Source organism: Beta vulgaris, chromosome 4 (genome assembly GCF_026745355.1).
Source record: "Beta vulgaris subsp. vulgaris cultivar EL10 chromosome 4, EL10.2, whole genome shotgun sequence".
In the NCBI taxonomy this organism is placed as follows: domain Eukaryota; kingdom Viridiplantae; phylum Streptophyta; class Magnoliopsida; order Caryophyllales; family Amaranthaceae; genus Beta; species Beta vulgaris.
The window spans coordinates 52,822,722-52,966,900 of NC_079205.1; the positions used below are offsets into that span (position 1 = coordinate 52,822,722).

At 36.1% G+C, this 144,179-nt stretch overlaps 8 protein-coding genes and 2 long non-coding RNA genes across 11 annotated transcripts; 5 read left to right on the plus strand and 5 right to left on the minus strand.

Moving 5' to 3' along the window:
* Positions 1 to 5,691: 5,691 nt before the first annotated feature.
* Positions 5,692 to 9,398, minus strand: LOC125496283 (protein MAIN-LIKE 2-like). Its single transcript, XM_057394126.1, has 4 exons — positions 8,703 to 9,398; positions 8,388 to 8,564; positions 6,199 to 7,129; positions 5,692 to 5,899 (listed from the first exon to the last, which is right to left on the minus strand). The coding sequence occupies exons 1-3, from the start codon at positions 9,396 to 9,398 to the stop codon at positions 6,212 to 6,214; spliced, it is 1,791 nt and encodes a 596-aa protein (XP_057250109.1). The 3' UTR covers positions 5,692 to 5,899; positions 6,199 to 6,211.
* A 9,435-nt stretch (positions 9,399 to 18,833) lies between these two features.
* On the plus strand, positions 18,834 to 22,287 carry LOC125496751 (uncharacterized). Its single transcript, XM_057394127.1, has 3 exons — positions 18,834 to 19,871; positions 20,019 to 20,168; positions 22,183 to 22,287. The coding sequence occupies exons 1-3, from the start codon at positions 19,176 to 19,178 to the stop codon at positions 22,285 to 22,287; spliced, it is 951 nt and encodes a 316-aa protein (XP_057250110.1). The 5' UTR covers positions 18,834 to 19,175.
* Positions 22,288 to 32,348: 10,061 nt separating this feature from the next.
* On the plus strand, positions 32,349 to 33,199 carry LOC130591285 (uncharacterized). Its single transcript, XR_008969101.1, has 2 exons — positions 32,349 to 32,694; positions 32,992 to 33,199. It is a non-coding gene; the product is annotated as an uncharacterized LOC130591285 (long non-coding RNA).
* Positions 33,200 to 36,751: 3,552 nt separating this feature from the next.
* LOC104890825 (protein ALWAYS EARLY 2) lies at positions 36,752 to 57,826 on the minus strand. Of its 2 annotated transcripts, none has more exons than XM_010676425.4 (19): positions 57,532 to 57,826; positions 56,852 to 56,947; positions 55,083 to 55,181; positions 54,554 to 54,616; positions 53,013 to 53,090; positions 52,300 to 52,468; positions 51,924 to 52,162; positions 51,493 to 51,832; positions 49,041 to 49,124; positions 48,473 to 48,612; positions 48,343 to 48,396; positions 46,108 to 46,407; positions 45,811 to 45,989; positions 45,441 to 45,723; positions 43,408 to 43,608; positions 40,037 to 40,192; positions 39,473 to 39,670; positions 37,888 to 38,178; positions 36,752 to 37,155 (listed from the first exon to the last, which is right to left on the minus strand). In XM_010676425.4, the coding sequence occupies exons 2-19, from the start codon at positions 56,942 to 56,944 to the stop codon at positions 36,991 to 36,993; spliced, it is 3,132 nt and encodes a 1,043-aa protein (XP_010674727.2). In that variant the 5' UTR covers positions 56,945 to 56,947; positions 57,532 to 57,826; the 3' UTR covers positions 36,752 to 36,990. The 2 variants fall into 2 exon arrangements, with proteins under 2 accessions (XP_010674727.2, XP_010674728.2); XM_010676426.4 differs by having other exon boundaries at positions 49,047 to 49,124; positions 57,532 to 57,823.
* Positions 57,827 to 59,322: 1,496 nt separating this feature from the next.
* Positions 59,323 to 60,048, minus strand: LOC125496752 (uncharacterized). The gene has a single exon (XM_048642303.1). It carries the CDS (start codon positions 60,046 to 60,048, stop codon positions 59,323 to 59,325), a length of 726 nt encoding a protein of 241 aa, XP_048498260.1.
* A 12,983-nt stretch (positions 60,049 to 73,031) lies between these two features.
* LOC125496284 (uncharacterized) lies at positions 73,032 to 74,806 on the plus strand. Its single transcript, XM_048641762.2, has 4 exons — positions 73,032 to 73,412; positions 73,609 to 73,731; positions 73,817 to 74,036; positions 74,509 to 74,806. The coding sequence occupies exons 1-4, from the start codon at positions 73,101 to 73,103 to the stop codon at positions 74,589 to 74,591; spliced, it is 738 nt and encodes a 245-aa protein (XP_048497719.1). The 5' UTR covers positions 73,032 to 73,100; the 3' UTR covers positions 74,592 to 74,806.
* Positions 74,807 to 99,262: 24,456 nt separating this feature from the next.
* Positions 99,263 to 103,176, plus strand: LOC104890898 (putative B3 domain-containing protein At5g66980). Its single transcript, XM_048641758.2, has 4 exons — positions 99,263 to 99,584; positions 101,447 to 101,834; positions 102,128 to 102,189; positions 102,556 to 103,176. The coding sequence occupies exons 1-4, from the start codon at positions 99,348 to 99,350 to the stop codon at positions 102,868 to 102,870; spliced, it is 1,002 nt and encodes a 333-aa protein (XP_048497715.1). The 5' UTR covers positions 99,263 to 99,347; the 3' UTR covers positions 102,871 to 103,176.
* A 772-nt stretch (positions 103,177 to 103,948) lies between these two features.
* On the minus strand, positions 103,949 to 105,420 carry LOC104890897 (hypothetical protein). Its single transcript, XM_010676514.4, has one exon. The coding sequence runs from the start codon at positions 105,011 to 105,013 to the stop codon at positions 104,108 to 104,110; it is 906 nt and encodes a 301-aa protein (XP_010674816.2). The 5' UTR covers positions 105,014 to 105,420; the 3' UTR covers positions 103,949 to 104,107.
* A 14,119-nt stretch (positions 105,421 to 119,539) lies between these two features.
* Positions 119,540 to 121,890, plus strand: LOC130591002 (uncharacterized). Its single transcript, XR_008968881.1, has 3 exons — positions 119,540 to 119,706; positions 120,248 to 120,310; positions 121,646 to 121,890. It is a non-coding gene; the product is annotated as an uncharacterized LOC130591002 (long non-coding RNA).
* A 1,266-nt stretch (positions 121,891 to 123,156) lies between these two features.
* Positions 123,157 to 130,082, minus strand: LOC104890824 (hypothetical protein). The gene is made up of 3 exons (XM_010676424.4): positions 128,426 to 130,082; positions 125,526 to 125,864; positions 123,157 to 125,432 (listed from the first exon to the last, which is right to left on the minus strand). The coding sequence occupies exons 1-3, from the start codon at positions 129,696 to 129,698 to the stop codon at positions 123,562 to 123,564; spliced, it is 3,483 nt and encodes a 1,160-aa protein (XP_010674726.2). The 5' UTR covers positions 129,699 to 130,082; the 3' UTR covers positions 123,157 to 123,561.
* Between the last annotated feature and the right edge of the window lie 14,097 nt (positions 130,083 to 144,179).

The following is a 144,179-nucleotide window of genomic DNA, read 5'->3' on the forward strand; positions in this document are numbered from 1 at the left end:
TGATGTACGATGATACGTATAGCAACTTAGTATCTTACTATCTTTTAAGATCCATAACTGAAACATCAACGATGAAAGTCAATCAATCTATTATAGATTTCTAATGATGCTTTGATTATTGTTAAAATCGTGTAATAACATTGATGATCAATCTTATGATCATTTATGGTTTTGACTTTTGATTAATGTCGAAGACAATCAATCTTATGATCATTTGATTTATGTCAAGATTGTGAACCTTAACTTAACGAAATTCGACCAATGTTTCATCCTCTACATCACAATGACATGATTATTTGATATTGATTATGATCTACTTTCATAGCTTAAATATTTCATGTTCATCCTTTAGTGATATAGTGTATGATTATGCATCATCTTCATATGGCATATTCGATTAAGTGATTAACATTGATCATTGTTACTTGTTGAGTTGTTCCATAAACGATGAAAAGTCGAACAATTTAATAATTACGAATTAAGATGCTTTCATTAATGATTTAATGTCAACCTAATTCTTTAATTCTAATTCTTTTTGTTGCTATATAGTAACTGATTCAAACTTGAGAGTGAGTAAGTCACTAACTAACAAAATGTTTAAGTTTAATAGTCTATTAACTCTAATATTATAAGTCTATAATCAATAATCCTTATGGAGTCTATTAACTCTAATATTATAAGTCTATAATCAATAATCCTTATGGTTGTTAGTTGTTACTTGTTACTTGTTAGATGTTAGTTGTTACTTGTTACTTGAATACATATGCAATCATGAATAAGAATAACTAAATAAGTGAATAACTAATAAGCGATACTTAGGCAATAGGCCAATTACCAATAGCCAATAATGGTGAATGGCCCAATAATATAAGTATAACTTATAAGTCTTACTTTAGTAACATTTTAAATTAGTAATATAAGTATCAAACTATTAATGATTCAATGTATTATTAAAAAATTCACAATGACTCAATCACGATTCACAATATCAGTATAATTACAGATTACTATAATATACCACAATATCACATGTTATAAGTTTATAACAATTTCGACCCAAATCAATATGCCACGGCGCCGCCGGTTCGATATTTAGTCGTTCCAAGAACCAAGTCCTACCGAGATCCGATTTATGCCGACCCAAGTCGAAATCCGATTTATTCTGACCCAAGTCGAAATCTGATTTATTCCGATAATTGATTTCTTGAACACGCAATTAGTTCTGAAGGTCGATTTATTCTGACCCAATTCATTCCGATATCGATTTCTTCCGACCCAAGTAATTCCGGAAGCCGCAATTCCGCCCCAAGTTATTCCGATATCGATTTCTTTCGACCCAAGTAACCCGGAAGCCGATTTCTTCCAAACCAAGTAATTTCGAAAGCCGCATTATTCCAACCCAAGTTATTCCGATATCGATTTCTTCCGACCCAAGTAACCCGAAAGCCTATTTCTTCCGACCCAAGTAATTACGAAAGCCGAATTATTCCGACCCAAGTTATCCCAATATCGATTTCTTCCGACCCAAGTAATCCGAAAGCCGATTTCTTCCGACCCAAGTAATTCCGAAAGCCGAATTATTCCGACCCAAGTTATCCCGATATCGATTTCTTCCAACCCAAGTAACCCGAAAGTCGATTTCTTCAGACCCAAGTAATTACGAAAGCTGAATTATTCCGACCCAAGTTATTCCGATATCGATTTCTTCCGATCCAAGTAACCCGAAAGCCGATTTATTCCAACCCAAGTCATTCCGAAACCCGATTTCTTCCGACCCAAGTCATTCCGAAAGCCGATTTCTTCCGACCCAAGCAATACCGAGAGCCGATTTCTTCCGACCCAAGTCATTCCGAAAGCCGATTTCGACCGACTTCACCTTATTCCATTCCGACTCAAATTCACCCAACCCAGATAACGACCGACCCAGATTGACACCTCTAGGTGCAATAGATTCCAATTTAGGTCAAATAAAGTCCAAACAATCAATGATCAATAAATTAAAATTTTAATGACTATGATTATTATATAGCATTATATTTGTATTATGGTGTAATATTTTCTAATTCATATTATATTAACTGATTGTGTTATTATTAAAAATTTTAATTAAAATATCACTATGATTATATTGTATTATATTTGTATTATTATCTCCGCTCCCCCTCCTTCCCGCTCCTACGCTCCCCCTCCCTCCCTCCCGCTCCCCACGCTCCCCCACCCTCCCCTCCCGCTCCCCCTCACCCTCCGCTCCCATCCCTCCCGCTCCCCCTCTCCCCCCGCTCTCCTCCCTCCGCTCTCCTCCCTCCCGCTCCCCTCTCCCCCCGCTCTCCTCCCTCCGCTCCCATCCCTCCCGCTCCCGCTCCCCCCGTTCCCCCTCACCCTCCGCCCTCCTCTCCCTCGGCTCCCATCCCTCCCGCTCCCTCCGCTCCCATCCCACCCTCTCCCCCTCTCCCCCCGCTCTCCTCCCACCGCTCCCATCCCTCCCCTCTGTCCCTCCCTCCCCTCCGTCCCTCCCTCCCCCTCCCCCCTCCCTCTCCCTCCCCTCCCGCTCTCCTCCCTCCGCTCTCCTCCCTCCTGCTCCCCCTCTCCCCCCGCTCCCATCCCTCCCGCTCCCCCTCTCCCCCCGCTCTCCTCCCTCCGCTCCTGTTCCTCCCCGCTCCCCTCCCCTGCCTCCCGCTCCCCCCGCTCCCCTCACCCTCCGCTCCTCCTCCCTCCGCTCCCATCCCTCCCGCTCCCTCTGCTCCCATCCCTCCCGCTCCCTCCGCTCCCATCCCTCCCGCTCCCCCTCTCCTCCGCTCCCATCCCACCTCTCCCCCGCTCTCCTCCCACCGCTCCCATCCCTCCTCCTCCTCCTCCCCCCCCCCCACGCTCCCCTCCCGCTCCCCCTCCCCCTGCCTCCCGCTCCCCCGTCTCCCCTCACCCTCCGCTCCCATCCTCGCTCCATCCCTCCCCCTCCCCCTCCCCACGCTCCCCTCCCTCCCCTCGCTCTCCTCCCTCCGCTCTCCTCCCTCCTGCTCCCCTCTCCCCCGCTCTCCTCCCTCCGCTCCATCCCTCCCGTTCCCCTCTCCCCCGCTCTCCTCCCTCCGCTCCCGTTCCTCCCCGCTCCCCCTCCCCTCCCCTGCCTCCCGCTCCCCCGTTCCCCTCACCCTCCGCTCCTCCTCTCCCTCCGCTCCATCCCTCCCGCTCCCTCCGCTCCCATCCCTCCGCTCCCCTCTCCTCCGCTCCATCCCACCTCTCCCCCGCTCTCCTCCACCCGCTCCCATCCCTCCCCTCCGTCCTCCTCCCCTCCCCCACGCTCCCCTCCCGCTCCCCTCTCCCTCTCCCCCCGCTCTCCGCTCCCCCCATTCCCCCTCACCCTCCGCTCCTCCTCTCCCTCCGCTCCCATCTCCGCCCCCTCTCCCTCCGCTCCCATCCCACCCTCTCCCCCTTTCCCCCGCTCTCTCCCCCCGCTCCCCAGCCCCTCTCCCCCGCTCCTCCTCCCCGCTCCCCTCTCCTCCCGCTCCATCCCTCTCGCTCCCCCTCTCCCCCCCTCCCCTCTCCCCCCGCTCCCATCCCTCCCGCTCCCCCCGCTCCATCCCTCCCGCTCCCCCGCTCCATCCCTCCCGCTCCCCCTCTCCCCGCTCTCCTCCCACCGCTCCCGTCCCTCCCGTCTCCCTCTCCCCCCGCTCCCATCCCTCCCCGCTCCCCGCTCCCCCTCCCCCCTCTCCCCGCTCTCCTCCCACCGCTCCCCCCCCCCCCCCCCTCCCCTCTCCCTCCCCTCCTCCTCCTCGCTCCCCTCCCTCCCTCCCTCCGCTCCCCTCCTCCCTCCCCCGTTCCCACCCGAGCTCCCTCTCCCCCCTCCCCCCCCCCCCCGAGCTCCCCACGCTCCATCCCTCCCGCTCCCCGCGCTCCATCCCTCCCGCTCCCCTCTCCCCCGCTCTCCTCCCCCCGCTCCCGTCCCGCTCCCATCCCCCCTCTCCCCGCTCCATCCTCCCGCTCTCCTCCCACCGCTCCCCTCCCCTCCCGCTCCCCCTCCCTCCGCTCCCGCTCCCCCCCCCCTCGCTCCTCTCCTCCCTCCCTCCGCTCCCCTCGCTCCCTCCCCCCGTTCCCACCTCCCCCCCGCCCCCTCCCTCCGCTCCCCACACCCCTCTCCCCTTTCCCCCGCTCTCCTCCCCCGCTCCCCCTCTCCCCCGCTCCATCCCTCTCGCTCCCCTCTCCCCCCGCTCCATCCCTCCCGCTCCCCGCTCCCATCCTCCCGCTCCCCTGCTCCCATCCTCCCGCTCCCCTCTCCCCCCGCTCTCCTCCACCGCTCCCGTCCCTCCCGCTCCCCTCTCCCCCCGCTCCCGTCCCTCCCCTCCCCCTCTCCCCCGCTCCCATCCTCCGCTCCCCCGCTCCCCCCCTCTCCCCGCTCTCCTCTCACTGCTCCCCCCCTCCCTCCGCTCCCCATCGCCTCCTCCCTCCCTCCGCTCCCCCTCGCCTTCAGCCAAAAAGAAAAATAAACAGTTTGTAATATCTGTTTGCAGCGGTTTTATATGCTAGATTTCATTGATTAACATGATTTCAAGCTGTTTCTGTATGATATTAATGAATTCAGAATCATGGAGCTTACATGTCCATGCGGAAATGGTATCTTAATCAAGAATGTAACAACAAAAGGCCCTAATGTGACCCGTCCTTATTACAAATGCCCCGGTTCACAGAAGGCAAGTTTTATATACTTCAATATATTGTTTTTTCTATATATATATTTTAATGTTATATCTTAATCAATGTTATGTGACAGGGAAATAACATCCCAGATCGTAAGTTCTATTCATTCGAGGATGAACTAAAGCAGTGTCCCTGTGGACGTGGCTTTTGCCGCACCGCCTTTATAAGAAAAGAAAAATTTTGGTAATAAGATAAAATGCTAAGATAAATGCAATTCAATGCCTTTTTTTAACATTCTATGTACCAAAACATCTGTTTTATTGTTTGGAAGTTGGAACTTAAAAGTCTTGGACTAGACCTGATCAAAGTGCGGGCCAGGCCAGGTTTGGGCCGGGCCGAAACATAATTTTTTTACCCAAACTCGCGGGCCGGGCCGGATTGTTTGGAATATGTTTTATATGAACCCAAACAAAAATACTTCGTAAAACAAAAATATATATGGGCCCAAAACTAAAATAAATACATTTAAATCAATAAATATGCAAGGCCATTCCTGAGTAATTTTGGGCCCGGGGCGACCTTCAAAATATGGGCCCCAATCCGTATTTGTAGTTACTTGCACCATATTCAATTTTAGATTTTTTCACGGTTTTCCAAAATGATATATTTGATGTTAAAAACTCAAATTTTATTCGACCTGATATTTTAAGATGTTGGTTTGCTATTTTTTAGTAGAAAGTAAGATTAAATGATTAATACTTTTTAAGTATATACTACGATACAGTATATTTTCATTTTAAAAAGATTAGAAAACTTAAGTTATACTACTATTATGTATGTCTATTTGGGACTGTGAACCTATTCGTATTTGTTTTCGCTTATGTTCCAACAAGCATGACTTGGTTGAGGTAAGTTAAATTATGTATGTTTATTAATAATGTGATTATTACACTCTATTAATATGTTTGACAAATTTTCAATAAGTTAAATTACACTCGCTTCTGATGATTTCAATAAGCATGTCACAGTTTAAATTCAGTAGATGGAACGATTAAAGGGGGATGAAGTTCGAGATGATACATTCATCCAAATAAGCATTCATAGTAATCCCAATAGTAACCCTTAAAAGCATTCATAGTAATCCAAACAATTCAACCAAATAAAAATATTCATCCAAATAAAAACATTCATATTACATGCTCCTGCTGGCTGCTGCTACTCTGCTGCTAGCTGCTGCATCAGATGTAATAACCCGCGTTGGTAGTTGCCTCTGTTTAAAAAAAAAATAAGCTTCATTAACAACTCACGTTACTAATCCTCACGTTCAAAAAAAAAATTAAAGAATAGCCGAGCAGTCGTCTGCCCCTCAGAATACAAGCTCTCAAAAACAAAAATTTTGTTGTAGTTTCTTTGCTCGAATAAGAAACGGTACTTTATTAATAATAAGAAAAAGCTCTCAAAATTTTGATGAAACGGTAGTGAAATATAATAAAATAGTTTCAAAATATGAGGCTATCAGAGTATTAGGAACAAGTACTCGGTACAAAGAAAGTGTTGAAAGACACATACCTGTCACCGACTCTCATGTCTTCCTCCTCTTGCGACCCCTTCTGTTATTCTTCTTGTTCGCATCAACATGATTTTTATCATATGTTAACCTTTCGGGTATAATTGTCAGCCTCTTTCCAAGATTGGCAGGAGTAACTGTTGAAGCTAAACGTTGTGGGTCGTTTTGTGGAGGAGGGCGGTTTCGTAGAGGGCTGTTTCGTGGAGAAGGGCTGTTTCGTAGAGAAGGGCTGTTTATAACAGGTTGAGTTTCAGAGTTTTCAGAGTTTTGTAGAGAAGGGCTGTTTCGTAGAGAAGGGCTGTTTCGTAGAGAAGGGCTGTTTATAACAGGTTGAGTTTCAGAGTTTTCAGAGTTTTGTAGAGAAGGGCTGTTTCGTAGAGAAGGGCTGTTTATAACAGGTTGAGTTTCAGAGTTTTCTAGAGAAGGGCTGTTTCGTGGAGGAGAAGGGCTGTTTCGTGGAGAGCGTTCGTGGTTTAGAATTTCAGGGTTTCGTGGAGGAGAAGGGCTGTTTCGTGGAGAGCGTTCGTGGTTTAGAATTTCAGGGTTTCGTGGAGGAGAAGGGCTGTTTCGTGGAGAGCGTTCGTGGTTTAGAATTCCAGGGTTTCCACGGGGACGTCTCCTGTTATAAACACGCGTGCCTCCACACTTTAAGGCGTACCAAGACTCAAGTTCACGTTTATAGTGCTTTTTGAAGTCTTGAGGCTCATTGCCGCTATTTTCTTTACTCTTAATTTTTTTTAAATGACGTCCCATATCACGAAGGGCCTGGAGTGTGTAACCATTGAACTCGTCAAACTGTTTTGCAACATGTTGTGGTGCATGATTCACCACCACATTGAAGCAAAACATTGGAGCCATTAAGGTCCTGTACTGGAGCTGGTTATGCAACTCCGGCCTCAAAATCAGAGAGGAATACGGCTTCCATATGATATCCTGTTAGCAAAACAATACCATTTGAATTTTTTCAACTACCACAACAACACTGAAACAATTCAAATATAGTAGGACTAATTGAAACAAAAGTCAAACAAACAAATGCCCAAAAAATCCAAAAAAAGTTTGGCTTAGGATGGGAATGGATAGCAAATTATGCTAACTCACCAGGTGGCAGAATCTGGCTTGGATGGAAAAAAGACATATTTAAGGTCAAAGCAATGGATGTGCAGGAACAATATATTCAGGTGGAGGTGACATCAGTTGATCACAAGCACCACTTCCAAGCATTCATAGTTTATGGATTGAACACAGTGCAAGAAAGGAAGCAACTCTGGATAATGGTACAACAAAGACTAAATAATACTACACCAACAGTACTATCAGGGGATTTCAATGCTGTGTTACATCACAATGATAGACTCAATGGGAGGCCAATAACCCAATATGAAACAAGAGACTTTCAGGACTTCATTGATAATACACAACTCAACATACTTGACACAAAAGGGCCAATGTACACATGGAACAACAAGGGGGAAGGGGATGCCAGAATAGCTACAAGAATTGACAGGATTATGGTGAATAATGCCTGGGTTGATAGCTATCAAATGAAAGAAGCACAAATTCTAAATCCAAGCATATCTGATCATTCACCAATTTTATTCAAAGGATTCACTGTCAGCAAGGGTGGGGGGAGACCTTTCAGGTTCCTCAATTGTATAGCAAGTCATCCAGACTTCTTGGATAGAGTAAAACAAGGTTGGCAGATTGAAATAAAAGGCTGCAATATGTATAGAGTGTGGGAAAAACTAAAAAAAGTCAAGCACAACATCAAACAACTACACCACCAGGAGTATGGGGATATTCAGCTCAAGATTGAAGAGGCTTCCAAGGACCTCAATGACATACAATCTGAACTGTCTCAAGACTTCACTAACCTGGCAGTTCAGAAACAGGAAGCAGAAGCCATTGACAAGCTTAACAAATGGAATCATGAAATGGCAAAGGAATTGTGACTCAACATGTGTATTATTCCAAAACTGCCAAGAAACAGTCCATCATCTCTTTTTTGAATGTAAATATTCTAAGGAAATATGGGGGGGATACTGAAAAAGCTAAAATTCAGAAGACAAGTAAGGGGATGGGAGTCATAAGTAATATGGATCACAAATCAGAGCAAGAAGAAGAAGTCATAACATAAGTTACCTCAATAATAGCAATATATAATCATAAGAGAAACTGGCAGAACCCTTACCTCATTTTTGAGGTCATTGAAAACAACTCGCGTCTTGGTGTCTATGCCCCTCTTCACGTGACATACATCCCTTAGGGCACTCAAAACTGGGCTAAGGAGTAAGCTTGGTGTACTCCTTTCCTCAACTTGAACACCAAGCTGCGTTTGGAGTTTTAGGATCCGATATAAGAAGAATGCCTTGCAAAATGAAAAAAAATTAGTCCAGTTAATTTCAAACAACAAAACATGCAAAATATATATATATATATATATATATATATATATATATATATATATATATATATATATATATAAAATAATTCAAGAGGAAATTACCACAAGAATGGGAGTAAATCCCTTGATGTTATTCAAACTTTTCGCTTCTTTCTTTTTCTTCATCGCGTACATGAGGAAGGCTAGAAGTGCGGCTCCCCATGCATAGTTGTTCACCTTCGTCAGATCTTCTACGAATTGAACATATGTGCACTTGCATGAGTGACCGTCATGCGAAGGGATGATGACACAGTGGATGATCTTTAATAAGACCGCAATCAACCTTCTTTCTCTATCCAAGGTGCCATCATTTGCAATCAAGTCTAATTTGTTTAGAGGACAAGTTGTACCGGTTAGTCCGAGGTTGTTGACGACCTCATCCCCAAAAACACGACAAAAAGCATCAGGGTCTCGGCTATAGTTGGGGATCAGTGCCTCACCAGAGATAGGCAAACCAGTCAAGAATAAGACGTCCTCTAATGTAGGGTTCATTACGATGTCGTTTCCAAAAACGAACCTATATGCATCAATTGTATCATCTATTATTTCAAAGTGGTCCAACGCCACTTGAATTACACCATTAAGTGAGTTCAGATTTTTCTCCTCAATTCCTTCGGCTATTTTCAGTAGCCGGAGAAGACAGCTTCCATCCCTATTAGAGTATATCGCTTCATCGACTATATCTTTTATATCACTATTAAGAGTCTCGTATGTCTTGCAAAGAGTCGGAAGTCTATTACCAACTCTTAACACTGCCATTCCTTCAAAAAAAAAAAGAAAGCTTTATAAATTATGTAGAGTTCCTGTTAACAGAGAACTAGAGGACCGGAATTTGTTTATTATCATTCATTTGCTCAAAAGTACACCGCTTGCTATCTATACAATGTTCAGACATTATTCATAACTACTACTTAACCACCTATTTATTCTTAAGCTACTGTTACAAACACCGCTTGCTATTATTCATTCTTAAGCTACTGTTACAACAGCAGTGCAATAGCCAAGCAGGCAGCAAAATTAAGGTGATTCTACTAATTAATAGGCAACATACAAATAGGCAATTCGACTAATTAATAATTAAGCTCAAAAAAAATTTAACCTAGGTTTAGTCGTTTATGTCGACAAAATCGAATGTTAAGTAGAATAAATTAATTCAACAAATCTTGTTTAGGGTTCATCAAATAAATCAACAAATTTTGACTAAATTAAATTAATTCAACAAATGAAATCTTCAACATCATCAATTTAATAAAATAATTAATAACAGCAAAATCAGAAGAAACAGCTAAAAAAGAATAAGAAAACGAACCTGTAGAATTCTAGAACCTAGTCCAGATGGAAGGTATAACCGTTGCCGCCGAGAGTGTCCTGTGGGCCGCCGCCGAGAGAGGGTGAGAGTTTGAGCCTGGTTTTGAGGTGGGTGTCGAGTAGTGAACTAGTGAATTGAAGTAGCGAAAAAATTAAGAACAAATGAACAATAACAGAAGGAGATGAGAGTAGTGTAATGGACAAATTGAAAGAGAGAGAGAGAGTGACGTTGAAGAGAGAGAGAGAGTGACGTTGAAGAGAGTGCAAGTGCTTCGAAGCGGGGGAAAACCACTAGGTTATGAGTGGGGGGTCAGAAACAATATGGCAAATACACCATCTAAGCGGGGCAAGTATGACATTTCAAGCCTGTTATGCTAAAGGGCTCATGGGCTAGCCCTCTAGATAAATATAGCAACGTCATGGGCTCATGGCCTAGCCCATTTTCCGCATTACTACATGAGTCATATCGGGCAAGTCCAATTAAGAAAATTGATCAAAACTAAATTGAAACCTTAATTAAAGTCCAGGCTTGTTTGTTTCGGATGAATTGAAGAAAACTGATCGAAACTGATTGGTGCTAAACTTAACAAAGCTGATTGGTGCTTAACTGAACTGAAATGAATTATTTATGTGAGAAGAAAATTAGGAACTAAACTAAACTAAACTGATTGGAACTAAGGTTGTGTTTGATTCATCTGAAATTTTCTTATCTGATCTGATCTGATCTTAACTTTTCTGATCTGATCTTATTTGAATGTTTCTGATCTGACCTGAAATTTTCTTATCTGATCTTATCTAAACTTTTCTGATCTGATCTGATTTTTTCTTATTGTAGTTATTTTCATCGTTATAATTTTTCTTATCTGATCTGAAATTTTCTAATCTGATCTGACCCGACCGGGGGTCCTCCCATTATTTGATAAGGAAGGTCGTGGACTCCTACAAGTAATAAGGAAGGTCAACCTCCTCATTACAACTGGTACCGGGGGTCGAAAGACACAAAACTACCCCCTCCCTTATTTCCGAGTCGCTACTAACTCCCTCGGCAACTTGTGCCTCGGGTATCTCAGAACCTAATCTAAGAGGTCTAGCCATCGGGTACATATGAGCCCTCGGGTATGTATATACAGAAAAAAATGAAAAATGAAATGAAAAAGACTGAGTGTTCAGGGCGTACCTCACAAGAAAGAAGAGGTGTCGGGTGGTTGTTGTCCCTCGGGTCGGGTGCTACAGACATGGAATGCTCTGGTTCTCGCAAAGACTTGGAAGGATTAGAGAGGATTTGGAATTTTTTGCGAAGTAAAAAATGAAAATGAAAAGGATCATTTTAGATTAGAATAACAATTCAACTCAAACAATCATATAAACACAATAATATCAAATAATCCAGTAAAACCAAATTACATGCCCCAACATATTATAATTAGCTTCTAATTAATTAATTCAGAAATCACATACTTACCAGCGTATTTTGGAATAAAGTCAAACTTTGATAATTTTGTTTTGGGTGTTTTGATAGGGAAAGTGCACTTAATTATAATTACAACATATGGACCTCATTCTTCACTTTAATAATGAGTCATTTGATTTTTGGTGAGAGAATGAATGTTTGATTTACTCCTTTTGGTTAGAATGATATAACAATTTAAGTAATTTTCTTTTTTTAAAAATCAATTTTACGTAATATATTATCGTAATCCTGTCAAAAAATATAAACTATCAAAATTATATTTACGTGATTCTTATTATTATTTTTTTTATCAATTATGCGTTATTGTATCATGTTATCATTACCTAATATTGTTTTAATTCAATCGTGTTCAATTTAAGTAAGGGACTGTTCTGATCAGCTTAATTTCAGTTCAGTTCAGCTCTACATACTTGGCTTAGGTCCTATTGATCTCGTAATACTTGGCTACACTTGGCTTAGATGTACCGTTAATTTCACGAACTAGATGTACCGTTAGGTGAACCATAATGTCGAAGAATGCGGGCGGGAAATACATCTCAAACTTACATAGAGTCTCAATCAAACGTGCTTGAAGAGTGTCTAGAGTAGTTGGATCTAGCACTTTGCTGCAGATTGTATTGAAGAAAGAACATAGTTCCGTGATGGTGTACCTGACATGCCTAGGTAGAATCCCACGAATTGCAATTGGTAAGAATACTTGCATGACAACATGGAAATCGTGCGATTTCATGCTAGATAACATCAAATCACCATCCAATGTCACAAATCTTCTCATGTTAGAACAATAACCTGTTGGCACCTTTAAGTTGTACAGGAATGCACAAAAGTGTTTCTTTTCATGTTTTGACATTGTGTAGCAAGCCGGAGGAAGGTAGTAGCTTTTCTTCTCATGATGTCCCTCAGCATTTCCCTCTCCCTCGCGATTCTTTCTTTTCTTGGTCTCCTTCAACTGAGGCCAGAGCTCTGGTCGAACTCCTATCTTTTTCAAGAACTGCCGATTGACCTAAGTGTCTTTAGTCTTGTTCGTGATGTTGAAAAGGGTGGCAAGTATGGCATCACAAACATTTTTCTCAATGTGCATAACATCAAGGCAATGTCTAACTTGTAAATCTCTCCAATATGGAAGCCGCCAAAAGATAGACTCTTTTTTCCAAAGCCCATGAGATTCTACGTTCGGTTTTTTGAAGTTGGTCTTCACACCCTTAACCTGTGCGTAAACCTCATAACCAGTTAACGGCCGACGAGCAACACGATTTTCAACCATCCCATTGAACGCCTTCTTCTTCTTACGAAACGGGTGATTAGGTGGAAGAAACCTTCGATGACACCAATCAACACACTTACCCACCCATGTAGAATCTTGGTCGTCCATACAAATAGGGCATGCGTTGTGACCTTTGTTCTTATACCCTGATAAGTTACCATAAGCAGGAAAGTCATTGATGGTGCACAAAAGCATTGCACGTAATGTGAAAGTCTCTTCTGCATGAGAATCGTACACAAGCACACCATCATCCCACAGTTTTCTCAAGTCATCAACTAGTGGCTCCAAGTACACATCAATGTCATTACCAGGTTGCTTTGGACCAGAAATAAGAAGTGACAGCATAAGGTACTTTCGTTTCATGCACAACCAAGGTGGAAGGTTGTAGATAGTAAGAATCACAGGCCATGTACTGTGCTTGGAACTAAGAGAGCCGAATGGGTTCATTCCATCTGTGCACAGCCCAAGTCTCAAATTACGACTGTCATCACCAAATGTCTTAAATTTCCTGTTGATAGTCTTCCATTCACGACCATCAGCCGGATGCTGTAGCCGCCCCTTCATGTTTCTGCCCTCAGCATGCCACCTCAAATTCTTAGCATCCTTTTTGATTGAAAACAACCGCTTGAATCTTGGTATTATCGGGAGATACCACAACACTTTGGAAGGTGGACCTGCATTACCCCGTGCCCCTTCTCGCTCATACCGAGGCAAGCCACATTTTGGACACTTATCCAGCAATTCATACTCTTTTCGATACAATATACAATCCTTGGGACAAGCATGTATTCTCTCATACTCTAAGCCAAAGGGACACATAAGCTTCTTGGCGTAGTAGGTCGACTTGGGAAGGTCATTGCCATCTGGAAACATGCTACTCAAAGGAAGTACCAGAACCCCGGTGAATTAAAGGAAGTTATCTTGAACCGATCCCAGCTAGAAGTTGATGAACTAAGATCTCAACTTGAATTTCTACAGCTTGTTAATCAGGTACTTATAATTGAACAAATTTACCAGTATAACTTCATTTGATTTGTTATGCGATTCACTGTCATTTGGTTCGATAATGTAACGTATGTTTAGCCAGAAGCTCTAACTTTAGCATGTTCTCTATTAATCCTCCATATAGTGTTGAAATAAACTTTGGTTTAAGTGCTTTTTTTTTTTAATGGCCAAATGTGCAGAATAAAATGTCAGTAGGTGAGCTTCAAGAGGCATTCGAGAAGCAAAGTTGTCTAGATGAGAAACTCTACGAATCAATTCAGGATAGAGAGGTGGAAATTATCTGTGCAAGTATTTTTCTCGTGACCCATATAAGATTAACATTTGGATACCTATTTACTGAGAATTACCAAATTCACAGAAAGCTATTGAAGGAGTGTTGGACAATATTATCGAGATGAGAAATCTTGTATTTAATAGTTTAGATGGAGAAACCAAATATTTGGAATCGTACAATGGGTTTCTTAGTTCGGGGATTCAATTAGTGCAGGAGGAGGATTTGGCACAAGCTGACCTTGAGTCCAAGAACTCAAGAAAACTGGAAATTGCAGAACTTCGCTTAAGCATCGACAAAATGCAAAAAGCATTAGGTGGATGAGCTAATTGAAAGGCTGAACGTGAGAATAATGTTGGAAATGACAAGATTTCACCGCGTTTGTACTGTAGTTTTACCCTGATTAAATTCATTCCAATTTTCAATTATAATTTATAACTATCAATCATAATCTATATCTATCAATTTATCCAATGCAATATGTGTCATTGTGGCAACTTAGGCACTTCAGTACTTGGTTGTAATGGATAAGCTTAAAGAGGCAATTGCATTGCAAATGCATCTAACAGAAAAGCGTATGCAATCATAAGCATTAGAGGACAATGAAGTCCAAAAAAATGCTAAATGAATTAAAGGAAGTTATCTTGAACCGATCCCAGCTAGAAGTTGATGAACTAAGATCTCAACTTGAATTTCTACAGCTTGTTAATCAGGTACTTATAATTGAACAAATTTACCAGTATAACTTCATTTGATTTGTTATGCGATTCACTGTCATTTGGTTCGATAATGTGACGTATGTTTAGCCAGAAGCTCTAACTTTAGCATGTTCTCTATTAATCCTCCATATAGTGTTGATGATTAAGTAAATAAACTTTGGTTTAAGTGCTTTTTTTTAATGGCCAAATGTGCAGAATAAAATGTCAGTAGGTGAGCTTCAAGAGGCATTCGAGAAGCAAAGTTGTCTAGATGAGAAACTCTACGAATCAATTCAGGATAGAGAGGTGGAAATTATCTATGCAAGTATTTTTCTCGTGACCCATATAAGCTTAACATTTGGATACCTATTTACTGGGAATTACCAAATTCACAGAAAGCTATTGAAGGAGTGTTGGACAATATTATCGAGATGGGAAATCTTGTAAGCATCGACAAAGGTCACAACGCATTGTACCATTTTAAGTGTCAGTGGATTTGTAATATTCTAACGATCTATTCCACATTCCGAACCTAGATCTGCCCACAACCATTGGTAATATTCTTCGACATCAGGCATATAGGCCTATTCAATGGCCTTGCCACAATTACATAGGGAAATAGAAGACAATGATGCTTCCACATAGTCTAACGTCCCACAACAGTGTAATACGAACAGGCGGACTCCTAGTGAACACATGACCACCCAAAAAGCCAGGAGAATCTACTAGGGACTACCTAGAGCGGTTTACCAAGGAGATGATCCACATTCCGAACCTAGATCTGCCCACAACCATTGAGGCCTTCCGCAGAGGGGTAACTTATAACTCTAATAATATAATTAATTTATATATTTCACACTTTAATTGTATTAAAATTAATTTTTTTAATAAAAATATCTTTCAAACAAATTTCGAGGTTCAGAATGAACAACATGATAAAATTTGCAAATTTATGGTTAAGTGTGTTGATTGGTGTCATCGAAGGTTTCTGCCCACAACCATAAAGTTATTGCATCAGCAGCAGCAACTTGGAATGGATTTGTCGGTGGTCCTTTTGTGGTAGTATCTTACTATCTTTGATTTGGTTCTTAAGTATATGAATTTTTATATTTTAGTGCTTTGATGTTCCTCATGGTATAAGAACAAAGGTCACAACGCATGCCCTATTTGTATGGACGACCAAGATTCTATTTGGGTGGGTAAGTGTGTTGATTGGTGTCATCGAAGGTTTCTTCCACCTAATCACTCGTTTCGTAAGAAGAAGAAGGCGTTCAATGGATGGTTGAAAATCGTGTTGCTCGTCGGCCGTTAACTGGTTATGAGGTTTACGCACAGGTTAAGGGTGTGAAGACCAACTTCAAAAAACCGAACGTAGAATCTCATGGGCTTTGGAAAAAAGAGTCTATCTTTTGGCGGCTTCCATATTGGAGAGATTTACAAGTTAGACATTGCCTTGATGTTATGCATATTGAGAAAAATGTTTGTGATGCCATACTTGCCACCCTTTTCAACATCATGAACAAGACTAAAGACACTTGGGTCAATCGGCAGTTCTTGAAAAAGATAGGAGTTCGACCAGAGCTCTGGCCTCAGTTGAAGGAGACCAAGAAAAGAAAGAATCGCGAGGGAGAGGGAAATGCTGAGGGACATCATGAGAAGAAAAGCTACTACCTTCCTCCGGCTTGCTACACAATGTCAAAACATGAAAAGAAACACTTTTGTGCATTCCTGTACAACTTAAAGGTGCCAACAGGTTATTGTTCTAACATGAGAAGTTGTGACATTGGATGGTGATTTGATGTTATCTAGCATGAAATCGCACGATTTCCATGTTGTCATGCAAGTATTCTTACCAATTGCAAATTCGTGGGATTCTACCTAGGCATGTCAGGTACACCATCACGGAACTATGTTCTTTCTTCAATACAATCTGCAGCAAAGTGCTAGATCCAACTACTCTAGACACTCTTCAAGCACGTTGATTGAGACTCTATGTAAGTTTGAGATGTATTTCCCGCCCGCATTCTTCGACATTATGGTTCACCTAACGGTACATCTAGTTCGTGAAATTAACGGTACATCTAAGCCAAGTGTAGCCAAGTATTACGAGATCAATAGGACCTAAGCCAAGTATGTAGAGCTGAACTGAACTGAAATTAAGCTGATCAGAACAGTCCCTTACTTAAATTGAACACGATTGAATTAAAACAATATTAGGTAATGATAACATGATACAATAATGCATAATTGATAAAAAAAAAAAAAATAAGAATCACGTAAAAATAATTTTGATAGTTTATATTTTTTGACAGGATTACGATAATATATTACGTAAAATTGATTTTTAAAAAAGAGATTTACTTAAATTGTTATATCATTCTAACCAAAAGGAGTAAATCAAACATTCATTCTCCACCAAAAATCAAATGACTCATATTAAAGTGAAGAATGAGGTCCATATGTTGTAATTATAATTAAGTGCACTTTCCCTATCAAAAACACCCAAAACAAAATTATCAAAGTTTGACTTTATTCCAAAATACGCTGGTAAGTATGTGATTTCTGAATTAATTATTAGAAGCTAATTATAATATGTTGGGGCATGTATTTGGTTTACTGGATTATTTGATATTATTGTGTTTATATGATTGTTTGAGTTGAATTGTTATTCTAATCTAAAATGATCCTTTCATTTTCATTTTTTACTTCGCAAAAAATTCCAAATCCTCTCTAATCCTTCCAAGTCTTTGCGAGAACCAGAGCATTCCATGTCTGTAGCACCCGACCCGAGGGACCACCCGACACCTCTTCTTTCTTGTGAGGTACGCCCTGAACACTCAGTCTTTTTCATTTCATTTTTCATTTTTTTCTGTATATACATACCCGAGGGCTCATATGTACCCGATGTAGACCTCTAGATTAGGTTCTGAGATACCCGAGGCACAAGTTGCCGAGGGAGTTAGTAGCGACTCGGAAATAAGGGAGGGGTAGTTGTGTCTTTCGACCCCGGTACCAGTTGTAATGAGGGGTGCCTTCCTTATTACTTAGGAGCCACGACCTTCCTTATCAAATAATGGGAGGACCCCGGTCGGGTCAGATCAGATTAGAAAATTTCAGATCAAATAAGAAAAATTATAACGATGAAAATAACTACAATAAGAAAAAATCAGATCAGATCAGAAAAGTTTAGATAAGATCAGATCAGATAAGAAAATTTCAGGTCAGATCAGAAACATTCAAATAAGATCAGATCAGATCAGAAAAGTTAAGATCAGATCAGATCAGATAAGAAATTTAGATGAATCAAACACAACCTTAGTTCCAATCAGTTTAGTTTAGTTTAGTTCCTAATTTCTTCTCACATAAATAATTCATTTCAGTTCAGTTAAGCACCAATCAACTTTGTTAAGTTTAGCACAATCAGTTTCGATCAGTTTTCTTCAATTCATCCGAAACAAACAAAGCCTGGACTTTAATTAAGGTTTCAATTTAGTTTTGATCAATTTTTCTAATTGGACTTGCCCGATATGACTCATGTAGTAATGCGGAAAAATGGGCTAGGCCATGAGCCCATGACGTTGCTATATTTATCTAGAGGGCTACCATGAGCCCTTTAGCATAACAGGCTTGAAATGTCATACTTGCCCCGCTTAGATGGTGTATTTGCCATATTGTTTCTGACCCCCCACTCATAACCTAGTGTTTTCCCCCGCTTCGAAGCACTTGCACTCTCTTAACGTCACTCTCTCTCTCTCTTCAACGTTGTCCATTACACTCTACTCTCATCTCCTTCTGTTATTGTTCATTTGTTCTTAATTTTTTCGCTACTTCAAGTCACTAGTTCACTACTCGACACCCACCTCAAAACCAGGCTCAAACTCTCACCCTCTCTCGGCGGCGGCTCACAGGACACTCTCGGCGGCAACGGTTATACCTTCCATCTGGACTAGGTTCTAGAATTCTACAGGTTCGTTTTCTTATTCTTTTTTAGCTGTTTCTTCTGATTTTGCTGTTATTAATTATTTTATTAAATTGATGATGTTGAAGATTTCATTTGTTGAATTAATTTAATTTAGTCAAAATTTGTTGATTTATTTGATGAACCCTAAACAAGATTTGTTGAATTAATTTATTCTACTTAACATTCGATTTTGTCGACATAAACGACTAAGCCTAGGTTAAATTTTTTTTGAGCTTAATTATTAATTAGTCGAATTGCCTATTTGTATGTTGCCTATTAATTAGTAGAATCACCTTAATTTTGCTGTCTGCTTGCCTATTGCACTACTGTTGTAACAGTAGCTTAAGAATGAATAATAGCAAGCGGTGTTTGTAACAGTAGCTTAAGAATAAATAGGTGGTTAAGCAGTAGTTATGAATAATGTCTGAACATTGTATAGATAGCAAGCGGTGTACTTTTGAGCAAATGAATGATAATAAATAAATTCCGGTCCTCTAGTTCTCTGTTAACAGGAACTCTACATAATTTATAAAGCTTTCTTTTTTTTTTTTTGAAGGAATGGCAGTGTTAAGAATTGGTAATAGACTTCCGACTCTTTGCAAGACATACGAGACTCTTAATAGTGATATAAAAGATATAGTCGATGAAGCGATAGACTCTAATAGGGATGGAAGCTGTCTTCTCCGGCTACTGAAAATAGCCGAAGGAATTGAGGAGAAAAATCTGAACTCACTTAATGGTGTAATTCAAGTGGCGTTGGACCACTTTGAAATAATAGATGATACAATTGATGCATATGGGTTCGTTTTTGGAAACGACATCGTAATGAACCCTACATTAGAGGACGTCTTATTCTTGACTGGTTTGCCTATCTCTGGTGAGGCACTGATCCCCAACTATAGCCGAGACCCTGATGCTTTTCGTCGTGTTTTTGGGGATGAGGTCGTCAACAACCTCGGACTAACCGGTACAACTTGTCCTCTAAACAAATTAGACTTGATTGCAAATGATGGCACCTTGGATAGAGAAAGAAGGTTGATTGCGGTCTTATTAAAGATCATCCACTGTGTCATCATCCCTTCGCATGACGGTCACTCATGCAAGTGCACATATGTTCAATTCGTAGAAGATCTGACGAAGGTGAACAACTATGCATGGGGAGCCGCACTTCTAGCCTTCCTCATGTACGCGATGAAGAAAAAGAAAGAAGCGGAAAGTTTGAATAACATCAAGGGATTTACTCCCATTCTTGTGGTAATTTCCTCTTGAATTATAATTATTATTATATATATTATTATATATATATATATATATAATTATATATTTATATATATATATATATATATTTTGCATGTTTTGTTGTTTGAAATTAACTCGACTAATTTTTTTTCATTTTGCAAGGCATTCTTCTTATATCGGATCCCAAAACTCCAAACGCAGCTTGGTGTTCAAGTTGAGGAAAGGAGTACACCAAGCTTACTCCTTAGCCCAGTTTTGAGTGCCCTAAGGGATGTATGTCACGTGAAGAGGGGCATAGACACCAAGACGCGAGTTGTTTTCAATGACTGTTGTAACCTAAGGGAACACTCAAGAAGGGGGGGGTTGAATTGAGTGACGAAATCTATTCGATTTTCGCAAAAACCCTTTCACAGCTCAGTGCCAGGCTCTGAGCTAAACACTCGAAAATTGCTATTTTGCGTTTTTGCGAATAATAAACTTAAAAGATATTAGATTTGACACAAGATATAACGTGGTTCAATCTCACCTCTGAGATCTACGTCCACAAGAAACAAAAACTCTTTTATTTCTTTGAATCATATAATACCAAACTCTTGATACAATATGATTCCCCTCACTACTAACCCTAGCAATGACTCCCCCAACACTTAACTCTAAGTGTTGGCACTCTCAATAATGTAAAAGTTACAAGAAAGAATGATCCTCAAAGATGTGCTTCTTAGTCAAGCAAATAGAGGACAATTACAATTGTGAAATAGTAACTTAACCCTAACAGCTCAGTGCTATGCTCAGTGCCAAGGAAATAGTTTTCAGCTTTTTACTTAGACTCGATTTCTCTCTGAAAACTTAAGATCTAAAAGTGAATTATGAATCCCTTTTATAGAGTATGGACTGGACGAATATCCTTCCAAGGATATCTTCCAATTTCCTTAATTCAAGGGATTTAATTCTCTTTTAGAAAATCAATCTTTATCTTTTTCCTCTTTATCTTTATTCTTAAAAAGATATGTTTTCCATAACAGATTTTCTATTCAACTCAAAAGATATTTTCCAAAACAAAATCTGATTTTATGAAACTCTTTACAAACACGTTTTGGAAAATCTGGTTTTAAAAAAAATCTTTTTAACAACGTTTTAAGGAAACGTGATTTTTGTAAAATCTTTTTCCTTAAAACACGCTTTTATAAAATTCTGTTTTTTTTTTTTTATAAAAAATCTTTTCTTTGAAAACACGTTTTTATAAAAACTTGTTTTATGAAAATCTTTTCTTTAGAAAACACGTTTTTATCAAAAACTGATTTTTACAAAATCTTTTTCAAAAACTTGTTTTTATTAAAATCCGTTTTATCAAAAACTTATTTTTATTAAAATCTTTTTCTTTAACTCGTTTATTCAAAAACTTATTTTCCTAATCCCTTTTGATTTCTGATTTAGAAAACTTATTTCCTTTTTATATAGAAATATAATTTTAATATAATTATTTACTTTCTTAACTCAAAGAAGTAATAATTATATTAACTTTATATTTCTATATTGAGCACATTGCATATTACTAAGCATATTACATTTGAATCTAAAGTTACTATTCTAAGAAATTATAAACTCGAACTTCATTCTTGATTCTTCTTTTCTTCAAAGTCTTCGTTTATCAATTTCTTTCTTCATGCATCTGTTGCAACTGTTACATACTTTCATGCTATAACATATTATATTAATTTTCATCATCAAAACATAACATGTGCATAAAACATAACATGTACATGCACAACAAATTCCCCCTTTTTGATGATGACAAACTCATGAATATAATATTGTTACTAAACATTTGTTCCCCTTAAAGTATGCATATTGACTTTTGTTCCCCCTCAAACAATGCATGGTTTTAAACATTTAGTATATCCCCTTTTAGAATCTATCCGTACCTTAGATTAATAACTTCAATCATTCACTTGTCCCTACATGCTCATTTATATTTTATTCACATTATCTCAACCTAGGATATCATCAAGATTCTAGTCAATATTATATGCTTTCTTTTCCCCCTTTTGTCATTCTCAAAAAGCATCAAAAAGACAAAAAAGCACACTATAGCAGAATAGATCCAAAATAATCCAATAGCTCAACCAAGTGGGCTAGGGATGCTGGTGCTACAACCAACACCAATTCACAATCATCAGAAACATCCAAAAAAACATCCAGAAAGTACCAAAACAGTTTTTAAAAACTACAAGTTTAGTCCAAAAAACTACAAAACATCATCAGAAATTCAGAGGAAGACTACGACAGGTTTAGGGCTTTGACATGAGTTGACGGTGTCTTTGGGCAGCAATGGTATCACTTGCTCTCTGACGAGCTGAAATCTGCTGCAACTGCCGGCGCATTTCACGCACCTCCTCCCCGAGCCTCAAGCACCCGACACAAGCGTCCTTAGGAACACAACCCCGAAAATCTTTCTTGACCAATTCACCATTCATAACACATAAGTCCATCTTACTCAGCAGCCCAGTACTCATAACATCAACACAAGTGACCCCTTGTGTGGGGACAGATCACATCAAAAGCATCAAAGATTTTAGTAAGCCAAACACCATAGGGATAGTACAGAGAAGATTGAGAAAGATTCTTCATATGGTGAATCATCAGATGTGGCAGACTAATAGGGAGGTCATGAATCAACAACCAAAGAAGGACCTGGTCCATAATGAGACATTCACCACGGTTTTCAATGCGAGGCAAAACAGACTTGGTAATCATGTTACGAAGCAGCTTATGTGGAGCAGAAAGACGGGAAACCGAAAAGATTTGAGCGTGGGTTAGGGGCTGGTCTGATAATGTCCGGCTAATCGTGGCGTTGTCAATGCCCGACAACAACGGCCAAGACTGATGAGGTAATTCAGAAAAACCGCTGGATGGTACGCCTAAAATCTGAGCGAGCTCAGTCACAGTGAGAGTAATCATAGTACCATTAACAAACGAACTTAACACCAAATCCTCATTAACAGTCAAATTCTCATAAAATTCAGCAACTTTAGATTCATACACCCCAGCATTATAATTCATCAGTTTCACCCAACCTTGAGATTGTAAAGCTTCCAAAAAGAACTTAAATTCTGGTTGTATAACCCAATCAGTAGGAAAGACACGACCGGACAAGATCTTGACGGACGAATCTTGCGGGTGTGGAGCAGAGGACTTACCGGAAGTGGAAGTCTTCCTTTTTCGCGCTGGAGACTCGTCGGAGGGGGCAGCAGAAGTAGACGCTTTGCGTTTTCTTGATGGAGCGGCAAAAGTAGCAGCGGAAGTTGACTTGGGTGCCGAAGAATGTGCAGATCTGGTAACAGGTTTACGGGGTTTCGGTATGTGGGAGGAAGATGTTGAGGGGGTGGTGGTTTTGGAGGCAAAGGTTTTGAAGCGGCGGCTGGTGTGGGAAATCGAAGGGTTAGTGTTTCTGGGTGGCGGTTGAAAAGAAGGTGGAAGGTTGTCGGTTTGTGGTGGAAAAGGAGGTGGAGGGTTGTCGGTTTGTGGTTGAAAAGGAGGTGGAGGGTTTGCGGGTTGCGGTTGAAAAGGAGGCGGAGGGCTGGCATTTTGTGGAGGAGGAGAAGACGGAGGGGGGGAAGCCTGTGACGGAGAAGAAGGGGGGGTGGGAGTCGGTGATGCAACAGCATTTTTCTTAAGAAATCTCCGAGCCACCATTTTTCTTCCCATGGTGAAGGTTGGAAGGTTAGAGAAGAAGGGAGATGGAAAGATTTGTTGGGGGGTAAAAAAACCGGTTAGTTTAAGGGTTTTAGTGGGGTTAGGTAGGGTAGGTTGTAGTCAACTCACTTTTTCCTTAAATGCCGTGTAGTTATTTTCGAAAAGGTTGATAAAGCAATTTTGAAATTATTTTGGTTTTAGCAAAGCAACATCAATGAAATTTTTGAAAATTGTGATACTTTTATTGGAATGTTTTCATGGAATTTTTTCTGAAGCAACTTAGGTGTCAGTTATCAGGACAGCATCATTAGCCTTTTCAGGAGTCTTGAATTAAATCAAACATCTGACTTTGTGTAGGTATAATCTTTTGAACTCTTGAGTTTGCAAAGGGATCAAATAAACACATAAATCAACTAGGCACTAGAAATCAACCCCAAGGCTAATCTAAGCTTTTCAAATCTTTCACGAGCAAGAGGTTTAGTGAAAATATCAGCTATTTGGTCTTCAGTACAAATAAATTCAAGGGTATATTAACCTTTTTCTACATGATCACGTAAAAAATGATATCTGATTTCTATATGCTTTGTACGTGAATGCTGAACAGGATTTTTAGAATGTTATGGCACTTGTATTATCACACATAATGGGCACATTATCAATCAACACACCAAAATCTCTAAGTTGTTGTCTTACCCATAATACCTGTGCACAACAAGATGCGGCTGCAACATATTCAGCTTCTGCAGTGAAAGAGCCACGGAATTTTGCTTTTTGGAAGCCCATGAGATTAAGCAAGGACCTAAGAAGGTGGCTGTTCCAGAGGTACTTTTTCTATCTACTAAAAATCCTGCATAATCTGCGTCAGAAAAACCAATCAAGTCAAAGTTGCCTCCTTTAGGATACCATAGATATAAGTTATAGTGCCTCTTAAGTATCTAAGGATTCGTTTGACAGCTTTGAAGTGAGACTCCTTTGGACATGATTGAAATCTGGCGCAGAGACATACACTGTGAAGAATATCTGGTCGACTGGAAGTTAAATAAAGAAGAGAACCTATCATACCTCGGTAGATTGTTTCATCTACTTTCTTACCATTTTCGTCCAGATCTAACTTAAGTGCAGTAGGTACAGGTGTAGGATAAGTCTTTGAATCTTCCATACCATACTTCTTCAATAGTTCCTTCACATATTTCTGTTGATGTATCATGATGCCATTATCCAGTTGCTTGATTTGTAAACCTAGGAAGAAACTTAATTCTCCCATCATAGACATTTCAAATTCACTTTCATTAGTTCAGCAAAATAATGACATAATAATTCTGTAGTTGCTCCAAAAATAATATCTCAACATAAATTTGAACAACTAGCAATTCTTCCCCCTTACTTTTCAGAAACAATGTCCTATCTACTGAACCTCTTTAAAGCCATTTTCCATTAAAAAGATAGATAAGGCGTTCATACCAAGCTCTAGGAGCTTGCTTTAAACCATAAAGTCCTTATCTAGTTTATAAACATGTTTAGGAAAATTTTGATCAATAAAGCCAGGAGGTTGTTCAACATACACGTTTCTTTTAAGTACCCGTTTAAGAATGCAGTTTTGACATCCATTTGAAAAAGTTTAATATTTTTAAAAGCTGCAAAGGATATCAAAATTAAAATGGCTTCTAAACGGGCTACGGGGGCAAATGTCTCATCATAATCAATTCCCTCTTGTTGGTTAAAACCTTGGCACACTAGTCTAGCTTTATTTCGAACAATCATCCCACTATCATCCAGTTTGTTTCAAAAACCCATTTTGTTCCAATTACTGATTGATGAGTGGGACGAGGTTCTAGATGCCAAACTTCATTTCTTTTGAATTGATTTAACTCATCCTGCATAGCCAAAATCCAATCAGGGTCAGTCAATGCAATTTTATAATTAGTTGGTTCAATTTCAGATATAAAAGCATTGAAAGCACAAAAATTATGAAGAGATGAACGAGTTTGGACTCCCTTTGATATGTCTGTGAGTATTAGGTCAGTAGGATGTGATCCTTGGTGTTTCCACTTCTTCGGAGTGAAAATTTCGTTCTGTGGCTCAGTGCCATGCCTGAGCGTTCACTGTTGTTTTCGTTTTCTTCAGCTTCTGTTGGTTCTGCCGACACTTCTTCTTCGACAGTTTCAGTTATCTCTTCTGCATCTTTTTCATTCTCGTCGCAGTTGTTGATTTGTTCTTCAGACTGTGCCATGCTCTGAGCCTCAGAACTTGTTTCAGGTTGATTCTCATCATGCTGTTTGTCTCGTGACTCTCTAATCAGTCCAATAGAGAAGTCTTCGTCATCATCTACCTGCACATCTTGTAAACTTTTATCAGATTCATCAAATATGACATGGACACTCTCCTCCATACGCATTGTTCTTTTGTTGTATACTTTATATGCTTTGCTATGAGGAGAGTAACCAATGAACACTGCTTCATCACTTCTTGGATCAAACTTACCCAAATTATCCTTGCCATTGTTGTGAACATAACAAGTACATCCAAAACATCTTAAGTGAGAGATATTTGGTTTCCTACCTTTGATCAGTTCATATGGAGTTTTATTCAAGATGGATCGTACTTTAGTTCTGTTATATATATAGCATGCAGTACTTACTGCCTCGGCCCAAAAATTTCTAGGTAAGCCACTTTGTAAAGCATGGTTCGAGACATGTCTTCTAAAGTACGATTCATCCTTTCTACAACTCCATTCTGTTGTGGTGTTCTTGGTGCAGAGAAATTATGATCAATTCCATTGTCATTGCAGAATTTTCGAAATCTGTATTTTCAAACTCAGTGCCATGATCAGTACGGACAGACAGCAATTTACAATTTGTTTGATTTTGAACTTTTCGAATATGAACAAGAAAAACATCAAATGTTTCATCTTTCCCACCAATGAATAATGTCCAAACAAATCTAGAGAAATCATCAACAAGTACCAACACATATTTGCTACCACCTCTACTCCTTACACGCATTGGGCCACAAAGATCCATGTGAATTAGTTCCAAGGGTTTAGAGGTGCTAACAAATGTCTTTGACTTAAAAGATGATCGAACATGTTTGCATCTAGCACATGCATACAAATTGTTTCCCAATCAAAGTTTATGGATGGTAAACCATCTACTAAATCCATTTTTCTCAATTTGTTAAGCAGTCTAGAGCTAACATGTCCAAGTCTTTTATGCCAAAGTAGTGGATTATCTTGTAGGGCACTCATGCATGAAATTTTCTCATTAGGTAAGGTATCTAGACAGATTATATAGACATTGTTTAATCTTTTACCTTCCAAAATTACTTCCCTAGTTTTCATATTCAAGATTTGGCACAAATTTGCCTGAAATTCAACAACATTACCTTTATCACACAGTTGTGATATACTTAACAAGTTGTGTTTCAGTCCATTTACCAACATAACATTCTCGATGGAGTGTGTTAGAGACTTGCCGACATTGCCTATTCCAATGATCTCTCCCTTTTTGTTGTCGCCAAATGTAACACACCCTCCATTGTGGGCTACTAGTGAGAGGAATTGTGTTTTGTCACCAGTCATATGTCTTGAGCAACCACTGTCGAGATACCATAGGTTGCTTCCTCTCACGTTTACCTGCACAAGAATCACTTGTTAGTTTTAGGAACCCATACTTGTTTGGGTCCCTTTTTCTTACGTTGAGCATCTAGAATGTCTTTTCTAACCCAGATTTGAGTGACATGTTTAATGTTCTTTGCAATTCGATTTTTCTTTTTGTTACAGTCCTCAATTAGGTGTCCATTATTTCCACAAAATTGCAAATAAGATATTCAGGAAGCCAACATATTTTCTTTTTCGAAAGTCTCTTTCGAAGGGTCTGGCACTGAGCCTGGCACTGAGTCGCTGGTCAGAATATCCTAATCCTGTTTTTTCTGTTGTTTGTGGTGCAAGTTAGGTAATTTAGAGCATTCTTCCCATTGGTCCATTTTTCGTGCATCTTTCGAGCAATAGAAAGTTGTGATTCAAATATTCAACTGAGGTGTTCAAATCACTACTTCTTTTTCGGGAAATCTCTAAGTCCTTTTTAACCTTCCAGTTCTTCTTTTATTTTCTCATCACTAGGTAGCGTGAGTGGACAATTTCAGATTGTTGTCTTGAATTTTTAAGTTCATTCAACTCGTGATTTAAATTTTCAATTTGTTCCTCAAGACTAGACTTTTCAGCTTGGAACTCAGTGACTGGCACTGAGTTGTTTACGAGATTATCAACTAGAGTCTTTTCTTGTTTTAGTGTGTTTATCTCTAAGTCTTTCTCGTCAATCCTTTTTATTAGAGTTTTGTTTTCTTTCAGCAATTCCTTATATTCTGTTTCTAATCCAATTTTTAGCCTGGTCAAATTTTTTATTTCCTTTTTCATGTTATCAAAATTATCATTCATGTTTTGACAATCATCAATTACGTTTTCAAGCAATATGACAAGCTTACTTTTGGAAAGAAGATGAATTGAAGGTTTTAAAGAAGTTAGACTTACCTCACTGTCTTCTTCCTCTTCAAGAGGGTTCGAACTTTTAGCCATCAAGCATAGATGTGAGTCGTCATGGCTCAGTGCCGTCTTCAGAGTGGTCTGTACAGCATTCAGACATAATTTTGCTTCGTGGCTCTGAGCTGGCACTGATCTTCGTCAGAATCCGAGTCTCCCCAGACTGCTGCGATCATGGCTTTCTTGTACTCCTTCTTAGACTGCTCTCGTTTTTCTCTAGGCTTTTCTTCATCCCACAGAGGGCATTCTTTAATCCTGTGATCATACTCACCACACTTGAAACAACCAGAGTTAGTAGCACTTTTCTTAGGGTTAAAAGTAGTGCCTTTACCTTTGGAGTTTCCACCTTCCTGAAGTTGTTATTCCTATTCTTTTTCAGAAAGTTTTGAAATTTCTAGTTAGAAAGCTAGTTCTTCATCACTATCACTATCATCCGTTTCTACTTCAGTTTTTAAGGCCAACCCTTTATTCTTTGGTTCACTTGATTTAGAGTCTAAAACAAGTTCGTGAGTCATTAAGGAACCATGAGTTGTTCTAGTGAGAGTTTTGATAAATCCTTAGCCTCTTGAATAGCAGTTATTTTAGGAAGCCATTTATTAGTCAAACTTCTTAACACTTTTCTAACTAAATCTTCAGAAGAATAGATTTTTCCTAAAGATCTTAGTTCATTAGTTATTAGTGTAAATCTGGTAAACATATCTTTAATAGATTCATCCTTAGTCATTGTGAACAGTTCATATTGTTGGACTAGTAAATCTATCCTAGACTGTTTTACCTCGTTTGTACCTTCATGTGCCAATTCCAATGTGTCCCAAATTTCCTTAGCAGTGGTACATGCAGAGATTCTTGAATATTCGTCAGGTCCAATTCCAGATTGGAGAATACTCATAGCTTTGAAATTCTTTTCTGCCTTTCCGTAGTCAACAGAATCGTACTCCTCTTCCTTTTGTCGAACAGGTTACCTTTATCTCTTTGTTTTGATAGGAAGAGGTCCAGTCTTGATGATTCTCCAGCATTGAAAGTCAGAACCTTGAATGTATATCCTCATCCTGGTCTTCCACCATCCATAATCTTTCCCGTTGAAAATGGGCACTTGGAATACTTGTCGCGAAAGTCGTCTTGTGTGTTCATGATTTCTATTCTCTAGATGTGAGTCTTACGAGAATAGCCTGCTCTGATACCACTTGTTGTAACCTAAGGGAACACTCAAGAAGGGGGGGTTGAATTGAGTGACGAAATCTATCGATTTTCGCAAAAACCTTTCACAGCTCAGTGCCAGGCTCTGAGCTGAACACTCGAAAATTGCTATTTTGCGTTTTTGCGAATAATAAACTTAAAAGATATTAGATTTGACACAAGATATAACGTGGTTCAATCTCACCTCTGAGATCTACGTCCACAAAAACAAAAACTCTTTTATTTCTTTGAATCAATAATACAAACTCTTGATACAATATGATTCCCCTCACTACTAACCCTACAATGACTCCCCAACACTTAACTCTAAGTGTTGGCACTCTCAATAATGTAAAAGTTACAAGAAAGAAGATCCTCAAAGATGTGCTTCTTAGTCAAGCAAATAGAGGACAATTACAATTGTGAAATAGTAACTTAACCTAACAGCTCAGTGCTATGCTCAGTGCCAAGGAAATAGTTTTCAGCTTTTTACTTAGACTCGATTTCTCTCTGAAAACTTAAGATCTAAAAGTGAATTATGAATCCCTTTTATAGAGTATGGACTGGACGAATATCCTTCCAAGGATATCTTCCAATTTCCTTAATTCAAGGGATTTAATTCTCTTTTAGAAAATCAATCTTTATCTTTTTCCTCTTTATCTTATTCTTAAAAAGATATTTTTCCATAACAGATTTTCTATTCAACTCAAAAGATATTTTCCAAAACAAAATCTGATTTTATGAAACTCTTTACAAACACGTTTTGGAAAATCTGGTTTTAAAAAAATCTTTTTAACAACGTTTTAAGGAAACGTGATTTTTGTAAAATCTTTTCCTTAAAACACTTTTATAAAATTTTTTTTTTTTTTATAAAAAATCTTTTCTTTGAAAACACGTTTTTATAAAAACTTGTTTTATGAAAATCTTTTCTTTAGAAAACACGTTTTTATCAAAAACTGATTTTTACCAAAATCTTTTTCAAAAACTTGTTTTATTAAAATCCGGTTTTTATCAAAAACTTATTTTTATTAAAATCTTTTTCTTAACTCGTTTTATCAAAAACTTATTTTCCTAATCCCTTTTGATTTCTGATTTAGAAAACTTATTTCCTTTTTATATAGAAATATAATTTTAATATAATTATTTACTTTCTTAACTCAAAGAAATAATAATTATATTAACTTTATTTTCTATATTGAGCACATTGCATATTACTAAGCATATTACATTTGAATCTAAAGTTACTATTCTAAGAAATTATAAACTCAACTTCATTCTTGATTCTTCTTTTCTTCAAAGTCTTCGTTTATCAATTTCTTTCTTCATGCATCTGTTGCAACTGTTACATACTTTCATGCTATAACATATTATATTAATTTTCATCATCAAAACATAACATGTGCATAAAACATAACATGTACATGCACAACAATGACCTCAAAAATGAGGTAAGGGTTCTGCCAGTTTCTCTTATGATTATATATTGCTATTATTGAGGTAACTTATGTTATGACTTCTTCTTCTTGCTCTGATTTGTGATCCATATTACTTCTGACTCCCATCCCCTTACTTGTCTTCTGAATTTTAGCTTTTTCAGTATCCCCCCATATTTCCTTAGAATATTTACATTCAAAAAAGAGATGATGGACTGTCTCTTGGCAGTTTTGGCATAATATACATGTTGAGTCACAATTCCTTTGCCATTTCATGATTCCATTTGTTAAGCTTGTCAATGGCTTCTGCTTCCTGTTTCTGAACTGCCAGGTTAGTGAAGTCTTGAGACAGTTCAGATTGTATGTCATTGAGGTCCTTGGAAGCCTCTTCAATCTTGAGCTGAATATCCCCATACTCCTGGTGGTGTAGTTGTTTGATGTTGTGCTTGACTTTTTTTAGTTTTTCCCACACTCTATACATATTGCAGCCTTTTATTTCAATCTGCCAACCTTGTTTTACTCTATCTAAGAAGTCTGGATGACTTGCTATACAATTGAGGAACCTGAAAGGTCTCCCCCACCCTTGCTGACAGTGAATCCTTTGAATAAAATTGGTGAATGATCAGATATGCTTGGATTTAGAATTTGTGCTTCTTTCATTTGATAGCTATCAACCCAGGCATTATTCACCATAATCCTGTCAATTCTTGTAGCTATTCTAGCATCCCCTTCCCCCTTGTTGTTCCATGTGTACATTGGCCCCTTTGTGTCAAGTATGTTGAGTTGTGTATTATCAATGAAGTCCTGAAAGTCTCTTGTTTCATATTGGGTTATTGGCCTCCCATTGAGTCTATCATTGTGATGTAACACAGCATTGAAATCCCCTGATAGTACTGTTGGTGTAGTATCATTTAGTCTTTGTTGTACCATTATCCAGAGTTGCTTCCTTTCTTGCACTGTGTTCAATCCATAAACTATGAATGCTTGGAATGGTGCTTGTGATCAACTGATGTCACCTCCACCTGAATATATTGTTCCTGCACATCCATTGCTTTGACCTTAAATATGTCTTTTTTCCATCCAAGCCAGATTCTGTCACCTGGTGAGTTAGCATAATTTGCTATCCATTCCCATCCTAAGCCAAACTTTTTTTGGATTTTTTGGGCATTTGTTTGTTTGACTTTTGTTTCAATTAGTCCTACTATATTTGAATTGTTTCAGTGTTGTTGTGGTTGTTGAAAAATTCAAATGGTATTGTTTTGCTAACAGGATATCATATGGAAGCCGTATTCCTCTCTGATTTTGAGGCCGGAGTTGCATAACCAGCTCCAGTACAGGACCTTAATGGCTCCAATGTTTTGCTTCAATGTGGTGGTGAATCATGCACCACAACATGTTGCAAAACAGTTTGACGAGTTCAATGGTTACACACTCCCAGGCCCTTCGTGATATGGGACGTCATTTAAAAAAAATTAAGAGTAAAGAAACTAGCGGCAATGAGCCTCAAGACTTCAAAAAGCACTATAAACCCTGGAATTCTAAACCACGAACGCTCTCCACGAAACAGCCCTTCTCCTCCACGAAACCCTGAAATTCTAAACCACGAACGCTCTCCACGAAACAGCCCTTCTACCCTCAACGAAACCAGCCCTTCTCTACAAAACTCTGAAACTCAACCTGTTATAAACAGCCCTTCTCTACGAAACAGCCCTTCTCTACAAAACTCTGAAAACTCTGAAACTCAACCTGTTATAAAACAGCCCTTCTCTACGAAACAACCCTTCTCCACAAAACCGCCCTCCACGAAACAGCCCTCTACGAAACCGCCCTCCTCCACAAAACGACCCACAACGTTTAGCTTCAACAGTTACTCCTGCCAATCTTGGAAAGAGGCTGACAATTATACCCGAAAGGTTAACATATGATAAAAATCATGTTGATGCGAACAAGAAGAATAACAGAAGGGGTCGCAAGAGGAGGAAGACATGAGAGTCGGCGACAGGTATGTGTCTTTCAACACTTTCTTTGTACCGAGTACTTGTTCCTAATACTCTGATAGCCTCATATTTTGAAACTATTTTTTTATATTTCACTACCGTTTCATCAAAATTTTGAGAGCTTTTTCTTATTATTAATAAAGTACTGTTTCTTATTCGAGCAAAGAAACTACAACAAAATTTTTGTTTTTGAGAGCTTGTATTCTGAGGGGCAGACGACTGCTCGGCTATTCTTTATTTTTTTTTTGAACGTGAGGATTAGTAACGTGAGTTGTTAATGAAGCTTATTTTTTTTTAAACAGAGGCAACTACCAACGCGGGTTATTACATCTGATGCAGCAGCTAGCAGCAGAGTAGCAGCAGCCAGCAGGAGCATGTAATATGAATGTTTTTATTTGGATGAATATTTTTATTTGGTTGAATTGTTTGGATTACTATGAATGCTTTTAAGGGTTACTATTGGGATTACTATGAATGCTTATTTGGATGAATGTATCATCTCGAACTTCATCCCCCTCCCCCCCCCCTTCCCGCTCCCCCTCCTCCCCCTCCCCCACTCCCACCCCCACCCCTTTCTCCTCTGCTCCCACTCCCCTCCCCCGCTCCCTCTCCCCCTCCCCCTGCCCTCCCTAAACCCTTCCCCATCCCCACCCTTCCCAGCTCCCTCCCTCCCCCCCTCCCCCCGCTCCCTCCCTCCCCCTGCCCTCCCAGCCCCGCTCCCTCTCCCCCTCCCCCGCTCCCCTGCCCTCCCCTTCCCCGCTCCCCGCTCCCGCTCCCTCCTCCCCTCCCTCCGCTCCCATCCCACCATTCTCCCCCTCCCTCCCCCCACCCCCACCCCCTCTCTCCCTCTGCTCCCGCTCCCGCTCCCCCGTTCCCCTGCCCTCCCTCCCCTTCCCGCTCTCCTCCCTCCGCTCCCCCTCCCTTCCCCCGCTCCCTCCCCGCTCCCCTCTCCCTCCTATAAGATCCTTTGTCTTTTTGCCTTACAAGGATGTAGCAAAATTATCTTTTGTGAATTGAATCTATTAATTACACGATGCGTGTATCTTTTGATTCAATTTTTTGGGTTCTTAATCATATTGTCATCTGGTATGTGATTACCTTGACACAAGTATGGGCCTACAAAATCAATTAGTTTTTCAAATGTAAAAATTTACATGAGGCTAGATAACGAAAATATTAGAAATTAGTTCACTATGTGACTTCATTCTAGCTGTCTTGCTTTATTTTTCATAATTATTACTAACTTTTGAACACAGTTAGATTTGATTTTTAAATTGGCCTTCAAGTATTGATTAGTTTACAGTATTATCCAACTCTCAGGTCTAATCATTTGGAAGGATTTCAATTTGCCAAATAAAGTTGTCATTATCATTATTGTTACCAACTACTTGTACCGTTGTGTTTTGTATTGTCCTTGACGATTTTGGAATTTTTTGACTTACAGAAAGCTAAACCTTCACACATTTGTCAAAGTAAAAGTAGGAAGAATTTCATGAACAGACTAAAAGAGTAGAACAAGGTGGTAGACAACATAAACACCTAAAAACAAACAATATCAACTTATTGTAAAGGGGGTAACATGGAAAAACATCATAAATTACAGCCTAATATAGAAATCGATAGTATAACTGAGAAATTTCTAATTGACATCAAATTATACTTTCAAGGTAATTTCTTTTGGTAAAACAAAGGTCAAGGGGACAGCCAACAGATGCATGCATATGCATATCAACAACCAGCAAAAGAAACAACATCCAGTACATCTATCATCTATTAAGACAGTAATAGAACTGAACTATTATTCACTACTAAATTTTCTTCTAGTCTGGTTAGAGTTAGAGAGCTATGCACAAAGTTACTTGCATAAATATCATTCTGACTCGTACATGTTTTAGGTAGCAGTTTTAAAATCTTATTTTACTTATACTTACTCAATTAATCTGCTCTCTGAATGATCAAAGATTCCATAATTGACTTGGTGTACATGATTTGAAAGCAGCCATGATTATCACAAACTTAGATAAAAAAAAAAATTCATCGAAAACCCAGAATTATCGAAGAAGAAGCATTTAATAAGAACCACAAAAATTCATAAAAATTATTCCCTTTTCACACAACAAATCTAACAAACAACGAAAAGATTAAAGGAAAACCCACACAAATTCATCGAAAACCCAGAAAAATCAAAGAAGAAACATTTAATAAGAACCACAAAAATTCACAAAAATTCTTCCCTTTTCACAACAAATCAAACAAACCCAGAAAATATTAAAGGAAAACCCACACAAATTGAACGAAAACCCAGAAAAATCGAAGAAAAACAATTTAAAAAACCAACAAAATGGGAAAACATCTTGCTTTTACACAACAAATCAAACAAACCCAGAGAAAAGTCGAAGAAAAACCATCTAAAAAACAAAAAAAAAAAATCTAACTCACCTCTATTCAAGTGTTGCGGCGACGACAAAGTTAGGGCTCCGGCTTTTGGTGCGGCGTTCATGCAGCAGTGCCGAGTCCCGGCAGCGACAAACGCCAGACTCCAGAGGAAACTAAGCAGGTGCGACCGACTGTGCGAGAGAATAGTGTTTCAACTTTGAGAGAATGAAGAACAAAGGGTAGGGGTTCATACTTTATATATGTAACGGCTAGTTTTTTCAGCTATACGGAATTAATCATCATGAAACAAAAAAGAGTCTCTCACTCTCTTGGGGAGTTGGGGTATTGATGTTTTTTTTTTGGACGAGAATATCAGTGGTTTAGTATTGTATAATGCCAATAAATATATAATCATTTTCCTTTTTTATAACTATTTTGTCATTTTGTGGTTATGAGAAAAATCGTAGCAATAGATTTTAATATATTTATTGTTTATTAAGTGCATATTTACTATTTTCAAGAACTGTACAACATGTTTTTTTGAACGCTTTTTTTTCCTCAAATACTGCCTATATCTAAAATCGTAAGAAATTGATAACCACAAAAAGGTGATATTTTATAATGACACTTAGGGTCTGTTCTCTTCGGTATAAAATAGTTGAACTGAACTGAATTGAATTGAATTGAATTGAACTAGATTGAACTGAACTGAACTAAACTAAACTGAATAGTGATATGTGAGAGTAAAAGTATTGTCCAAAGCTGAATTGAACTGAATTATACTGAACTGAATTGAAATGAACTGAATTGAACTGAACTGAATTGAATTGAACTGAAAATAAGCTGTGGAGAACAGGCCCTTACCATCATGCAATTCATGAAAGCGCGGAAATGCTCCAAACATCTCAAACTACCCGATTGTATTCGAGAGGCATGTGGCAGATGCTTTGCCATGGCTCATGGCCGTGTCTAGGACCCATTTTTTCTACATCCAATCTTCTTTCACCTCTGAACAAAAATCCAGTTGGTCATGAAAACCTCATAGAAGAATAATGTATTTAAAAAAAAACTTGATAAAGATAGAGAACCCATGAGTTTGTTAATAATAGAGTGACATCAATTGTTGTTGGAATAATATAGAGATACCATTAGAAGAGTTCATCCGAAGCTGGTTGTTGAGAGGATTGTTTGATGGTGATCCAAGCTTTGAGGAAAGGAGAATCGGGGTCTAGTGCTTTCTCTCGTCATTGATATTCTCTTTGTCTTTTCGTTTTCAATGTATTGAGTGATCTTTTGTAAAACGTTTCGACAACCAAGTTGCCCACTATCTAGCCCATTTCCAACCTGTGGATCTTGATTGGCGTAGTTGGGAAGATGATTTTTCGAAAAATTTTGTTAACATTGCTTTTGCTGATATAAATACTTAGCCCTCTTTTGGGTTTTCCATCTAAATAAAATAATAAATCCCTCACCAAAAAAGCCAAATCTCAAATTAACAAGTGTACCCCACCTTGTAATTTTTGTTAGTTTACCCCATGGTTTAAAAATGCGCCCATTCCGTTGCGATGCGGCCATTTTGTAATGGAATCTCAAGTTACGAACCGATATTTTCCGTTTTACGAATGGAAATGTTTTTTTAAAAAAAAAAACGATTCCGTTTGGTTCTACGGTTAGAAACGAAAAATCGCAAGACAAAATCCAAGTCTGTATATACCTTAACAATTTATTTAAGGAAACCGAGCCATAAATAATTTTACATTACAATAGATGGTCCTGCGGAAGATTCCTTCAGGTTATCATTCCTAGTGGTAGGCTTTGTTAATAATTTGCTATCTAGCTATCTACCTAAGACTACAAAAATTATAGAGGAAAACTCTTGTTCTTATGTACAAGCCCTCCTAAAAAAAGTTACGAGACTCATTACTCTATGTTGGTACAAGTGCTAATATCTGGGTCTTAATTCTACCCATGCACATTTGTATCTCCCTATAAATCGAGAGGTTCTGAGGGCAGCACGGATGCAAGCTTGTAGCAGCATTATCTAATATCTGTGCCACTTCTGCAGGTGGATATTGTCGCTCGGTGCAAGTCTGCAAGTTGTTAGAAGATGGTCAGTGAATGCAACCAAAAAAAATGGCATCATAGACATCACAGACATGTGAAATTTTTGTGACTGGACAAGGAAATTGAACACTACAGAAAAACACCAAAAAATTGCTGTCCAGAAGAAAAAAAATTGTATCAAGGGTATTGTGCAGGATTGAAGTTAATAAATCCTCCCTATTAACTTGTCATCATTATGAGGGGATTCACAATCTCTAACTTGTCACAATTTATTCAAGAAAAAGTTAAGATCATAAAGATAAAATTAAAGAAATAGGACACTAGATGAGGCAACGAAAGTGCACAATCAGAAATTTAGAACTGTATATGATTGTCACACTAGCATGTCATTCTCAACCAATCCCATAGCAGCAGGCAACACCTAATAGAGAACACAAATCTAGAAACCCCAAGTTAACCACAGTAGTAAAAAAAAGCCGAACAACCGGTCAGACAAGAAGATATATCTATGTCAAAGACTTAGACAGAAAAGAAAAGATAGATATAAACCAGACAGGAATTGTTAAAAGTACACACCAGACATGGAACAGTTGAAAGCTAGAATCATGCACATTTTTGGAAGGTAGTTAGCCTAATCACAAATAATGCTGATAAATGTAACTATCAGAGATGATCCATTTGAACACCTGGTGTGACAACAATTCTAGAAGAATCAAGAACAAGACCGGACATCATTTTCATGATTGCTAAAGTAATACCTGTATCATAAGCAACGTTGCAACACATGATGTAATAAGGTCAGAAGGCACTCGAAGATCATTTGATGCAGAATCACCAATTGGTTGCACACTAGATGCATCACACGCCAGTTTGGGCTGTGGAGTGCATGAAGCAACTGGATTCTGATGAGGCAAACTACCTCGAAATGTGTTTGAAGATGATATTATAGACGTCCTGAAAGTAGCTGCACTTTCTGCTTTACCATTACAAGCCAAAGCCTCACTGATCCTTCCGAATGCATCTTCACCTTCTTCCATTATAGACATCGCCTAGAATAGTAAACAAGAGTGTTAAAATAACAGCTACCGTATGCCATAGATTATAGATACTCAACCATAAGAAAACACTATTGGACCAAAAACTAAATTCTCAGGCTTCTATCTGACCAATTAGGAAGTCTTGTTGCCACTGATAATGACCTGTTATCATGGTCTAATGGTCAAGGTGAAGGTCTTCAAGTCCTCCACGCATTGCATTAAAAATAAACAAACAAAAAATTATGGACTTTGTGAAATAGCCTCAAGATTTAATGACAAGCCTTCTGATATATCATATAATATGGTCCAAGAGAGACAAGAACCACAAGCAACAAAAAGAACAGATAATACAGGAAGTCCGCCAACGATAGTCCTTTCAGAATCATTCTATCTGGATTAAAGGTAGTATTCATTCATCCAACCAGGACTACATACAAAAAACTTATCACAAAAAAGAAGCAAATGGTCAACTAGAACTACTTTCCTTGTTGGAGCAAGTAATAAAAGATTAATTTATTCAGGTTCCTCAGAATGTTTAAAGCTGGTATCAATTGGTTAGCAAGGAGTAAGATTGTACAAATCCTGACCTCTCTAATTCTCAAATGTCCAAAGACATGGTATGATATCAGTCGAATTGCAGAAACGGATGAATTAGGATAGAAATAAAACGTATGATTTTCTTCATAGAATCAGAGGAGTCAATCTGGAGTCAGGATGCAACATCTTGACTTCAACTGTAGTTCCAGCATATGAGAAATTAAAGAGTTATAATATACATAAAATTACTCGTGCACTGAGAGTGAGGGATAGCTCAGCGATTAGAGCATCTCTCCCGGTTCCAAGTGGTCTTGAAATCGATTATCACCCTTAGCGAGTTGAGATACCCTTTACTCCCCAACTTGTCAAGGTTTCTCCTTACCAAAAGAAAAAATTACTCGTGCATCGTGCTTCTATAATTCTTGAACAGTAGACTTTTAACTTATGTAGAATGGACATCTTCGTATCTCTTTTTTTAGTTGTTTTGATACTCTATATTGTTAGGATGCCGCAAAACCACAAAAGATTAGGATAAAACAGAAAGCAACAGTGACCATTGGAATGGGACTATGGAGAAGAGCAATATTAGTGTTTCAATCCCTAAAGAAAGACCAGAATGCTTTCTCTGAGTATCCAAAGAAACAAAAAAGAGAGCATCTTCATCAATTATTCTAATTTATGGTAATTGGTAGTAACAAGGGGAAAGAATTAGCCATAAAAGGAGGTAAAATGACACTAAGGAAACAGAAATTGCAGGCCCTTTCCGTACCTTAATAGCTGTATCAACCATGTTTTGTGCCTTATCTCTAGATCCTTCAACAATTTCAGCCACATTGGATGCAGTTTCTTGACAACTGAATGCAGAATGATTTGAATAATGCATGGTTTCATTTAAAGGAACTGAATCCGTTACAGGAAGAGGCCAAGGAGGCAGGTTCTTTGGACATGCACTGCTCTGATCAAAGACCTGTGAAAGCACAAATTAATTCAAATTAATTTTACTACAATTAAGCAAAAACTTCCAGAAGTAGGCAATAGCAGTACACCAGAGCAGGCTGGGTGCATAGCCAAAATTAACAAAGACATTTGAACTGTATCAGGTTCTGAAGATCCAGCAACCACTAGTGCTCAAAATCAAATATATAGTACATCCCATTGGAAAATTTGATTTTGATGATTTATCTGCATACCATTCTCTAAAGGGAAAACCTATCATTATTAGGAGCCTGAAAGCCTGTACTACGTATATCCTATCGTAAACTTCTAACGTTTCCCCAACTAATTGTACTGGTCCACTAAAGTCATTCACTAATAAATACAGAAGAAAGCATACCTTTCTATCTGAACCCATAGTCAAACCTGGAATAGGTCTCACATGACCTTCCTGAAACTGCATATGAGCCATATTGCAAGATTGATTTTGGGTTTCTGTCTTGAAACTTCCATTTCCTATGACCTTAGCAAGTGAACTCAGGCATGCTGGCTTAACCTGCAAAAAGAAAGGATATTCCAATGATTCAGGAAAGAAGTTCCAAACAACACCATATGGCTGTGAAAATTACCAATGATAATTCTTAAAATCCCACAAAACTCAAATGCATTTGACCAACCCATCATCAGATAACAAGCATCTATGATTTCCTTCCAACTTTATAGATATTATGTAGTTTTACAGAAGAGAGTCCCTTGGATGGGTGATCAAACAATGAAAAAGAATCTGCATAAATTTTCAGTTGGCTCACATATCAACATGCTGCTCTTTCTTACCACTTGTGTTTTAATGATGTTGATGAAGTAAAAGGAAATTTCATAGGTTATCAACTGAAAACAGGAAGATTTTCATTTTGGATGCCTGACGTAAGCAAAATAATAGTATGTGTAGTCAGTGTTACCTAATTCCCCGCGAATCGCGAATTGAGAAAAGCGAATTATGGTCGGTTTTGGTTCATTTTTGGCTCATTTTGGGGAATTGGCGAATTAGATAGCGAATTAGGTAACACTAATGTGTACCCAAATTTTTCAGGTTTTCACGTTGGGTACCCATAGGTTGAAAAGTAATTCATTTTGGGTACCCAAGGTTTTGGGTACTCTAAGGATTGAAAAGTGTTTCATTCTGGGTACCTAAGACCAAATAAAGTTAACTCTTCATTATAGGGAAACCCAGGACTGACAAATGAATGGCCCACATTTTTTGATACAGTCATACAACTGTAAGATTCTCACCTTTCTTTTCAATGGAATTTGAGAGGGGGGAGGTCAAAAGGCCGTCAAACACTCTAAAAACTCCAAAAATATCTAAGTTTATTTTATAATTTAGAAGATTGATATGAGCACTACAAGGCATATTGTGCAAGGTGAGTAAGATAATAACAGAGAAGTATATTTCAAGTTTAAAAGTTATGGATGCTTCATGTTTTGATAAACATGCAAGTAAGGGCTTTGCAAGTTATGCAAGCATGGTAATGTAAGATGCGTTATGTAGATCCCAGTTGATTTATAAAAAATGGATATTTAACAGGTGAAAAAGATTAAAAAAAAAAGGGTTCAGCTGAAATTCATTTTCTTTATCAATACTGTATTTTGTAGTATCACTTGCACTATGTCATCTAAAAAAAGAATTCCTTTTTGCATGTCTGTCAGAAAGTAGAGAAAGTATAATTTTGGTGAGAACTTGCTAAGTTAAATGTATAAGGAAAAAAAAAGAATCAAGGAAAGATGAGTTTTTTAAACACAATTTGAACTTATGGTTTGAGGTACCCAAAAGGAAACACTTTCAAACAGGTACCCAAACGGGCAAACGGCAGGCAACCCAAATGAAATTTTGGAGCTCAGATAGCCATAATGAAAAGCTTCCTTGATATAATATCAGTAGGAGGGAGCACAAATACCCATTAGCAGCAGGTAGAAAGAGAAGGAATAAATGGAAGAAGGGAGTGTGAACGGTGGAGGTGGCTATTAAAATTTCTCGGTTGCATATTTTATAAGAAGGAACCAATATGGAAACTTAAGCAAAATGAAGGCCTTCTAACACAAATTTATCAGTGATCATATGTTAACAAAATGGCAATTCAATTAACTGTTCACAAACAAGACAAGGAAAGAGGAAAAGATGATAGAGTCCAATTATATTCTTCAAACATTTTGTAGGTACCAAAGGGCGGCAATGACAATGAAATCATATATAATTTGCAAGGAAAATCTCCTATTCATTACCATAATAATGGAATTTCATCCCCTGACAGATTTTCATTCTCACCTGATACCACATTTAAAATGCTAATAGATGGCAAAGCAAAAATATGGAGAAAAAAAAAGAAACATGTTTAGGGTTAGTTTCGCATTTCCATAGACATTAAGAGTGGTTCATTCTTATAAAACTACAATAATATTCATTACCACTACCGCCATTTGTAGCATCTGTTAAACCGGGCTTGAAGTCAACGGTCACCAATGGGGAATGAATTTAACTCATTAAAAAGTACAAATTTCATAATGCACGTATCAGTACTTTTTTTTTAATATAGGAACAATAACTAACTATACATATTACTATCGCATGGTCTTTTAAGGGCTAGAACCGCTAACTAGACCATGGAAGATATAGGGCTAAGAATAGTAGTGAGGTGCTTGAACTCGGGTAATCATAGTCGTCGAGCTCAGCTCAAGCTCAGTTGGAGATCGTGATGACCTGAGTTGAGTAACGTTACTGTGGAATCATAAGATTCGTGAACGTACTCGAATATATGAAGTAAACATACTATATTATTTAAGACTTATTGGTGACAACATACACTTCTTCACAAATGACTTTTTTTACTCCCTCTGTCCACAAATAAATGTCTTCTTCACTCGAGCAAGCATATTAAGAGTAAATAGTTTGGAAGTGTAGCCTCTTTGAGTAGATAGTGTAAAAATAAAACAAATCAATTATGAAAGAGAGTTAGTAGGGGGACAACATACATTCATATGGAATATGAATAGAGGAAATAGAAATAGTTAGTGGAGTGGTCCACATCACATTGATTCAGCGGGTGCTCTGGGAAGTATTTGCAACTAAAAATTTATATGTAGATCGACCAATATAGTAAGTATCTAGGACGATTATTAGTGGAACAAATCTTATGGCCATTTGGAAGGTGGTAATAAATGGTAGTAATAATAATGGTCTTTCATGTTATATTGTAAGCAAAGTCTCATGTAAATGCTCATGGTAATGGATCTCATTATCACTCAATGACACCTCTAAAATGGTAATGGATGATAATGAAAAGTTATTTAGAAAGGGAGGTATATGTGAATGGATAAGCATTATCATTGGGTTCACAAATTTACCTATTGATTTATACCATAACTATCATTTAGGACAGTCTGCCAAATGTGCAATCAAAGCATTAGCAACCAAATAATAAAATGAATATTATCAATTTTTTGAGTATTATCTTGATTGTCACTCGTGCTTCACTCTAACTTGAAGTGTGCAGCTCAGGTTGGAGGTGTGAGCCGACAAGTCACTATAAGCTCGAGCTTGACTCAGCTAAAACAATGTCTAACATAGACAACTCGGCATATCTTTCCTAATCCCCACTTTTCCTCGTAGAGCCATTATCGTGTCTCCATACAAGCATAATGAACCTTATTCAGATGAACACATGACAACAATACTCAGGTGAAATTATTAAAAGCTCATAAGATCAGCAATATAACCTTCATATTATTTGCAATTGATGGGTTGAATGAAGGAACATGGAAACGGTGATCGACAATCTTCGTATGCTCCTCTGAAACTGGCATAATTGCTTCATTGACTTTTGGAACTTGTACATGCCAGTAATCAGATAGCATCTTCCGCCTCCTCAATGCTTCTGGCATATTCTCCAGTGGATTCAAAGGCATGCAGTCAATATCCTGCCCAAGTATAAAGGTGATGATAAACTATTTACTCCATGTATATCAACCACAGTCCTCCATTTGACATGATAATAATTACCTCACGATGAAAAGAATATCCTTACATATTGAAGTGAAAGTTAATAAATTCAGTCTCTGAAAAGAATTTGTAGTTTGGCAAGTATAAAGTTGGTCACTTGAGTAATAAAAGCGTTAAAAGTACTATGGAATATTCACAAATGTATTATCATTGTTACAGGTAATTGACATTCTTTTTTAAATGACCTGTATAGAACAGCAATGAATTCACTTGGCTGTGCACTTCCACAAAAGCGTGCAATTTTCCCAATCTAAATCAAATAGGTTTTACATAAAGAAGATTTGTTCTGCATGTTCTATTTTGATAGGTAGGAGAAGAGCCGACTAGACATCAAAGAAAAACAAGAGGAAGCAGAACCAAGTCAAAGTCCCAAGTTAATTATGAGAAAAATGTGTAGTAATATATAATGACACAAGCTTTTAACCAAAACAGCATGAGGTATTTGTACAGCAACAATTCAACAATGTCAAATCCTTAATCCCAATAGGACGGTGTTGGATGTAGGAGCTAAGATATCGTCTCCAAGGGTCATCTATAAAAATCCTCTACCTCCATTCCATTTTGTCAAATTGCTATATGCTTTTGTAAACCCTATTTCTTCATAACATTTTTAATGTCCATAATCAGCCCCCCTGGCTTCCAAAATCTTCATAGTTCCAACTTTTCATTATCTTTACGGTCCATCGTCCAATCAACGTTTCACAACTCACATGCTAAAAAAAACATGGTCTGTCCTATCCTGTCGTCAATATCCGCAATATCAGCTTTCTTCCAAATATCTCATTCAAAATTCTATACCTTGTGATCCCACACATCCATCGCAAAATACACAGCTTTGAATATGACCCTTCTTAATATCATGAGATATTCGTACCAAGGAAAACATAACTTTCAAAAATAATCTGAACAAATCTAGTCTTAACATTACCATCTCTAAATTAAAGCAAGCAAAAATATTCATTTATCAATTATCATCCTTCTTCTTAATGAAGGATTTCTCGGTTCAGGCAGGGGCTACAGGGGGAGGGGGTAGAGAGGGCCTATCACTTCTGCAGCCTTTTATTTCATTTTCTTTTTGTTCAGAGGCGTTGTTACCTTATTTACTGTCTAATTCGCCTTTTGAATTCGCCAATTCGCGCAAAATGGGCCTAAAATGAACCAAAACTGACCATAATTCGCTTTTCTAAATTCCCGATTCGCGGGGAAATTAGGGAATTAGGTAACACTGTTCAGAGGTCCCATCGCAGAGCATATCAAGAATCAAATACTTATCACCGGAAGAAGGATGAAGCTCACACGATGCAGCTAGTACGATTTTCCTTCTACTATACAAGGTATCCTGGAATAACATTCCTGTTTCATTAGTTGGCTACCGTTTGCCTTTATTCTTTTTTTTTTCTTGTTTCATTCTTCTTCTCACCATAATTAATTTCTTCCTCTTGTTGGAATCCTTCCTTTCTTTTTCCTTGGCCATTTAGGCATAAATATGAGTTTACAAGTATCGCTTTTATCCCAATCCAACCAATTGCAAGAAATCTGGATAGTATAAATTCAACTAATAGAATGAGAAGATAAATATTGTTTAAGGTGACGCCTTCAGATTTTAGTTTCACCCTGCTTTATGTCGAACCCCCAAAACAAGATTCCTTAAGAATGATCTTGACAAAACATGAAGTCATGAACCACTTGAGCTAGAAACACTAGAACATATCAGCACGCACAAAAGAGTATTAAAGGAAAACATTCATACCATGACTAGTTCAACCCCTAGATCTGGACGATGAAACTGGACCAGGCAATTGTCATGATCAACTGTCAAGACGCTGCCATTATGGCATTCTCTTGTTTTTGGATGAATAGCCACTACTTGTTGTCCAACAAGTAGTGGACATGCTAAGTCTGATGGGAGTCCTTCCCCGATGCCAGCCCGAAGGTTAGTATAGTGAGTCCTAACAGATTCACGATATTGCTTGAGTTTCTCCCTTTCTTTCTGTAGAAAATGGTCACAAAACCTCCGAGGTTTACCAAGGGTACTGCAAAGATATGTAGCAGTCAAAACTCTAAAATTCGTTCTTTTGAAAAAGACAGTTTTCACAATTAACATACAGAGAACATTGTACCTTCTAATGAAGCCCAATTCAGCACGTGTAAGTCTTGGAATATGTCCCAATCCAGCATGAATTAGGTACTCCGTGAACTCCCTCTTAGCAAACCAAGGATAGTCAATCGCACTGTAAAACCACTCATACACACACCATCTGCGTACTTCATGAAAGGAGAGACAATTCGAAAGCTTTCTCTGCAATTTAGTTCAGGGTAAAGGAGATAAGTGAAAGAAATATAGACTTTGCGTAGTCAAAGAGATACAAGAATCCTGAGCTGATAACTGTAGATTTGTAGGAAATGAATGAACTGACCTTTACATCTTGCACTTCATCTTGGATTATAGCCAAACCATTATTCGAACAACCACTTGGAGCATAATCACTGTCCTTCAGAAGCAATGCTCTGTCTCTCTTGCGCCTATTTTTTCTTCTTGTAAGGTTTACAACCTGGTTCGCAATTTGTTCACTAGATACTGCAACTTCTGTCTCCCCTAGACGTGGGTCATTAGTAGAAGACACGTCAGGAGACCTAAGTGATGATTTACATCTTTTGGAGACAGCAGAGATTTGTTCACTACTATCTGCAGACTTCACCTCGTTATCAGCCACACTCTATAAAACAACCATGAAAAATGCACTTACAGAAATTATGTTCTATTAATTACAAGAAAAAGAATAACACAGCCCACTGAAAACCTCACAGCTTATTCATCCACATAAGTGGATTCTTAATGGTCGTGCCTATTTATGAAGTTCCATTATTCAATACCAACAGAGAAAAACCCAAACCAGGTCAAGAATCATTCAGAACATGAGATTTAGATAGTATTGTATTCAACTTATTCTGACTTTATTTGAAAATTTTAGTTTATACATGTTCTAATAAGTTTTAATAAACTCCAATAAGTTATAATAAGTTCCATTAAGTTAAGATATGTTGCAGCAAGTTTGCAAGAGGTTGAACTAATGGAACCAAGAACATATTACACCATGCATACGGAAGTCATGATATAGAGGCTATAAACAAGGTTCAAAACAAAGTAACAAATAAGATCTGGCAATCATACAGAAAATTATGTGGAATTCAGAAACGTTGATATGGAGGATGAAGGAATAGACTTAGATGATGATAAAAAATTATGTCACTATGTGCTATCTCCATTGATGATATTGAATATATTTAAAAATATAAATTGATATTACTATGTACTACCTCCATTGTTGATGATTGAGATGACGTTCATTTTACTCCAATCAGTGTAAGTTCAGTGGGGTTACAAGCAGCGAGGCGGGGGGGCGGGGGGGGGGGGGGGGGGGGGGGGGGGTCACTTTGGATAGCAAAGTGGTTCAAGGACTCGAACGTCTTCCGTTACCTAGGATCCATTCTCCAAAAGGATGGAGAACTGGATGGAGATGTGGCGCATAGAATTAATGCGGGTTGGTTAAAGTGGAAAAGCGCCACCGGATTCCTTTGTGATTCCGGCATTTCCCAAAGATTGAAGGGAAAGTTCTACCGCACTGCAATTAGGCCTGCTTTGTTATATGGCAACGAATGTTGGGCGGTGAAACAATGCCACGTTCATAAGATGACCGTGGCGGAGATGCGTATGTTGCGGTGGATGTGTGGCCACACAAGGAAGGACCGATTAAGAAATGAAGTGATCCGGGAAAAAGTTGGAGTTGCATCCATTGAAGAAAAGATGAGGGAGAATCGATTAAGATGGTTTGGCCATGTGAAAAGGAGATTAGGAGATGCACCGGTGAGAAGAATTGAAGAGTGGAGGAGTAATCAAATTGTAAAGGCTAGGGGAAGACCTAAGATGACTTGGCTGAGGGTAATTGAAAGTGATATAAGGTTACTTGGGATTGAGGAGAGCATGACGTTGGATAGAAGTGGGTGGAGGGGCCGTATCTATGTGGAGGAAGGGTCTGCATTTATTTGTTTCTCTCAATTGTGTTGGTATTAAAACCTTTTGCTGAAAACCTCTTCTAAACACTTTTTGGTGTAAACCTTGTTTTCAAAAAAAAAAAAAAAAAAAAAAAAAAACTTTTATCACTCTTGACGATGCCATCTCCTCTGGTCACGATTCTAGTTGACGATTCATGTTAGCCGACCCCAAATCACCTTGGGAATAAGGCTTAGTTGTTGTTGTTGTAGTGTAAGTTCAAAAGATAATGACAATAAATGCTAGTAATAGATTACTTACTTGAAATCAATTCAAAGCATAATTAATAATCATAAATAAAATTAATAATTATGATATATTTAAATTATTATTAATTGGATAAAGAATTAATTATCATTACTAATATTATTTCTTCAGTAAAAGTTGCATTAGAGCTCTAAGAAATTCTGATGAGTACTCGTAAGTTCAAATAAGTTAACATAAGTCAAATTAGGTTGAATAGAACACACCAACTAGCTGAGAAACCTACCACATTTCTCTATCACAGTAGTATCAAAAAAACATTCACAGAAAAAACTGCCAAAAGATAAAAGTTGGGCCCTTATAGCATAAGGAGTTCTAGACTTTTAGTGAATCTTACCAATTTTTCTTCTTGTTTTACAGAAAAATCAGTAGGACTTTCAGCCTTCCATACCTGCAGATCATCCAAGTTCAATAAGGTAATACACCCAATAGAAGAACAGAAGGAATAAATGCAATTGGAATATTACCTTTGAACCTTGGGATATGTGTTTGTTCTTTAACTTCCCACTGACCTTCTCATCACTTAATGCAACATCGGAACGAGAAACCCCATTGACTATGGCGTCCCGTCCACTCATAGACTCTCCAGCATCCTCAACTGCAGAGGCTGTTAAATGTAACACTGCTTAACAATTTTTCCCCATATACAGGCTTACTGGTAGATTCGATCACAATATTGACAAGTTTGTCAAACAGAAAACTCCTACGCTCTATTCACAGGAAGATTCGTCTTTTGTAAAACTTGTAAATGCTACATATCACCAAAATTTTCAAAGAAGCACTGAATTACCAATTACAATGATCCAAACTAGAAGAAAAAAAGAATACAGCAATGCCTATGATAGCATATTCGTAAAGCCATGCAAGGGCCAAACCATTTATTGTCGATTGGTAAGAGCACATAAAAGGCAAGATGACAGAGGGAAAAAGAGACAGAAAGAATGAAAGATGTAAATTCTAGAAGTTATGCGTTCTGTGCCACATCTGAGTACAGAATTATAAAACCAAGATACATTAGAGCAGGAAAAGAATTACTTATACCAGGCTCTGCAGCAAGATATGGCATCATTGAGGACATTTCAGCCAAGGCCTTCAATGCATCACAAGCTGCAAGTTCATCTGTCAAACCACAGGAACGAAATAAGGCAAACAAAATGATTATAACCCAAATATGCAATCTAAAAATCTGTAGATGACTTACAGAGACAAACCACCAGGTTCACCACAAAATCCATAATTAATTTACTTTCACATAACCAAGTAATACAACTCACACAGAATCACAATTTCAAGCGTGTTAATTTTGCCATTGTGAAGGTTATATTTGGACAGCAAATCAGAGTTTTAAGACATTACACATCCATCTTATCCAACTACAATTAGTTCTGATTTTTTGCAAAGAATTGAAGAAAAGTCGATATCTTAATCATGATATTGAATTTAGCTGCATCACCACCGCATTGTAAAGGTAAATTGATCTTACCACGACCATGATTTCAGGCCGCAACAAACCATCTGCATTGCCTGCAAAGTGGTTCCGCGATCGGCCAACCGCATCCAAGATTTAAAACCATGGTTTCAAGTCAATAAACAGGTAGAGAAAGCAGAAAGGCTACCGAGAATCTAAAATCAGCTGCATTATCTGCTCCGATACGAGAAGAAAACACAGGGAGAATGCCTTGAACTATGATTTCAAGCCATCCAAACAATAGACAGCTACTCGGAAATTGGAACATAAAATAGTACCCTTTAGACATTGTATGCCCTTAGCAGCGAAAGTGCAGGCCACAGGCACAAAACGTCCTCAAAAATCAAAATGAAAGCAAAAGTAGTGAGGCAGAGACACACGCATCACAAACTCATAGTGCAAAGTCTCGCAAAAGTGCCTAAACATTCCACAACCTATTTGCTGCAGTGAAACACAATTGCTACTAAATTTTCTTTACTTCAGTGAATGAGTTAATATTTGTTAAGACAAAGAAAAAATAGAGCAACTAAATAATTAAATTTTGGTTATCAAAGTCAAGGATTGCCTTGGTGCATTGAAGCACAGAGGCCTTGTGCCACGATGAGAGGTTTGCCTACTGCCTAGGCACACCTGAGGGCTGAGGTGCAGGTTTTAAAGCAAAGCATAAGCCACTTTGACCTAAGGGGTCAAAAGAATTAGGAAGGTGGGTCCATAATCCATATCCTTACACCCTCCACCAACAAGGCAGAGGAAGGAGAAAGAGATAGTTATCTAAGAAAAAGCTCGCATACATGCCATCCTACTTTCAATACTAGAACAGACTCAATATTACTCTACAGTCTACCCTTATAACCAAGTAAAAACAATTTTAACTGGATTATCTCTAAATGTATCCAGTTATGCTAAATTAATGACGTCTTCCCTTTTCTCATAAGTGCAACACTTCTTATTTGGTGATCAACTTCACAAACTTTGACTGTGACTTTTTACTAACATATGAAAAATAATCATGTATAATCTTGTTAGATTTCTTTCAATATATATTTACAAAACATCAACTTATCATACTTTTTAATTTTCACTTATATGTATAATGAAAGTTATTAATAGTCAAAGATGTGCATTGAAAATTGTGAAAAAGACTAGTGTTCCACTTATTAAGAGACGGAGGGAGTTCCAGAGAAAACCACCCTAACCTGCTCATCATTGAACTCTTTAGCATACAAAAGAAGTCCACCATAATAATGGTTACCTAATAACACAAAAGAACAGACCAAAAGATGACATTCACACATACACATACCAGGCTGGCATGACCAAACTAGGCACTGTCATCTAATATATCTTTGTGATTCTTGTAAAACCCTCGTCCTAGGATATAAATAAGAGCAGGTTGCTTGGTGTGTTCTGCAAATGTTAGGGTGAGAAAGGTTGCCAGTTGTTCGCATCATAAGTTAGCCTCCTTTTTACGGAACCAGGTTTTCAGTGTGACTGAGGTCTGCTGGGTCATTAAGTGTTTCTAGCCACCATATTGAAACAACTCCAGGTATCTTATTTAAGTCTTACAATTATCGTAATGGAGGAATATTGGACTATTTGGGTGGGGGAGTAGTGGGTAAAACAGTGCTCATTATGGAATTGATCAACAATATCGCTCATAAGTAATGTCAATTACTGTGATGGTCAGCTTTTAAATAGCAGAAATGACTTGACTGGATAGAAATAACAGGACAGTTCATAATGGCAGTCAAGCCACATTTTTTTTTCTGACACAAAAGTAATGATCTTAGTGTCTGTTTGGGCTCATGTTTTATGGTCAATAGGCTCTCCTTAAAATAGTATTACAAAATAAAGTTGCTATTCCTTTTTAAATTACTGGAGAACTATTGGTCCTTTCTCTCTGTTAATTCTTTTTTCTTCAATAAAATAATTCTCTATCCCTGGCGATTTTCCCCTCTATCCCAAACCAAAAAGAAGAAAAAGAGAGACATAAACCACGATATAAAAGAGTATATCTACCTTCAAATGTCAATTTCTTGCTTCTCTTCCTTTCGCCCTCAGAAGTTGACTTGCAAATTTTGGCACCTTTACCATCAGAACCATTTCTTCTTGGTCCTTTATCAGCATACTTATATGCTTCCCGAATATCATCAAATAATGTAGCTTCAGAGTGATGAACTTCTGCTTTCTTTCCTTTCTTCCCTTTCTTATAATCAGCCAAAGCATATCTACCGGAATCCGCTGAATCCCTGGCCAGATTTCCAATTTTGTCCTCATTGTGGCCCAAACTGCCTTCCTTAGATTCCTCATCTCCTCCAAATCCACCAGTCCTGGTCTTTAGCACTGGGAATTGTGCAATCTAGAATGCAAACATGAAAATAAAAGAAAATTTAAAACCATCAGCGCACAGTATCTCTAAAACCCTTTAAAGCCAGTGGCCAGCAACTTACTATCTCATCTCTAGCTGAAACATGTGAACATCTTATATTGTCAGTTCTTCTAGATGTTTGCGAACCATGTGGTGAGTTTGGGTACTGGTGTGCTTCTTTCAACAATAGATCCCCATGGGAAACTCCGCCATCATTTGCTTTCAATGCTGATACCCGAGACTTTTTATTGGGATGAACATCTAAGCATGAAACAGGTATGCGAGGTGTCCTTTTTCTTACAGGAAAATGTGGCCGGATACCTAGAGGATTTCATGAGATCATCAATGCTGCTCGTCGCTAATTGGCTAGAATTAGGCAATTAGAACCTCTAAAAACCCTATCAAAATCTTCTAAAGTTATAACATTTCAATGAAGTTATAAGCAAGAGAGAAATTACCATTGCCACAATGTGTTAATAAGGATAAGCATCCATCACTTGAACCCGTATACTGACGTCTGGAGTCATCTCTGGAAGAGTCAAGCAGAGCTTTTGCTTTGAGTTTTTTCTGAATTTTTCTAGCCATTATCTCAGGTTCTTCACTGTCTTTTTCGCTGCCACTTCCTGCCTGCCAATATGAGATAAACTGATAATATATCACCCCAGAAAGAATGTGTATCTCTAAGCAACACCAAATGCTATATATATATATATATATATATATATATATATATATATATATATCCACAAACCTCGTATCACGATTACAAGAAATCGACAACATAAGCAACAGATTAAAGCAGACAATATTATCACAATGAGATTATAAGGGATTTATCAAGTCTTAAGACAGACAGATATAGCCACAAAGGTAGTCACATCACTTGACTGATCGTACAGAAAACAAGAGATATAGGCATCCTCTACAGTAATTTATCCATGCAAAATGTACGTTAAATTTACAGCCAATGCTGGTTCTTTGTCCATAAAGTATGGACGTACACCTGTCAACGGCTCGAAGCTGTTCATTACTCATCTACTAATAAATCAATCAGGGAGAAATGGGACTTTCTTAATACTCAATGACCTCAGAAAAGGAAACATTTAAAGCAACACAAGAAGAAATTTATGGAGCATTGAAAAGATCCATCAGAAATCAGCTAAGATCTTACCAGGACATTATAGTGATCAGTCATCATTGCTATGAGTCCAGCTACAGAAGCGATCCCCTCTGGTAAAGATAGATACGCCTAGAAAACAAGAGCATATTTAAACTTTCAGCAATAAACAAATGTCTACACATCATGGATCTCAAGTATGAGAGCACAAAAGGCACAAAAAAATCATCAAATCATAGCAAGAGCCAAGCATAACAGCTCAGTAGGTAATAGTTATCTCATCCTATAACTCTTTCCTGCTGGTAAATTTTTCCATTTCACTGATGTAATGGCTTTAAAAAAGGAAAAAAAACAATTTCCACTGCATCAACACCACAATCATAATTGTCTACTCGTGAACATTCAACAAGTACTGAACTTTAAAGCAATAAATTTTGCCAGCTGTGTTAAATGGACACTTTATACCAAGTACCCAGGATCGATACTCAACACTTGGGAATGGATATCAAGAATTACGCATATAATATATACGTCTATTCAAGTCCATGTAGCATAAATTCCAAGAATGCAAGGGTTAAATCATATTCTTATCTTCAAATTGTATAATATCGACTTTTCAGATACAAGAAAATTGCTTTACAATGTTCACAAACAAAAAACTGAACTCTTAAAAATGACCTTATAAACATAGTAGTTGACTAAGAGTCTAAGACATTTTTAGTCGTATTGGGAAAAATTGAGCAGCTCATGTGTACAATAAGTGAATAACACCTAAACATCAGCCATAACAAGACAAGGGCGAAAACAACTCATTGCTGTCTTGCTATGTGCGAGTTCTCAAAATGCAAACTCCCACCTACACATACTATCATAGCTTTACAGTTGATGCTTTGACTCAATTCCAAATCCACTATAGCCTAAGGTCTATGATTAGTGGTGGAATTCTATTCTCTAAGAATGGGATCGGGATGAGCTTTATCCAGAATTTGAGGCAAGCAAAAGGCCCGTATCAATACACTCATACAAGAAAACAACCAACGCATATAACTTTCTCCTTCTGACTTATCACATAATATGAACGCCATAAATTCATGTGATAACTGATAAGTACTGATTTTGCTCTTCACTAACTCCATATGACTAAGAGACACTCTCTTCATCTATTATCCTTCTGAGCAAAGATGGAAATACATTTTCAATTTTTTCAAATTCTAAAATTTTAAAATGAAATGAGACCAGGACTGATAATAATAATGGACCAAAATATGTTTCCTTTTTTTACTGTGACGTTCCAAATTCACTCTTGCACTCGTATTATCTAGGATATAAAATATCTTATAAACAAATAGTGGAATTGGAGTCGCTCCATCTTCAAAGAGACCAATCATCCCAACTCTTGACAGTCTATTAGAGGTTGAGGGGACATCATTACAAACTAACCACCACATTTTCCATTCTTCACATAAGGTGTAACATATTGTACATATTGACTAAATTTTCCAATTTTAAAGGGCAAAAAAAACACATGTTGACGCAATGAATTTATCCTCACTGACACTAGTTTCACCATTCATAAAATTAAGAACTACACTTACTCGGTTCATATTGTAAAGTGCTTCAACCATTTCTATAGATCTAGAACGCACAACGCCAGCAACCTGAAATTTATGGAAGCAAAGGAAGAAATCAGAAAAGGTAACATGCAGCACAAACAGGAAGAAACTAAAGGCAGTAATAATGCTTCCTCTAATATTTCCAGAGAAAGGAACTGAATAAACTGCGGGGGGGAATGGATCATCCAATATCATAACTCAAAGAAGGGGCGCAAACAATAGCCAATAATCACCCAAAATGAATTTATTTGAGGGGTAATTTAGTCCATTATTGTTGCCAAATATACAACTTATTCATTTTCCTTGGTTTCTAGATCCCTGAGTCCCTGTGGCTTCTTTTTGTTTTTCTTATATATTAATGATAGTAAGTTTATATACCTAAACGAGGCAAACCATGCATGCATGGTGCTGGTTATGGATCTGGTTATGGATGCATCCGAACCAAGTCCATAAGGTACCAAAATAATAATCTGAACATATATTCATATATTATTTGCAAAAACACACATACCTTCTTCCACTCTTGGCCATACTTCCTGTAAGCTTCATAAAATCGTTCAATCTCATGTTTACTCCATTGAGGTCCGAGCATGTCAGATAACTTCCGCTTCTAATCACAAAGATATCAAATCAACATGTCAAAACTATAAACCATTTCCCTTTTAAAAACATACCAACTGACATGGACAAATCTAAAATGCAACTTTGGGAAAAAAAATGAGATCTGCAGGTAATTCCTACACAAGATGTGCAGTAACGCTATGGGTTTACAAATATAAAGGGAAACGATGGGGCCTTCATAACAAAAACCAATAATACATCTATACATTTCTCAAATTTTTACACAGCTACCCACCTTTTGTTGATGCGCAATCATATATCTATACATATCTATACATATATATTAAAAGGTGTGCGTAACAACGTCGATGCGTTACGTGTCACTATCCTTCTCCTGTCACTAGAATTTTGCCACGTGTCTGTTAACCAACAAAGTAAAGTGGCCATTATTTAAAAAATAAATATGCTGAAGCCTAGGCTCGAACCCCTGACCTTATGTAAGGATTTTCAAAGAATCACCATCTTATCTAACATCTCTTAGTGATTCATGTTTTCACATAACTAAAAATATGTGTTGTAATTAGTTAATGCTATTAAACATATCCATTGCATCCTTAAAAATAAATAAATTTGCATGTTCATTGAAATTAATTATGTATGCATGATACCATTTGAATAGCAATGTTGACCACTACAGTACTACCTCTAGGGAGTTTTAGTTCATGTAATCTATGTACAATTAAAAAATTTAGAAATTGCATAGTATAGGGTTTGATCCTGAGACCTCAAGTACATATACTAAAGTTTTAACCACTAGGCTAAGTTGTATTTATTGTTATTACCATAAAGTATTATATTAATAAATGAAATTTTTTCTTACCCGGGGCATAGCCCGGGCCTAATAACTAGTTTAAGGTAAAATTGAGAGAAAAGGCCAACGTGCTGCCTCTGGTTTCCTAGCATGCGTTGAGGCTATGAAGTTTTGAGCACACTACACCTGTAGTACAATTCAGTAGGACAGACTGACAGAACCAGCATACCATTGAGGACCAGCTGTTGATGCCTCAATTACCATGCCAATTATGTAACCAAGACACCAACATTTCAGCACATTGCAACTGACCCATACTTTAGTTTTCTTTGTCTATTAAGGGGGGAAACAATAAGAAATTTGTCTATAACTTTGTAAAGAGCTAAACAGACCATTGAGCCTACCTTTGCACACCTCCATAACTCTTGAGGAGGCAACCGACCCAGATAAAAGAAGATCTGGGTGTTAATGCAAATCTATCCCAAGTTTTTTCTTGCATAACTTTTTCATAAATAGAGAAAAAAAATTCCCGCTACCTCAATATATGAATATAAATCTCATATAAAATAGACCATTTACCAAAAAATTATAATAGGATGCAAGTAGCAACACTTGTTACAGTGCAAATGACTGATGATCAACAAACAACCAAAAATATAATAAAGATAACTATTTGAAATCCTACAGTGGCAATCAACGAAAAATTATATTAAAACCACATGTCACATCTATCCTTCAAAGATCCAAAACATACCCTTTAAGCAACAGAAAGAAGCAAATAACAGCAACAGATAAATAAACAGCATGAGCAAGGAAATCATGAATTCAAATTTAGCTAACAAAAACAAAATCGACATCGAATTGATGTCATATTACAAACTTAAAACATGATAAAAATAAAACCCAACCTTTTGTTTGGATTTCTCGTCTTTGCTTGGAGATGAATCACTGGCAGAAGTAAATCCTTTATTTACACTTTTCGATTTTTTTGCAGGCGCCATTTTCTATAAAAGCAACATATATATAAATAACTTCACAATTATAAAAATCAAGGGTTTTATAAATATCAACATTAATAAATTACCCATTTCTGCTCTTGGATGACCCAATATTTAAAAGATCAAGGGTTTATATAATCTAAACCCATAATTCAACTCTATTAATTAAAAAAAAAAAAAACTAAAACTTGCAAAAAAAAAAAACAAGCCCAGATTTTAAAATCATCAAGATCCAATTTTGAGAACAAATTTCAACTATTCCCAAAAAAAAAAATATAACTTCACTCAAAAATCAAAATAACCTGTGTTTTTTAAAATAGGGTAAGAAGTAAGAACAAAGAAAAACACACCAAAACACCATAATTTTGGGGGTAAAACAAAGCAAAAAAAAAAAAATCTTCAAAAACCCAAATGAGGACAAAAAAATTCACAACCAAATTTGAGCTCGCGAAACTAGATTTTTATTTTTTGAAAAGAAAAAACAAGCGGAATTTTGAAAAAGAAAAGTGAATGGAATTTAGAGGAACATTGTAAAACCCTAAAAAGAATTGGGGAGATCAGTGGAGAAGAAGAGAAAGAAGTTACATTACCTTTAATTTTGAAGGTAGAAAAATGGGTTTTGGGGATATTTGGAGAAAGCGTAAGAGTGAAGGAGGAGAGAGAAGACGGCGGAAGAGAGAGAGGAAGAAGAGGACGAAGACTGAAAAAAGAGGAGAGAGAGAGAGAGTGAAGAGGGGGCCGTTGCCGCGAAAAACTTAAATGTCATATTCAGATTTTTTTACTTATTTGTTTAAATACTTTTGGGGGGTTTTGGGGTTTTTTTTTTTTTTTTTTTATGGAGATGGTGTTTTTTTTTTTTGTTGTTGGGGGTGGGGGATAATAAATCATTTATTCCATTTCATCAAATAATAATTTTATATAGGAGAGATGTGTGTTCTTGATTAATAATGTTATAATAACCTATTTCTAGTATTATTTATATTTGTAATATTTCGACACTTTTTTTTAATAGTTGTTGGCCTGTGCGCGAGTGAAAATTAATTAGTCACTTAATGATTTAAATATTTTAGCAAAATTTTACTTTTTTCGTTTTTTTTATTACAATAATTGAGTTTTCACGATTATTAATGCTTAACTTTAACTATTAGTATTTTTAGTTACTTTTTAGTAAAAAGAATTTAGAAAAAGATATTTTGAGAGTGTATATTGAGTCGAATGTAACAAAACCCACAATGACTATATTCTTCCTTACCTAAAAATCACAATAGATAGTAAAAAGGTGGTGGGTGAATAGTATAGAAATCCAATTATTGCAATACAAAAAGAATGGAGGAAGAATCAATGAAAATTGACTAATGTATATATTTGTGAATTGAAATGTTATTTGTAACTAATAAATCCTTAGTGCATCATTGTCTTATTATAGTTAATGCTTGTTGGAGAAAGAGGTGGTAGGTCAATGAAGTACCAACATGAATTCCATAACTTTGCCTAGATTTCTAATCCTCGTCCCAATAATAAGTTAGGTGATTTTTTTTGGCATGGCAATGGGCCTTCATGCCAGATGTCTTCTAGTTGTTAAAGGTTGTACCGAGTTTTTGAGTCGGTGTACCCTACAGGCTACTAGCCTAAAAGGGGTTGGTTCTTGATCCAATTTTCTTTTAAAATAAAATACAAAAAGCAAAATGTTTGTGGAAATAAGCACCCCTTAATCATGCACCATAGGAACCTCATTTGGTAGAATACCCGTAGAGATAACTCTCCTCCATAAGCTCCTAAAATACCACGACTGGAAAAAAAAAACATAATCTATATTGTACTCACCTACATTACCATAGGCTTTCAAGTTATCTAGACAATAACGCACATTCATAACACAAAATTAAAAAAACAAATCAACTTCATTGTAACCCATAACATTCAAAGTTTACAATACAAGTTTGATATAATGTCTCTTTTATTATATATTATTTAATGCATTAAATACACCGATACACGTTCTAAAAAAGGAACTTGTGAGATCATCTCGCATCATACACAATTAAATTTTTTATTAAATCAAAATACACTCACAATTAGATGAAAAGATACTTGCTCATACTTATTTTCATAAAATAATAGTAAAATCATTATACATACTTCCACAAACATTAGTTTTTTGCAATATCATAATAGTAGTAAAATCATCATGCATATCTCTTTTGTTCTTTATAGCAATAACAAGTAAAAAAAATCAATATTCTCTACTTGAATCTACAATCTATGATATAAAAGTTTACACATGCACGAATATAAGTTTACACATGCACAACAATCATATAATATTGGAAGATCCATCCAAATAATCTTTTTTTTTTTTGACAGGAAACAAAATCAAATTATCATTCAACCAAGCACAAATCCGAGCTTACAAAAGTTTGAACCTCCCTCGGGACCTCTTCTATCCATACTCTTGTTTCCGTAAAAGAACGACTCAACTGAACAAGGTTGTGTGCAACCTTGTTCCAATCCCTACATACATGCGAAAAGGAAACACTACTAAAGCTTGAAACTAAAACCAATAAATCGGAGACAAGGTTACCAAAGCTGGTTGTCTCCACTTTTGCATTCTTCAAATGGGCTACGAGTTTTAGACAGTCACTCTCCATTATAATGTGCCGAATACCCGCCTCCCACACAAGTTTTAAGACAAACCTTGCAGCGAGAGCCTCAGCAACATCCGCCTCATAATCACCTTCCATCTTCCCACAGCAAGCCACCAACACGTCCCCCGTCGCTTCCCTTACTACACCTCCACACCCAATCTGACCATTATCACATACTGCCGCGTCCACATTCACTTTGCATCTCCCCCGTGGAGGCCTTTGCCACGACTTGCTTCCTTTTTCAGTTCTCCCACCCATTCTCATGCACTCTTGGGCGTACCTATACTCAAGCGAGCCTCGAACATCCCTCTCAATCACATCCTGCACCTCTATACGTGTTTGGTTAAATACCCATGCATTCCGTCGTAACCAAATACCCCATAACAACTGCCAGAACAGAGCCCGCCAAGATTCTTCCTTCAACGGCCAGGCTCTACTATCGCACCATTCCTTGAAAGACATCTCTCGCACTTCCTCAACCTCCAGTCTCAAAAGGGGACATTCGCCATGTCACCTTGGCTTCATCACACAACACCAGCATATGCAACATTGATTTCGCGGCCTCTCCGCACATTGGGCATCTTTTATCCTCTCCAAGTCCTCTCACCACCATATTGTTTTTAACCGTAAGGCCATTGTGCAATGCTCACCACCCGAACATTTTCACCTTTTGCGGAATTTTCGAATGCCATAGTTTGCTCCAAATCGAACCTGTCGTAGTTGAAGACGACAAGGCAGCTGTGTCATACCTATCTTTCAGGGCAATGTGGTAGGCACTCCGTACCGTAAACTCACCATTTTTTGAATGATGCCAAGCCCATTGATCCACCCCTCCATCCTGTGGCACCGGGATCCAAATAATCTTCTCTGAAGTATTACCTAAACATTAGCTCGAAGGTCAAAATCTTGCTACTTTCAACAATGAAGATGTTGGACCAATGATCAATTGCGCAAGTTGCTTGCAATATTACGGGGAAAAACCTTCATTCCATCCTAAACAACTGAAAGTATATATGTGAGTTAGACAACTTTAATGAATCCAATCTAATAGGATATTGTTCTATAGCATAGGTTTCACTTTTAGGAAAATAGAAACAACTTATCGACTAAATAAGTTTACCCCCATTCCTTATTTAGCATGGGACGGGTCTCTCTATATTATCATCTTTACTATAAAGTCACATTCCTCCTCTTTCTCTTCTATAAACCGGCCAAAATATCTCCTTAAACTTTGTGCCAGAAAATGAGTAAACTAATAAAAAATAGGAGTAATTCTCATCTATAATCTTTAAAGAAAGTTTCAAAGATGAATTTTTGTTACTCAACTGTGGAAAGAAGAACCCAGCAGCCTTTTCTTTTCATTCAAGTTTTGTGTATTGTGTTACAAGAAAACGACTGCTCACCAACCTTGTCTTTTATACAAGGACACTACAATAACCTAAGAGGCAGCTGTACTAAAAACAAAATAACAGTCACAAAATCATCCTAGGATCAATACAGCATGATATTTTAGAGAGACAATAATTAGAAGCCTGACATTTTTATTATAAAAGATGTTTACTATCATAAGTACAGCATAACCATCATTCTTAATACCCTCCCCTCAAGATGGAGCAGAAGGATTGAGGCCCATCTTGAAGGATAAATGGTTGTGCTGCTGCTCACTCAGGGACTTAGTCATGATGTCAGCTAGTTGTAGAAAGGATTTGATATGGAGCACATTCAGCATCCCATCTTGAATATGGTCTCTCACATAATGACAATCAACTTGTAAATGTTTTGTTCTTTCATGAAAAATGGGATTGTGAGCAAGGTGAATTGCAGATTTGTTATCACAAAACAAATCAATAGGCTTTGGAATAGTAAATTTCAAGTCTTCAAGAACTCCATCTAACCAAACAAGTTCACTGGTAGTGTGGGAGAGGCACCTATACTCAACTTCAGTTGAGGATTTTGAAACGGTTTTCTGCTTCTTTGTCTTCCATGAGACTAGACAATTGCCCAAAAAAACACAATATCCAGTTAGAGATCTTGCACTGAATGCACAGCTGCCCCAATCAGAGTCACAAAAGGCTGTGAGTTTGAGAGTAGTGTGACTAGGATAGAAGAGGCCCCAATCTAAGGTATGAGCAAGGTATTTGACAACATGAAGAGCTGCTTGTAAATGTGGCTTCCTCGGAGTGTTCATGAATTGACTTAATTGCTGAAATCTATAAGAGATGTCAGGTCTTGTTAGGTTGAGGTACAACAACTTCCCAATAAGGCTCCTGTAGACTTCAGCATCTTGGATTACTTCACCCTGCTCAATGGAAAGCTTTATACCTTTAGGAAAAGGGAACTTGTTTGCCTTGCAACCTTCTAGGCCAGTGGACCTGAGGATGTCCAAGATGAATTTCCTTTGATTGAGCATGATTCCTTTGGGATTTCTAGCAACCTCTATTCCAAGGAAATATCTAATCTCCCCCAAGTCCTTCACAGTGAAGGCAGTGTTCAAACTCTCTTTAATCCTTCTTATTTCCTTCTCATCATCACCTGTAATGAGAAGGTCATCAACATACACCAATACAATGCTTTGCTTCCCTTCATGAAGCTTGGAAAACATGGAATAGTCCCTTTTAGACTGGACATATCCCTGTCCTAAGAAGTGCTTACTGAGCTCCAGATTCCATTGTCTGGAGGCTTGCTTTAAACCATAGAGGCTTTTTTTGAGCTTGCATACTTGACCTTCTTTAGCTTGTGTATAACCCTTGGGAGGTTTCATATACACTTCTTCATCTAGATATCCATGCAAAAAAGCATTATTGATATCTAATTGATGAAGTTTCCATCCTAGGGAGCAAGCTAAAGCAATTAAGGTTCTCACAGTGGTGAACTTAGCCACAGGTGAAAATGTGTGCTTGTAATCCTTCCCATATACCTGCCTATCTCCTCTAGCCACCAGTCTAGCTTTTAGCTTGTCTATCTCTCTTTCAGGGGTGAACTTAATCTTGTACACCCATTTACAATCAATTGCTTTCTTGTCCTGTGGGAGGGTAGTGAGCTCCCAAGTCTCATTGATGTCAAGGGCCTTCAGCTCATCTTGCATTGCTTGCACCCAACCTTGATCTTCACAAGCTTCATGATAATGCATGGGTTCCCTCACCCTGAGCACATTGTTCAAAGAAGCTAGATAATTTGCTGAGTAGTACTCAGAATCCACCAGCTCAGCAGTGATAAAATTTGTAGAATGAGAAGTATCCTTTCTTCCTGGAAGGTTCACTATAAAGTCTTTGAACCTAGCTGGCAGCTTTCCTTCTCTTTCTCTTACAGCCCTCTCTGGTAGGGAAGTCTCACCAACTTCAGTAGTGCATCTGAGATCAGGTGACAACTGGAATGATTCTTCACCTTGATCAGAATGAATTACTTGTTCTGCTGCAATCAAATCTTCCTGTTCTTCAACCTGATCAAGGTCACTTAGAGTAACAGCATCATGTTCATCAATAAACTTAACATCAGTGTGCCTAAGTTCATTCAAGAAGTCATTAGTGTCATTTTTTAGTAAGAAGGGAAAAATATTTTCTTTAAAAATCACATCTCTACTAACAAAAATCCTCTTTGTTGCTAGGTCTAGAAGTTTGTAACCCTTTTGACAATAAGGGTACCCAATCATGATACATCTTATGGCCCTAGGAGCAAATTTGTCACTAGGTTTTCTATGGGGACTAGCATAACAAAGGCATCCTATGACTCTAAGATGGTCATAGTCTGGTGCTTTCTTCATTAGTCTTTGGTAAGGTGTTTCCCAATTGATAATTGCACTAGGCAACATGTTAATCAAGTGAGTTGCAGCTAGTAGGCATTCCCCCCACAGATAGGAAGACAAACCTGCATGAAGCTTTAGGGCTCTTGCTGTTTCAAGCAAAAACCTGTGCTTTCTCTCTACTCTAGCATTCTGCTGGGGAACTCCTGCTATGCTTCTTTGGTGAGTGATTCCTTTGCTAGCAAGGATTTCACTACACTCCCTTTGAAAGATCTCGGTGCCATTGTCACTTCTTAAGATCTTCACTTTAGTGTCAAAGAAAGTCTCCACATGAACTAGGAAGTTGCTTAGAACCCCCTTCACCTGCTCCTTGTTGGATAACAACTGAGTCCATGTAGCCCTGCTGTAGTCATCTACAATAGTAAAGAAATAGGTTGCACCTGTAATATTCTTGGTCCTATATGGACCCCATAAATCAACATGCACAAGATCAAAAATCTTTGAAGCAACAGACTTGCTTATCATAAAAGGCAAGTTGTGATGTTTTGCAAGAGAACAAGTATCACAAAAGAAACTGTTTAAGTGTTTACATTTGCAAAAACTTAGGTGTTTCATCTTAGAGATAGAAACATGTCCTAATCTAGCATGAAGAGTATCTAAGCTTTCCACTTTATTACATTTAGAACTCTTTTCCTTCTTCTCAGCAGCTAGACAACCCATTCTTCTTTCTTCATAACTCAAATTGTAGAGATCATGCTCATTTTTTCCAAAAAACACACTGCAACTAGTGGTAGGGTCTTGTAGACAACATCCATTCTTGTCAAAAACAAGATTTAAATTATTTTCCTTTAAAAATTTGCTCACAAACAACAAATTATGTTTAAAATCTTCAATATACATAACATCCCTTAGAGAGACATTATCTTTCAGATCAACATCACCTATTTGTTTAACAATCTTTATAGTTCCTTCTGGCAAAACTACTTTAATACTCTTGCTTAAATTTCTCAAATTTCTCAGCAAGAGTTTGTTACCTGTCATGTGGTCACTTGCCCCGGAATCTATGATCCAGACATCAGACTCACATTTAATATGATGCTTGTTAACATTAGAAGAAATTCCCTTACCTGCAAAATTACTTTGTGAGGAAGTGCTTGCACCATTTTGCTCAGCAAAGGCTCTCATGACTTCCTGCACAACAGAAGATATTAAAGCACTATCATTTCTACTTGCATTTCCAGTGGACTGACCTTCCATATCCAAGGGATTGTTTGCAGTGAAACAAATCTCTTGTCTTCCAATGTTTGCAGTCTGCCTCATGTTGTTCTTTCCTTTTGGTTGCTTGAACCACTCAGGATAACCCACTAATCTGAAACATTCCTCCTTCAGATGCCCTCTCATACCACAATGATCACATTTCTTAGCATTCTTCTCTTCTTTCTTCTTCTTGTAGTCTCTTTTAGATAGATACTCTAAAGGTCTTGGATATTTTTCAAGTCTGTAGTGTTCCAGAGGTCCTAAATACCTCTCTTGCCTGTTCACAGCCATGGCACTCATTTCACTACCAAGATTAATTTCTCCTGCAATCTGCTTCTGTTTTTCAACTTGAGAAATCAAGTTATATGCCTTATTTACTGGAAGTAAAGGATCCATACTTAGAAAGTTAGTCTTTACTTTATCATAACCCCCATTTAAACCCATGATAAATTTCATAAGCTTGGTAGTAGCTTCTCTTTCAGCAAGTAATTTCTCCACATTGCAGGTGCACTTTTGTAAAGCACCACACTTGCATTCTGGTAACTCTTCTAGTTCACTTATCTGGTCCCATAGATCTTTGAGCTTGCAGTAGTACTCAGCAACGCTCAAGTTGTTTCGTTGTAACTCCCACAGCTCCTTCTTCAACTGATAGAGTTGTGGAGCATTTGATTGACCATATCTCTCCACAATCTCTTCCCATAACCTTCTGGTGGACTCCATAGTGACCAAAGTGCTTGCTATTTCAGATTTCATAGTGGCAAGGATCCAAGACCTGACCATATAATCACATCTGGTCCATTTTTGCACTTGGTCAGCATTACTGCTGGGTTTGTTATGTTTTCCTTCAAGAAAACCAAGTTTGTTCTTTGCTCCTAAAGTAATTTTGATGCTTCTACTCCAATTTAAGAAGTTGTTTCCATCAAAGATTATACTTCCAAGAGGAGTAGATGCATTTTCAGTTACAACAACAAAGAGAGGATCCTTGTAAGGATTCTCCTTGCTTGCATCTGTCGCTTTATCACCCATGGAGAAAGATTTAAACTTTGAAACTTTCTGCTTGTTAGGATCTTTCACCCTGAAGCTCTGATACCATAAAGAAAGTTTCAAAGATGAATTTTTGTTACTCAGCTGTGGAAAGAAGAACCCAGCAGCCTTTTCTTTTCATTCAAGTTTTGTGTATTGTGTTACAAGAAAACGGCTGCTCAACAACCTTGTCTTTTATACAAGGACACTACAATAACCTAGGAGACAACTGTACTAAAAACAAAATAACAGTCACAAAATCATCCTAGGATCAATACAACATGATATTTTAGAGAGACAATAATTAGAAGCCTGACATTCCTATTATAAAAGATGTTTACTATCATAAGCACAACATAACCATCATTCTTAATAATCTTTATCCACAATAATGTATTACAAGTGAATAAATACATCCATGAACAATATCAAAACTCATTGAACAAGTAAATAAACATATTTTAGCTAAGTTTCAAAATTTTGGATCATATACAAGACAAGCTCAAATATTATTTTGTTATGTTCGATTATAGATTATAGATTATAAAAGGGATAAAGGCTCATACAACAGATATAATGGAGAATGAGGCGTTTTAAATATAGGAACAAATATAATCACTCTCTTGCAATGAATAATATGTCAAATTTGAAGATTATAAATAAAAAATGCAGCATAATGGACTATATATATACAAAGAAATTCTAGAATGCAAGACATACATAAAGCAAAGTAGTAGATTCTAACCAACAACAAATGAAATATTTATGTTTGTTATTGTCATTGTTTCGACAGTTTCTTTCTTCATTCCTCTTTTGGGGCCACAATGCATTATCGGATGCTTTTTCTGCTTTGCGTCTCCTCATTTCTGGCTTCAAATTTCTCCTCAATCCTCATACCATGAGGAAAAAGAGATTCTATTTGTAACAACCCGACCTCTAAACATCATTTTTGAGATGATTGATCCATCGTTAGCAGCGGAACTTAGCTTAGATGGTCGGTGTGCCACCGCCGTATTTTCCGTTCGAGAAAATACAAGGCAAACATTTGTTCATGACGCTAAACATATTATAATCATTGAAATTCGTAAGCATCTTAATTTATAAAAACAAATAGCTAAGCATAGATAATTACGTAGTTATAGTTAAACTAAGTTCGTGTTCTAGTGATCATAAGTTTAGATTACATATCCAATATAGTTTTTCATAAATGTAAAGTAGTTGACCATCCTCACTTCTACGTCATTCCGCCACCTTCATCAGTACCTAAAACCCAAAACAACATCGTGAGCCGAAGCTCAGTAACATACTACCCTAACAACATAAATTCATTTCAATTCATTTTATTTGCAAATAGGGAGAAAAGAATATAGTATAACACATTAGAAATCAGTAATGAAATAATAACAAGGTGAATAATTTTTATATAGCGTCTTGAAACTTCATAAGTTCCCATTATCTTTTCATCTTTTAGCTTGGTAACTGGCAAGTATAGACATGCGGGACGTCTCCCACCACGCGATGATCCTCAGATCAAGGAGCCCAACTCCTTTGTTGGATACACCGCTCGCACCAAAATAGAGTAGTAACATAACATGCGGTACCCCTCAAGGAGCCTGGCTCCCTTTTCGGGTGTACGACGAGTGCAAAGGTACGTGCACGACCATAAAGTATTTAATAAGTGTAACTATAGACTGCCATAACCTGTTTCACTTTCATTTATCATATTTTGTTTATTTAACATTCGTCGGCATAAGCCTTATATCTTTCATGAATCATACTTGAGCATCAATAACTAATAAGTTCACAACATAGGAAAACCGATTCATAAACAATTTAAGTGTCCCACTATCCATAATAAGAATCACATCACAAAATCCTCAACATAATTATAAACATCATTTCACAAACATATTTCAAAGAGGATCGTGAGTGTTAGCAATAGATGTTACTTCGATTCCTGCTTAATAACCTTGAAAGCCGGGGGAGGCTGTAATTTACAGTTGCAGTTACTTTCGTCTGGTTTCCTAAGGGTTATTTCATGTTTAAGACAATTTATGTCGGCTTTGTGTTTGGATAACCAATTCATACCTAATATAACATCAAAGTCGGTTAACTCGAACTGGACTAGGGCAACAAGAAACTCACATTCGTTGATGACTATTAAACAATTCTTATATAGGACATTGCATGAAATTGATTCACTATTTGGAAGAGCAACAGACATAGCAGAGAATTGAGAACATGGTTTGACTTTCAAACTTTTAGCAAATGATACAAAGACAAATGAATGTGAAGCTCCAGAGTAAAAAAAGAACATAAGCAGGTATAGAATTGACAGGAAAAGTACCAGTTATGACGGTATCATCGTTTTTTTTTCCTATTTAGCTTTGCCCTGTTTACCTTTTTAGTAAGCAATTTTGCAGGTGAATTTTGGATGTGCATGGGAGCATACTAAGAAGGGGATCTTCACCTAGATTAAGGTGTTTTACTTATATCGAGTATTGAGACAATATTTACATTTAATAATAAGAAGTATTAATATTTTTGGTTAAAGTTTTCCGCTGGAAGTTATTTTATTAGTTAGTAGTTGGTTGCCGAAAGCGTGTTAGTCACGTGGCGGTAATAATCCTAAATTACTCAAATATTATTTACTAAATTATTTATTTTAAAAACGAGTAATTTGGGGGTGTTACAATAATGACTACTAGAATTTTTTGCACGCGATGCGTGCTTGAATTTTTTTCGAAACAGAAACTCGATTTTCTTCGGCACAAGAGTCAAAATTTGAACATTGGACATACAAAGTATAATTGTTTTTAGTTGCAAAATTTGATTGGTTTAGTTCCTATCACTTAAGTCTCTCACCATTCTTTTTGTTTTTTTTTTTTTACTTTTCAAAGTTAAATCTATGAACAAAATAGAAATTTTATTAAATTTATTTATGATTTCTAATATTATAATTTTTTAGTTGATTTTTGAATTAAGTACAATACTTCATAAATTGTAAAAAAAGTGGACACTTTGATTTCAAGTCAAATTTTTCATAGGTTGTAGTTTGTAGGTGAATTTTTAAGTTTTATAAAGTTTCCTCATTTTAGTGATTTGCATAACGTAAATTATGCAATTTTATGATTTTAGTTGACTTGTGAGTGATTGTTATAATTATATTTTTGGTATTTTTATTTGAAGCCCCCTTTGATTTGTAAGTGAATTTGTAATTTAGAATGGTAAGAGGGGCAAAATAGGCATTTCAAAAGAGGACACCATTGCTCCCCCCTTCCCTTATGTAATAGAGATAACTATAATGTACTATATGTGACATTGTGAGTATGACATCTTATCATAGGTCCAATTTACAAGATTAAACATGTTATTTATAACAACCTTAGCCTTTCTCAACTGAACCAAACACCGGCCTTTCTCAACTGAACCAAAACAATTTAATATTGCAACAAAATTTATTAAGGAAACTTTATTGCTACAATAAAAATTTAAATGTATAACAATAATGTCACATATACACATTAGAGTTTTTGATGATGAAAAAATTAAAGTATGATTTACTCCCTCCGTTTTCTAAAGATCTTCCCACTTACTGTTCCTACAGATACCAAGGAAAATCAAGTTGTGTGGGACATGGTGTGAGTAAAGTAGGAGAGAGAAAGGAGTTAAGATAAATAAACAAATAAAAAGGGGTTAAAGTAGGAGAGAGAAAGGGAGTAAAATTGAATTAATAATGTAATGGTGGACCATATGATAGTGACATGAGAGGGTAAATAGGGAAATTTGTTTTGCCAAATAAGGAATAAAGCAAAAGAGGGAAGATCTTTTGGAAACACCCTTAAATGGAAAGAGGGAAGATCTTTAGGAAACGGAGGGAGTATAAAAAACAACCTTAGAATATTATACAAAGCTCTACCTAAGCATGACATGTCATTCTTTTTAATATTTTTTTTAAAACAAAATAGTGTTTGACATATATATAAATATATATAAGGTGTTTTTAGTAAGTGAAGTTTACACTCTGATTTTAAATAACAACCTAAATGATTCAACTATGTAAATTGAATATAAATTTTGCTACCTAATTCGCAATATTATAATCTTTTTACCACCGGAGAGTGTTCAAAATATGTTTCGAAACAAGTTATATATACAATATAGTTTTACAACTTATGAAAATATATTTATTTAGATGAACAATACGTATTATTTATTCTTTATTTCAAATACATATAAAAATAACTTTAAAAGTAGCGTATTATATGTGACAATAGCAACTATGTTTTTCAAAATCATACTTTTAAAAATTTTATTATATAAATAAAAAATACATATATATATAGTTTTGAACATATAACATACCATGATGAAATCACATGAAGAATTAAATAGAAGTTTGTCAACGACATTGCAAATGTATTATGCAATTGACTAGTTATTTTATTCCTAGAATATTTGATGTATACATAATTGTTTATAATTTTCTTTTCCATATATCTATATGTCATATCTTTTTTTTCCTTAACAAACTTAATTCTACTAAAACTAATTGCGAAATCAAGGTTTGAGCTTCTAAATTATTTGAGGTCGCAGATCATAAAAAAAAGAGAAATTTTGATAAGTATTAATATGGTTATGATTGATGAAGATAATTTTTCTCTTAAGTAGTATTTTCGATAATTAATAGATTTAGTTTTATATTTAATTTATTTTATTCATGATACCATCGTTATGATCTTTTTTTGGCCTTTTCATCTTCAATTTTGTATGCCTTAGTGTTTTTGTGCTATATTAAAAGTTGAAGTTGTGACTGTAACTCATATTTCTTTCCCTATTCTTTCTGTCCTGCTTCTATTAAATTATTACCCTCTACTTTCTTAAAAGTGTCATTGAGGTATTTTCTATGTTAAAACTATGTTAGTTACCGTTAGTCATACCAATTATTGGGATACTTTTTAATAATAGACTTAGCTACAATATTTAGTTGAACATTAAAAAAATTTCATAAAACTACCTTTTATAATCATTTTTTTTTTCAAAAAACTACCTCCTGAAAATTTTCTTTCAAAAAACTACCTTATGTAACAAATTTCTTTCAATATATTACCATTTTGCCATTAATGTAGTTTAATCACTAATAATTGAACCACCAGAAATTGCTCTTCATTCTCCCCTTTTCGTTTATGTCATATTTTCTCGCTACCCAACCGACAACAGCACCTACGATGATTCTTATTTATTTATTGTATTAAATATAAACGTAAAATGATACCTCCCCCGTTTCAAAATATAAGGCATGCACGATGTTCGATCGAACTTTTACCGTTAATTGCTCTCAATATATAATAATAGAAAATTTTAAAAAATAATGCTATTATAATATTTTTCAAGACGAATCCAATGGTATAACTTTTATAAATCTTATTTATCATATTATAAGAGATATTTGTGGTCAAAGTAAATTTTCGTAAAACGTAAATGCCTTATATTATGAAACGGATGGAGTAGTATGTTGAAATGAATTTGATATTTAAGGTAGTTTCTTGAAAGAAATTTTTTAAAAGGTAGTTTTATGAAAAAAGTTGGTTATAAAAGGTAGTTTTTTGAAATTTTGCCAAAAATATAAAATTTATATATCACAATAATAAATCTAGAAATTAAAGTATACTAACAAATATTTTCTCTATCTTTTCTTTTCATACTGCAACAATGGGCTTGGACATGAAAAATAGATAATTTAGCATTGAAGGAAACTACCATCGTTGCAATAAGAAAAAAAATAATTGAGGAAGTATATAAATAAAATAGTGTCGAAAAATTTCAATTCACAGCCACAAAAATCAACAATGTTAATAAAAAAAATTTGCAAAAAATAAAATAAACAACCCGTACAACGTACAAGCTTCAAAACTAGTATAATTAATTTATAAATATGAATAACCCATTTATAAACTAGATTTTTTTGCACGCGATGCGTGCTTGAATTTTTTTTTTCGAACAAAAACTCAATTTTTTTCGGCATAAGAGTCAAAATTTGAACATTAGACATACTGAGTATAATTGTTTTTAGTTGCAAAATTTGATTGGTTTAGTTTATGTCACTTAAGTCTCTCACCATTCTTTTTGTTTTTTTTTAACTTTTCAAAGTTAAATTCTATGAATAAAATAGAAATTTTTCTGAATTTATTTATGATTTCTAATATTATAATTTTTTAGTTAATTTTTGAATTATGTACAGCACTTCATAAATTGTAAAGAAAGTAGACACTTTGATTTCAAGTCAATTTTTTCATAGGCTGTACTCCCTCCGTTTCCTAAAGATCTTCCCACTTACTGTCCCTACAAATACCAAGGAAAATGAAGTTGTTGGGCCGTGTGAGTAAAGTAGGAGAGGAAAAGGGTTAAGATAAATAAAAAATAAAAAGGGTTAAAGTAGGAAGAGAAAGGGAGTAAAATTGAATAATAATGTAATGATGACCATATGATATGACATGAGAGGGTAAACAGGAAAATTTGTTTTGCAAATAAGGAATAAAGCAAAAGAGGGAAGATCTTTTGGAAACACCTTAAACGAAAGAGGAAATCTTTAGAAACGGAGGAGTAGTTGTAAGTGAATTTTTAAGTTTTTGTAAAGTTTCCTCATTTTTAGTGATTTGCATAACGTAAATTACGCAATTTATGATTTAGTTGACTTGTGAGTGATTATAATTAATTTTGATATTTTTATTTGAAATCCCCTTTAATTGTAAGTGAATTTGTAATTTAGAATGGAAGGGGTAAGATAGTCTCTTCATTCGGGACACCATAGTTTCCCCCTTCCCTTATATAATAGAGATATGTTGTACTTTAATTCTTGAATGATATTATATAACCTTTTACCTTGAAATTTATCACTATATATAATAGAAAAAATACGTCCAAATATTGTAAAAGTTTCCACTATATATAGGAAACACTATAAAAAAGTAAATAATTTTTTTCCCTAATTTCTAAAATTCTGATTTCACTACAAATACACCTCTATATTTAATCATGACCACCATTAATGTGAATGGTTCTTCAGAATAGTGATTTGTAAGTAAATTTTTATAAATGTTTTTGTATATGTTACGTTATAGTTATTAGTTTTAGTTGTATATTAATTTTAAGTTTTAATAAAGTTTCCTGATTTGCGTGATTTTTATAACATGATTTTCCAATTGTATGGGTGATTTGTAAAGTTTCTTCTTTTAAGTGATTTGTGAGTGAGTGATGTAAATTTATTTTCGGTATTTTTATTTTGACATTCCTTTTGTAATGTAGAAAGACAAGAGGGGCAGAATAGGCTTTTTAAAAGAGGACACCATTGCTCCTCCTTCCCTTATATAATAGAGATTTTGACGGGGTAATCCTCTAAAGTCTTAAACTACATTATAAATTCGTAGCGCACTTCTCTTATTCGTATTGTTAGAGCTTGTTGCCATCGCTAGGGTTAGGGTTAGGAGGCGAAATCATGGCGGAGGAGGAGGTAGAAGTGATTAAATCGGCGCCCTATAAAAAGCAGAAAGTGTCAGAATTGACGCAATCTACCCAAGCACAAAGTGTTGATGAGATATTGAAGGAAATAAAATGGGCTGATTGGGAATCAGATGAAGATGTTCCTAATGCGAGATCTATGAAATTTTTTACGTGTAAACTTGACCCTCTTGATACCACCCACGCCTTTCCTATCATCTATGATCTTCAAGAGCTGGAGCAACGCGACGTTGGTTTGGGACTTTTTAGTCAATTTGTTTTTGAAAGCTACAACAAGCACGCTTTGGAGGTACCGTACCTACCTTACAATTTACAAACACCTATATAGTATATATGCTTTACTTACCATTAAATTATGTAGTCGTTACCAAGGATGTCTTGGTCGTAGTGTTTAGATTGAGGTACTGTGAACGATAGGTCACAGGTTTGAATCCCCTCCCCTTCTTTGTACTGTCTTCGTGGCTCATACGGATTAAAATCACTAGTTCTATGATCATCCGGGAATTCGGTCAGCCGGGTTTTACCATAGGGAAGGCGAATACATTGATGCCTTTCATAGAGCTCCTGCTGAGCATGCCTTCCAGTGGTATCGTGACATGTACCCACACGTAAGTCATTTAATCTTAATGTATGTATGGATATTCAACTTGTAGGTTGAAGATTATTATATGAATATGTGTGTGTACTGTGTAGGGTTCGAATGTCCGATTGAAGGAGGTAACTAAGATCACTTGCCGTCCTGACTGCCATATCAGACATTATGTGACTTTTACTGTGGTTGATGTTGATACCAACGAGGAGACAACTCTTCAAGCTCATCTTTTTGAGTATGGATTACCTAGAGATTGGCTGCTTGGTATGCTTAGAGATGTCTCTCGTGGTCGAGTCCTTGCCATCACTCGCCTCAAACAAGGTAAATACTAAAATGAGAAAATAGGAGAGAATGAAAGATGCTGTCAGAAGTTTAATTTGTTACAATGAGAGAGAAACAGTACAATGAGAGAGTACTCAGCCCTCTCCAAAGATTGAGAGTTGTAACTGATAGGATCACCTTCATTTATATAGTAACTTAATTCTATGGGTAATCCATAGATGTTGAACTCCAACTCCTAAGCTGGAATGCTAGTTCTTGAATTATAAATATATTTCATTATGGGTAAGGGTAACCCATCTGATTGAGTATATTTAAGAATCAAGGTTGGCCTAGTTAGTTGGAGATATTGTTTCCGCCCTTCTGACAAGGGTTCAAATCTTATCCTTTGTAAAATGAGATCCCCAATTTTCTATCAACTTATGTAAAGGATATCCATCTTACCTTTTAAAAAAAATCGACGGAGTATTTTTAGTTGTAGTAGCTCCTAACATTGACATATATGTAACTGCAGCATCTTCTGGAGAGGCTGCTAGTGAACTCTCGTATCTGCTGGAGATACTTGGGAAGGAAGTCTTGGTTACCACGTCAACATAGACGCATCTAAATGTGGACTGTGGATGTATTAGCTTCTGATGGTGGTTTCTAGCGAAGTTTGAATAATTACATGTTGTCTGCACTCCATTTTCTTATTTATGTTTAAGATGTATGTTCGCCATCTTACAATGTTGATAGGATTGCTTCCTTATGCAGAGACTTGTGATGTATTTAGACTTGCATCCTTGTAAATGTGTTACGTTTTATATTACACTATCTAGTCTTATATACATGCTATGCGTCTGACATCATTATCAAAATTAAATTAATTGCGTAATTATGTCTATTAATAATTTGTTTGATAAATTATTTACATAGTTTTGTTAGCAAAAAACATCTCCATAGTGCAATGACATAGTAGCAACTAGCAAAGAAAGTAATTGAACATTGGAAATATTGTTTATTTGTTTTTTTTACTGGTGCAATGGCATTGGCGAGCGAATTGCTTTGCAGTTTTTTAAGGATTGGCTTCCTCGCCCCCTTTAAGTTTTTTTAAACAAATCATAGAATGCAATTTATTCTCTTTATCTTTGACAAGTTGTTGGACTGCGACGCTATCACGCGCAGCCCTTTAACAAAGCGAAAAATATTACGAAAAGCTAATTGCAAATATCAGCTTAATTAGGTCAAAGATGATTAGGTTATCAACCGTGATCTTTTACCCCAAAGAACTTTTTCGCTCTCCTCCTTCTCTTCTACCGCGTTCTTTCTTCTCCCCGTTTCCCTTGTTACTTTGTCGACCACCTGCTACTTCGTCGACCACAGTAGCCTGTTGGACGTCAGCGACTCGAGTGTTGCGCTTCGCAAGGCGGGTGGAGGAGTTCGCTGCAAGCGTCAATCAGTGCGGGATCATGAGGGTGTGCGAGTTGTGGTTGCGCGCGAGGCTTCGTGGCTAGGTTCGTCTAGTGGTGGTTCGAGCGTGCTTGTGTCGCGTAGGTCAACTGACCAATCAGAGGTTCGAATGGTGGTCGGCGTCGTCGCCGATGGTCTATGGTGGTTATCCTATTTTCTTCTTTAAATTGATTTATATAATCTGATTTTTTTTATTCTTATTTATCTTGGATTAAGTTTTGTAATTATAAATAAAATATAGAATAAAGTAAAAGAAATCATATTTATAATTATGTGGTAGTTCTTATAATAATTCTATTTTTCAAATCTGATTTTGTAATACTTGTGTATATAATGGTTTAAGTTGGGTTTGTAAATGAAATATAGTAAACATTAAAGGAAATTAGGGTTGGGGGTTTGGAAAGAAGACATATGCTAACAATTCTCTTGCAGCGGAAATTCTAGCAATTCTTGAGGCTCTCGTTCTCATTGACAAATACAAGCTTCCGAAGGCCATTATATTCTGATTGTAATGACGCGATCAACCTTCTCACAGGGGCAGTCTGACCTATATTCAAACTTGACTAATATGTGCAGGCAGTGGATCACTAAACGACCGGATCTCCAGATTAATATTGTAGCAGGAAGCACAACAATGTGGCGGATCTTCTGGCCAAGGAGTGTAGGAACATGGCTGGTGATAGTATTGTAACTAGGATTTTCCCCAATCCCCCTAGCTACTGTTTGAACATTTACTTTCGGACTGTAATATTTTCAACTTTATTAGTTAATGAATGAAAGCCATGTTTACAAAAAAAAAAAAAAAAAAAAAGGAAATTAGATTCTTAATTATACTATTAGTTCTTAGAATGATTTTAATTCTCAATTCTGATTTTATTACACTCATGTATATTTGTGTAAGTTTTGTTATTATAAATCAAGTATAATATAAGTTAACAAAAATCAAATTTACAAGCATATTATTAAGTCCTAAATATATTAGTTTCAACAAAGTTTATGAAAAGAAAGTTTAAACAACAAGAACATTACTCAAAACATCATATTTTACATAGTTGGATAAGCATTTTTATAATATCAAGGACTTAGCACTGAAATACTTTTATTATTTCGATTAGGTCCTAATTTCATAAGCGGGACGTTTAAGTAGTCAGCAAAGATTATCCATTACAAGGTATGTACGCGTACTAGTTCAATTGGATATGTTAATATCATGTTTAGGTTATGAATTTTTTCATGTGAACCTAGAAACATGATAGAAAACAATTGTATGATTATGATTGATGATATTGTTTGGTCTCATGACATCGATGGGAAATCTATATGTATTTCCTGGTTGTATGACTGGTGAATTGGATTGCATTATTATTAGAATGCGTAATTCCATCGTATCACAAGCATGAAATGAATTGGATTGGAATCCTATGATTTACTGTTGTAGTAAGGATGTTACATGAGGTTGCGTAAACTAAAGAATTAAGCAATCTATCCAAGAAAGAACATTAAATGATTATATGTTTAATGTTATGTGCATGAATATCACTAAGAAGGATATTTGGCGATAAACTTGTAGTTGGAAATTGGAATCCCTACAAGTAATGAATAATGAGGGGAGTGTGGGACTTATTCTACACTCCTACGCAGGCCTACTAGGACAACAATATTGTCCTTATAAATTTTGATAAATCAAGTAGGCGGAAGGTTCCGTATGATCTTGGGGGTATGCATACTAAGGTGATGGTTGTGAAGCGGAACGAAACCGCACTATTATTTCATCTAATATACCAAGTTGTCTATTAAGGATTAAGTAGCCCATATGATTCTAGAAATATGACGGTGCCCGTTTATTGCCAATTAAATTATAAAAGTAATAAAAATGTAATACTCTAGTAGTATCATGTCTAGGAATGATTCTTGTTATATTGATTATACTTTGTATAGTATTTAACTTTTTAAGTACGTACTCAGCATAACTGATGGTTTGCCATTTGTGTTTGTTAGTGACCTGTGATGAATCATGATATTCAATGGGGAGTAGATTAAGTATGCTAATGATGCTCCAGGAGTTCGGACATACAGGGGATACTCTTTGTTTTTTAAAATTTTAAAGTGTTTATATTGAACTTCTAGAGTTTGTTTATGAACTACTTAGTTAATGATTTTAAATAAAAGGGGTCCATAGAGATTTTCGAGTTGTAGTTAACATTTTATTTCTACTGCAATTTAGTTTTCATAATAAGGAGTAAGTTAATGTCATTTCAATAAGCCTTGCGTTTCACCGCGGTGGTAACACTCCCAAAGTCGATACAACGTAGTTTAGACGTGTATGGATTTTGGGGTGTTACAAAACTGGTAGCCAGGGTCCATTCCGGTGTCCTGTAGTGCCTACGGCGACGCAAGCTCAAGGAGAAGGTGCCTAAGATCTTGGCTATCCCATATCAGAAGTTGAGGAGAATGACACCTTCTTTATTAAGAGGTGGACACCTCAACCTAGTAGAGGCCTATTAGAAAGGATTTCAATCCTGCACCAAAGCAAATCCTTGCGGGTTAGGGCCCAAAGAGGACAATATCTACTAGTGGGCTCATGCACACCTAGAGATGTTAAAAAATTACCTTAAAGACCAAAAAACATCAAATAAGAGATTTTTAGATTTTTAAAACACAAATACAGTTCATTTTGTCAAATTTCAAAGCAACCACACAACAGAAATCACACCAAACCTCAAATTCATGCCAAATTCCTAATTCTTGAATTAATAACAAAAAAAAATACTAATTCATAAACAAAAGTATTGTCTCGTTGAAAGTTCAATTTGCAAATTAAGTTCAATTAAACACAAGTACAATTTGAAATAGACAGGGGGAAAACAAAAGTAATATATACCCATACCTCATTCAATAAGCAAAATTGTCGTCATATATTAAGTCACATAATTCTCAAACACACGTCAATAATGCAAAACATCGACAAGAACATAAAAGTTATTGCAGTCTCGAAGTCTTTTGGCAATTCATCTTAGCACGATATGTATATTTTCTAACCCTGCACAACCAGAACTCTGATCTAATCCTAAAAACCTAGGGTAATATGTTTGTGACCATGTAATTCCCCAGTACACTTGTTCAAATCATTCCCTATCAGTTCAAAGTTTTCAAATTTGAAACCAAAAATCAAAACAACCTCAATGAGTCTAAAATTTCACAAGGAAGCAATTAATTAACTAATGTGGCAAATTCCAACAGTAAAACCAAAATGCAACTATAACTATCTAATTTTAATATTCAATAATTCTACAAATTAGCGTACATAACAATACATTCACATCGCAAAGCAACATATAAATCAAAATTAAGTGCTCTCAAATGCAATAGTAACTAATGTATATCCATTAACATCATAAATTAACAAAAGAATTGCTCGATTACTACCGCAAAATCACAAGCATTAAAAAAACACAATAAAACAAACACGCATAACATTGCACTCACTCGTCACTCAAGCGAGTAAAATAAAACGAAAGCTGTTGAAAAACAGTGAAAATCAAGTAAGAGTTAGTTACCTCTTCTTTAGATCCAATGCCATAGAAAGAGACAACATTAGCGTTGAGGAAAAATGAGCAAAGGAACATCAATATGCTGACTCAAATCCCGTAACTTTTCTGTCGCCATATTTGATGCTCGAAAAAAGCTTCTGATTAAACTAACCCTAGAAAATAATTGATGAAATAGTTGAGTGAATGAAAAAAGCGGCAAAATAATATGAGATGTTTTTCGATTCGGGCTTCTTTATCCTTTTTGACAATTAGTCTCACTTCATCGAGCATGAAACCCTAAAACTCGAAATAAACAATGAGAATCAACATCAATGACCCTGTGTTGGGAGTAATTATGCAGTGACCTTTATTAAGTCGGTTAATTTTTCTATTAATTTTTAAGGAGTTGAAAGTTAAAGATTGGAGTAGAGTTGCTAATTGGATTCTTTTTTCACTTTCAGCATTGTAAGGGTTTAAATTGGATAGATTGGATTAGAAATTGTTAAATCTAAGTTTAGCTCAAGTTAATCTAGCTTTTGTTATTGGGGTGAAAAAGGTAATACATAAAACTAAATAGTCATGGAAAAAAGCCTTTTACAATCCGTAAATAATAAGTTCTGACAGTAATTAGGGGGAAAGGGAAAATGCCTCATCACATTCCTTGGATCGTGCTCAATAATACAACTCTTAGCTAGCTAGTAAGTCGGGTACTTGGTTTTTCTTCTCTTTTAACAAAAATCAGGCTCATCTCGCGGAAGTAGTGACACATCTCCCTGAAATTAATAACAATATCGATGTACAGATCCTCATAAACAACTTCAGCATTGATTATATCGACTGCCTTTTTACAATCAGAGAGGAGCGTAAGATGAGTAAAATTTGAGTCTATGGCAACTTGGAGCCCTTGACGAATCGCTAGTAATTTGGCATGAAGAGGATATGATGCAAATGTTGGGTAACTAAACCCCGTACTCCAATGACCATGGTGACTTCGGATAGCCTCGGCCAGGTCCGTCTCGAACTATATAGAGGCCCTGTGCGATCTCGTATTAGAAGAATTCAATAATGTAGATAAAAAGTAGTCCAAATAAGTAGATAAACTTTTTCTTTTTACTACTTGAACTTTCTCTATTTTGGGCCCTCACAATTAAGGGGCCATGTTCCATAGAACATGTTGAACATGCTAAAAGCCGCCCCTGGCCTTGGCAATACCTGCCTTGATCTCAATGTTATAAAAAAAAGCATACATATTCACATGGGAAAAATAGTTAGGAAAAGTAATCAATCTAGGAAGCAAGTTAGAAGACGATTGTGAAGGGGGATGGTATGCATGGAACTCGACTGCTAGGGTGAAAACCCTATCAAAGATGCAAGAAGAAGGACTACGTTCCTTATTTTCAAAAACAAACTTATTTATTTCCTTCCAAATTTCAAAACAAATAAACGAATATAACTAATTCCATTTAAACACTCTAACTTCAAGCCTATGATTGTTAATTGTGAGGAGCCACTCTTGAGTACAGTGTGAAGTCCAAAAGTTTTGGGGGAGTTTATGTTGTCATCAACCAAACAGAGGAGGCTTAAGTACAATCATATAAGGCATGTAAGGTAGTTTCTTTACACTCGAGGCAACAGGGACACAAAGGTTTTCAATTACTTGATGACTGAACAACAAATCCATCTGCGAAATTCGATCCCACCAAATAAGCCAAATAAAGAATTGCAATTTTGGGAAGATTATAAGCCTCTAAATCCAGTCGTAATCTAGGGTAGGATTATAGGATAACACTTATCAATGATGCTACGTGTGTGTTTGAGAGAAGGAGAATTTGCCTTGATTGGTTAAGGTTGAGATATGATAGTTAAGGTCCCTGTGAAAAAGGATAGGGGTGGTGATAATGCGAGCAGAGATGAATAGGGGAAGAGGAAAAGAGATACGGCTTAGGTACCAATGATTATTTTCATGATGTTATGAATTAGAGTTTGTCTTATAAGAGACCGCCTACTTTTAAAATTAAAATTAGACAATGATAAGCCCAATCAATGTTATCAGGATCGGGATCCTACTTTGGATCGTAGGGGTTGGTAGAATCGAATCGGTGGGATCGGATCGTAGGATTGTAAGATCCTACAATTCGGTGAAATAGAGATAATTATATTAAAATATGGTGAGAACCTCATGTTAAAAATTTACACATATTAATAATGAATTTTTTAATTAGCAAATGATGATAGTTTTTCAATACTACAAGATTGAAGTAACATGCGACCAAAATCTAATAGGAGAAATATAATATGTGAAATTACTTTATGATTTTTATGTGATAGGATCGGATCGTAGAGTCGTAGGATCGTAGAATCGTGTTAAGATCCTACCATGTGATTTTTTGTGGTTGGGCAGGATCGAAAGATCTTACCATGTGATTTTTTGTGGTTGGGCAGGATCGAAAGATCCTACAAAATTAAGATCCCATATAGGATCAGGATCGGTGAGGTCCTCCAGGATCGTAAAATCGTAGAATCGTAAGATCCGGATCGGGATTTTAACAACAATGAGCCCAATATTAAAAAGAGAATTAGCCCAATAGTGACTAAGTTAATTTCTTCCGGTATCAAGTTTAATCCATTGAATGACTAGGTGTATTTTTATATTAAAATTAGACCGTCTCTTTTAATAATTTTTGTATGAACTAAAAGCCTATCTTCGTTTAGATGAGTTGGGCCTCGGATGAAACTACGAATCGCTCCAATTCTTAGCCAATCATCCGTCCACAGGATGATATTCTTTCTAGAGCCTAAGTTTCATACACGACTATTGGAAAGAAGGTGAGAGTATTTTCCCATATTTTTCCCGTGATGAGAATTTTTTTTGAGAGATTGTGAAATCTTTATGGACACATTTAGAATAGATACAGTCCTGTATTAACTCGGGTTCCCATAGAGAAATTTTCATTCTAGTTTGGTTATTACTGCAATATTTAAACTATATGGCTTCTAATTCCGAGCCCACCCTTGTTTTAGGAAGGAAAGTCTGTTTTTTTACCAACGAGATGCACTTCTTTTTCCCCCTCATGTTCCCCGAAAGGAAGTTATTATATACTCCCTCCGTCCCATAATATAAGTCCCCTTTCCTTTTAAAGTGTCCCAAAATATAAGTCTTGTTTCTATTTTCAATCAATAATTTTACCCAAAATATCCTCATAAAAATAATATAACTCCCAAAAAATCTTCATAATTTCAGCTTCCAATGCACCATAATTAATGATAAAATAGGATCTCATAACCCATTAAACTCCTCTACACATTAAACTATGCAATATTAATGTTAAGGTTTTTATTTTTTGTTAAAAAGAAAAAAACAATACAAGTGTTTCTCAATAAAAATGAATCTTTTTATTTAAATAAAACAAGATTCTAGTTTACATTAATTCCCGTATAAAAACAGAATCAGGACTTATATTATGGGACGGAGGGAGTATTTGATCAAGCTCGTGGAACACATATTTTGGTAGATGGGATGCTTGCATATAGTAAGAGACTATAGTATTCATTGAGGATTTGTTTAGAATCAGTCTTCGAGCTATAGAGAAAAACTTTGATTTCTACATAGAGAGCTTCTTCCTCACTTTCTCAGCAACAAATTGAACATCACATTTTCTAGTCTCTTATGGGGAAGCGGCATGCCTAAGTAAAGACCCAAATTTTCACTCTCCATCACGCTAATAGTATCTTGGAAGAGTTTCATGTTAATCTAATTTTGAAGAATTGAGTTCAAACTAAGTTTAAACTTTCAATGGTTCAAATTAAATATGTCAATATTCTAATTGAGTCTAATACAATCAAATTTTCTTGAATTCACTCTGAAAATTAACACCGTTAATTCTAAGTTTTGTGTTTCTCTAAAAAATTCAAGTTTGAGGTGTTTGTTACACCGATAGTCTGCAATCTCGATTGGCAAGCAAGTACTCCATCCGTCCTATAATATAATGTTTGTTTCCTTTTTGAATGGTCTCCAAGATTTACCATTTGACCTTCAATATCTTCAATTTCATATTAATAAAAAAATATAAAAAGTTGATACTATGAAAGTATACATTGAGGCAACCCTAATAAGATCCTACATGAGTTTTTTTGTATATATTAATGTCATGAGAATACTTGGTCAAATTTTTAAAAGTTTGACCTCAAAAAAGAGAGTAGCAACTAGTAGATTGAGGCGGTAGGTCCATGTTTAGTAACATGGGTACATAACATCTTTTAAATTGCTCCAGTCTGTCTTTTTCTTCTATCTTCCTATCAATCTGATTTGCATGGACTGGATTCATGTTAACATTAGTGTGCACCATACATAAATCACGTATTTTCGAATAATACACTATATCATTCAGAAACCCACTATATCATGCATAATTCCAATATATCATGCAGAAACTCTATATCATTTAACAACATAGTATATCAAGCGGAAACTACATACATCATATATAAACAATCTACTATATCATTCAGAAACCCACCATATCATGAAGAAACTCGCTGTATTATTTAGAAACATACTATATGTTGGAACACAAGGTGACACTCAAGAAGGGGGAGTTGAATTGAGTGACTAAATCTAATTGATTTTCGCAAAACCTTGGTTATGGCACTGTGTCAGGCACTGTGCGATTCGCTCGTAAATCTCTGATTTGAGTTTTTGCGAAAACCAAAACTTAGAACAATATGAAAAAAATCAACATTAAAACACAAGAATAATAACGGTTCATCCACCTCTGAGATCTACGTCCCACAAACCAAACTCTTTATTACTTTGAATCCTAAAATATCGAACCCTTGATACAATAAGATTCCCCAACTACTAACTCTAGTAGTGCTCCCCAACACTTAACTCTTGCCACTCTCTATAATATTGAAATTACAGAAAGAATGATTCCTCAAAAGCGTGCTTCTTATTCAAGCAAATAGAGGACAATTACAAACTTCGAATAGTTACTCAATCTGACTCGAACAGTTCTATACTTTGTGCCTTAGGAAATTGTTTTCAGCTCTTAATATATCTGATTTTTTCTCTAACGTGAGTTATAAAACTGAATTATATATAATCCCTTTTATAGTACATGGACTGGTCGAAAATCCTTCAAAAAATATTTATCTTTTACTCCTTAATTTAAGGGATAAAACCTTTTCTTTTTAGAAAATAAACTTTATCCTTTTCATTTTTATCTTCAATTCTAAAAAGATAAGTTTTTCTTAAATCAATATTTATCTATATCTTTGATAACCAATGGATTTTCTTTTTATCTCATACTCCTTTATTATTTCGAAAATTCTTTCCCAAAACTGTTTTCGAAAATCTTATTTTTATCAAAAACTTGTTTTACTCGGTTTTTTTTTAACAAAAACACGTTTTTACCAAAACCACGTTTTAATAAAAATTCTTTCACAAACCGTTTTTATTAAAACTTGATTTTCGAATATCTTTTTCCTTTTATATAGATATATAAAATTAACATAATTATTTGTTCCCTTAACTCTAAGAAAATAATAATTATCCTAATTTTATTTTTCTATATTTGGCACATAATACATCATCTAGTTCTAGCATATTACATTTTGCATATAGTAACTAAACTTGGAATTCAATCAGGATTCTTCACTTTTTCAAAGTCTTCAATCTTTCATGAACTTCCAATCTTGATAGCTTTCTTAGATCATTGTTACATACATACATGTTATAGCACAAAGTGTTTATCATCATTAAAATAACATTGACTTAGAGTCACAACACTATATCATGCAGAAACTACATCATTTCTGAATAATAATCCACTATATCTTTAAGACTTTCACTATATCATGCAGGAACTGACTACATTCAGATACTCAATATATCATGCATGAACTATATCTTTCTATATGTCAAAGCACGTTTATGTCATGATATATATACTGCACAACCTACATCTTCCTGCTTATTAAATCATTAAAATGAAATCCTTCACTATATTGCATATAATTACATTATATGTTTTCAGTTAAAAATCCACTATATTGTATATAAAGTCCATTATATCTCTATCAAACTCACTATATGGAAGTAATATCAATTACCAACCCGGTGCACACTAAGTTATTATGCACCAGGTCCATCTAAGTTTTTTTTACTCTTGATTCTCTCCATGTCTTCTTTCTCCATGTATCCCCTTTTTCTTTTCGGCGGTCTTGTTTCTATAATTAAAATATGTAATGTTTTGTTTATATAATACTGAATATTATCTTGATGGCTATTGAATTAGTACTCCCTCCATCCCAATTTGTAGTGTTTGTTTCTCATTTTACATGGAAATTAAGGAACTTATTATTTGCTTTAGATATTTATAGTACTTGCATTGAAAATATAATTAATTATTTGCATTATGAAGATGAAATTTGCATGGGAAATTACATATATTAAATCTTGTTACGACTTTCCATATAAAAATAATCTTTATTTATATAAGGGAAGGGAGAAGCTATGGAGTCTCCATATAAATTTACTTAATTGCCCATTAGACCATTAGTAAATCAAATACTCTACCAAAAGAAGGATAAAAGAAAGTCAAACTCAAATATAGCATAAAAAAATTTAACTAAAATATTCGAGGCAATTAAGTAATAATTGAGCCCATAAAAGAACGTTGGAGCACAAGACTTAGTACATTTTTATTGGACGAGGCACAAGACTTAGTACATTCATGCTAAAAAAAAAAGTAAAAAATAAATAAAATTATAGCAATTAAATATTTGATCAAGAAATACACAATCAAGTATTACACCAAAAAGAAAAATACAATCAATTAACAAAGTAAAATGATTGAATTAACACAAAATACTTTTTTTTTTATAAAAATGTAAGAAATCATAAATAAATCTACGTAACATTCTTTTATCGCTAGTTTTAATTTTAAAAGCCTTACAGAAAGTATAAATAAAACAAAAAATAAAAGACGACTTAACTAGTTAGGTGATATTGGCTTAACCAACGAAATTTAGCTAGCCAAAAAAACACATATATGCCTAATGTTCAAATTTTACCCTTGCTTATGCACAAAACTAGCATTTATATTTTAGAAAAATGAGGCACACATCGCGCGCATAAATTGCTAGTGACAAATATTAAATGTGGGCTATGTGGATAAAATTTTTCTAGTAAAAATGAGCATTGCACAAAGAATAATTATTATTTAATGATGACATTTTAGGAATAAAATACTATTTCAGAAATAGAAAGATGAGAAACAAGAAAAACATTTGGAGACACTTCATATGCAATTCGTCAATGGTGCGCACGGGAGTATGTAGAGGAAGGTGCGCATGAGTCAAAACGCGGGTCAACAAAACATACGCGGATTCATTAAATCAACGACGTACAGAATAAACATCTGTTAATCTCTAATGAACATCGAAAAACATAAAACCTATTTTTTGAATTCATTACTTTCTTTTTCTGACAAAAATCTTCTGAGACTTTCTCTCTCTTTTTCCCATATCATCCAACATCTCTCTAACTTTTCTCATCAAACTCTTCAAATTTTCAATTTCTTGCACAATTTTTGTACATGAATATGAATACAACGAGTTGCAAAGAAAAATCAACAACATAAGGTATTAGATCTATGCATTTGATAAGAAAAGATAACATTTTTTTTACATTTTGCACTTACGTTTCTTTCTTTTTTTCCCTCTTTTATGGTGAAGATCTTGATGGTGCGTGGTTTGTGAGAAAATGAAAACAACCTTGCAATTGCAAATGTTGTCCTAATGAACGAAGGAGAGAGTTAAGTGAATGAAGAAGATGAACGAGTATCACGAAAAAAAGGCAGCAAAAACCAGGTAATGTTCATTAAACTGTAAATATATGTTCATTGTATTATTATAATGTATTCATTGAATTTGTGTTGGTCATATGTTTATTATATTTAGCCATATGTTTATTATGTGTTTGTTTAGATGTTAGATATACTTGTTCATTGTGTGTTTGACACATATTAATTGCATTAATAACATGAATTATGATATAAATGCATTGTACTATTAGCATATGTTCGGTGGAAAACATGTTGGTCAAATGTTTGTTGTATTTCAGATATATGTTCATTATGTATTTGTAATATATTCAATGAAATGATATGAATAACACTCCTTTCTCCATGAATACAATTAGAATATATTTGTCTATAAATGTGATATTTTTTTAAAAGTTCTTTGTATGATTGTGTGATGTTTATTGTCTATTTATAAGTACAAGGTGCACATTTTTAGGCTGATGTTAATTGTATTACTAACATATCCATTTTAGTCGCATGCTCCTTATATTTGGGAGCATGTTCATTGCGTCACTAAAATGTGTTAATTGTATGTTTGAAAGATTATGTTCATTGTATTATAAACTTGAATAATTTTGTTTTAACTACTGATCTTTTCTTTCTTATATCGGTTCAATTCGACTAGTTTAGACAACTAATGATACGTTACGGCGTCAAGATCTCATAAATCAGATCAATCGAGAATTGTAGGAAGCTCAGAGGCAAGAATTTCTATTTAATGAATGCAATAGTATTTAGTTAGTAATACATGTTCTTTTATAAGACCCTGATGTTCATATGGGACATATTGTATTTATACCTTTGGATGCATACTACGTGTTGAATTAACCATTGTAATTACTTATGTTTTTTGATAATTATATATACTATTCAGTTGGGTTATTCATTATAGATAGTTTGTTGTTCACTGCATTATCATATTTGTACATTACAAACAATAATAATGACAACATAAATATTCATTACAATGAACATATAAGTAATTTGAAAAAATATTTTGAAGATCTGGGATGAACAAACTAAAAATTTGAATCAATAATATAATGAATGAAGTGAAAAATGAACAATAGTAAATTTGAAACATATTTTGAAATTTGAAAATCAACGACAATTATGAATTCTAACAATTCCTAAACATACTAAATTTTGGAATAATCGAAAATGTTCTATCCAAAATTACAATTATTCATTCAACAGGATGAATGTGTTTTATTACATGAAATTTTCATATATGTTCAATCCGAAATTGCAAATATTCAATCAACAATATCGTGTGTTCATTATAGTATAATGTCCATAGGAATAAACTAGATGTTTATTGGTTTGCAATGCACATGGAGTGAAAAAGTTGAGGAAATAGAAATTGAGGTGGATCCCACAAATGTTCATTTCAAAATGGCAAATGTTCATTGGCATAACAAAACAGTGTCGTTTTGTAACGTGCGCAGCTAGACAAAGGTCCAACTGTGCGTCGATGGTGCACACGGGTGTAGGTAGAGGAAGGTGCGCACCATCCAAAACGCAACATCCCAAAGCATAAAACGCAAGTTCATTAAACCAAAGACGCACAGAATGAACATATGTTGATCTACAATGAACAAGGAATAACATAAAACCTACCTTTTGAATTCATTACTTTCATTTTCCCACACAAATTTTTAGAGACTTTCTCTCTTTTCTCCGCAAATCCTCCAACATCTATCTAAGTTCTCTCTAACCTCTCTCATCAAAATCTTCAAATTCTTCTTTTTTTTGCACAATTTTCATACATGAAGATTAACTTAACGAGTTGCAAAGCAAAATCGACAACATAAGGTATTAGATCTATGCATTTGATAATAAAAGAGAACATTTTATTACATTTTGCACTTTCATTTTTTTTTTCCCTCTTTTCTAGTGAAAATCTTAATAGTGGTTTGCGAAAAAATGAAAACAACCTTGCAATTGCTATCCGAATGAGCAAAGGAGAGAGCCCAATGAACAAAGGAGATGAACAAGTTCAACATCTAGAAAAAAACCATGTAATGTTCATTATACTGTAAATATATGTTCGTTGTATTATTGTGATGTACTCATTGAATTCAGGAGGGGGGGGGGCCTGCATGGCTGCTGCGGGGGAGGGAGGCTGGGGGCTGGTGGGGCTGGGGTTGGATTAGGGTTAGTTAGGGTTTTTAAGGTTACTTAGGGTTTTTAGAGTTATTAGGGTTAACTTAGGATTTTAATAGTTAATTAGGATTTTAGGGTTACTTAACGCTAATGAATAACGGAGTTAACCACTGTTAGTCATTAAGGGCATTTTGTGACATTTTTAAAAAAAGTCAGGGGTATCTGGTGAATTTTGAAACAAGTTGGGGTATCTGATGAATAAATTTTTTTTGTCAGGGGTATTTTGTGAAAAAACCATTTATTATATTTAGCCATATGTATATTATATTTGTTTAGATGTTAGGTACAGTTGTTCATATGTTCATTGTGTGTTTGACACATAATAATTGCATTAATATCATGAATTGTGACATATAGTCATTGTCCTATTAGTATATGTTCACTGAACACATGTTTGCTAGATGTTTATTGCATTTATGTCATCATATGTTCATTATGTATTCAATTAAATGATATGAATTAATGATGGGTTGATTATCTACAAATGTGTGATATTTATTCAAATGTTCTTTGTATGATCATATGATGTTGATTGTACTATTTACAAATTACAAGGTGCACATTTTTAGTCTGATGTTCATTGTATTACTAACATGTTCATTTTAGTTACATGAGAATCATATTTGGTCATATATTTATTGTGTGTGGGAGCATGTTCATTATATTATTATAATATTGTAATTGTATGCTTGAAAGATTATATTCATTGTATTATAAACTCGAATAATTTTATTTTAACTAATGCTCTTTCCTTTCTTGTATTAGTTTAATTCGACTAGTTCAAAGACAACTAATGATAAATTACGGTGTCGAGATTTCACAAATCAAATCAATCGAAAATGGAAGGAAGCTCAAAATCAAGATATCTTCTTAATGAACTCAATTTTTTTAATTAGCAATACATGTTCTTCTGTAAGACCCTGACATTCATATGGGATATATTGTATTATTTTGGTTATATTTCTAAATTTGGGTACATACAAAATTTTGAGTTAACCATCTTTTGTAATTACTTATTTTTTCGATAATTATCTAACTATTCAGCTGAGTTATTCATTATAGATAGTATGTTGTTCATCGGAGAATCATATTTGTACATTACAAAGAATAATGACAACATAAATATCCATCACAATGAACATATAAGTAATTTGAAAGAACACTGTGAAGAATTTGGATAAATAAACTAACAATTTGAATCAACAATATGTTAATTAAGTAAGAAATGAACAATAGTAAATTTGAAATATATTTTGAAATTTGAAAATTAGCGGCAATTCTGAATTTTGAAAAATTGAAAACATACTGAATTTTGGAAATAGTAAAAAATGTTCAATCCAAAATTTCGATTGTTCATTCAACAAAAAGAATGTGTTTATTACACTAAATTTTGCATAAATGTTCATTCCGAAATTGCAAATGTTCAATCAATGCTAGCGTGTGTTCATTATACTACAATTTCCAATGAAATAGACTGGATGTTTATTGGTTTACAATGAACATGGAGTGAAAAAATTAAGGAAAGAGAATTTGAGGTGGGTTCCACAAATGTTCATTCCGAAATCGCAAATGTTCAATCAACAAATCATTTGTTCATTGTACTACAACGTCCAATGGAAATTGTATGTTTATTGGTTTACAACGCACATAGGGTGAAAAAGTTGAGGATGTGCTTCCGTGGGCACCTTCGAATTTTTGGTTTTCAAGTAGTTTTATAATATTTTCTTCATCAAGTTTAAAAGTTGTAGCTTGGCGAATTCTAATAATATGGGCATCCTGGGTATAAAAACTGTTACAAAACCTTTATCCAAGTGAAATAAGGAAATAAACCAAATAATACTATAAAAATACTGACTGTTCGCAGGGCTGTATTTGAACATGGGCGAGAGGGGCAGGTAAAGGTAAAACAGAATAAAAGGAAAAATAGAAAAAAAATGGAAAAGAAAAGATCACTGCAAAACTGCAAATGCGGTCGGCAATTAAGCTTATTGCGAATTAAGTTTCTTATTCAATTCACCCACTTGTTTTTCAATTCAATGTCAAACGCTCAAAATTTTTGGGTAATTTCTCTCTTTTCTTTGCAATTTTTGTTCTTTATTCAATTTTTTTAGGTTTTGCAAATTTTGAATTTTATTACTTCATTTTTCAACCAAGAATTATTATAATTATTTGAGAATTTCAATGACACACTGTATATTTTTATAGTAACTAAGTATCATACATTAAATCAGTTTAATTTTTCTGAAAACTTGAATAAGTTTTGTGAAATCAGATTGTTGCTGATTAACTTTAATGAACGACTGAACTCGAAAATAGATTGAGCCATAGAAATAGACAGATTAGGCCATGAAAATATGTTTTTATTTTTATGTCATGTGTAGACCCTTCAAGGTTGTTAATGCATATAAATTTCAATCTTTCTTTAATTAGTTTTTAGTCTTATACTCCCACTTGTATTTTCATTTAATATAAAATTTTGATATTTGTATATTGTAGAACTGCATAATGAATCGGAGTAGTAAAATGATTAATTTAATTTTACCCCTATTGTTTGCAAAGCAAATTAATTAAAAAGAACATACCATTAATCCATAATTTCTTTTAATAAAATTTTTGGTCCTTCTATAATAGATGGTTGTAACTTTATTTGTAATTTCTTTATTAATAATTTAATTGTGCATCTTTTCAATTTTTTTTTTTTTGGTTTTGTGGTTGACATATTAAATGATCAAGTACTTACCTCCTTATTTTAACGTCTCTTTCAAAAATTTCGGACCAAAAAATTATTTTTTTTCGGTCTAGACCGAAAAATAAAACATAAAAAAAACTTGGACTTAATCAGGGCCCTAATATGTAGGCTCGCCCTTGAGCCTCCAAAATCTCAGAAACGGGGTTGACTGTTCGCCTTGGTTGGGGAACTTGGTTCTTTCCCGTATATGAGTAATCTTGTTTTAGGCTCAAACCATGTTTTGCAATCCAATTCAATACATGTGATAGATTGATTAGGTATTCCATAGATTTATATTCCACCTCAATGTTTTTCAACCAACTCTTGGATTGACAATTCAATCTTCTTATGATTCTTCAAGAAATACAATGTTTCAAGCCAATCGGTCGTCATGTATGCCCAACATAAAACTATTGAAATTTCATGTATTAATTTAACATTAAGATCAAATATATTAATTGCATGTACATGAGAAATAAAAATAAATACTCATAATCCGTTTGCTTTATGAGTGGCTTAAAAATATTTTTGGTTGCATCCCAACAAAAAGATTTTATCAACTGATCACCTTCATTAACCAAGGACATAACTTAAAAATTAATATTTAAATTTTTTGATTTGGATAGTTAAAAACATAATTATTAAATCAAAGTAAGCAAGCAATAGCACACGGTAGGAAACCTAGCCCCTATTTTCTCTCCCCTTCGAATGCCTTATCTACCTATATATCTGATTCTCTCTACTATGAATCTCCAAAATAAATGAGCTTGAAAGAGAAGAAATCTAATCACGGAGCCAGAGATAAGAAAATCAAAATGGAAAATTTGAAGCGATAATCTAATACAGGTCAGGAGTGGAATGATATAACACTTAGCTTCTACGCCATACTACTTTTTGTTCGATAAAAAAAAATCGCACAAAACAACCGACCTAGTGACCTAATTAGGAAAAAGTAAAAAGTAAAAAGATGAGTTATTGCATTGATTCCAAAGAAGAAAGGAACCATGCAAGCTTTCCATCCTTCTGGAAAAATCCAAAAAACAAATAACCAATTCAACACAACATAAATCAAATACTCTAGAGGAAATGAAAAATGCAAACTTTCCATCATTTTGACAAAATGCCCAATACACATAACCCTATCAACACAAAACATATACTCCCTCCGTCCCATAATATAGTGCCTATTTCATTTTTGGTGGTCAAACTTTAAAATCTTTGACCGAATATTCTCATTTGTATATATAAAAAAACATATTCATGTAGGATCTTGTTAGATTCGTCTCAATGTGTAATTTCATAATATCAACTTTTTATATTTTTTATTAATAAGGAATTGAAGATATTAAAGGTCAAAGTTACGTTTTGGAGACCGTGAAAAAAGAAACAAGCACTATATTATGGGACGGAGGGAGTACTACATAAGAAATGAAAAATGCAAACTTTAATCACATCAACACAAAACATATATTCAAGAAGGAATGAAAAATGCAAACTTTCCATTATTTTGGGAAAATGCACTAAACACATAACCACATCAACACAAAACGTAGACTCTAGAAGAAATAAAAAATGTAAACTTTCCATCGTTTTGGGAAAATGCACAAAACACGGAACCTTATAAACACAAAACATATACTCCAGAAGAAATGAAAAATGCAAACTTTCAATCATTTGGGAAAATGTACAAAGCACAGAACCAGCGGTAGAGCCAGGGTTTTATATTCGGGGGGTGCATAACCCAAACGATATCGTTGAAGATCGGGTTGTTTTTCTGTTGCCTTTGTTTTTTTTTAATCTAGGTGTATCACATATCATTTCTTACATTCATCATTCCACATAAATTATTATATGAAAATCAACCCTACAACTTATCATTATATAAGTATTAAAGTAGAAACTAAATTATCATGTAAATTAATTAAAAGTATCTAATTTTATACTTTTATTTTAATTAACATTATTATTAATTTGATAAATTACATATTACTATCCTATAATTTATTATATAAATTAACAACACCTAATTTCATAGTCTTATTTAAATTCGCAAATTCACATATCAGCCAAAAAAGATGCAAATATACAATATAGGAAATTAATAATCATAAAAATACTCGACGCCATGAATAATGGTGGTGGGTCTAGTGACTGGTGCACATCAGCCATCTGGATGTGCCGGCATGGACAGTGGGGAGCATGTGGCTCGGGGGCTGTGAGAGACTGAGTGATTCAAAGTTCAAAAGGTGTGAGGAGAGAAATTTTTGTGACAATTCTTTTTAAGGGGATAAAATTTGTGAGAAAGTGATTCCGTAGGTATATAAGTTTAGATCTTTAAATTTTTTGGATTAAAGTTTATTTGTTATTGTTGGAGCCCATTTCCAAAAATAAAAAGCATGCGAGTGGGTAAGATAATTCAGACTATCAAAGATATAAGACAATGACTTTCCACCTATCCCATAATCCCATATATCCGTGTCTTGACTTTCCATCTTTGCAGTGTTGCACTCTTCTTCACTCCAGCGTCCACACCCCAACAATACAATTTTATTTTTTTTTAACGAAAAAACATAATTTTTTTTAGAAAAAATAAGAGGCCACGTGCATTCCCTAGCTCCACCACTACATAGACTCATATCAACACAAAAAATATATTAAAGAAGAAAGAAAAATGCAAACTTTCCATCGTTTTGGGAAAATGCACTAAACACAGAACTACATCAACACAAAACAAATATTTTAGAAGAAAAAAGAATACTACTGGTTTCATACAACAAAAAATACACAAGCTAAACACCAACCCGTAAGAGAAAGCAATACGATAAAAACATACATTAATCCCAAAGAATGAAAAAGAAAACGAAAGAAAAGAAATGCACGAACGCACATAATAAAATTTCCACATTAAAGGAAAAACAAGAAACTGTAAAGAAAGAATCGATACCGACAGCAAGTTTGCTCCCACAGCTAGAACTAAAGCATCTACCTTTGCCTCCTTGATCGTCTTACTTTCTCGCTCTTACGACGAGTTCGATTCTCCTTCATGAAACTTTCTCTTCGACACCATTGAAGTTGGTTTTCTCAGGTGTTGATGTGGTTGTTTTCTTTTGTTTTGACGTGGTTGATGTTGTAGTATAATGTAGGTTTTTGGTAAGTTAGAGAAGCCTTATTTTGGCTGGAATGTTGCACAACTTACTTGATCATAATATGGGGTTGTGGCTTTGGCTCATTAGGCCTTTTCAAATCACTCACGACTTTTGTCTGACTTAAACTCGACTATGATTATAAGTCGTCCGATGTGTCGAGCCGAATACAATTATCATCCTTCAAAAACACATTTTCTCATAGAAAATTATTACTTTTTGAAAGAGAAAAGCAAAATAAGATACAATTAAACAAGGTTAAATCAAATTCATCTTCGAAGAAGCTACAAAGAACCAGACCGAGCAATACAGCGCAACCCTCTTGTAGTTGCTGAATCAAACAGCTATCGATGAGGAAGTATATTATTCTGACATAGTTTGAGAAGAACAATCTTGATCGAGCCATGTTAACCGCATCCGAGATTTCAATACCTTCATGTTGAGTCTCGAACTTCAACCAATAAGAACAATTTCTCATACCTAAAAAGAAAAAAAAACACTCACAACTCCCAAAAGGGAGAAGGAGATCTCCACAACATAGACTAAAAACCCCATAACAGGGTTTGAAGAAATCTCATATAAACAAAATAAGAAAAGGAACTAAAAACTGAAAATAAAAAGGGGAAAAGGGGTTTACCATGGATGAAATCATCCATTGCATCCCCTAAGTCCTAACTGATGAAGAAGGGGTAGGGGAGGTTAGGGTTTTTTTTACTTAATCTTCATAGAAAATTATTAAAGCAGCATTACCGATTCATCGTTACTTATAAAAACATAAAATCTTATTCAAACTTTTACTGCATAAAATATAATTTAAATACTTCAATTCGTATCTAAAGTCAATTCTAATTTATTATAATATATAGTCGGTTAAGATCCTAAACAATTTGTCTTGTAAGATTTATTTAGTGATTAGTTTGATCTATTTAGTGATCAGTTTAATCAATTCAGTAATCACATTCTTTAATGTATTCAGTGACTATTTTAGTCTAGTCAGTGACTAGTTTAATCCATTTGGCAAGACTACCGAGTGTTTTTTTGAAATTACTGGTTGTAATTCGAAATTTAAAGGGAAACAACGGAAGGAGAAGAAAAGGGACGACTAAGTTGACGTGAAATGTCTATGGATAGTGTTAAGTTAGAGTAAGAAGAAATGAGCTTATTCGGAAAATATATGCTTGAATGTGTCTAATTTTATTTTAAAATTAGATTGCCTATTATGATAATTTGTTGGCCCTATAAACCAAATCCGATTCCAACAAAGCAAATTATATTTTCTAAAATTCTGCAAAATACTTTTATCTCTAAAGGCAAATAATAATGCCAACGATAACATATACACTCCTCACTTTTCTAATGCATCATCATATCCAACCTAAAATAGTTGTATGACCTATTAATACAAGTGACTGATCATAAAATAACACAAAAGTAAAGTCAGTTTGTCGCAAGATCTAAAAAGGCACAAGTCTTGATTTAAAAGAACACAAAGCCCATAATCAGCAAAAAGGTGAGTATATACAAGCTAGGAATATAAATAAAAATCCTAGCATGAAATTACGGAATAATAAAACAATAACAAGAAACTCAGATAATAATAATAGTAATACAACTCTAGATTTATCAATTGACTCATCCAATTTATTATTTTAATTTGAAGTAAGCAATAGTGAATGAGTAGGTCAATCTAAAACATTCTTATAATAAATATACGGCAACGGTTGCAACTATGTGCCAACAACACAGTACGAGATCTGAACTTAAAAGAAAGGACACATTGATAATTCAACCCTTAGAAAAACTATAAAGTTACCACAAAGAGATCCAACCCACCTTGTAACACCCAGACAATTCTCTCTTTTTCAAATTACCTTTTCAATATAAAACGTAGAGAATCGTCAAAGCATTATCGCCCGTGTGATAATGTATCGGCTCATTCAGAATTTCGTAGCGGAAAAGATAATAAATAAACTTTATAAATAAATTTAGCCAACCAAAAAGTCAACTCTAAAAGTCAAACCAACAAAGTCAAAGTCAACGACAATAGTCAACTACAAAAAGTAAAAATCAAGGTACGATAAAAACAATCTACACAAGCTCACCAATCCCGAATCCATGATGCATCATCTTCAAACCTGTAGATGGATGATGCACTATTGATCCCTAGAGACTGCTCACTAAGATGGGTCATCACAGGATTAATAATGCATAGTCATGATTAACACACACACACACAAAGCATGTAATCAGCAAAGCTGCGTACTACATAATAATAAATAAACAATCCTAACATGATACTAATAAATAATAACCTTGCAAACAACTTCTACTGAACTAAACTTCATAACCAATACTTTAATTACTTTAAATGGAATAGTCAATGGAACGAGTTGTCTAACTAAAACCAGCCTTTCCTTTTGAAGACGAAATACGGGCGCGACTCTGTATTCCCATGACCTGCGATATCGACGAACCTTTTAAATAAAAGTATGACACGATGATCAATCCGGTTCCAAGAAAATTCATGGGCTACCACCATGTACTCCAACTCATATTTATCCAGCACTTCAGATGTGTACAAGTCTAAAGCTATTGTTATTCACGTTTCAATTTACATTATTATTAATTTATTCACTTGTTAAGGCTCACCAGTAGCACAAACAACATAAGCCTACTTGACAAAACTATATAAGATTTCGTTATCGTTCTCTATGGTTAGTTTTCAGCTTTTTTGAGAACCAAAAACAAAAATAAAAGAACCAAAAAAGGTAGTTTTTTGTTGTCAGTTTTTAAATTTGACATTTCAGTATAAATATGACTAATTTAAAATTTATTATACCCTTTATATCATATAACTTTTACATTTATAAAATCAAAAACTGAAAACTTACAGTGATGTCGAATGGGCCTATAAAAATATACATTTATACATAAAAATAATCGGATCTCGATCCAGCCTCAGAAAACGAATATGGATCCAGCCATCCAGGTCTTTCTGAACCCGGTCCAAATCCAACTCGTTGCATCCCTATATGGAACCTTAAAAAAAATATCATGTCTAGTGTCCTTAAAATTTCCTCTCGGGCTGGTTTTGTATAGTTTTCTTTACCAAAATCAACCTTAAAAAAAAAAATCCTCAACCGCACCCTCGTGGTCTCCACCCCCTCCATCCTACTCAAAAATTATCAGTGACCTTATACATGAACAATATACTCCCTCTGTTTTTATTTATTTGCTATATTTTCCAAAAAGAATTGCTTTTTTTTATTTGTTACATTTCTTTATTAGGAGACTTGACCCACCAAAAAGTAATAGTATTATATTTGTTTCCCTTCTTCAGTTCTTCTTTCACCAAAAAGTACTACTTTTTCCCCTTTTCCTACCTTAATGCTAAAGGTGTCAAAAAGTACACAAAAAAAGAATGAAAGAGACATCTCCTAAATTCTTGTGTAAACAAAAATGTAGCAAATAAATAAAAGCGGAGGGAGTATACATTTTACTATGAAAAATATATATTTTTTTTACCTCAAATATGTCTTATTTTATTTTTTATTGTATTTCATATATTAATGGGTTCTTTTTTTAAAAAATAAAATAATAATAATGATTATCTATACAAATATATTAAAAGGCGTGCGAAAACAAGAAACAAGACCTCAAGTACATGATACTAAAGTTTTAACCATTAGGCCAAATTGTATTTAGTGTTATTATCATAAAGTATTATATTAATAAATAAAATTTTTTCTTACCCGGGACATAGCCCGGACCTAAGAACTAGTTATTATAGTTAAAAGTTGTGCATAATAATAAAAGGAAAAATTGACATGAATAATCCCAACTTTCATCGGTCTTCTCAAAATAACCCCAACTTTATATTATTTTAGAATAATCCCAACTTTAGGGTATAGCTTCTCAAAATAATCCGAAGTATTAATTTTCAACGTATTATAGACCTAAAATGGATTAGTGCGGGAAAGGAAATAGATAGTTTGGCTTATTTTGAGAAGGTCCTCTCAAAAGTTGGGATTATCTTGGAACAATCTAAAGTTGGGATTATTTTGATAAGACCGGTAAAAGTTGGGATTATTCATGTGAATTTTTCCATAATAAAATGATAGCAATAGTAAGAATATGATAGTAATTTAGCTTTACAACTTACTTACGAAAGATAACATCATTTGGCTTTCTTTCAAACCGATTCGTATTTCGTGGATTCTTTGCACGTTTTTTGTCAGTAAGAAAACATCTTCTTTATCTCCTCGGACTCCTCCATTTTATTATTACAAGAGCATACATTTACCTCATATGTAAAATCAGAATCTCCTCTATTTCATTATTACCGTATACATTTTACCTCCATTTTATTATTACAGTACACATTTACCTCTATTTTATTCGTATATATATCTGTCAGACTATATTCTTTGGCCAAAATCTCTTCATCAGAGCATGTTATATCTGTAAAACTAATGATTGTTTTTGGAAGTTTGTTAATTGATTTTCAGCTATTTCTTACTTGTACACTTCTAAACTTTTGCAACTTTTCGTTTCTTTCTAACTTTTGTGGCAACCCTCTGAGAATTGTGGATGAAACAATGGTGAGGCCAACAAAACGAAGAAAAGAAATGCATTCTAGAAACTCTGATACACAAGATTTTCCTGAGTTTTTCAAGGTTTATCTGCCAGAACACAACTCCAACCAGCTGGTAAGCTGTAATTATTTTCTCCCTCTTATTATACATTTAGGACCTAGGTTGCTCATAGACTGTACCAGTGCGGATTCGGGTACAGGGACAGAAAATGGCAAGATTTTGAAATTTTAGGAAAGGATACGCATACTCATATATCGTATTGGGTACGGGCGAAGGTACGAGTACATGACCTAGAAGTACTCATGCTACATGGTTTAGAACGCGTGCTTCTCGTTTAAATAAATAAGTTTCAAATCTAATAAGTTAGGTGAGTTCCATTAAGATTTTGTTAATAAGTTTACATACTTTCACTTCAGATAAGTTAAGGAGAATTCAAGTATTAATCTTTTAATTTATGCGTCATGCACAAAACACAATTTCAGCTACTAAGAAATTTATTTTGCTGAACATTTGGTTTTATCTAAGCTACTGCAAAGATATGAAACGTGCTAATTATTGAATTTTCGACTTCTATGCACCTTTATGTAGGCGGTGGGCCATGTAGACATATTATTAAGCAAAAATGAGATGTTTTAAAAGAATGACTCGTGAATTCCTATGATGTTGGTTTTATCTAAGCTACTGCAATGTGGACCTAAAACGCTAATTTTGAAATGGCTGGTTAGGGGAGCTTTTGGGTGTGAGGTAATTAGTCAGAGGTGAAATGACAAATACGCTAAAATATGATCCGCGAATAGCTATTTACCAAACATATTTATACAATGAGACCCAGATATCAACTAGTTTAGCACATTTACAAAACTTGGATGTTATTGGTTTGTTATTATTTGTGGAAGATATTGGTTGTTTAAAGGAATGAAAGCTGAAACTTTTGAGTACAAATAAAAAATTTACCTATGTTACTCCGACACCTTCATTTACTTAAAAAACCCGGTATCGTGTCTTATCGTGTCCGACATGACACTTCATTTTAAACTAAAAACTTGTCTTTTTTCTACAAAATAGCCGAGTCGGACACTTGGACACCCGTATCCTAGTAGACACTCAATCCGTGTCTGAGTAACATAGTTATTTACATTGTAAATATAGAGGATTAGAGGTTACATTTTCCTTGAGGCTTCAGGCTTCAGGTGTGAAATAGTTGTAGAATTTGGTGGTCTTGGCGCTTAGTATCGACTTTCTAGTAGTGGTCTTCCGTGTTGCAATGATGAGTTAAGCTTAAGATTTCTCACATACTAGAATCTAGGCAATAAAGCATCAGAACTTAAAGAATGCATCTGAGCTGTTATACCCTTGACAGCTTCTTGGCTCCTTATTTCTAGTAATAATTCTTCATTTGAGAAGGTTAAGCTCATTGTGGTTTTTGAATTTGGCTTGGAAATTGTAGTACAATGCCTATGTGGCTATGTCCCTTTTCTTATGAAGGGTTGAGCTTGTAATTCGACTGACTCGTGCTTCATTCATGCTTCATAATCGAACCTTTATTACTTATACATTGGACCTCATGTAAAATTTGAGCTCAACTAGCTCTTATTATATATTCTGATAGTACTATCTATGCTAAGGTAGTTTTATAACATAGTTTGCAAAAATTTTGTTTACATAATGGAGCATGGATCTGGCAATCGTCGTTATGATGTCCCCAAGAGTCAAACTGTCTGAAGATTTTGCCGAAGGCATTCAGGGAAGCATGATATTCCTTCAAGCTTTGTGCTTATGATCACTTGATAAAACCCTGTTCAAACTGAATCATAATCATAATAGTACTTGGGTAGTCTTTATTTAACTTACTGGCTTTCATCTAAAGTTATATTTCTGAAACTTATATTCTTTAAGGTGCTTCTTGTCCTCCTTTCTTTTATCATCCCATATTCCCATGTCCCTAGGAGAAAAATGAGGTGCTTGGAATTTTGCAGGTGATACCTCCTGATTTTGTTAAGAACTTCGAAGGGAAGACTATGAAGAAATTCATCCTGAAAAACATGCAAGGAGAAGGTTGGAAGGTAGAGTTAGAAAAGGCTGAATGCAAGTTACTTATGACAAAGGGTTGGGAAAGCTTTGTCATTGATAATTCATTGGCACGAGGGGAATTCTTGATTTTTACCTACAAAGGTAGTGGCGTGTTCTTTGTCAAAATATTCAGTACCAATGGATGCGAGAAAGATGAAAGTACGGCTATTGTTGACCAGCCATATGCAAAGCTGAAGCAGGAAACAAACTTAGACAAGAATTATAGCTGTCATGCTGGTGCCTGTGAGAAGACATATTCAGAAAGATGCATGGAAGTTAAACAAGTCTCTGAAGGTTAGTTCTTTGAAGAAACCTATTCTTTTCAGTCTTCAGATTAGGATACACTCTTCAGTTTCTTTCAAGAGCTAGAATTTTCAGCTCTTGATCTATACATCAATCATATTTTGGTAATAGGGGAAAATAAAATTAGGAAGGGTTGGGAAAGCACTGTCCTTCCAACCAAACACACCCTTAGTAACGAATGTCATCTGGAAATAGGAACCAGAAGAAAAGCAACTGGAAAGGACCCTATTATTTCATCTTTTTCACACATTTCGCCATGCTAATCATAATGCATATTTCTGCAGATTCATGTGATTTGAAGAATATACGATTTAAAAAAGTTCATGATGCAAAGCCTTATCATTTGGTAATGTTTCTTACTTTACTGGTATCATAAATCTGCACCAGCTGAAGTTCACAACTTTAAGATACTTATCTGTTTCATAGCCTTATAAGAAAACATCATAATTCATAATGATAAAACTGAAATCAGGCTACTGGAATTATTCCATTAGACTTCCATTGATACTTTATTCTTGTTATGTCAAAAAGGTAAGAGAACTAATAATTTTTGAATGTTGTGTACTTTCTGTTCTCTGGCAGACTCTAATCACCTCTGTTAAACTAATGTGTTTTGAGGTGTAAAAATGCTTAGCCTTTTCTAATTTTTAGATTATAGCACGGGTTTGAACATCAAAGCACATCTTTAGATGTAAGCTGTTTCAATGTGCAGCACATTCCTGCAGGTATCTTCTCAGAATACAACATAAAACCGCCTTTAGTAAATTTTCCAGAGATTATACTTCTCCGGGATCAGAGAGGGGTTTCACAGGAAGTGAAGGTCTACAAGACGAAGGATCGCCGTGTTTTGCTTACTTCTGGGTGGAGAAATTTTCGGTTGGAAAGCAAATTGGTCAAGGGAGAGGAGTATGAATATGAGATCATCTTGGGTGAAGAGAGAAAAATCAAAGAGATTGTGCTGCTAAATCGCCCAACAAAGACATTAACTCAAGGACGTCACACTCTTTTGAGGCTAAGAAGCAGGTGATTTCGTATGTCATCATAAGAACTAGGTTTGATGGTTAAGGACGAAATTATGCCAGAATACTGACTGAGAAATGAAATTTTCTGAGCATTCCCAGAAAAATACTCCTCAAATTTGTCAATTTTTGTTGCGGAAATATGGACTATGGTAGGCACTAATTTAGTCCCCTGTGGTTTAAATGTTACTCATAGTTCTAATAGACTAATATATAATCCTTCTCTGCAGCCTGCGCATGCAGGTGTGTGTTAAACTTATTTCTATGTTTAGGAATTTTGGTTAACTGATTGATTAACGATAGCATTACTACGTTCTCGAACCAAAGCCGAAGTTTTTGGATTGACATACCTTGTGAATCTGTTTAGTTTACAGCTTCAGTTTCATCATGATCTGTAGTTGCCATGAAGAGAAAGACTGAAAGAAAGTTGAAAATTTACTAGTGGTGAAGTTCGGAACCAACTTTGTTGTATGGTTTATCTAGTATTCAAAAAAGAGCATAACTTTGTTATATGATTGATCTTATGTATAACCAGTATTCAAAGTGACCATGAGTAGTATGAGTATGATTAGTTTTGAGTTCATTTGGAAACTACAAAAAGTAGTTGTAATCAACAAGTTATGATAATACTTAAATTTTAGTGTAAAAATGCTTTAACCTCACAATCGAATCATAAATTAAAACAAATCAGATATTAATTGCCTGCATAACAGATCAAGTATCTTGGTTTCCAAATTGAGTTTCAGTTATTCAGACTTCAAGCAGACCTGTATTACTTGCACAGTTTTGTACAAAATATAAATACAACAACCATACAATGATACAAAAGAAAAACTTGAACTGAAGTAGGAGTGGCTTACATCATAAAGCTATCAACATTCCACACAATTGAGAATCCATGCAAACTTAAACATTGCATTTTCCTTAAAACAACCAACTTTTTACATCAATTCAAACAAAAACCTCATTTTTCAGGGTTTTTCCTCAAGAGTCCATGAATTCATAAACTGATGCACACACAAAAAAAGGCACCATTTCAAAGATCCAAGATTAAATATACTCATGTAGATGAAGTTATATGGTTGGATGATTTTCATAATTTTGCTTGTAATATAGCGAGTTGGAAGACACTCAATCATTTATAAATTTACAATCAAAGTTTATCGCGTATGAGCCATAAAAATATCATTCAACATTAGTTTTCCGTCTCCACTATATTTTAATCTCATTTGAACAATAAAAGAACTAAAAATCTAATGTATCATCAAAGGCTACCGATTCGGCTACATCTTCCACCATCTCCCCCACCAACAACCCTCCTAACAACCCCGCTCCAACCCCTGCCGCTGCCCCTATCCCAAATTTACTCTTTTTCGGTTTATTTGACATTGGTGGTTGCACATAACATGGTGGCGTTTGTCCCGTGCACCCATACCCGCCTGTAAACCCGTACCCATATCCCATATGAGGATTGGGAGGCGGCACGGGCATAGGCACAGGCACATTTTGTGCTCGATACCCATATCCGTATCCATATCCTTGAGGCTGGTACCCGAGTTGTGGTGCACTATGACTATAATGCATGGGCCCACTTACATTTGGACATGAATACATATTAGTCCCAGATTTAAGTGTGGGACCACATGCTAAAGTGGGGTCCAATTCTGGTAAAGTAGTTGAACCCAATGCAGGATAGGCTATAACTGGTTCATCAATTTTAGGCTCCAATTTAAGTGTGAATATTTCTCCAAATTTAAAAGAAAACTCCATTTCACCTTTAAATTTTCCTGTTGGGGTTTGAACTTGGTACACAACATGTCTCTCTTGGTCAATAGGATCAGTAGCATCAAAAAGCTCCTTGAGGGGTACATAAACCCGGCCTATTTCTTTATCTCCAAGAGTCCGGTCTGACATAATTTGAAAAACTAGACCGAGCCGGTTCAACCGGGCGGCTGACTCATCAAATGTAAATTTCATGTCATGGTTCCATTTTGGGTTGGTCCCACCATCTTTATCAACAGCGGTTCGTTGCATGGAACGTGGGTCCCCTGATACTGAACCCACTACATAAACATCCATTGTGGAAAAGACATTTACGTCCTTTAAATCTTTAGCACATAGTAACTTCACATCAATTGGTCTATGCTCCATTTTCTTCTTCTTTGAAGTTTTCTTTTTGAAATTCTTATATGGGTTTTTTCCTCAATTGTGAGATTTTTGTTTGTAAATTCCCACGTTCCTAGGGGCATGGAAATTTGTTTGTGAGGAGAAGGTGATGGGGGAAAATCGAAGAAGATTTAGGAGAGAGAAAATTAGAAGAGATGGATGATTATATAAGGATGAAAATGGTTGGATGAGAGGAAATTATGGCTATCTTTTTTATGGAAAATTGTATTTGGGAAGGTGGGGAGATTTTTAACAAAAAGTTAAAAGAGGAAGGAACCAACTTTAGAGGTTCCTAATAAAATTGAATCCAATGTTAGTTGGGTTCCATTTAAAGAAGATTTCACGTGTTTAAGGGTAAATATGATTTGTTTCTAGCTAGCAATAACATAATATTACTTTCGATTTTTATTAATTTATGAAAGTATTGGGTCAGATCGTCTGACCAATGCTTACTATCGGACGGGCTGAGCCCAAAACTCAAACTAATCATATTTTTTGGAACACATGTGAAGCGACTACCTTTAAAAAAGGTATGATTGTTAAATACCCAGTTTGACATGCAATTCTTAGTTGTTATTTTAACAATTTTTGAAAAATAACTTCAATTTATTATATTTCAACTTCTCAATAAGTTCCACAGATCACTGATGACACAAGAAACATTCTTCTGATATGGGGAGCACAAAGTACTGACAGTAGAATATGACCACAAACCTATAAGACCAATCTAGGATGGGGTTCACTCTCATAAATGGTGGCCATTGATAAGTGTGTATCAAACGTACTTTATGGATTCCTTTTAGCTCATTTTGATCCTCTTTCTCCCCTTTCTTCCCTCGTTATTCTCCCTTTTCCCTTCTATTTCATTCACTTGATCATACTTGATCATAGAGTGATATTTTGCTTGATTTTTAGTCATTTTTGACCGAATTTCTAGTACATTTGCTTTCACCTTGTTTTGCCATGTTCTTGATATAGGTGAAACTACTAAGATGACTACGATTTGTAAAGTTGGAAAAGGTAGCAATGAAAATAAAGCACACATTGATAAATGGTACGCTTGCACCATTCCCCATGTCCGCTCGCACAAAGGAGCACATTGCATAATGAAATCTTGAACAGAGAACTTCAAATGGACATAACTTTCAAACCACAAATCTGATGAAGGTAATTCTAGTTGGAGGTGAAAGCTCGTTTCGATATCTTTCCAACGACTGGTCATAAGCTTGATTTGGATATAAATCGAAGAAGTTATGCTCGTTTTAAGTTGAACTGCCCGGTTTGAGGCAGAATGGTGAGGTGCGCCGCACTGATTTTGGTGCGCCCGCACCTCTTTTGGTGCGCCCGCACCAGTCGTTTCCGGAAAAGGGAGCTCGTGGCTTCATCAAACGAGTTTTGTTTTATTTCGAGACTTACGCTTTATTCTATTTTTCACACAACTTTTTAGGGTTTGGTATTAGAGAGAAAACACTTTAGTTTTCATTGGTAATTGAGATTAGAGATCATAGTTTGTGATTCGATTTACATTCAAGGTACTTTCATTCAATTCAATTCAAAGTTTTAGTTTTTATTTCATTCTCTTGGTGTTTGTTATGTTCTCATATTATTTAAGATCTTCATTCTCTTAGTTTAATAATTGCGATTTCTATTAGTTTAATAATTTCTTAATCATGTTTAACCTTAGATTAGTCATAGATTCATTGTTTAATTGCTTTAACTCCATGATTATGAGTAGTTTCATAATCTAGGGTTAGGGTGAAAGTATGAATTAGGGTTTAAATATGATGTTGATGTGATTGTGATTATTCAGAGAAAATTATGCATTGATCTTGGTGTTTTGAGACCTTAGGATAGATATTGATCACACTATACTTTGGTATTTTGATTTCAAACGTTCTTAAACCGGATTTTGAACTCTTTTATCATCCCCAAGAATCAACTTAATTTCCATACCAAGATATTGGGTGGAAATTAAGGGGATCCTTCATTAGGGGTTTTCCAAACTTATCGAATCTCTTAATCAATTAACTAAAGACCATTCGAGAGAGGATTTAGTTGATAGATTAAGCGATTACTCTTGAGGACCATTCGAGAGAGGACTCAAGTATTTTAGAGGAGAACTAAACCTTGCATAATCGTCTTTGTTGCTTCACAATCGCATTAACGATCATCATCCGTTCTTATTCATACTAGTAGCCTTAACTCTAGTGTCTTTATTTGATATTTAAACTCGTGATTTTTGCTTGTTCTAGCTGATAGATAGTCTTAATTGTTACCAAACATATTTCAAACCCCAAATTACCTTTTAATTAGGTAGTCTAGACTGGATAGACTCTAATCAATCCCATTTTCCCTGTGGATCGACCCTTGACTTGCCCTTACTATTCCCTTAGTAGTTGCTTGTTAGGATTATAAATATTGTTTGGAAAGCGGTTCTTAGTGCCTGAACGACACACTAAAAACCTCTTATCAAAATGGCGCCGTTGCCGGGGAAATATGCTATTGATTGAAGTTTTCTTAAGTTTGAAATTGCTTAATTGATTTTTTTTTTCTTTTTTCTTTTTTCTTTTTTTTTTATACTTTTCCTTTTTGGTTTTTTTTTTTTCTTGTCTTTTTTTATGTGGTAAGTGCTGTTTATATGAGTCTAGGATTGTGTAGATAATTTCTTTTTTTTTTTTTAAAGAGAATTCCAAAAAATGACGAACTTCTTTTTTCCTCAATATGAGGATGAACCATTTTGGAATTATTATCAGAGATTTGAGAACACTCTTGTAACTAAATATAGACTTGAGATTTGGGAGATGTGTGAGGTGATATATGATGGTTTGAATATGCATACAAGAGAAATTGTGGAGTCTATGTTTAATGGTGAATTTCGATTCCAACACTTTGATGAAGCATGGAGTTTCTTTGGGTGGTTGTCTAGAGATACTTATGAGTGGGACCATGGAATTACAACTTTCTCAAATTTAGAAGATGTCTTTAGCTGTGAACGCCATGTTTATTCTGAAATTCTTAATTCACTTGAAGAAAATATGGCATTGTTAAAGAGATGTGATTCTATGATGGACAACATTGTCGAATCTAGCAAAATATCAATTGAAACATTGGGTCAAATTATCAATAATCAAAATCACTCTTGTATGACCATAACTAATGAAGATGATGAGTGGGATATGGATGAGAAGCACAGAGTAGAGGAATCAGTTGTTGAGAAAGCTTACACTATAAAGTCTAATGATGTTGAAAAAGTAGTTGATGAGACTTTTGTTTCTACTCGTTCTCTTCATATTCCTTTTTCAAGGAAAATCGACTTAGTTCCTTCCTTTCCCATCTTATTCCCTCGCCTCAAAGTTTCACCATTGGAAGAGCCTTTGACCTCTTTAAACCTTCACAAGACCCAAATGAAAGTCATCGAGGATATGACCGAGCTTAAAATTTGCAAGGATCATCAAAAGGAGAACTCATTGTTTTCTTCTTTTTATTTGAATCTTAATGTTTGTTCTTCACACTTTCCAGGATTCTCTTGGAAATTTCATTATTTCCGGCACTCATTACTTGGTAAGCATATAGACGCATTGAAATTTGTGCATGCTCTTTATCTATATCATACCTATTTGATCCATTGTGAAATGTGTGCTAATGCTTATGACAAACTATTGAGATTTTTGTCAAATTATTTAGTGATAAGGTCTAGCTAATTATTCTAAAAGAGCTCTTTTTGCCAGGTATGTTGAGACCCTTCTCCTTATCTTACTTGGTTAGGATTTTTGCTTGTTTTTCTGCCGTTACCTCATCCCTTACTTTCTCTTTGCTTGTACACTCCGAGGACGGAGTTTGTATTAAGCTTGGGGGAGTTAGTTAGCATGTGTTCGCTCCATCTCAACATTTTTTTCTCCCTTTTGCATTTAGGTTCTTTTTAGTGCTTTTGCATGTTAGGTTTGCATAAAAAAAACAAAAATATTTTTTTCCCTGCATTTAGGATAGCTTGGTTGCATGCATGATTTATGGCTAAAAATGTTCATAACTTGATTGGAAGACCTTCCCTACAGTAGACTTGATGGTTTTGGAAGCCTTGTTGTGACTTTAAGTGACTCTAGAGAACGATAACTTTTGGTAGAGCCTCTTTGAAATTAGGCGAGTTGGATGAATGGATTGCCTTGCCCCTTGTGCGACGAATCCTGAAGGAGGGCCAAGAACCTCGTAAGACTCATTCCCAACCCTCACCATTGATCGCCTAACTTGTGACTTGCATTTTAGCTCCCCAAGATTGCATAAGACCGAGCCTTTAGAAGAATGATTTAGGGCGTTTCTTTTTGCTAGAAATAGGAGCTACAAAGCCAAAAGCTTATATACCGGCATAATTATCCGCTTCTCAACCCATCTGAGCCTTTCTATCCTATTATTGAGGATGATCCGTTAAGACCTGAGGATGTGCCAGTAGTCCGAGAGTTTCAGGATGTTTTTCCTGAAGATATACCTGGTATGCCACCAAGGAGAGATGTAGAGTTCACCGTTGACCTAGTACCTGGGACTGGACCAATTTCGAAAGCCCATATCGAATGGCTCAACAGAAATGAACGAGTTGAAAAACCAGTTGGAGGAACTACTCGACAAAGGGTATATTAGACCTAGCATGTCACCATGGGGAGCACCTGTCTTATTTGTGAAAAAGAAGGATGGTAGTTTGAGGTTTGTATAGACTATCGAGAGTTGAACAATGTCACTGTGAAAAAAAGTACCCATTGCCTAGGATTGATGACTTGTTCGACCAACTTCAGGGTGCGGGGATGTTCTCCAAAATAGACTTAAGGTCAGGTTACCATCAATTGAGGATTGTTGATCATGATATACCTAAGACTGCTTTCAGGACTAGATATGGCCACTATGAGTTTACGGTAATGCCTTTTGGGTTATCTAATGCACCTGCAGTTTTCATGGACCTTATGAATAGGATCTTTCGACCCTACCTCGATAAATTTGTCGTTGTATTCATAGACGATATTCTGATCTATTCTAGGAGCAAGGAGGACCATGAGGGTCATTTGAGAGTCATTTTGCAGACACTTAGGGACAACCAACTATATGCGAAGTTTTCGAAAGTGTGAATTTTGGTTGGAAAGAGTGTCATTTTTAGGTCATTTTGTCTCCAAGGATGGTGTGTCAGTAGATCCTGCAAAGATCAAAGCCGTGAGTGAATGGCCTACTCCAAAGAATGTCACAGACATAAGAAGTTTCTTGGGTTTAGCCGGTTACTATAGGAGATTTGTGAAAGACTTCTCCAAAATAGCAAAGCCATGACACACTTGATGAAGAAGGATTGTAGGTTTAACTGGAATGAGGACAGTGAGAAAGCTTTCCAAACGCTCAAAGAAAGGTTAACATCAGCCCCTGTCCTAACCTTGCCTAATGGGAATGAGGGATATGATGTGTATAGTGATGCGTCCAAAGAATGGGTTGGGTTGTGTTCTTATGCAAAATGGGAAGGTCATAGCTTATGCGTCTCGACAGTTGAAGCCGTATGAAGTCAATTACCCAACACATGACTTAGAATTGGCCGCAATAGTGTTTGCCCTAAAAATCTGGAGACACTACCTTTACGGGGTGACTTGTCGAATCTTCACGGATCACAAAAGCTCAAATACATCTTCACCCAGAAAGACCTTAACATGAGACAGCGCAGATGGTTAGAGCTCATCAAGGACTATGACTTAGACATCCAGTACCATGAGGGTAAAGCCAACGTCGTTGCTGATGCGTTAAGTCGCAAGTCTAGCCATAGCCTGAATACATTAGTCGTTGCCGACAAACTTTGTGAGGAGTTTCTAGACTCCAGATAGAAGTTGTTCATGAAGGGGAGGTAGAAAGATTGCTGAGTGCCTAACCATCGACCCAACTTTAGACGAAATAAGAGAATCAACCTGGGGATGTGAAGCTTGAGCGAGTCAAAGCAAAGCTTAAGGAGGGAAAGCAGAAGGGTTTGCGATCCATGAGGATGGAAGCATAAGATATAAGGGTAGGTGGTGTTGCCACAAAAATGTGAAGAATTGAAACAAAAGATAATGAGGTGAGGGTCATAACACGACTTATTCCGTCCACCCAGGGGGAGATAAGTTTATAAGGACCTCAAGAAGATGTTCTGGTGGCCTGGATGAAAGAGCAGTAGCTGAGTTTGTTTCCAAAGTTCTAACATGCCAGAAAGTCAAAAGTGAACACAAGAGACCTCAAGGAAAGATTCAACCTTTAGACATTCCGACATGGAAATGGGACTCGAATCCATGGATTTCGTTGTAGCCTTACCTAGGAGTCGGGGAGGCAATAATACCATATGGGTGATAGTGGATAGACTAACCAAACAGCAAGGTTCATACCTATGAAAGATACGTGGAGTATGGAAGCCTTAGCCAAGGCTTATGTGAAAAATGTCATTCGATTGCATGGAGTACCCACGAGTATAGTATCAGATAGAGATTCGCGATTCCTTTCGAATTTCTGGAAAAAGGTCAGGAAGCTTTTGGTAGTGAGCTATTGATGAGTACAGCCTTTCACCCAGCTACAGACGGTCAAATCGAAAGAACTATTCAGACCTTAGAGGACATGTTGCAGAGCTGTGCCTTAGAATACCAAGGATCATGGGAAGACCATTTGGACCTCATAGAATTCTCATACAACAACAGCTACCATGCTAGTATTAAGATGGCACCATTTGAAGCACTATATGGGAGAAAGTGTCGTAGCCCTTTTGTTGGAACGACATTAGTGAGACTGTGGTGTTAGGACCTGAGATGATTCAGGAGACAGTGGATCAGGTGCGATCATTCAAGAAAAGATTAAGGCTGCACAGGACAGGCAAAATCCTATGCGGATCAGAAGCGAAGGGAGAGAATTACGAAGTGGGGAAAAAGTATTGCTTAAGGTGTCTCCAATGAAAGGAGTGATGCGATTCGGGAAAAAGGGGAAGCTAAGCCCTAAATTCATAGGACCATATGAGTATTCTGGCGAGAGTAGGCAAAGTTGCTTATCGCCTAATTTGCCCAATAACTTAGAAAGGGTCCATAATGTGTTTCACGTATCCCAACTCCGGAGATACGTACCGATGAGTCACATGTCTTGAACCGAAAAGTCGAAATAGACGAAACCTTTCCTATGAGGAGAAACCTGTCCAGATCCTAGACCGCAAAGTGCGTAGTACGAGGAATAAGGACGTCAGAATTGTCAAAGTGTTGTGGAGAAATCAAAATACGAGAAGCCACTGGGAAGCCGAAGATGCAATGCGTCTGAAGTACCCTGAGCTTTTTCAAGAGGTACGTGAGTTACGGGGACGTAACTTTTCTTTTAAGGGGGGAAGAATGCGATAGAATTTCGCGCTTTCACCCTAAAGTATGTTAATTATGATAGTTATTTGTAATTATTGCTGATCTGTTGTGCGAACGTTAGAAAACGCTTTGAAATTTTGGGACTTAGAAGTGCAAAAGATCGTCGTTAAGACTGGCTACCTCAAGTTTCGGGACGAAACTTCTTTTAAGGGGGAAAGCCTGTAATACTCCGTATTTTTGGAATTAATTCGTAATAATTAAGAAATATAAAGAAGTTAATAAAAAGGTATTTTAATATTATTTACAGAATAATAAGAATATAATAATATTAATACGAGTCGGTTGTGTTAATTTCGGATTTATAAAGGTTAAACCGAGTTCACCCGATCTAGGGTTACCACTTTTGAAGGGTATAAAAAGGGAAAGTAAGAGGAGAAATTTCAGAAAACCCTAAATTCTTCCTTTCCTCCTTCAGCCGTCACCTTCCTTTCCTTCTCCTTTCTCTCTCGCTGCTCTCCTCTTCCCTCTCGCTGCTCTCCTCTTCTTGTCGCTGTTCTCTCTTTCTTCGTTCTCTCTCGCCGTGTGCTGCTGTGCGAGGCTCGCGTGGACGAGGCTTCGCGAGTCCGAGGCTGCAGGCGTGCCGGTGTGTGCGAGACGAGCAAGGGACGAGGTTGTGCGGAGAGTACGTTGGTGGTGCGAGGGTGTGCGAGCGAGGCTAAGGGCTCGAGTGAGTCGAGTATTGTGCGGTTGGGCGAAAGGCGCGCGACGAGGGAGCCCGTGAGTGTTCGAGGGGTGCGAGGGCTGCGAGCGTGCGAGCGACAGATCGGTGCGAGGCTTGCTGTTGCTGCGCGAGGTTGCTGTTGCTGCTGTGCGACGAAGCTCGGAGCGTGTGCTGTGCGAATCGAGGGTTGGTTCGAGCGTAGCCGTGCGGCTGCTGCGGTAGAGCGTGTGGTTGTGTGCCGTTGACGGAAATCGATCGCCGGAACTTGATTTCCGGCGAGCTTAACTGTATAAAACATTTTTATATATTGAATATATTATATTAAGTTTAATTATAATTTATGTTTTCATAATTATGTTAAATTATAATAAATTATTTAATAATTCAAGTTAATGAGTTCATGTTATTATTCTGACTAAAGTTGCGAATCAGACTTTTGGACATAATACTGGATTGGACCTAAGAGTTTTGGACATAAGATTTGGACATAAAACATGGTTGGACTTATAAGTTAACTGGTTTGGTAAAGATAGTGGACTAATGACACTAACTAATATTAGTATGTTCACTAGCTTTGACTCATAAAAGACGTTAAACTCTTTATAATAAGAAAAGTAACGAAAATTCTTAAACAAGGGTTTATTAATCGTTTACTTCGAATTATTAAACCGTATAGTCTTAGTTACGTAGTAGTTGTTAATATTACCAACGACGTAGCACTAAAGCTTTTATTTAACGATTTAGGTCCCAATTTCATAAGCGGAACGTTCGATTAAGACAGCGAAAATTCTCCGTTATAAGGTACGTACGCTTACCAGTTTAATCCCAAGTATTAGTATCATGATTAGGTTGCAATCTATGTTATTGGAACCTAGAAGCATGATAGGGAATGTTTGATTGATTGAGATTGTCTGGTTAGACATTTGTAATTGAAATTGATATGTTACATTGGAATGCGTAATTCTATCGTAATATAAACAAGAGCATTTTTAATCTATCCATAGTGTAACAAGGTTGTTACAAGAGATATGATTCGAGCATAAGAGAAAAGGTAAATGATTCTATGTATCCATAGTGTAACAAGGTTGTTACAAGAGATACGATTTGAGCATTTTAATGAAGAGAACAGGTAATTGATTCTATGTATCCATAGTGTAACAAGAGTGTTACAAGAGATACGATTTGAGCATTGTAACTAAGAGAAAAGGTAAATGACTATATGGGTTATGAAATGAATGGTTAATATTAAAATAAATTATGGCAATATCTTGTAGCTGGACTCCCTACAAGTGATGAACAATGGGGGAGTGTGGGACTTGTCCTACGCTCCTACGCAGGCCTACTGTGACGACAGTAGTGTCCTTATATTTTTGACACTCAAGTAGGCGGAAGGTTCCGTTCGATCTTGGGGGTATGCATACTAAGGTGATGGGTGTGAGACGGCTCGAAACCGTATTTGCATTTCATCTAACAGACCTAGTGTCTGTTAAGGATTCAGTAGCCCGTATGATTCTAGTAAGATGACGGTGCCCGTTCGATGCCAATTAAAGATTAAAGATTAAAGGTTAAAGGATGTAACATAGTGTAGCATCAGGCTTAGGATTGTTCATGTGTGCATCATTTATGTTTACATGTATTCAATGGTTCATTACGTACTCAGCATGACTGATTGTGTGTTATTATGTGTTTGATGAACTGCGATGAACCATTGATGCTACAATGGGAGCAGACTAGGTGTGCTGGTGCTGCTGCATAATCTCGAGCATACGGGGACTAGGCTTGGGTATTTACATTTAAAGCATTTTGAAATAAGTATTATTGGTTTTTCTAAGACTTATATATGGTTTGTGGTTTGAATGAAAGGGGTCATTGATGATTCCCGAGTTGTATTTATATTTTAATTCCGCTGCATTTTAGTTTTCAAGTTAATGTTTTGAGTTATCGTTAACCCTTATTATGCCTTGCGTTCCATCGCGGCGGTAACGCCCCCGAGGTCGACGCGACGCAGCAGTGGTAGGCGCGCGTGGATTTTGGGGGTGTTACATGGAGTGCATGTCTAGTTTGTGTTGAGTTGAGTTGTTTTGATATTGAGTCTTGGTTGAAAGTTAGTTAATATGCAAGTATTTGCAAAAGATAACAAAAATTTCAAAAGAAATAAAAGAAAGAAAGCTCTTAGTGTTTCATTTGAATTTCTATTGAAAGATTAGAAAGAAAGAGCAATTTGATGAGAAAAATGAAAAATATTCAAAAAGTGAAAGAGCTCAAAAGGTGAAAGAGTCAAAGTGGATATCAAGGTTATGTGTGAGTTCATGAATTGAGATTGGTGTTAGGACTAGCTTGGGGGAGTATTTACCCCTAGTTTGTACTCCACTTACCCTTTTTACACCACATTCCTAAACTATCATCCACACCCTTAACCTAGCCCCGTTACAACCTTAACAAAGTCCATTTTGACTTCTAGATTGGACTTGGTTGATTTAGTAGTGACGGGCGAGATTTTGTGCAAGTCATGATAATGGTCATCAAAATGTGGTAGAGGCGAGCAATTATGGTTGAGCATCCCTAGGGAGGAGTCAAACTTGGATCTTGGAAGTGGAGAAGAGTGAGAAATCACTCTTGGAAAGCCTTCTTTCAAAAAGACTCGGTTGATCGGTGGATTGAGCTCTGAAAGTCACTCTTGTGCTTCCTAATCATCATCCCTCTTGTGTTTGGTTGGTCTCCTAAATCTTGCTATGAACTCATTTAGCTTGCATGTCATGTTTGTAACCTTGCATTTAGAGCATATAGGTTAGTTTGTTGCACGTTTCCCTTTTCTTTTTATTCTCTTTTTCTTCTTCTTTCCTTCATTCTCACTCTTGGTTTACTTGAGGACAAGCAAAACGCTAAGCTTGGGGGAGTTTGATAAGTGTGTTTCAAACGTACTTTATGGACTCCTTTTAGCTCATTTTGATCCTCTTTCTCCCCTTTCTTCCCTCGTTATTCTCCCTTTTCCCTTCTATTTCATTCACTTGATCATACTTGATCATAGTGATATTTTGCTTGATTTTTAATCATTTTTGACCGAATTTCTAGTACATTTGCTTTCACCTTGTTTTGCCATGTTCTTGATATAGGTGAAACTACTAAGATGGCTACGATTTGTAAAGTTGGAAAAGGTAGCAATGAAAATAAAGCACACATTGATAAATGGTACGCTTGCACCATTCCCCATGTCCGCTCGCACAAAGGAGCACATTGCATAATGAAATCTTGAACAGAGAACTTCAAATGGACATAACTTTCAAACCACAAATCGGATGAAGGTAATTCCAGTTGGAGGTGAAAGCTCGTTTCGATATCTTTCCAACGACTGGTCATAAGCTTGATTTGGATATAAATCGAAGAAGTTATGCTCGTTTTAAGTTGAACTGCCCGGTTTGAGGCAGAATGGTGAGGTGCGCCCGCACCTGATTTTGGTGCGCCCGCACCTCTGTTTGGTGCGCCCGCACCAGTCGTTTCCGGAAAAGGGAGCTCGTGGCTTCATCAAACGAGTTTTTGTTTTATTTCGAGGACTTACGCTTTATTCTATTTTTCACACAACTTTTTAGGGTTTGGTATTAGAGAGAAAACACTTTAGTTTTCATTGGTAATTGAGATTAGAGATCATAGTTTGTGATTCGATTTACATTCAAGGTACTTTCATTCAATTCAATTCAAAGTTTTAGTTTTTATTTCATTCTCTTGGTGTTTGTTTATGTTCTCATATTATTTAAGATCTTCATTCTCTTAGTTTAATAATTGCGATTTCTATTAGTTTAATAATTTCTTAATCATGTTTAACCTTAGATTAGTCATAGATTCATTGTTTAATTGCTTTAACTCCATGATTAGTGAGTAGTTTCATAATCTAGGGTTAGGGTGAAAGTATGAATTAGGGTTTAAATATGATGTTGATGTGATTGTGATTATTCAGAGAAAATTATGCATTGATCTTGGTGTTTTGAGACCTTAGGATAGATATTGATCACACCTATACTTTGGTATTTTGATTTCAAACGTTCTTAAACCGGATTTTGAACTCTTTTATCATCCCCAAGAATCAACTTAATTTCCATACCAAGATATTGGGTGGAAATTAAGGGGATCCTTCATTAGGGGTTTTCCAAACTTATCGAATCTCTTAATCAATTAACTAAAGACCATTCGAGAGAGGATTTAGTTGATAGATTAAGCGATTACTCTTGAGGACCATTCGAGAGAGGACTCAAGTATTTAGAGGAGAACTAAACCTTGCATAATCGTCTTTGTTGCTTCACAATCGCATTAACGATCATCATCCGTTCTTATTCATACTAGTAGCCTTAACTCTAGTGTCTTTATTTGATATTTAAACTCGTGATTTTTGCTTATTCTAGCTGATAGATAGTCTTAATTGTTACCAAACATATTTCAAACCCCAAATTACCTTTCAATTAGGTAGTCTAGACTGGATAGACTCTAATCAATCCCATTTTCCCTGTGGATCGACCCTTGACTTGCCCTTACTATTCCCTTAGTAGTTGCTTGTTAGGATTATAAATATTGTTTGGAAAGCGGTTCTTAGTGCCTGAACGACACACTAAAAACCTCTTATCAGCCATCCAGGAGAACTAGGTGAGAACTGCTCTTGGCCTACCTGCAACATGGTAAATCGTGATGAAGCATCAATCTCCCATCTTTAAATATGTAATTAGATAGTCATTCACAGGAAGGGCGACATAGGTTGTGGTGGTGGTGGTGTTTCTTTCATTTCTTTTGTTTATTGTTTGAGTTAAATGTTTTCAGTTGGTTTTATTTTTCTTTCATTTAGTCGAATTTTTCTTTTCAGCTAGTCGAATTATCCTTTCAGTTCGTTGGTCTATTCTTTCAGTTGGTTGGTTTATCCTTTCAGTTGGTTACTTTATTCTTTCAGTTGGTTATATTTTATTCTTTTAGTTGGTTCCTTTATTCTTTCAGTTCGTTCCTTTATTCTTTCAGTTGGTTGTTGGTCAGGCTGGTCCGACCACTTCCATTGTGTTAGACGAGTCTGACACAATACCTTCTCTTATTAATTTACCTGTATTTCTTCTTTAGATGTCTCTTATTAGTTTACTCATTTCTTTTGTTGTTATTTTCGGAATGAGAACATTAACTTTCCATCACACATACATTCAACTTTAACATAAAATAATAGTTTATATTTCCTTCTATGTCCCACCACATTGTTTCTCCTAAAACTTTATGCAAAAGACACGAGTAAACTAATAAAGACCAGAGGGAGTACTTGTCAAAGAATACAAACTATAGTTAAGCAGAAGAAAAATTATGAAATACAATATAGTCATGATTAAATGATAGGTTATGCAATGAACTTTAAGAATGTCATACAAAAATGCTTAAAAATTAACCAAAATGTGAAAATAATTACTTGGCCAGATCATAACCACTTCACTTGGCTGAACAATCTAACAAGTGCAAGCTATACAATTAGTGCGACAATTATTCGTAACAAAGAAGTATGAAGAAAAAAATCAACATGGTGGAATAAGCATATAATAATATAGACAACGCATTTTGTTATTTGTATGATTATTGATTAGAGTTTTCCTTATTGAACTCGTAGCCTATACCAAGCCAGAAATGATAATGAAAACTTAAAAGAGTAATATATGTTGCATACTTGCATTGGTAATGCATAGCTATAGAAATGAACTAGATATAGGGAAAAATCTAAGGCCAATATAGAAAATGTATAAAGAATTCATTTTGACAACATATAATGTGGCAGTCATCTTAGCCTATTATTAGAGTCATCATAGTCCTACTATACAATTCGCATATCAATAACCAAATTTCGAATACCTCTTAGACATAGAAATTTCTGTCTCAAAAAGGTTTTAAACATATACATTGAACGTATGAATCGTTTTCTCTTAAACACATGGTTATGTTAACTAATTATATCTCTGTTATATTTAAAGATATCGTCAAGAAAGTTCGATCTTTCACATAGTGCTCTCTTTTCATGCAAATTAAAGTTTTTTTTTTCATGTCATGCCCTGTATTATAGATGAAAAACCGTTATCATCACAAGTCTCGAGTAAATAACTGTAATTTCTCATAAATTTATGAATTTTATAAATATATTTTAATGTATGGTTATATATATTTTAAAATATATTTAGTATTTAAATAATATATTTCTTCAAAGGTTGACTATTTGAAAGTCAAAGAAATTATTTTAATAATTTAAAGAAGTTAAATATTTTAACTAGTCATGTTTTGAATTATATTTGAAGGTTTTAAAACACTTTTGGGTTGTGAAAAAGATTTTTAATTATGAGAAACCCAAACATTCAACGCATCAAACATTAAACTCTATATTGAGCCTACTCACTTTTCCTAAGCCCACAAGAGGAACCTATATAAATACCCACAAATCTCAAATTTCAACACATTATTAAACACAACTTTATTTTCTCTCCTCTCCTCCCAAAAACTTTTGGCCCTCCTCTCTCTTTCTTCTCTCTCTTCCTCGTCGACCGCCGCCCTTCTCACTGACCTTCGACCGCGGCTGCTCCTCGTCATTGCCGTTCCGCCGCCGCCCTCGTGACGCGCGTCCCTCTCCTCTTCTCCTTTGTTTGGTTATCTTTCTTCCTCCTCAAGTTTTTATTTTAATGCAAAGATTATATTTTTAGGATTTGTTTTAATATGATTTATGTTTAAAAGTTATAGTTTGATAATTTAATTATGAATCTAAGATTATATACTTAGTGTATTAAAGAAATAAAAATTCAGATTTATTATGTTTGAATTGGATTTTTAATGATCAAAGCATGGATTTTTAGGGTTTTATAGTTGAAAAATCATAGAAGTATATTATAGTTTATGAAATTGAATATTCTTATGATTTTAAATATGTTTATGTACGTTCATGAAGAGTTTTAATATGTTATATGTTGCTAGAAATTTGAAAAGAGTATTGTTGATGGAGTTTTTATGATTTAAACATGGGTTTTTGAGAGTTTTAACAACTAGTATAGTAGTATTATACTAAGAGGTTCTAATAATCAAGTTTTAATGATGGGAAAGGTTTTTTAAACGCTATTAGAAGGGATTTAAAGTATTTTATTATTTCTGTAATTTTATAAGGGATTAATTATGGATTTATATTGGTTATTTTAGGCAGAGAATTCACTTTAGGCGACTTTTAAGGTTAAAAGTGGCATCTCGTTTTGTCTACACAAGGTACGTACATACGTATATGTTGATTGAATTAGTATCATGATACTAAGGATGAGAATTATTGTAGTATCATGTATAGAGAACTACTCCCTCCATTTCCTAAAGATCTTCCCACTTACATAATATTCCTACAGATACCAAGGAAAATCAAGTTGTGTGGGGCATGGTGTGAGTAAAGTAGGAGAGAGAAAGGAGTTAAGATAAATAAACAAATAAAAAGGGGTTAAAGTAGGAGAGAGAAAGGGAGTAAAATTGAATTAATAATGTAATGGTGGACCATATGATAGTGACATGAGAGGGTAAATAGGAAAATTTGTTTTGCCAAATAAGGAATAAAGCAAAAGAGGGAAGATCTTTTGGAAACACCCTTAAACGGAAAGAGGGAAGATCTTTAGGAAACGGATGGAGTATTTGTAGTTCATATGTGATTTTTATTAAAATTGGATTGGCATGTTTTATGTCGTTGTGTGAAACATGTTGGATGTGATTTTTATATTATGTTTGTATGGAAGATTAATGCAAGCATATGAGATTTGAAAACTTTATTTTATTAATTCATATGAGGGATTAATATTTATGTTGGTTTGGATCATGATTGAAACATGTTGTTCCCTTTTGATTATTTAGTTACTTTATGTGGACTGATGACCTTATTTGGTAAGTGGATGATTATACCTATGAAAGGTTGGTTAGCTGTTGACTTAGTTCAACATATAAAGAAGGTTATGAATTAAAATTGGAATTAATCTTGGGTGGTTAAGTTGTTGATCACCTTGTCTAATCCTAAGATAAAAATGGAAGTTGTGATTGTTTGATTAGTATATTATTTGTCCTACTTGTGAATCATAACAAGTGAATAAATTATTAATCATGTAAAGTGAAACGCTGGATAACAATAACTTAAGACTTGTGCACGCATGAAATGTTGGACAAGTATGAGTTGGAGTACATGGTGGTAGCACATGGCTTTTCTTGGGACCAGATTGATCACCGTGTCCTATTTTTATTTTAAAGACTCCTCGATATCGTAGGTCAAGGAAATATGGAGTCGTCCCGTATTTCGTCTTCTAAAAGGAAGTCTGGTTTTAGTTTAGACAACTCGTTCAATTGACTATTCTATCTAAATTAAATAATCTTTTAGTTGTGAAGTTTAGTTTAATAAAAAATAGTCTGCAATGTTATATTATTATTTATCCCTGTTTATTATTTATTAGTATCATGTTAGGATTGTTTATTTATTTTCTATGTAGTACTCAGCTTTGCTGATACGTGCTTTGTGTGTGTGTGTTGATCATGGCTATGCCTTATTGATCCTGTGATGACTCTCTTGGTGAGCAGTCTCTAGGGATCAATAGTGCATCGTCCATTTACAGGTTCGAAGACGATGCATCATGGGTTCGGGATCGAAGAACTTCTGTAGATTATTTAGCATACTTTGACTTTACACTTTTTGTAGTTGTCTTTGACTATTGTCATTGACTTTGGCTTTTGTTGAGTTGACTTTTTGGGTTGACTAAGTTTTGATTCTAAAGTTTATTTATTATGTTTTTCCGCTGCAAAATTCTTAATAAGTCGATTTGTTATTACGGGCGATAATGCTTTGATAATTCTCTAAGTTTTATATTGAAAAGATATTTTGGAAAACAGAGAACTGTCGGAGTGTTACAATAACTATGGTGTAACTAATAAGAACTCATCCACCAAACCATAAAATATCTAAAACTAAAACCCAAAGCAAACAATTGCTATGACTCGAACCAACACCCCTCTTTTGAGATACAAATACACTAACCAACTAATCTACAAGCTCAAATTGATATTTTATTGTAAGTAAAGTAATTATGATTATTAAGTTGACACAATTTCGACTCCAACATTAATTGACATATCAAATAAATGAGTAATATACAGTTTATATTGCCTATAAAGTTTTCGTTTACCATAATAGTGATGATAAAATATCAAATCAACTTTGCTGCATTATAAAAAAATTTAATGGGCCCACTAGACCTTAATTTATGGTTAGCTTTTTACAAGATAAAAAAAAACACATTATTACCTATTTGAAAGAGAAATTTGAGAAAAAAAATATATTGTAGTTAACTTCAATCAATTATAGGTAAGAACAAAAATAAAACGTGTCTTGATGACTTGAAAAATGACATTACAAACTTTGTCATGTCGAAAACTAATTTAAATGACTGATCCATTGTATGATGAGTTTGTGCGCAAAAAACTATTTATCTTAAATAGGCACTTATAAACTTATATAGGGGTGATTTATTCAAAATATAAAGTTGTCCTTTGGACCTGGAAAACCTTTTGTCCTAAATAGGTTACTTTACATAAAGTGACTCACTTAAAGGAAACAACTATTTTTTTGTTTAAAAATGACTCATTTTGACTTCAAAGAGTGACCCATTTTACGAAAAATGAATAATATCACAATAAATTAATAATGCACCAAATACTCTATAATAATTGAAAGTGATGGAGCATTAGTGGTTGTCTCCAAGTTCCATATACGGCTTGGGGACATATTTTTGCCATATTTGTCCCATCCCCAACTCATACCCGTCCCGAGTACGGGATACGGCAGGTGGGAGAAGTACCCATGCTTCATAAGTACTATAAAATGACTCAATACTTCATATCATCTAGGTCACTCACTAGTCACTAGCCAAAGAGCGTAAAAATAATCGTCACATAATCATGCCGTTATACAGCTAATTTGAAATTGGAGCAAAATAATTTTTTGAGGTTCCAAACATGCAATTTCAATCTGAAACGACTACAAATATTAATCTTAAACTGAAACTAAAGCAGAAAAAAGCAGTCATGAAAGCGAGTGAAAGAGAAAGGGAGAGGGGGGTAAAGCAATCCACAGCCTCAAATCAGATACACATTTTATGTTCCCGTTGCACCACGAGCTACACAAAATATTCGACCTCTTCAAGTACAATTCAGCTGATGTCAAGTCACACCTCTAATCCCCTTCCCCGAAAACAACCCAAGCAACATTTTTTGTACAATAAATTTTGTACCATTTTTCAGCCCATTCTCTCTGTGATAGGTTTTTTACGTAGCAATTTTGCACCTACTTGGGCCTTTAACCCAAGCTGAAACTTCTTTGTTCTTTACAACGCAACAGGTTCCTGGCTCCTATCAGTCCTCCGGTTCGAAAGGCAGGCCCTTGATGATTGGATGGTTCAGCACATTTCTCAACATATGATATGTGCACCGCCATCATTCCCTCATAGAGGATGGTAGGGCACATACCCTAACATACTCTTAACGTTGGTCACCACGTCGTGGCACCTTGTCAAGAGATTCATCATCTGCTGCGAGATGTCTCTGGTGGGCTGTGGTGGGGCTTGATTTTCCGGCAAAGGTGGTGGTGGAATTACTCTGGGATTATCATGCAAATTATTTCTTGGAGATAATTCAACCATATGATATTGGTGATTCATTGGAGGCCTAATAATCTGGGGAGGGTGGGGAAGGAGAGGGGGTTGCAACTGATGTGAAGAAATGTTGAACCTTTGATTGTTACTAACATCCATAGCAACAGACGATGATGAAGATGATGAAGAACCTTCATAAGAGGACAACATTGAATTCCTAGACTCCATCTTTTGGCCTTCAAGACCTCCCCTATTATCATCAGTACTACTTTTGACCTCACCCATATTGAACCTCACTCTAGGTGTTCTCGAGTTGCCTCCACCGTTGTTGGGCCCACCAGTCTCATCGCCTCCAGAAGGCTTCTTCAAACAAGACTTCAGCTGTTGTGCAGGATGCTGCGGTGTTGTGATGGGGACCACAGGTCTTGACTCTGCTGCCGCTGAATCCTTGTTTGCTGTAGACTCACTCTGCACATCTTCTACCCTGCCACTGCTTGGCTGCTGAGGTTCAGGTGCTGACACCGGCTTCAACAAGAACCTCACATTTGAAAAGACAGATTTACTTCCCATGGCATAGCGATGAGCGACATTTGCATCTTGTTTATAGAGGAAAGCAACCCTGCAGGTGTTTGTTGTGTAGAAGACCCGACTGAGCGTTGTGTCCAGCGGGCCAAATCGAGCAAATCTTGCCTTCAGCTCTACAAGGGAAGGTAGCGAGGATCCAGATGGAAACTTCATAATAAGATATGTTGGTTCCTCAACTTTAGGTGGACGGTCCACTTTCTTCTCATGCTTCTCTGACTTCATGGGTTTTGATTGTGGGATTTGTGCAGCAGCTACCTTGGATTTTCCCTCAGGCCGCTGCTGTATTTCAGGATTCTTTAGTAGGGCCCGCTTCTCAGCACTCAAGGATTTTACTTCGGTAATTTTCTTAGCCCTCTTAACAGCATTTTCCTCCTGACGTTCAGATGGGATGCGTTTTCTCCCTTTTACAGGATCTTCATTTCTGGCTGATACCTTCTGCATTTTCACAGCTTTAGTGCTCTCACTTGAAGCTATATCAGCAGATTCAGAAGCAGAGGTGTATTTGCTGGCTCGAGCCTCATTGGGTTCAGATTCAGCAGGAATTAAAGCACTGGAGCTCTTCACAAAAACAGAGGACCGAAATTTCAGGAAAAACTGCCGCGTAATTGCAGGTACATTCCTTTCAATACCATGGACAGGGTTTAGGGCAAGACCTCGTAGATCAGCCAACATCTGTGAGAGCTCAGCATCCTTGCTTCCTACTCCCGGCGACACCAGCCCCACTTCCAGAGGATCAGAATTGGTTGCTTCGTCGTCCTTCCTCGACTGCTTTACTTGAAAGTCCTCTATGGATGAGGCAACAATCTCAGTAGATATCCCTGCAGATTTAACTGCTCCTCGAGATGCAACTGAATCTCTATCCACATGCTCTATGCTTTTTCGAGCATCTATTTTCTTCCGTTTCAACTTCTTCTCTGGTCGGTCAGATCTTTCAGAGCTCTGTTCCCCTGCAGAGCGTTTATTAGCTTTTTTCTTCTTCTTAATTGTGCCATCTTGGTGTGCCTGTCCTGCATTACTAGAAGTAATGACGCTGATGTGCCTGTCCTGAACCTTATCATGCACATTGCCTGAACTAGCCATCACAGCATCATTAGAATCCAATGCTTGTAATCCAGAAGGTGACATAACTCCAAGACCTGCAGAACAGAATATCAAATGTTGAGTTTCACAGCACAAGTAGTATCATCCCATTCCTACACGACAGGATATAAAACATGAGTATTCCTTGCCTGCAGTGGGAGCCTCTTTTGCGCTTCCAGCATGAGCAGAAGTTGCCACCTGATCCCTTGTAGGACTTCCACTCAGTTCATTATTGGAATCAGCTAAATCCCTTTTCTGGAGAACATAAGCAGCTGCAGCTGTATTGGATGCTCCATCCTCGAATGTAGAAGACAAAGAGGAGCTTGCATCACCTTGAATGCTCCGTTTTGCCTTTAACTCAACAGCTTCGTCTCTGCGCTTAAAAAGGTATCTGTCCTTTTTAGACTGCTCCTTGGTTTTGGTAGCTTTAGTGGAGCTCTTTCGACCACCGAGAGTATCCGCCATGACTAAAGGGCCACTTAAAGGAGCTGGAGAAAGCAACAAGACAGAACCAAACACTAACAGGTAAGTCAACAACCCCAAACCAAACACACAAGCTTTTATATAAGCTTGTTTAGATCCCCTGAAGAATGTATAATATTAACATAGCCAACAAATAGAAGCTGAAAGCATAAAGAAAATGCAAATAGCTAAAAGATTCAACTAAATCAACACATATGGAACACTAATTCATAGATAGAATTTTTACATGTATCAACATATAAAAACATGTCACACTATAAAAGTGGTGCCTGATCAGCATCAGCATGGAGACACCCTATCTGAAAAGCTAGCAGGAAAACAAAAGCAAAATCAGAAGGAAGTCCAAATAAAATCTGACGCAGTGATTGCCAGTGAGCAACAGGAAGCGAGGAAGTATAAACTCATAACTCATATCAGGCCCCTCAACATAACCTAGAAAGCAGTTACAGATTTATCATGTAAGAGATTCTATTACTCATTAACCCCTTTACACTCAAGTGATTGTTTGGTTGATATGAGAAAACATGGTAAAATAGAAATTCCTAGGAATTGAAAACTTGGTGAGTTGTTTGGTTGACAACTAAATAGCAAAATGAAGGAATTAGAAATTCCTATAAATTATGAGTTCCTGCAAAATGGAGGAAATTACTTACCTAGGTCCCCCTAGGTAAGTAGAAATTCCCATGGGAATTTAATTCCCCAATTGCCAACCAAACAATTTAACCAATTTCCCATGAATTTGATTAAGTAATTTATTTCCTATGGATTGCAATTTCGTGGGAATTTTGACTTCCCATGTAAACCAAACAACCACTCAATGTTCTTCCCTTTACTTGCATCATGTTAGATGTACCACAAAAATTAGCAGATTTGCACAAAGTTACTTGGCCAACCCAGAGTAAAACTACTAAAATACACTGACAAGACTTTGACAAATGCCATCAACAACCCCTCAACATTAAGTATATAGTATGAGGGAGTGTTGCATGAAAATGCCACCCAAAACCCATCAGTAATTATTTCACAGCGACAACAAAAACCAATCTAATCTTTAAGCACTAATATAATCTTCTGATAGAGCAAGTAAATTACAATTACAATTCTCTCGAAGAATCAAGAGCTTGTTCGTTTTAATCATACAGTTTATATAATAACTCCTATTTTACTGTCATCACACTTAGGTTATGGTTCATAATATAGTCACTGAAAATGCTAAACCCATAATTGACATATCTTTATACCTATTACTTGCAATGCACATTGTCTACCAACAATACCCAGGTCATTCTTGTATGTCTGTTATCCTCTCTATCTAGTTAATCAGATCGATAGACATCAAGACGAATTTTATTCCATTTTCCATTCTACAGGTGATGCTAACACCTGAATTGATACTTGAGACTGTGCATACATGATGCAACCATGATTAAACCAAGTGCGAGTGAACTTGGAACATATACCAAAGTTATGTTGACAGACATGATAATACTTAATAGAATAATTGATAGAGTCTTACAAACAATAATTCCCAAAACTTACATGCATCACCTCAATTCATCTATTGGATATTTGCAACAAGACGGATTATCAACACAGCATCATCATTAATGCCTTTTCACAAAGGCTAACTAAATATGTCCTTTTTTCTCACTATGTAGATGGTGTAAAGATATAAATTACAAGCATCTTTATGAGATAATCAAGAGGTCTTGTTTAGCAATAAACTTAAGATGGAATAAAACTGTATCCATAGATTAGATATAAAAGAATCCCTTTGCTGCAATTTTCACAATTTTACTTGAAGAAGTCCAGACACCAGCATCACAAAATGCAGTATAATGAAAAGAGTATTACTACCATCATCAAATGACGCTTATTACATAAAAATAACATCATTGTGCATCTGACTGTACTCATTAACCAAAATTCAAGGAATAACATATTTCCTAATGGAGACCAGATCTAACTTCAAATATTCTCTTATCCTCTGCTTTTACATGCAAAGAACCCAGATATTGAACTGAGATTCCAGCTACACAATTATATTTGCTCCTAAAACAAAGTTATAAACAATGCATATGGGGCCACGCTACCTGAGTTGATGTTCAAAAGTGTTGGACAAGCTTGAGAAAAAAATGTTCAGGGGACAAGAATGTCCTTTTACCTATTCTTTTGGTCTAATTTTCCGCAAAATAACTGATATACAGTTTTCTTGAAGATTGTTTTTCAAATTTCAGTTTCTAAATTTCATGCTTTATGGAATAATGTACTCCATTCATGATTAAGATGTCTTCTGCCATCTAAAAGTAAATTCGTTTTGCAACATAACTTAAAAGGACAGTGACTTACCCTGATCGTTCTATAATATAACATACATACCAGCCAGAAAATTCAAACGCAAACTGATTCAACATACAAAATCAATTATTTACCCTATAAAAGATACTACTATTATATTGACTTTGGTAAAAGTAAATTTATAAGTCTAAATACAAGAGCACATTAGATATCAAGTTAAAAAGACAAAACGGCACATTTTATAGAAGAAGGCTGAAGGCAGTTATACCTCGTGATGGTTGTTTACCGGAAAATGCTGGCGGTTCGGAGGGCCGTACTGGTTGCTGACTAAAAGCCTGGGCATAAGTCTCATCGAACTCTTCAAATACTGATCTGCGGTAAGCAAGGGTGGTAGCCTTGTTTTTTATAATATCAAGATTCTTACTTTCACCGTTCATTGGTGTCACAGCCATCTGTTTTATAAACGAAAGAGTATCAACAGGGTGGAAACTGTCCCTTGCCTTCCGAATTTGAGCCAGTGAATAAATGGCACCAGGTTCATAATCTACAACATCAACAGCCACATAACCAGGCACATTTGCTGGACGGAAATTGTTTGGATTGCGACAGCAACAGGTTACACCAAGAGCACTCCTTCGACTTGCCTCATCAATAGATTCTTCAACGGCCCTTGTGAAAGTCCTTGAAGTTGTCTGCTGCGATTTCTCAGCATAATGGGGGTCATATGGGACAAGTTCTGTGAGGTCAAACCAACCATAACTACTGTCACCAAAGAATGCAACCAATATATGCCCATGCCTCCTTGTCCGTCGAACTGAAGTAGTAGCAAAAGCTTCATTAAACAGATGACCTGGCCACCATGGATGAGACTTCACCTTACCCCAAACCATATCGCCCATTTCAAACTTAGACCCCATAACCTTCAACGACCCAGCACTCATTTCATCATCCACATCACTAGCACTAGCATCTTTACTAACTGAAGCCTGCATATAACCGCGTGTCTCCGACTTAAAATCACCATGTCTACTATCAATCTTTGAGGCCTCTTCTTTTACAACCTTCTCCCTCATTCCATCATCATCCGCAGGTCTTACGCCATTAGAAGTACTAATAAACCCTCCTTCAGGACTCACAACCTCATCTTCTTCATCTCCAGACTCCATTTTTTTAACCCTAACCTCAATTTCTCCACCACTATCTACGCCATCATTCCCCAATGCAACCCTAACTCCCTCAACCTCGCCCGAATTCCCAGAATCGCCATTCGTATGACAATCAATGTCCCCACGCAAAACCCTAGCTTTCTCCCGCTCATGCCCCTCCAAAACCCTAACTTCATCAACTTCATTTTTCCAGGCACCTAAATCTCGGCCATTCGAAACCCTAATCTCATCATTCAAATGCAAATCACTAACCTCTTCATCTCTACTATTATCGACAACATCCCCATCATTCGAAACCCTAAACTCTTCCGCTTCAGAAGCAGAAGCTGTTTTCCCCCTTTCCAAATCGAAATCATTGTTCATCACTGATACCATACTATACTGATTACAAATTCCAATTTAAACAAAAATCAACAGTAAAATACATATATAGATACAGAAATTGCAAAACAAACCTCAATCAATGTCATATCAACAAGTAACGAGAAAATGCGAGAAAGAGAGAGAGAAATGGAGGAAACAATCTGAAGAACCTGGAAGAAGAAGAGAGAGAAACGACGAGTGAAAGTTGGGGGGTTTTGGTGCTGGAATTTTGAGTGAATTGAAACTTCGAAAATGGTGGGAGAAAGAGGAGAGAGAAAATGGGGGAGTTTTCTAGGTCAGAAGATTAGTGAGAGAAAGTTTGTGGTTTAATGGTGTGCTATCATTTTGATTTAGGGGAATTTTGTAATTTTGCTGCTTATTAGTTATTACACAGGGATGAGGTACCTCTTTATTACACAAGTGGCAATTTCACTCAAATTTTGAGGCTACACTAGATAAACCCAAAAGAAAAAAACTTTTTTTCGTCATAAAAATTTCACATGAATAATCGTGTGAATGAATTTTCTAGAGGGTGGCTTGTTATAATTATGGAGGGTGGATTGGAAAGAATTGAATTTATAAGGTCCTATAATAATATGTTAAGGTATATTATTAGTTAGTCACAATTGTGTATGGATAATATGAGAGAAATAAAAAAAAATCAAAAGACAAAAGAAAAAATAGCAATATTTAAACTTCTAGCTTCGCGGTTCGCTTCTTGTTTTTGTTTTGTCAACTCTTTCAAAACTCTAGTTTTCTTTATCGATTTGGGGGGATAATATTACTCTTTTGATTGTAAGACTTATTTTTATTTGAATTTCTAGTTTCTATGTTTTCCTTATTAGAGAGTCTTGCAGTCTAAATGATGTTTCTTAATACTATCAATATTTCTCTTAAGGATAAGTTTTTATAGAAAGAAAGTCCTACTTTATTAATAAACAAAAGTAGTAGGTATATATATTGGAAATTATATAAGTGTCATGCCTCCGGCCTCCCCCCCCCCCCCCAACCACCCCGCACCACCACACACACATGATCCTCCTCTCGAGTCAGAAAATTAAGGGTGTAAATGAGGAGAGTCAAGTTCTTATTAGCACTTTGAGTCAAGCTTGAGATGAGTTGCGCTAACTCCAGTTGAGTTTGACCGAGTTTTGACCCAGTTGAGTTCAACAAGTAAAATTCGAGCAGCTTGCAAGTGTCTCGTGTAAAAAACAACCCTGAGGTAGAAAACATATTGAATTTGGGTATTTTGATATAGATAATTGGGTATTCAAACTTCGCACGAGTTTTCGAGTCAAGTATCGAGTTTCTCAAGTCGACTTGCCAACATTTGGAGTAGAGTTTTAGCCGAGTTGGTCTCGAATAGCTCGTGAATTATCTCATCTCATTTAGATCCTACGATGAATTATGGCATATAAGGGTCTGGTAAGGGTTTGATAGTAACTTGTGGTGATAAACCACTTTTCTCAATAGGGATAGTAAAAGTCGGAGTCTTCAATCTCATAAACAATGTTTCCATATCATAATAACAATATGGTCATATCATATTAATACTTTCACTCTCGAATTGAACATTGGTATAAGATAGTACTTCCTCCGTTTTTATTTAATTGCTACATTTTACTTAAATGGTTGTTTCTTTTTTAATTGCTACATAAAGCTGATAACAAAAGCCCGGCTTGCGGGACCAGACCAACCCCGAATTTTGGGCGGATTTGGACAGTTTTGGCCTGCAGTCGGGCTCGGTCCGATTTTTTTGACTTTGGACACAAATTTTTGGCCCAACTAACGAGAAATTTTGGCCCAACCTGGCCCATAATCACCTCTATTACTATATTTTCTTTATTTGGGGTACGTGGCCCACCATAAAGTAATAATTTTATATTTGTTTTTCTCTTTTTTTACCCAAAAGTAATACTTTTTCACCGTTTCTCATTATTTTACATTAAATAGATCAAAAAGTACACTCAAAAAGCTTGAAAGTGACATTATATAAATTATTGTGTATACAACAATGTACCAATAAAAAAACGAAGAGAGTACATATTTAGGTTTGATATCAAATTTTAAGCATACATCCTTCATGGTTCTCATATCTTACACTTTATAGTGACATTTAACTTACTCCCTCCATAACGAATTACTAGCAACATTGAATATTTTACCTCTCACAAATAATACTAAATGTTGCTAGTAATCCGTTACGGAGGGAGTAATAATAGTTTCATTATGCATACAACATTAAATACAAAAAAAATAAAAACAACATCCATAATAATACATCCCGCTCCCACACATCACATCGTCTAATTTTGCTTGTGTATGTTTTGTAAAAAGTAGCACACAAATATTAGACAAATTTTTTTTTTTATCCAAAAGAGGTAACGAAACCAAAGATAAACAGAAGTACAAGAAAGGAAAATATCAGCTAAACTAGAAAGAATAGACGACAAACAGAACTAAGAGGGAAGAAGACGAGGGATTGCCACCCCTTGAAAATCTTCATCTATAATGGAGCTAAGCCCAGCAGGTGCAGAAGAGAAAAATGGTGGTAGGAAGGAGTTGGGAAACTCCGTGATTGGCAAGTCATTCTGCAGCTCGATTTCCTTCACGATACACATAAATAATGTTAATATGCAATGATTTGGCATGTCTGTGCATTCATGTCTACCCGCCTCTTGATTGCAAAGCATTTGAACACAAGCTAGGTTGTTGTTGAAACCCATTGAAAGGCCACTTGTGAGTGTCCCACATTGGAGAAAGAGGAGAGACTAAACCACTTTATAAGATAAGGAGCTACTCCTCCTATCACCAATTGGTTTTAGGATGGAACCTTCTAGCTTGTAAGTGGGCTAAACTCTCCTCCTCCTTATTGGGTTATCTAGGCCCATTTCATATAATCTAAAAATTAACATGATATTAGAGTCCGGGTTGCGGGTCTCGTCTGAACTAGGTATTTGATCGCTACTGGATAAGGATTTACCTCGATAGGATGTCCAACCCCTAAGAGGATTATTGCTCCGACCTTTTCAGTTAGCTCTGAATTTATAAGGACACTCACAAGTGAGGGGGTGTGTTGAAACCCATTGAAAGGCCACTTGTGAGTGTCCCACATTGGAGAAAGAGGAGAGATTAAACCACTTTATCTGATAAGGAGCTACTCCTCTTATTACCAATTGGTTTTAGGATGTAACCTTCTAGCTTAAAATTAATAGTTGTCAAGCTAGACCATCAACTTGCTTATCTTCAACTCACAAGCAAGCCCTAGCCCCTTAGTTAGCGCCATAATCTCAGCTTTAAAAGCATTACAATATCTGAAGTTCAATGAGAGAGTAGAGATGAAACCCCCTCAATGATCCCGCAAAACAGCACCACCCCCACCGAGCCAGGAACCTGTCTAGCAGCCCCATCAGAATTTAGTGCATACCAGTCCACAGGCGGATGCTTCCAAGAGATCCCCGACTCCATTTTTGTGTTCGACTGTAAGTTCTTTTCTCTAAGGTAAGTATTTTTTATCAATGCCACGACGAGGTTCATTATATCTCACATGAATAAACCCTCCAATATCTTGCAGAACATCTTGGCTCCTTCCAAATGTAATACTATTTCTCCATTTTCAAATCCACCATATAACAACACAATAGAGGGTAACCCATATAGGATAACCTTCTTTGTCATGGTGCTGCAAGTTTGTTGTGTCCCACTACTTCAATGATTGATTATAGAACTCCTTAGTATCAGCAGGCCCTCCTAATTTGGCCCAAACCATACTGGATGTTGGGCAATCCCTAAGAATGTGAAGGGTTGATTCCTATTTCGCTCCACAGATCTAACACTTAGGATCGTTGGCCATTTTCCGCTTGAACCACATTGAGTTTCTAAGGATACGTTCATGCCATGCCATTAACAAAAAGGCATATAGTCTTAAAATTAATAATATTCCTAAGAGTCGAGTTCCCGATTTCTATAATAGGAGTTACTTAAAATCGAAAAGATAAAGTCGAGGCCGATAAAAAGTAACACTCAGGGTATGTTCATGTAACACCCCGATAATTCTCTCTTTCTAGAAAATACCTTTATAACAAATCTAGAGAATTACCCAGGCATTATCTCCCGTGTGATAACGTTTCGGCTTACTCAGAATTTTGCAGCGGAAAACTTATTAAAACAAAAAAATCAACTTTATTAAACTTATGAAACCAAATGACAATGTCAAACTTAAACACACCAACTAAATAAACCTCAAACTTAAATAAAGATGTTCCTACAAAACAACTTAAATAATACTAATGTCAAAAAGCCTCTCCATTCCAGATTCCCAATGGTATGCATCTTCGAACCTGTAATGTCAATGCTTTCTTGACTCTGCTCCCCGAAGGATCACCACAGGATCAATAGGCAAAGCCATGATCACAAACACAGACAAGCACGTAATCAGCAAAGCTGAGTACTACATATCAGACATAAATAATCCTAAACATGATACTACAAACAAACTTGCAGGAATAAATAATAACATAAGTAAAATACTCTACGACAACTTTTACTGAACTAAACTTAACCTAACTTTTTATTACTTTAATGGAATAGTTATTGGACGAGTTGTCCTGCCAATAAAAATGAATGGGCGGCGACTCCGCATTTCAGAGTGACCTGCGATATCGAGGAACCTTTGAATAAAAGGGATGGTGATCAACCATTCCTAGAAAAGTATGGCACGCTCACCATAACCCCAACCCTTATGTCCAACTCTAGACGTGCACCAGTCTAAAGTCTATAACTATTCTCGTTTCACTTTACGTTGATTCATTTTATATTGTGTTGACACCACAAACCAAATAACACAATTCACAATCACAAATCATAACAAAATTCTTTTTATCTTTGATTAACAAGTGTTCACAACTTATCAATCAAGACTCCTTTTATTTCTTTTATCCTTTGTTGAACCTAGCCAACAAAATCCGTACCTTTATATAGGTATAATCCATACTTACCAAATAAGATCCACGGTTCTTATAAGATAAATAAATAATCTCCAAGAATCTATGTAACACATGATTCCAACTTACTTACATTAATTCACTCACGAATTAATACCAAAACTGAACTTATCTGCTTGCATCAAACTTCCATACAAACACATACTTATAACTATTCTTATTTACATGTAGCACAAGGCAAATAACATGTAAACAATTCAGTATAATACATATATATGAACAACAAGTCCTATACATGATACTAATAAATAAAACACCCTAAGGCATGTTTCTAAACCATATAGCACGTAGACTATGTACGTACCTTGTATAAACGCAACGGTAGGCCACTTTTATGCTCTAAAAGTCCCCTACTGAATTCTCCGCCTAGAACAATAAATAATCAAGTAAATACTTGAACTAAAAAAATACAGCAACTTTAAAAACGCCCAAACCCTTTTAAACGTCTTTAAAATCGTTTTTATAATTTAAACCTCTTATTTTTAATCCCTAGTATAGTACAACTATTCTAGTGATTAAAAATCATTAAAAACCTTAAAATACTAACTTTCTGAATTTCCAGCATTATAAAATTTTCTAAACCTTCTGAAAATATTTTAAATGCATATAAAAATCGTATTCCAATCAAAATTCATATTCATACTTTAAATATACGTTTCTAGTGATTTAAAACCCTAAAAACCATACTTTCATGATTAAAACTAAAAATAATAAATCTGAAATTTTTTCTTTTATACATATGAAACCAAATAATTCTTCATAATAAATAATAATTCAAATCATAATCATGTCAATATAATAAAAAATAACAATAAAAATTAGACTTTAATGGAATCTTAAAGGAGAAGTAAAGAAAAACAACCAAATGAGGAGGAAGAGCGCGCCGGATGCAGGACAGCAGCAAGGGACCGGCGCAGAGGTTTCGGCTTCAAGAAAATTTTGTGACGTTTCTTGTTCAACAAGAAACGTTACTTAGCGAAGAAGAAACGATTTTTGAGAGAAAAATATGAACTCACGCACAAGAGAGAGGAGAGAGAAAATGTCGAGTGAGGAGGAGAATCAGAAATCACGTGCAAGGAGGAGAGAGAAAAAAGTGTAGGGCAAAATATTGGGTTTTAGGATATTTAAATAGGCTAATCCTATTGGGCTTAGGAAAAGAGATTTCAATAATTAAAACTTTGATGACTAACAAGAGGGCTTATTAGGACTTTAGTCATCAAATATCCTTTCCCTTTTTATTACTTTTGGGCTTTCGATTCCATTAAGTTTTCTTTTCAAATATGCTTTTAATAATTAAACTCTTATTAAAAACGCTTAATTAAAATATTACAAATTTTATTAAGCTAGAAAAATATTTTTAGTTGACTTTTAAAATAGTCAACCCTTTTTAAAAGTCAAATCATTTTCCAAACTCATTTGGATTTAAATATAATTACATAAATACTTAATATATTTATGAAAATCCTTTAAAATTGTGGGGGATTACAGTCTACCCCCCTTAAAAGAAGTTTCGTCCCGAAACTTAACACAAAACCCTCGTACTTTCGAAAGTTTGAACTCAACATTTCGAAAACTTTGAAGAAGGTAGTGCTCTCGTGCACTTTCCCATTTTTAAAACACTTGTGTTACTTATGAACACTTTTCTTATGCGGAGACTCTACTTCTTTTGCACTAACATGTGCAAATTGCCCAACATAGGCATACATATACATGAAAATCTCATAAAAATAGACAAAAAGCGCGAAATTTATCGCATTCTACCCCCCTTAAAGAAAACGAGTTACGCCCTCGTAACTCACCTCAAGGAATAGGTCTGGATACTTTTTCTTCATATCCTCTTCGGCTTCCCACGTTGCCTCTTCTGACTCGTGGTTAGACCAAAGAACTTTGACAATATGAACATCCTTGTTACGCGTACTACGCACTTTCCTGTCGAGAATCTTGACAGGTCTTTCCTCATAAGTGAGGCTACTATCTATCTGAACTCTTCAGGCTCTAACACATGGCGCTCATCAGGGATATAGCGCTTCAATTGGGATATATGAAACACATCATGCATCTTTTCAAACTCCATTGGCAATGCCAATCTATAAGCTACTTTCCCAATGCGCTCCAAAATCTCATATGGGCCTACATATTTAGCACTCAGCTTGCCCTTTTTCCCAAATCTCATAACGCCTTTGGTGGGTGATACTTTCAGGAATACTTTATCACCTACAGCGAACTCATCTTGCGCCGTTTTAAGTCTGCATAACTCTTCTGCCTATCTTGCGCAGCTTGAATTCGAGCCTGAATCAATCTAACTTCTTGACGGTCTCCTCAAAATTCGTCCCCAAAACTATATTCTCACTATAGTCATTCCAGCAAATGGGACTTCTACATTCCGTCCATATAACGCCTCAAAAGGTGCCATCTTTATACTCGCATGGTAACTATTGTTGTAAGAAAACTCAATCAAATCTAATTGGTCCTCCCAACTTCCTTGAAAATCTATAGCACAAGCTCGCAACATATCCTCCATAGTTTGGTTAGTCCTCTCAGTCTGACCATCGGTCGCAGGGTGAAAGGCGGTACTCATCTTTAATGTTGTCCCAAGGTTTGATTGGACCTTTTTCCAAAACTTAGATAGAAATCTAGAGTCACGATCCGATAATGTCCTTTGGAACTCCGTGCAATCTCACTACATGCTTGATATAGGTTGTAGCGAGTTGCTTCTTCTTCCATGTCTCCTTAATAGGTATGAAAACAGCGGACTTGGTCAGTCTACCATATCACCAAATGGTATCATTTCCACTCCTCGCTTGGGTAAGGCAGTCACAAAGTCCATAGAAATAGAATCCCACTTCCATCCAGGAACCTCTAGTGGTTGAACTTTCCCCATGGGTCTCTTATGGTCTATCTTCACTTTCTGACAGGTTAGACACTTAGACACATACTCAGCTACTTCTCGCTTCATGTTCGGCCACCAATAGATCACCTTAAGATCCTTATACAACTTGTCACCCCCAGGGTGCACAGAATATGGAGTGTTGCCCCTCATCCATAAGACGTCTCTTAAGGTCATTGCACTTCTGTGGTACACACCACCTCCCTTTAAACCTTAGACTCCCATCATCATGAATCTTGAAGTCTACTTCCTTACCTTGCTTCATTTTCTCCTTAATCTTGTCTAGATGCTCATCCCCGACTTGACCCTCAATGATCTCATCGAAAACTGACACTCCCAAAGAAAGATTACTAAGTCTAGCCTCACTTTCCCCAGGATTTAAAATTTCTAGGTTCAACCTTTGCATATCTCTACACAACTCCTCAGGGACTATCAAAGCACTCAAGCTATGACTCGATTTTCGACTCAAGGCGTCAGCAACCACATTTGCTTTCCCCTCATGATACTGGATGTCTAGATCATAATCCTTAATCAACTCTAGCCATCTTCTTTGCCTCATATTCAAGTCTTTTTGGGTGAAAATGTACTTCAAACTCTTATGGTCTGTAAATATCTTGCAAGTTGCTCCATAAAGATAATGTCTCCAAATTTCAATGCAAACACTATGGCAGCTAACTCTAGATCATGGGTAGGGTAATTAGCCTCATAAGGTTTCAATTGACGCGACGCATGCTATTACCTTACCATTCTGTTGCAACACACAACCCAAACCATTTTTCGAAGCATCACTATAGACCTCAAATCCCTCATTCCCATCAGGTAGGGTTAAACAGGTGCAGTGGTTAAACGATCCTTCAAGATCTGAAAAGCTTCCTCACACTTCTCATTCCACTCAAACTTGGACTCCTTTTTCATCAAATTAGTCATAGGTCTTGCTATCTTCGAGAAATCTCTCACAAATCTCCTATAATAGCCAGCTAAACCCAAGAAACTCCTAATGTCAGTCACACTCTTTGGAGTTGGCCACTCACTCACAGCTTGAATCTTAGCAGGATCTACAGAGACTCCTTCCTTAGACACAAAATGACCCAAGAATGCTACTTTCTCCAAACGAAACTCACACTTAGAGAACTTGGCATATAGTTGGTTCTTCCTCAAGGTTTCCAAGATAATCCTCAAATGTTCATCATGCTCGGTTTCATTCCTCGAATATATCAAAATGTCATCAATGAAAACCACTACGAACTTATCTAAAAACTCATGAAAGATTCTATTCATCAAGTCCATAAATATAGCAGGAGCATTGGTTAACCCAAATGGCATTACAGTGAACTCGTAGTGACCATAACGCGTTCTAAAGGCAGTCTTAGGTACATCCTTATCAGCTACCCTCAATTGATGATATCCTGAACGTAAGTCAATCTTCGAGAACACACTCGCTCCATTCAGTTGATCGAATAGGTCATCTATTCTAGGCAAAGGGTACTTGTTTTTGATGGTAACATTATTCAACTCCCTATAGTCGTACATAACCTCATACTCCCATCCTTTTTCTTCACGAACAAAACAGGAGCTCCCCAAGGCGATGCACTAGGTCTGATATAACCTTATCCAAAAGTTCTTGCAATTGCGTCTTTAACTCACTCATCTCAGGAGGTGCCATTCTATAAGGTGCCTTAGATATAGGTGCAGTTCCAGGAACTAAGTCTATGGTAAACTCAACAGCTCTTGCAGGCGGCATACCTGAAATTTCACTCGGAAATACGTCCATAAACTCATTCACTATCGGAACATCCTCAAATTTTAACTCAGCTTCCTTGCTCACATCTTGCACGCTACCGAAGAATAGCTCACACCCCTTTCTCATCAACTTCTGCACTTGCATAGCAGAGATCACTCCAAAGTTCTTAGGTTTCCCAAATCGTCTATATGAGGTCAATTTTCCCGAAGGGTTTCTCAACACTACTTTTTGAACTTCACAATCAATGTTAGCCTTGTAAAGACATAACCAATTCATCCCAAGAATCACATCTAAATCTCCTAAGTTAAACTCGATTAAATCGGATGGAAAGACACTGCCTCCTATCTTCAAAGGCAGGTTTTATACAAACTTGGCACACCTTATGATTTCTCCAATAGGTATGCTAATAGGCAAATCAAACACTTCAAAATCTACTAAACCCAATTGAATTTCCTCAATCAAACCTTGCTCAAATCACTGAGCCTTTAACTCCTCAGTGGCTATTACCTCAAATGCAAACCTAGCTATGAACTTTCTATAATACTCAGAGATGGTCATGCTCCCCATCCTAAGGTTTATAAACTCTAGTTTCCTCATAAAAGCAGGGTAAATTTTTTTCTCTTAAAGCAACAATAAAGGATTCCCAAATAAACTCTTTCATAATACTGAGTCTAGTCTCATTCTCTTCTTACTATAAGTCAGTCTCATCTTTCAGATACAATATAACTTGACCTACTTTCACATTCTCAAGACAGTTCACAGCCCCAAAAATCTTTTCAAACGTCCTAATCCGACTCTCTAAGAGGATAAGGTCAGCTTACCCCTTAAGGTACGACGGTTTAATCTTAGCTAGTCTCTCAAACATGTCCCAGCAGAATCGGGACGCTCAACTCTCTCGAGTCAAATTCTCTGCCAATAGGCGAATAGTAGAAGCGAAGGCATCATTATTGTTTGACACTCTACTTCGCGACAGAAACATAACTCTACTTTAGGTTCCAGCATAACTTACATGTCCATCTAATAAGGCAACACTTGATTTGATCATTAAAGATCACATCAACATACAATTCCACTAAGTTTCAACATGGAATGTTCTCTACTATTCATATACTTGTTCACGTAAATAAATTTATATTCACATGAATTTGAGCAAGAAAATTGTAATCACATAGTGAAAATAAGTAAGTAAAAAAAATCTCCCATTACATGCCCAAAATAAATTCTTACTCCTTGAATAACAAACTATATTTTTATTCTTCCATAGAAGGGAAAATGAAATAAAATAACACACTAGTATATGTTCTCCTAATATGCTAATCCTATAAAACACTTTTGTCTTGTTGGCACATACCCAACATTATTCTTATAACTAAAACCTTATATATGTCTATATGCAACAAAAAAAAATAAAAATAAAAATATCTTTCTGTATACAACCTATGGCATTACACTGCCATCCTTATCCTTATCTTCCTTATATTGTTGAGGTACGAAGTCTTCATCAATAGCCTCATCCTCTTCTTCAGTCTCATAGTAATCAACAAATTTCCTCTTGATCTTAGACTGTCTAGTAGGTATGGTGTCCAAGTCTTCCTCAGGTTCGGATTCAATCCTCATACATGCATCATATATGTCTTCCCTAGTAGTACCTCTAGCCCGATCCATCTCTATGATGACTTCATCATCCCTAGCATAGTGTTTTCTCAAGATGCAACGCATTATCCAATGCAGCTCTTCATACTCCCTATGGTCAATGGGTGGATGACGGTTGTCGTCTTCATCGTCAGTCAGAACGATGGGGTTAAAATAGGTTCCTAAATTTGCAGCCATAATCGTAGAGCTACAACACAATAACCAAAAGGTTTAGCACTCTTCCTAGCGTGTTCCCATCAATAATCAAAGGGTAAACGAAACAAAGGCATGTAAAATATAACACCTTAGCAGGCAAGAAAATATAACAGTTAGCAGGGAAGAAAAACATTCATGCATCGTTAGCAGGGAAGAAAAATAATAATGCACTTATTTGCAGGGAAGAAAATAATGATGATGCTGAACTAATTTTTCAATGCGGGCATATAATATTTCTATCCTATATGCCCTTCTTATACTACCCATTCTCACAATGCAATATTATACCTTGAAGGCATGAAACTAATGCAGACACTTTTTATAAATGACATTACTTTTGTGCTTAAAATAATTTTCGAAAAGAAATTTCAACTCCTAGGTTACTCGAAATTTTTTTTTTTTCCACTCTTCGCACGTTTTTCGAAAAGAAGAAGAAAAAAAAAATTCGAACTCATAAAATTTTCAGAAAAGAATTTCGAACCTCGAATTTTCGAAAATTTCGATTCTTAAAAAAAATTGATCCTCAAAATATTTTGTCTAACTTTTCGAAATGAAACGTAGGAGCATACTAAGGTTTCCTCCAAATAACCCATAAGCTAGGTAACTTAAAAAGCTAAAGTCACTTAATAAGCTAGTTAGGCGCCTATAAGTCTTAAACTAACCTAAAGCTCTGATACCACTTTGTAACACCCCGATAATTCTCTCTTTCTAGAAAATACCTTTATAACAAATCTAGAGAATTACCCAGGCATTATCGCCCATGTGATAATGTTTCGGCTTACTCAGAATTTTGCAGCGGAAAACTTATTAAAACAAAAAAATCAACTTTATTAAACTTATGAAACCAAATGACAATGTCAAACTTAAACACACCAACTAAATAAACCTCAAACTTAAATAAAGATGTTCCTACAAAAACAACTTAAATAATACTAATGTCACAAAAGCCTCTCCATTCCAGATTCCCCAATGGTATGCATCTTCGAACCTGTAATGTCAATGCTTTCTTGACTCTGCTCCCCCGAAGGATCACCACAGGATCAATAGGCAAAGCCATGATCACAAACACAGACAAGCATGTAATCAGCAAAGCTGAGTACTACATATCAGACATAAATAATCCTAAACATGATACTACAAACACAACTTGCAGGAATAAATAATAACATAAGTAAACAATACTCTACCGACAACTTTTACTGAACTAAACTTAACCCAACTTTTTATTACTTTAATGGAATAGTTATTGGACGAGTTGTCCTGCCAATAAAAATGAAATGGGGCGCGACTCCGCATTTCAGAGTGACCTGCGATATCGAGGAACCTTTGAATAAAAAGGGATGGTGATCAATCCATTCCTAGAAAAGCTATGGCACGCTCACCATAACCCCAACCCTTATGTCCAACTCTAGACGTGCACCAGTCTAAAGTCTATAACCTATTCTCGTTTCACTTTACGTTGCATTCATTTTAATATTTGTGTTGACACCACAACAACCAAATAACACACAATTCACAATCACATAATCATAACAAAATTCTTTTTATCTTTGGATTAACAAGTGTTCACAACTTATCAATCAAGACTTCTTTTATTTCCTTTTATCCTTTGTTGAACCAAGCCAACAGAAATTCGTACCTTTATATAGGTATAATCCATACTTACCAAATAAGATCTACGGTTCTTATAAGATAAATAAATAATCTCCAAGAATCTATGTAACACATGATTCCAACTTAATTACATTAATTCACTCACGAATTAATACCAAGAACTGAACTTATCTGTTTGCATCAAACTTCCATACAAACATACATACTCATAACTACTTCCCTTTTACATGTAGCACATAGGCAAAATATCATGTAAAACAATTTCAGTAAAACATATATATGAACAACAAGGTCCTATGCATGATACTAATAAATAAGAACACCCCTAAGGCATGTTTCTAAACCATATAGCACGTAGACTATGTACGTACCTTGTATAAACGCAACGGTAGGCCACTTTTATGCTCTAAAAGTCCCCTACTGTGAATTCTCCGCCTAGAACAATCAAATAATCAAGTAAATACTTGAACTAAAAAAAATACAGCAACTTTAAAAACGTCCCAAACCCTTTTAAACGTCTTTAAAAATCGTTTTTATAATTTAAACCCTCGTTATTTTTAATCCCTAGTATAGTACAACTATTCTACTGATTAAAAATCATTAAAAACCTTAAAATACTAACTTTCTGAATTTCCAGCATTTATAAAATTTTCTAAACCTTCTGAAAATATTTTAAATGCATATAAAAATCGTATTCCAATCAAAATTCATATTCATACTTTAAATATACGGTTTTTAGTGATTTAAAACCCTAAAAACCATATCTTTCATGATTAAAACTAAAAATAATAAATCTGAAATTTTTTCTTTTATACATATGAAAACCGAAACTAAGTTCTTCATAATAAATAATAATTCAAATCATAATCATGTAAATAGTAATAAAATAACAATAAAAATTAGGACTTTAATGGAATCTTAAAGGAGAAGTAAAGAAAAACAACCGAAATTGGAGGAGGAAGAGCAGCGCCGGACTGAAGGACAGCAGCAAGGACCGGCTGCAGCAGGGTTTCGGCTTCAAGAAAATTTTTGTGACGTTTCTTGTTCAACAAGAAACGTTACTTAGCGAAGAAGAAACGATTTTTGAGAGAAAAAAATATGAACTCACGCACAAAGAGAGAGGAGAGAGAAAATGTCGAGTGAGGGGAGAGAATTTCAGAATCACGTGCAAGGGAGGAGAGAGAAAATAGAGTGTAGGGCAAAATATTTGGGTTTTAGGATATTTAAATAGGCTAATCCTATTGGGCTTAGGAAAAGAGACTTCAAAAATTAAAACTTTGATGACTAACAAGATGGGCTTATTAGGACTTTAGTCATCAAATTATCCTTTTCCTTTTTATTACTTTTGGGCTTTCGATTCCATTAAGTTTTCTTTTCAAATATGCTTTTAATAATAAACT

Bases quoted from the DNA above. Each gene is read 5' to 3' on its own strand.
- LOC104890897 (XM_010676514.4), bottom strand. From the start codon at position 105,013: ATGGAGCATAGACCAATTGATGTGAAGTTACTATGTGCTAAAGATTTA.
- LOC104890898 (XM_048641758.2), top strand. From the start codon at position 99,348: ATGATTGTTTTTGGAAGTTTGTTAATTGATTTTCAGCTATTTCTTACT. The intron at 99,585-101,446 runs GTAAGCTGTAAT...GGAATTTTGCAG, and splicing joins AACACAACTCCAACCAGCTG to GTGATACCTCCTGATTTTGT. The intron at 102,190-102,555 runs GTAATGTTTCTT...TTCAATGTGCAG, and splicing joins ATGCAAAGCCTTATCATTTG to CACATTCCTGCAGGTATCTT.
- LOC125496751 (XM_057394127.1), top strand. From the start codon at position 19,176: ATGGCAGTGTTAAGAATTGGTAATAGACTTCCGACTCTTTGCAAGACA. The intron at 19,872-20,018 runs GTAATTTCCTCT...TCATTTTGCAAG, and splicing joins GATTTACTCCCATTCTTGTG to GCATTCTTCTTATATCGGAT. The intron at 20,169-22,182 runs GTTGTTTTCAAT...GTCTTTGGGCAG, and splicing joins GCATAGACACCAAGACGCGA to CAATGGTATCACTTGCTCTC.
- LOC125496283 (XM_057394126.1), bottom strand. From the start codon at position 9,398: ATGGCAGTGTTAAGAGTTGGTAATAGACTTCCGACTCTTTGCAAGACA. The intron at 8,565-8,702 runs GTAATTTCCTCT...TCATTTTGCAAG, and splicing joins GATTTACTCCCATTCTTGTG to GCATTCTTCTTATATCGGAT. The intron at 7,130-8,387 runs GTAAGGGTTCTG...TTTTGCTAACAG, and splicing joins TCAATGACCTCAAAAATGAG to GATATCATATGGAAGCCGTA.
- LOC125496752 (XM_048642303.1), bottom strand. From the start codon at position 60,048: ATGTCTTTCAAGGAATGGTGCGATAGTAGAGCCTGGCCGTTGAAGGAA.
- LOC125496284 (XM_048641762.2), top strand. From the start codon at position 73,101: ATGGCGGAGGAGGAGGTAGAAGTGATTAAATCGGCGCCCTATAAAAAG. The intron at 73,732-73,816 runs GTAAGTCATTTA...TGTACTGTGTAG, and splicing joins ATCGTGACATGTACCCACAC to GGTTCGAATGTCCGATTGAA. The intron at 74,037-74,508 runs GTAAATACTAAA...ATGTAACTGCAG, and splicing joins CATCACTCGCCTCAAACAAG to CATCTTCTGGAGAGGCTGCT.
- LOC104890825 (XM_010676425.4), bottom strand. From the start codon at position 56,944: ATGGCGCCTGCAAAAAAATCGAAAAGTGTAAATAAAGGATTTACTTCT. The intron at 52,163-52,299 runs GTAATTTCTCTC...GAAATCCTCTAG, and splicing joins ATTAACACATTGTGGCAATG to GTATCCGGCCACATTTTCCT. The intron at 48,397-48,472 runs GTAATATTCCAA...GATGATCTGCAG, and splicing joins ACATATCCCAAGGTTCAAAG to GTATGGAAGGCTGAAAGTCC.
- LOC104890824 (XM_010676424.4), bottom strand. From the start codon at position 129,698: ATGGTATCAGTGATGAACAATGATTTCGATTTGGAAAGGGGGAAAACA. The intron at 125,865-128,425 runs GTATAACTGCCT...TGCTTTCTCCAG, and splicing joins CGGTAAACAACCATCACGAG to CTCCTTTAAGTGGCCCTTTA. The intron at 125,433-125,525 runs GCAAGGAATACT...TCTGTTCTGCAG, and splicing joins AAAAGAGGCTCCCACTGCAG to GTCTTGGAGTTATGTCACCT.